Source organism: Moschus berezovskii, chromosome 11, assembly GCF_049115385.1.
Source record: "Moschus berezovskii isolate FMDL1 chromosome 11, NW_MosBer_1.0, whole genome shotgun sequence".
In the NCBI taxonomy this organism is placed as follows: Eukaryota; Metazoa; Chordata; class Mammalia; order Artiodactyla; family Moschidae; genus Moschus; species Moschus berezovskii.
The window spans coordinates 60,002,718-60,136,195 of NC_142470.1; the positions used below are offsets into that span (position 1 = coordinate 60,002,718).

The 133,478-nt window shown below is 42.5% G+C and overlaps 1 protein-coding gene and 1 pseudogene across 2 annotated transcripts; one reads left to right on the plus strand and one right to left on the minus strand.

The window, feature by feature from the left end:
* Positions 1 to 8,285: 8,285 nt before the first annotated feature.
* EIF2AK3 (eukaryotic translation initiation factor 2 alpha kinase 3) lies at positions 8,286 to 92,849 on the minus strand. 2 transcript variants are annotated; one of them, XM_055399616.2, is made up of 17 exons: positions 92,125 to 92,845; positions 75,947 to 76,076; positions 49,782 to 49,976; positions 47,734 to 47,867; positions 45,175 to 45,409; positions 43,728 to 43,890; positions 42,217 to 42,357; positions 41,250 to 41,372; positions 39,085 to 39,302; positions 38,573 to 38,685; positions 32,501 to 32,623; positions 28,188 to 28,337; positions 25,704 to 26,484; positions 22,207 to 22,374; positions 17,719 to 17,820; positions 11,698 to 11,760; positions 8,286 to 9,485 (listed from the first exon to the last, which is right to left on the minus strand). In XM_055399616.2, exons 1-17 carry the CDS (start codon positions 92,421 to 92,423, stop codon positions 9,285 to 9,287), a joined length of 3,339 nt encoding a protein of 1,112 aa, XP_055255591.2. In that variant the 5' UTR covers positions 92,424 to 92,845; the 3' UTR covers positions 8,286 to 9,284. The 2 variants fall into 2 exon arrangements, with proteins under 2 accessions (XP_055255591.2, XP_055255592.2); XM_055399617.2 differs by lacking the exon at positions 42,217 to 42,357 and having other exon boundaries at positions 92,125 to 92,849.
* A 5,101-nt stretch (positions 92,850 to 97,950) lies between these two features.
* LOC129540038 (eukaryotic translation initiation factor 4B pseudogene) lies at positions 97,951 to 101,286 on the plus strand (annotated as a pseudogene).
* Positions 101,287 to 133,478: the final 32,192 nt, after the last annotated feature.

The following is a 133,478-nucleotide window of genomic DNA, read 5'->3' on the forward strand; positions in this document are numbered from 1 at the left end:
GTGGCTTCTCTTGTTGCAGAGCACCGACTGTAGGTCTCACAGGCTTCAGTAGCTTCAGCTCCCAGGCTCTAGAGCACAGGCTCAGTAGTTGTGGTACATTGACTTCGTTGCTCCGTGGCATGTGGAATCCTCCCAAACCAGAGATCGAGCCCATGTCCCCTGCATTGGCAGTCAAATTGTTTATCACTGAGCCACCAAGGAAGCCCTTGAATATTGTTAATCCTGAAAACAGTGCATCTGTTGGAAGAGGTCAAACGATGGGTGAGGTGAAGATTGGAGTTAATAATCTTTCCCTTGACCCTCCTCCCCTACTCCTCTCTCCTGAGATAACCTGTGTGGTGTTTGGTGTAGGTACTTCTAAACTTTATCCCAATGAAAATATTCCATTTAAACAGATATAGAAGCCATTCCATTTGGCTGCAGTCATACTGCTCACACTCCTCTGCAACCTGGAGATTTGTCCCTTATCTGCCTCACAGATATTTAATCATTCCATCTAGGCTGCTGACTCATTTGCAACATATCAGAGTACAAATATATCTTCATCTATTCAGCCATTAGTCTGAGTATTTCTTCAAAAGATCCTTTTGAAGAAAGAACACCCTTTCCCTTTCATTACATCTCAGTATCAAAGCCTCTCCCTGCCACTGGGCAAATTTGTGACCTTTCTGGGGAGTGCAAATTTCCTGTCTCCTAAAAGCAACTGGAGAAGGAAATGGCAACCCACTCCAGTGTTCTTGCCTGGAGAATCCCAGGGACGGGGGAGCCTGGTGGGCTTCCGTCTATGGGGTCACACAGAGTCAGACACGACTGAAGTGACTTAGCAGCAGCAGCAGCAAAAGCACCTGAGTTCTGACTAGTGAACTCTGTGTTGTCTGGGCTCCTCTTCCTACCCATGTTCTTGCTGCTAGCAACAAAGCAGATGCCAAGATTGAGCTGATCCCAACCTTGCTGTTATCCTTCCTGACATATTCTCTGAGTGAGCTTTTGTTGTTCAATAGCTCAATCATGTCTGATTCTTTGCGACCCCATGGAGTGCATCACTCCAGGCTTCCCTGTCCATCACCATCTCCCAGAGTTTGCTCATTTCATGTTCAGTGAGTTGATGATGTCATCCAACCATCTCATCCTCTGTCACCCCCTTCTCCTCCTGCCCTCAAACTTTCCCAGCATCAGGGTCTTTTCCAGTAAGTTGGCTCTTTGCATCAGGTGGCCAAAGGATTGGAGCTTCAGCTTCAGCATCAGTTCTTCCAATGAATATTCAGGGTCGATTTCCTTTAGGATTGACTAGTTTGATCTCCTTGCAGTCCATGAACAGTATGAAAAGAGTGAGTTCTAAAAGTTCTTATCTCCCAATTCATCCCACCCCCCTTCCCTTCCCCATTTGGTATCCATACATTTGTTTGTTTGTTCTCTGTGTCTCTATTTCTGCTTTGCAAATAGGTTCATCTGTACCATTTTTCTAAATGAATTGTGAATTGGGAATGGCATATATATCCTATTGATACTGTATATAGCAAATAGATAACTAATAAGACCCTACTGTATAGCTCAGAGAACTCAGTACTCTGTGGTGACCTAAATAGGAAGGAAATTTTTAAAAAAGGAGTGGATATAGGTATACATATAGCTGACTCACGGAGAAGGCACTGGCACCCCACTCCAGTGTTCTTGCCTGGAGAATCCCACGGACGGAGGAGCCTGGTAGGCTGCTGTCTATGGGGTCGCACAGAGTTGGACATGACTGAAGTGACTTAGCAGCAGCAGCATAGCTGACTCACTTTGCTGTACAGTAGAAGCTAACACAACATTGTAAAGCAACTATACTCCAATAAAAATTGATTTAAAAAAAGTTAAAGTAGAACTACAAAAAAATCATAAAATAAAAGCTCCCTTCTTTTCAGGAGGCAGAAGACAAGAGAGCCTCCCACTGCAACAGTCCCTGGAGAAATCCTTCCATGCCCAGCACTAAAGAGTGATGACAGAGGAACGGCCCCTGGGTTCCTGGGAGCCAGCCCAGGTTTAATCACTGGACAAGGGGTGTCTTCTGGCTCCACAGCCAGGCTCGGGCCCTTTGCCCCCTCTGCTGGGTGAAGGCCTCTCCCTCGCTCCCGTGACTCCTCCCTCCCGTCCGTTCTCTTCCTCAGCTGCCACAGGGATGTTAAGGATCACATCTTGCCCTAGGTCTATTATTTTAAGTCATTGTCCACTTGAGGAATTTAAAAGTAGCTCATGGCAGAAGCATTATGGGACTTGTGATGGCTGAATTTTTTTATGTCTGGCATGTTTAAGTCAGTCACTGTGGATCTGCTTGTTATGTTGTTCTCATGATGTCTGGAGGAGGGGGAACACCTTTATAGGTGGAAGAGTGTTTTCTATTGCAGCTCTCAACTGCAGATTTTCCTCAACTTACCATGAAGTTGTGTTAGTCGCTCAGTCGTGCCCGACTCTTTGCGACCTCATGGACTGCAGCCCACCAGGTTCCTCTGTCCATGAGATGTTCCAGGCAAGGATACTGGAGTGAGTTGCCATGAGTTACATGTAACCATGGAGTTCCGTTCCGTTCCATCGCTCAGTCCTGTCCGACTCTATGCGACCCCGTGGACTGTAGTCTATCAGGCTTCTCCGTCCATGGGATTCTCCGGGCAAGAATACTGGAGTGGGTTACCGTTTCCTTCTCCAGGGGATCTTCCCGACCCAGGGATCGAACCCGGGTCTCCCGCATTGGAGGCAGACGCTTTAACCTCTGAGCCACCAGGGAAGCAACCATGGAGTTACATACCCATAAACCCCTAAGTCGAAAATGCATTTAAATCAGCCAGTCTTCTGAATATCATAGCCTCACCTATTTTAAATATGCTCGGAATATTAGCCTCAGTTCAGTCACTCAGTCGTGTCCAACTCTGTGATTCCCGTGGACTGCAGCACACCAGGCCTCCCTGTCCATCACCAACTCCCGGAGTTTACTCAAACTCATGTCCATGGAGTCAGTGATGCCGTCCAACCATCTCATCCTCTGTCATCCCCTTCTTCTCCTGCCTTCAATCTTTCCCAGCATCAGGGTCTTTTCCAAGGAGTCAGTTCTTCACACCAGGTGGCCAAAGTATAGAAGCTGCAATTTCAGCATCAGTCCTTCCAGTGAATATTCAGGACTGATTTCCTTGGGATTGACAGGTCCCTGCAGTCCAAGGGACTCTCAAGAGTCTTCTCCAACACCACAGATCAAAAGCATCAATTCTTTGATGCTCAGCTTTCTTTATGGTCCAACTCTCACATCCATACATGACTACTGGAAAAACCACAGCTTTGACTATACGCACCTTTGTTGGCAAAGTAATGTCTCTGCTTTTTAATATGCTGTCTAGGATGGTCATAGCTTTTCTTCCAAGGAGCAAGTATCTTTTAATTTCGTGGCTTCAGTCACCACCTGCAGTGATTTTGGAGCCCAAGAAAATGAAGTCTGTTACTGTTTCCATTGTTTCCCCATCTATTTCCCATGAAGTGATGGGACCAGATGCCATGATCTTAGTTTTTTGAATGTTGATTCAAGCCAGGTTTTTTACTCTCCTCTTTCACTTTCATCAAGAGGCTCTTTAGTTCCCCTTCACTTTCTGCCATAAGGGTGGTGTCATCTGCATATCAGTCAGGCAAAATCTTCTAATACAAAGCCTATTCATTATTTTTAATTGCACCGGGTCTTTCATTGCCATGGCAGGCTTTCCTAGTTGTGGTGAGCGGGGACTACTCTCCAGCTGCAGTGTGCACGCAGGCTTCTCACTGCAGTGGCTTCCCTTGTTGCTGAGCACACGCGGTGCACGAACTTCAGCAGTTGCAGCACACGGGCTCGGTAGTTGTGCCACTGGAGCTGTAGAGTGTGGGCTCAGTAGTTGCAGCTCAGAGGCTTAGAAGCTCTCTGGCATGTGGAATCTTCCCGGACTGGGAAATGAACCTGTTTCACTGCTTTGGCAGGTGGGTTCCTATCCACTGAACCACCAGGGAAGTCCTCATTTTTTTTAATATAGTACTGAAAGTGAAAAACAGGATAGCTGTCTGGGTGCAGAATGATTTTAAGTGTACTGGTTGTTTCTCTGCCTAACTGTGTGGCTGAATTCCCAACATCACTAGAAAATATGTCACGCAATGTATCACTAGCCCAGGAAGAGATCAAAATTTTAAATTCAAAGTACAGTTTCTACTGAATGCATATAACTTTCGCATCACTATAATGTCCAGAGATCCTGTTTGAAAGGTCTGTGAAAGTGAAGTGAAAGTTGCTCAGTCGTGTCTGACTCTTTGTGACCCCATGGACTGTCCATGGAATTCTCCAGGCCAGAATACTGGAGTTGGTAGCCTTTCCCTTCAGAGGATCTTCCCAACCCAGGGATCAAACCCAGGTCTCTCACACTGCAGGAGGTTTCTTTACCAGCTGAGCTACAAGAGACACCCCTGAAAGGTCTGTATTCACTTCCAAACTTCTTGGGAGAAAATGAGCCCCCTGGTGGCAGTTATGGTAGTTGCAGGACTAGAATCTGGAGAGGGAAGTCTCCTCAAGCAAGTTCAGTGCAGTTCAGTTCAGTCGCTCAGTGGTGTCCGACTCTTTGCGACCCCATGAATCACAGCATCCCAGGCCTCCCTGTCCATCACCAACTCCCGGAGTTCACCCAAGCTCATGTCCATCGAGTCGGTGATGCCATCCAGCCATCTCGTTCTCTGCTGTCCCCTTCTCCTCCTGCCCCCAATCCTTCCCAGCATCAGAGTCTTTTCCAGTGAGTCAACTCGTCGCATGAGGTGGTCAAAGTATTGGAGTTTCAGCTTTAGCATCAGTCCTTCCAATGAACACCCAGGACTGATCTCCTTTAGGATGGACTGGTTGGATGTCCTTGCAGTCTAAGGGACTCTCAAGAGTTTTCTCCAACACCACAGTTCAAAAGCATCAATTCTTCAGGGATCAGCTTTCTTCACAGTCCAACTTAAGCAAAGTGCCTTACAAATCTAGTCCTGGAAAGAGCAAACGTCCCTGGAAGTGATCCAGAAAACATCCAAAGTTCCTGCTTTGCCTTTGACTTACTCCAGGAGTAAGACCGACCCGTGGTTGCATTGGAAGCTTGTTCTGCCTCCACTTACTTGGAGAAATACAATCACTTTTGTTGTAAATGCATCCATAGGAAAGTATCAGTGAGAAACAATCTGGAAAAAGAAGTGTCTGGAACATCCTAAATGTCCGCTTTTCTATTCTTCTAGGAGGCAGAGGGCAGGCAAGGTAGCTTGTTTTCAGAATTTCTCACAGTCTTCCTGACCTCTGGACCAGTACTCACTGCCAAGGTATTGCTTTCCTGACTGGGGGAACCTGAAAGCTGGAAGCTGTGAGCATGTGCTTTCTCCCAGCACAGAGTCTATAATCTGTGTGGCTTCCCCATGGGACCCCTACCCTGCAGGGGTGGGGGATGTAACCCACTTCAGTGAAAAATGGAGAAGGTAGTAGGCTAAAGCAACAGCATCAGGCAGAGTCAAATGGATGCTCAGTGTCCCAGCCCACTTTTCCTCTCATTTAAATTAAACCCTAAGATCTCATTCCTTTAGAAAACTTCCAGGATTTGAGGTTTTTTAATGTTTTTAACATTAGGATTGTTGAACCATCTTTTTCTTCTTCACTTTGCAAATATTTATTGCCATGACTGGTGGATTTCTTTTTCTCCTCATTTGGCTATTTCCTGAAGGCTGCAGCTGTCAGTGACATGTTATGTTCTCCAAATCCAATTTGACAAACAATCGATCAAGTACCACACCTTATGCTGGATGCTGATGGGATTACAAAAAGTTGTACCTACCTTCTAGGATCTCAGCTATTAAGGAGATTGATTTGTACCAGTTACTGGCTCAACTGCATCCTGTGGGGCAAGTCTGGAGGGAGAGGGCTTGGAAAGATGTCAGAAAAACAACAACTTGAGGGAGGAAGAGGTAGGGTTTGGAGTCCAGAAATAGCTCTGGGAGACAATGCAGGAGACTCCATTCTGGCGACCCCTGAGGAGTTGTCAGGTTCTTGTGGCTCAGCCCCTGAGCTTCCAACACTGCTTTCCTGCTGGTAGCCAGCAGAGGCACAGGCAGAATTAAAATGAAAGAAGGGGGGCTTGCTTCTCTGCTGGTCCAGTGGCTAAGACTCTGAGATCCTAATGCAGGGGGCCAGAGTTCCATCCCTGGTCAGGGAACTAGATTCGCATGTGTCGCAACAAAGATCACAGACCCCGCGTGAAAGTGAGTGTTAGTCTCTCAATCATGTCCAACTCTTTATGACCCCATGGATGGTAACCCACCAGCCTCCTCTGTCCACGGGATTTCCCAGGCAGGAATACTGGAGTGGGTAGCCATTCTCTTCCCAAGGGATCTTCCAGACTTAGGGATCAAACCCAGGTCTCCTGCATTGCAGGTGGATTCTTTACCATCTGACCCACCAGGGAAGCCAAGGTTAGATACTTGCAAATCCTTAAAACAGCTTAGTATGAGGGAGTAGACAAAAACCTTAACTAGGGATTGGAATTCCTGGGATTTGGTCCCAGTTCTGCTCTGATTGGCTGTTATCAAGGGGCAAATCACAGCATCTTTCTGGACCTGAGTTTTACAATAAGAATGGTAATAATAACATCTGCCATGGTGTTTTTACAACCTTTATTATTATTTATATATTTTTATTTGACTGCACTAGGTCCCAGCCTCAGCAAGCGAGATCTTTTTATTTTTTCAGTTGCTGCATGTGGAATCTTTAGTTATACCATGTGGAATCTGCAGCTCCCTGACCAGGGATCGAACCTGGGCCTTCTGCATTGGGAGCTTGGAGTCCTAGCTATTGGACTACCAGGGAAATCCCTAAATAGCTAGCTCTCAGGGTGGTCGTGATGGTCAAAGGGTCTGCAGCTGGAATTGAGTAGGCAGACTGGGAAGAAATCAACGGGATCCCTTGCTGGGGTGAAGAAGAAAATAGTAACTGAAGCAGGCTAAGAGAGGAAGAAAAAAAAAAAGTTGAACTGGCTAGGAGCCAAGCAGAACAGGGAAGAAAGACAGAGTTGGAGCCTCATTAAGCAGTGAGAATCTGGGAAGAGTACACAAAGATCTGTGACGTGTGCCCAGCTTATGAATTGCTCAAACTCTATGGGGCAGACATAACGTGTCTGTAAGATGGAAATAATCATGCATTTGACCCCTGAAGGTTGGGTCTGGTGAGTTTGTGCCTGGCAGCTCTGCACGCCACATGCCTCCATCAGACACATCATGATCCCAACACAACTGGCTTTGCCGTAGCCTTTGCTCTGCACAGCCTTCCTTTAAGGTAGGATGATCTTTATGTCTCTGGCACAGAGTAGAAACTGAGCTAATGTGTTTGGATTATGAGTCCAGTGAATTTTGAAAAGGACGTGGTCCTGTCAAGTCTTTGGAAGAGGATGAGAAGATGCCTGTTTAGAACAGATTCAGTTCAGTTGCTCAGCTGTGTCCAACTCTTTGCAACCCCATGAACCCACAGTACGCCAGGCCTCCCTGTCCATCACCAACTCCTGGAGGGTACCCAAATTCAGGTCCATTAGAACAGGTTAGGAATAAGTTTTCTTTTTATTTTTTAAAATTAATTTTTATTGGATTATAGTTGCTTGAAATGTTGTGTTAGTTTCTGCTGTATAGCAAAGTGAATCAGTTATACATACACGTATATCCCCTTTTTTGAGTTTCCTTCCCATCTAGGTCACCACAGAGCACTGAATAACAGAGTTCCTTGTGCTACACAGTGTGTGTGTGTGAGTGTGTATGTGTGTGTGCTCAGTCGTGTCTAACTCTGCGACCCCATGGACTGTAGCCCACCAGGCTCCTCTGTCCATGGAATTTTCCAGGCAAGAATATTGGAGCAAGTTGCCATTTCCTACTCCAGGGGATCCTCCCAAGCCAGGATCTGAACCCTTGTCTCTTGCGACTGCTGCATTGTCAGGCAGATTCTTTACCACAGAGCTACCTGGGAAGCCCTATGCTATACAGTAGGTTCTCATTAATTATCTATTTTATACACAGTGTCAATAGTGTATATGTGTCAAGTCCAATCTCCCGTTTCATCCCCTGGCCCTTGATGTCCTTATGTTTGTTCTCTATGTTTGTGTTTCTATTTCTGCTTTGTAAATAAGATCATCTATAAGGAATAAGTTTTCTTGAGAGTAGGGTTATGACTCTTTAGAGACCTATGATCCCATTTTAAAATCTGAAAAATTCCATTTCGGAGCTAGTTCCCTCAGATAAGAATCAACCATAAATCATTTCTAAAAGTTTTATTAAACCATTTAGACTTGAAAGAAGTCACAATAGTTAACACACTTTTAAGTGCGTTCTGTACACCACCAACCCAAATGGATTGAGTTCAGAATTTTTATAAATAAAAAATAAACCTATTTACAGTGAGAAATAAAAACATGTTAGCACATTAGATGATTAAACTGTTATCCACAATCAATTCTGAGACAGTATAAACCTACAGTATTACATTTAAGACATTTAAGATTTCATTAGGTTTAAGAAGTCCGTAATTGAAGCAGTTAGTTGTAATATATGATTCGTTTCCTCCTACGGCTTTTTTTCCTTCTCCAAGCCAGAAATTTTGACCAATTTACACAAAAAGCTTCATTTTCCCTTTATTGGAGGTAAAAGTACAAAAAGCTCTTAAAAATCTTTCTCCCTAGAACTATCTGAGGAATAAAGCTATTTAATGCTACAAATGACCCTAGAAAACTAGCTTTATAATTTGTGCTACTTGTCCTCCAAAATAACGCAGCCTCCTAATTCACCCACCAGGGACAAAAATGGAGTCAGCTTTGTTTTGAAATCAGTTTCAAAACCCCCATTATCTCTCTAGAAAGCGTCTTTCTAGAACAATATGGTTACCACCATGTAGGGACTTTCATTTTTCTGTACTATAAAAATATTTCCATTTTATAATTTGTCTCTATACATTTTAGGGATTGCTTCTACCTCCCTAGGCAAAACGTGGACAGAATACTTGGCCAGCCAGTTTCAATAGACCAGCAAGGGAAAGGACCGCACATGACAGCCCTCCCCTCGACTGGAGCGAAAGTCAAAAGTTGGCTCAAATGAGGTGTGTGCTCCAAAATCCAGTTTAAAATCTGATTTAGAAAAGGCAGCCTAAAATGAAATCAAGTGGGAACCATATTTTCAAGTTTGCGATTTTGGAAAAGCAACATTCCTTTGAAGCAGGTTATTCCGTTGCCACCTGTTAGGGGCGCGAGCAGAACTTAAGGCTAATTGCTGGGCAAAGGGCTGTGGGGGCTGCCGGAGTGTCTTGAATGTTTCGCTCCAGACGAGCTCATGGAGCGAGATCTCTGTCTGAGGACCGTCTTTCCTGGAAACTCCAAGTCCTCGAAGATCGCGTTTTCAATGATGCTTGCAGCTTCTGGCCGTTCAGTAGGGGATGGGGACAGCATGTCTTGCACCATGGCATACTGAAAGATAAAAATTGTTTTGTGATCAAGGGGCCACTAAACCATTGCCTAAACCAGGAGTCCGCCAAATATTATGTTTCTGTAACTATGTTAAGTTGGTGAGCCAGTTTCTCTTTTTTTCTAAATTAATTTTTATTGGAGTATAGTTGCTCTGCAGTGTTGTATTAGTTGTGTTGAATGTTGTCGAACCTGGGTTTCTGCCACTGCAGACAGATTCTGTACCATCTGAGCCACTTGATTCCATAAGGAATCAGTTATAGATATACATATATCCCCCTTTTTTTGGATTTCCTTCCCATTTAGCTCACCACAGAGCACTGAGTAGAGTTCCCTTTGCTATACAGACAGTTCTCACTGGTTATCTATTTTATACATAGTATCAGCAGGGTATGTATGTCAATCTCAATCTCCCAATTCATCCCACCCTATCCCACCCACCTCACCTCACCCTCTCTTGGCCATATGTTTGTTCTCTACGTCTGTATGAGCAATTTCTCAGTTCTGCCACTGAAATACAAAAGCAGCCACAGACCGTACGTAAACAGGTGGGCCTGCCTGTATTCCCATGAAACTTTATTACCAAAACAGGCAGCAGGCTGGATTTGGTCTATGGGTCATAGTTTGGCCAACTCTTGTTCCAAATACACATGGACTATTTCAGGTTAATTGGTTGTTTCCTAATATAAAGGGCCCTAAATCACATCTCTGAAACAGTCTGACCTTTAAAATAAATTCATCTTACAACCGCATGTGAATGTACAATTACTTCAATAAAGATTTCAATTAAAAAATAACCATAGCAAATAGAGACACAGAGAATGGACATGTGGACACAGAGGGACGGGGAGGGTGGGATGAACTGGGAGAGTAGCGCTGATGTACATACACTACCACGTGTGAAAGAGAGAGCTAGTGGGAAGCTGCTCCATAGCACAGGGAGCTCAGCTCAGTGCTCTGTGATGACTCAGATGGGTGGGATAAGGGGGCAAATAGAGGGAGATACAAGAGGGAGAGGATATATGTAAATGTAGAGCTGATTGACTTCATTGTACAGCGGAGACTAACACAACACTGTGAAGCAATTATACCCCAATAAATAAAAAGAAAAAGAAATCATGCCAGTGGTCACTACCTAGCCCCTTTTCCTGATTTTTTTCGAACCACTTTAATATAACACAGATTCTTGTGAGTCCCCCCAGGAACTGATTCACCACTTTGCAAAATACACAACAAACTAATTTTTAGTAAAATAAACTTCACTTTAAGTTAGCATATCTCTATATTGTTATAAAGTTCATTTTTAATGCAACTCTTCAATATACTTAAAATATTGAAAGCTCAATTAGACTTTTCCCAATCTGATAATTAGGATTTTAATTTACTTGAACTGAATTTACTAAGAAAATTCAAGATCCATCAATGCATAAATTTTAAAGTGATGTGTTTGTGGACATAATATAAATAAACAAAAACTGCAAAAAGAAACGTCAAAAGTTCATTACACACAGTTTTCACCATCAAGACCATTTTAATTTTCCCTTCCCACTATTCTGAATCATTTACTGTTTCTCTGAGGGGTATAATTCCAACACACAAAATCAGGGGAAATGAGTGACTTTTTTTTAAGAAGCTGGTATTTAAGATCTGTCTCAAATTCACTAAGATAAAGAAATTAATGGCCTGATTATAACGGCAACTTGATTCCTACGAGGGTGAGCTCTTTAGGTTCAGCCTTACTGAAAGGCATGCATGTGCTCAATTGCTCAGTCATGTCGGACTCTTTGTGACCCCATGGACCACAGCCTGCCAGGCTCCTCTGTCCATGGAGTTTTCCAGATAAGAATATTGGAGTGGGTTGCCATGATCGAACCTGCGTCTCTAGCATCTTCTGCATTGGCAGGCAGGTTCTTTACCACTGAGCCACCTGGGAAGCCCTACTGAAAAGCAAGGTTGCTGTCATGCAGCATGGAGCAGACTCCTTGTTACCAGAATAGGGACTAAACTCACACCCCTGCAGTGGAAGGTCACAGTCTTAACCAGGGAATTCCCCAGCCTTTGGTTTTAACAAGTTGTATGTTGTTGGGATCAGGCCACTTTCCTCTTTAGACCTTAGGCCTCCTCATCTATAAAATGTGGAAACTGATGAGCTGACTGCTGACTTCACGTCCCAAGTAAGATTTTAAAGAAAATAAAAGATGAGAATTATACCAACCTCACGAGGATATTTCTGAGTAAATAGTGGTGGAAATTTGAGATCTCTTACATCAGTTAGGATCTGAAAAGAAATAAAAGTTTATCTTTAAATCTATTTTAATATGTGGACCTATTTAAACAGAGATATTTTTTGATACTGTAAGAAAGGCTGAATATTAAGCAGATGGAAAATTTATCAACAGCTTTTCCTGACTTGATAATCTACACATCAATGCTCCCTGGGCACAGATTTACCTGCCACCAAATCACCAAATAATTTACATATATTAGAACTGTATATGATCCTGACATCTGGATTTTAACTGAAAATGGACTGATCTGCATAAAAAATAATTCAATCATTCATGAACACACATTTGTGTTCTTAAGTGGGTAACTTTTTCTACTAGTCACTAATCACTTGTATTTGATATAAAAGGACATAGTGTTCTTTTTGAGTGAAGAAAACTAAGTCAATTGTGCTAAATGCTGAATATAAAAAATAGCTTTTTAGGAAATTTTCATACAAACAGGATAACAGTGTCTACTTTGTATGCTTGCTTTAAATGAGGTAATTCAGGCAAACTATTTGGCACAGTGCCTTAAACTCCTTTAAAACATTTTTATTACTTATTTATTTTTGGTTGCTCCGGGTCTTCGTTGCCACACTTGGGCTTTCTCTAGCTGCAGCGAGTGGGGGCTGTTCTCTAGCTGTGGTGTGTGGGTTTCTCATTGTGGTGGCTTCTCCTGCTGCAGAACACAGGCTCTAGGCACATGGGTTTCAGTAGCTATGGCATGTGGGCTTAATAGTTGTGGCTCCCGGGCTCTAGAGCACAGGCTCAGTAGTTGTGGCTCAGGGGCTTAGTTGTCCCCACAGCATATGGAATCTTCCTGGACCAGGGATTGAACCCGTGTTCCCTGCATTGGCAGGTGGATTCTTCACCACTGTGCCACCAGGGAAGTCCCTGATACTCCTTTTGTAATGAATCAGTTTTGAGAAACGAAATAAAGCAAGTATGTCTTCATATTTCTTGAGAAATAAGCTAAAATGTACTTTAACAAAAACATGAACTGGGTTGGCATTTGCACTTCCCACTAAAGGAAAACAGAAACTTCACTAGAATAATCTATGACACAGGCCATAGAAGGGAGTGTTTCACCTGCTAATAGGTAGGTCGTACCAAACAATGTGCAGATAAATGCTTGAGTCTTGAATCACAGAATTTTTAATCCTATAACATGTTTTTGGTTTTTTTTTTTAAGCTGCTGCCCTTTGAAAGACATCATTAAGAAAATGAAATGGGAAGCCACTGGCTGGAATAAATTAGTCATAATACATATAGTTGGCAAAAGACTTGAAAAGATGATCAAGGTCATTAGTCATCAGAGAAATGCAAACTGAAACCACAATCTGATTGTATTGTACTCCTATCAGAATACCCAAAAATGCAGAGACTAAAACCTAAGTGTTGATAAGGATGCCGAGGACCTAGAACTCACCTACATTGTGGGTGAGAATATAAAATGGCACTTTCTTATACAGTTAAACCACTTACATATAATTTACCAACCCTACCTCCTAAGTACCCAAGACTAATGAAAACAGATGTATGTCTACAAAGAGCCCAGTTTACTAATGTTCACAGCAACTTCCACTTTATTCACAGGTGTTTCCAACAGGTAAATGGACACAGGAACTATGGTATATATACCATGGAATGTTACTTAATAAAAAGGAGAAACTGCTGACACACTGAGTAATGAATGAACCTTAAAACCTTTAATGTGTGTCAAAGAAGGCAGACACAAAAATGTATATACAGGTATGCTTCCATTCATAAGAAACTTTCTAAGACAAAACAGATTGGTGGTTGCTTGGAATCAGGATGGGGGATGAAACAACAGGAGACTGGGAAGGAACAAAAGGCAACTTTTGGGGATGATAGAAATATTCTGTATTTTGAATGTAGTGGTTGTTACATGAAGGTTTAAAAGTATCAAAATCACATAAAAATGTACAAAGTGGGTACAATGTACTGTATGTAAAGTATACCTCAATAAAATTAGTTTTTTGAAAAACATCTTGGTCAAATCACTGAATAGTCTCTTTTACATTCACTAACAGAATTCAGAGGGGTTCTGACTAAACAAGGCAGATTTTCTGGAATTCCCTGATGGTCCAGTGGCTAGGACTCTGCACTCCCACTGCAGGGGACGTGGGTTCAATCCCCTGTCAGGGAACTAGATCCCACATGCCACAACAAAAGGTCAGAGATCTTCTGTGCTACAACTAAGATCCAGTGCAATCAAATAAATTAAAAAAAAAAAAAAGACTAAACATGGCAGATTTTTTTTTTTTTAACTACACTTCAAAGTAAACATTTTCACTAAAACAACTGCAAAGAAAGGAAAAACACTGAAATCTTTAAAATGAGTGCACTGGAAGAAAAGATCACATCTTTGGAATGAGAGCGAAAGTAGATGGAAACATATTGTAACTACTTTAACTCAACAGAGAAAGGTAAACCAGGTTGTCCACAAGGGATAAGGCCAGCAGACGGGGAATTGCTTAGCTGTGTGGAATCTGCAGGAGGTGGGGGTGAGGGAGGAAGATGGCTGTAGGAGAGCTGTCGGAAGTTCCGTATATGAAGTGATATTACATACCCCAATAAGACACAAAGGGCTTCCCCAATGGCTCAAACAGTAAAGAATCTGCCTGCAATGCGGGAGACCCAGATTCAGTCCCTGAGTCAGGAAGATCCTCTGGAGAAGAGAATGACAACCCACTCCAGTAGTCTTCCCTGGAGAATCCAACAGAGAAGCCTGGCAGGCTACAGTCCATGGGGTCGCAAAGAGTCAGACAGGACTGAGCAACTAATGCTTTCACTTTTCACAGGATACAGAGGTTTGTTCTTCGAAGAAACTGAACCAAGGCATTCCAAACATAGGGCCAAAACAGAGGCATGAAGATGAGTCAGGGGTGGGCATGGAAAACAGAACAAGTGAAGATCTGCAATAGTAAGACACTCTCCACCCCCCATCCATCCCAATTCTTTCTCAGGCAGGAGAATGAAGCTTCTTCTCTGAAGAGAATGAGGAAAGTCCAAGAGATGCTAACATGTGAGTGTTCTCCCCCACCGCCACCCCAAAGAAAGAACTGGATCATAACACTTAACAGTCATGTCCACTTCAGGTATTTTTTTTTTGGTTGCGTGGCTTGCAGGTTCTTAGTTCCCTGTCCAGGAATAGAATAGGGGTCCACAGCAGTTGAAAGCTCTGAGTCCTAACCACTGGACTGCCAGGGAATTCCCTTTTCTGTTTACTTTTTATTTTTATTTTCTAGTTACCATTTTAGAGCACCATTCTTAAATATGTACAGACAGGATGGTCAACATGTGACACACAAATCATTACAAAACTCAGAGATATTAGTAGGGAGAAAGTAAGTGTGACTATAAAGTGTTACTATAAAGTAGCAAGAGGGATGGAACACTTCTGTACCTAGACTGCAGTGTTGGTTACAGAAACCTATATATGAGATAAAATACCATGGAGCTATATATAATATAAAGTACCAATGTCAGATATATGTTGTACTATAATTATGTAAGATGCAACACTTAGGAGAAATTGGATGGAGGGTATCTCTTTGTATTATCTTTGAAACTTTCTGTGCATCTACAATAATTTCAAATAGAAAGCCAAAAATAAAAAAATAAAAAAAAACAAAGGAAAGAGACAGTATGGGGGAAGAAATACATACATACATATAATTGAGATTCTCAGCAATATGAAGAGACTGAATTCATATAAAAAGAGTGCTGCTGCTGCTAAGTCACTTCAGTCGTGTCCGACTCTGTGTGACCCCGACCCCATAGACGGCAGCCCACCAGGCTCCCCCGTCCCTGGGATTCTCCAGGCAAGAACACTGGAGTGGGTTGCCATTTCCTTCTCCAATGTGTGAAAGTGAAAAGTGACAGTGAAGTCGCTCAGTCATGTCTGACTCGTAGCGACCCCATGGACTGCCAGGCTCCTCCATCCATGGGATTTTCTAGGCAAGAGTACTGGAGTGGCTTCACTACTACAAAAAAGGAACAATCTTAGACGATAAAAACAGAATTGTCAAAGGAATTAGGAAAATTAGAAGAATAAGTTAAGAAACTTCTGCAAAAAATAGTACAAAAAGACAAAGATAGAAAATAGGAGGGAAAAATAAACATTTTTAGGACTAAGTCTGGAGTCCCAGGAAAAAACAGAAAAATTAGAGAAGAATTTATCAAAACAAATATGAGAAACTTACTAGACTGAAGGATAAATCCCTTCTAACTGAAAGAATCTACCAAGTGCTAAGTATAGTCAGTGAGTAGGGGAGTGGGCAATGGCAAGCCACTCCAGTACTCTTGCCTAGAAAATCCCATGGATGGAGGAGCCTGGTAGGCTGCAGTCCGTGGGGTCGCTAAAGGTCGGACACGACTGAGCGACTTCACTTTCACACGTTGGAGAAGGAAATGGCAACCCACTCCAGTGTTCTTGCCTGGAGAATCCCAGGGACGGGGGAGCCTGGTGGGCTTCCGTCTATGGGGTCACACAGAGTCGGACACGACTGAAGTGACTTAGCAGCAGCAGCAGCAGCAGGGGAGTGGGGGAGTGGGGGGTGGGGCATGGGGGGGTGGGGTTGGGCGGGGTTGGTGGGGAGATCTGGAAGGATCTGAGAGGACTAAATTTCATAACAGCACTGATAAAAACTAAATCCCTAAAGCCCTCAGAAAGGAAGATATAACAGGTCCAAAATACCCCACACACAAAAAATTGACACATCAGAATGATATCAGCTTTTTAACAGCAATATTGGAAGCTGTAAGAGAATGAGGCAATGCCCTCAAGGTTCTGAAGGAAAGTTATTTTCAATCTAGAACTAGAACCTAATCAATTTATCAATTATGTATAAGGATGGGGGGGAATACATTTTCAGATACCTGAGGACTCTAAAATTTTCCCTCTCATACATTCTTTCTGAGAAATTTACGGCAGAATGTGCTCCAACAAAATAAGAGAGTAATGTAAACAAAACAAAACATGAAATCTAGGAAACAAGGGATCCAAGCCAGAATCCAAGCTGATTAACATCTGGGTTGCTCCTACCTTCTAGTCATTATGAAAATGCTACTATGAACATTTGTGCACAGGTTTTTGTGTAGACCTATGTTTTTATTTCTCCTGGAGAAACAGGAGTAGAACCTAGAAGAACATGGTCATTCCATGTTTACCTTTTTGAGGAAGGGTCACACTGTCTTACACAGTGGAATGTACCACTTTACATTCCTACCAGCAATGCATGAGAACACTAACATCTCCATATCCTTGCCAACACTTATTTTCTGCTTTTATTTTATTCTATTATAGCTATTTTGGATGGTGTGAAGTGGCATCTCACCGTGATTTTAATTCACATTTCCCTGATGAATAGTGATGCTGTACTTATTGGCCATCTGCAATCTTCAGAGAAATATCTATCCAAGTCCTTTGCCCATTTTTTAACAGGATTGTTTGTTTTTTGTTGTTGAACTGTAGTCATCCTTTATATATTCTAGACACTACTTTTAAGACTTTCAGTACTATACTCCTTAAAGGCAACGGTCATGGTTTATTTTGAGAGGGGAAAGAAAACTTAACTATGCTTAGTTTTTCAGTTTTTAAGCATATGATTGTGTGGCCATTTGTTATCTGGAAAATTCTCTGACCACCACCATTGCCCCACCCTGTAGTTCCCCTAACTTTTCCCTTATGACAAATTTGAGTGCAAAATATGGTTAAGTTATGATGAACATAAGCAACAGCAAGCCAATAGACAATTCACCTCAACAATTTTTGAAGACTGAGCTTTAAATGGAAGCAAAGAGTCTACAAATTCTTTCTCTTCTACTTGCAGTCAACCAAGTTGCTGGTATTAAGAATAACTTATTTTTCTTTTACAACTCATTCTTTTGTAAATTGAAGAGTATTTCCTTCTGCCTTTTTGGAGAGGAGGGGAAGAACTTACCCTGACCCTTTCCATCTGAGTGCCAAACGGGTACAGTAATTCAAACAGAATGAGGCCCAAAGAAAAGATGTCCACTTTATGGGAGTAGCTGTTGCCATTAATCTGAAATCCCAAATAAAGAAGATTAGGACAACAGTCACAGAGATAGCATCACAGAAGATCATATAGCATGAGTGAATCCCAACACTGACTTAGTCCCTACTTGGTTTAAATGTAATCCTGCAGGTAAAAATGTTAGCAAAGAGTTAATCATCTCTGAAGCCTCTTTTCTTCAAGTCACCCACAGCAAGAGTAATTAAACTACTCAGCATCACAGAAGGAAGCCCAGGTATAGCTCTGAGATATGCATCAGTAAAATTGGCCCAGCGGAAGCCAGGAGTCAGGAAAAGCTGTCCCCATACCCCCGAGGTGAAGTTTTTCAAAGCCAGCACTATCTAAAGCAAATCTCTCATTTCTGACTATCTTAGTCCTCACCTATTTTTATGAGAAAATCTTCCAAACCACTCATCAACTGTGGTTAGCCCTCATTACGGCACTTAATTATGGACTTCTCTGCATTCTCTGCTGTATTTTTCATGTGTGTTATTTCTTACTCTTCACAACTAGATTATAAAGACCTGGAGGGAAGGGAGCTGCTTCTTTTGTAGTCCTACCTTCCAGAACTGGGCTAAGTAGAGAGAAGGCCTTCAACAAAAACTTATTTGTAAAAGGAACAAAGGAATTACAACCCAACAGACTCTTAAAAAGTCTCATTCAAATTAAAAGTGACCTCCTAGGACTCATAAGAAGCCTTTCATTTGGGAAAATGAAGCTAGGCACATAACTTGACACTTGGCAAAGGCCAAGGAAGGCCGGAACTTTGAGAATACTCACATCAATATTTCTTTTTATTTATTTAGTTAGTTTTTAAATTTTTTTGCTACAGCATGAGACATGCAGAATCTTAGTTCCCCAACCAGGGATCAAACATGGGCACCCGAAAGTGAAAGGAAGGAGTCCTAACAGCTGGACCACCAGCCAATGCCCCAAGATTTTTTTTAACTCTTATTTACCTAAAAATGCCTATTTTCTTTTACACGAATGACTTTTTTCCAGAAACATGATTTGCAGGTCATAGCTATTTTTCATCAAAACTGTACTTATTGGTTTATTGTCTTCTAGGGTTGAGTGTTACAGAAAACAAGCTCTTTAAGCTGTAACCTGGTTTTTTCCCTATCTAAATACTTTAATACTATTTATCTTGAAGGTATTTATTTACCTTTATCTTGAAATTCAAGATGTCTAAGTATAGGACTATATTAAAAAAAACAAATTAAAAAATGAAAATGTTAAGTATGAAAAAGAATACACTTGAATAATGCAAACTCAGGCAGTCTAAAAAGATACTGTACAACAGTAAAATAAAGGTTGATTCCTATGATTGGTCTCTGATGAAACCTTCCAAAGAAGGTTCTTAAAGTGTGGTCTATAAGTCCCTGGGGATCCCAACATGCTCTCAGGAAGTCTACAAAGTCAATACTATTTTCACAATAATTCTAAGGCATGATTTGTCTTTTCACTATGTTGACATTTGCTCTGCTGAATCTTAGCACGAATTAAGGCAGTGGCACCAAACCATACTAGTAGTAATTATGTTCTTCAGTTTACATACTGGGGGAGTAGGGTGGGAGAAAAAAGCAAGAAAGAAAAAGAAAGAGAGAAAGAGAAAAGGAGGAAGCAAGAGACAGGGTGAGAGAGAAAGAGAGAGAAAGAAAAAAAAGGCAAGAGAGAGAGAAGCAGAAAAAAGGGAGAACGAGAAAGGAAGAGCCACAAAGAGAGAACGAGAAAGAGAAAAGGCGAAAGAGCAAGAGAGAGAGAAAGGCAGAGAGAGAAGCAGAAAAAAGAGAGAACGAGAAAGGAAGAGAGAAAAGGAGAAAGAGCAAGAGAGAGAAAGGCAGGGAGAGAAACTGAAAAAAGGGAGAATGAGAAAGCAAGAGCCACAAAGAGAGAACGAGAAAGAGAAGGAGAAAGAGCAAGAGAGAGAACGAGAAAGAGAAAAGGAGAAAGAGCAAGAGAGAGAAAGAGAAAGCAAGAAAGAAAAGAGAAAACAAGAAAGAAAGTGGAAGCAAGAGCGAGAAGGACAGCTTCACTTAAATATCCCGGCTGAAGCAGTACAACTGATTAATTTTATTATGTCTTGCCCCTTAGGCACACATCTTTTAATATTCTGTGTGCCACAATGAGCAGTGTTCATAAAGACAGTTCTGCTGTTTCAAGAGAAAGCATTTATGTGATTGTTCGAGTTCCTATATGAACTTCTCATTGAGCTCTTCTCATCGAGCACCACTTTGACTTGAACGAAAAATTGGTAGACCAACTGTGGTCATTCAGACTTGGATACTTGACAGTATTTTCTTAAAGATGAATGAAGTGAGAATGGCACTTCAAGGAAAACTGACAGTTGTTGCCAAAGATAAAAGCTGAACTTTGAAGTGAACTTCAGAATTTTGGAAAATGTGTGTCCATCACTGGGAACCTGATAGCTTTCCCAATACTTAAAAGCCTTTTCTTGTGAGCTTGGTTGGTGATATTAAAATATGGATGATTTTTAAAAATATTAAATGAGATTGAGAGGAATAGAAGGGGGCGACAGAGGATGAGATGGTTGGATGGCATCACCGACTCAATGGACATGAGTTTGAGCAAACTCTGGGGGATGGTAAAGGACAGGGAAGCCTGGTGGCTACAGTCCATGGCATTGCAAAGAGTGGACACGACTTAGCTACTGAACAACAACAGTAATGAATTGTGACAATTTTTGGAAAGACGCATAATGTAGAGACCCAACAGTTTCCAAATGACCAATGCATAACTTTAAAAACTCATGTGTGGAAAAGAGGTCCATTCAAAGTGTGAAATGGATGTTACAGTAACAGAGTAAGTCCACTGCTGTGGTTTTAGATTCCACAGGGCAAATGATTCTTCAGAAACTTCAGAAACTTTTGCTTATTGAGTTTTGGTGATGCCCACAACTACCTGAAAATGGTATTAAAATGTTCCTCCCTTCCCCACTGCACATCTGTTTGAAATCAGATTTGCTTATGAACCAAAATAACATAGCTGAAGGGATTAAATGCAAAAGCAGATATGAAATCTAACCCTTTTAAGTCAGATAGTAAAGAGCTTTAAAAACATGCAAATAAATACCACTATTCTCACTAGTTTTCTTTGGGAAAATATTTATTTTTCAGAAAGTATCTTGAAGATGTGACAGATTTAAGACTTATTTTTACTTGAATTGCTAAAATTTTACAAATTTCTGCTTTCATCTCTAATGTGCCAAATATTGATAGATACAATCTCACAAGAAAAATTATTAAGCTCTCAATCATATTTTAATTATAAACAGGCACTGGCCAAAAAGTCTGAGAACCACTCATCTAAGCATCTATAAGCTTGTGAATATCATCAGCGCTGGGGAGGCTACACTGAATCTCCCAGGATGCCCTGCTCGCACCACTTCCGGTCTCCGTTCCGTTTACAGAGTTTTTCCCACAAGGCAACACAGCTCAGCCTGTCCGCTTCTGTTTCCTGCCGTGTCTGTAGATTAACACAGAGGGCAGTTCACTAAACTACCTCCAACTTTCTCTGAAAACAGTTCCTGCCTAGTTCACATAAGCGGAAATGAGAGTTACGTTTGGGAGAAGGACATTCAAAGTCTCTAAATTTCTGGGACTTCCCTGGTGGTCCAGTGGTAAAGAGTCTGCCTGTCAATATAACAGACACAGGTTCGATCCCTGATCTGGGAGGATCCCACCTGCCACAGAGCAACTAAGTCCATGGGCCACAACTATTGAGCCAGTGATCTAGAGCCTGGGAACTGCAACTACGGAGCCCATGGGCTGCAACTACTGAAGCCCGCTGCCTAGAGCCTGTGCTCTGCAATAAGACAGGCTACCACAATAAGAAGCCTGCGCACCACCAAAAGAGCAGCCCCTGCTTGCCACAACTAGAGAAAAGCCTGCACAGCAGTGAAGACCCAGCAGAGCCAAAAATAAATAAACATTAAATTTCTGGCTGTTGTCAGGTTCTGGTTCAGAGGGCAGGCACATTTCATGCATTGTGAGTATTTTTCTTTATCCACCCCCAATCCAGGTTGCAGGAATTGCACCCTAGCTGTGCTGCCTGTGGAACACTCCTGTCAGTTTCATCATTTTCAGATTTTTATTTTATTGGGTATTTTAAATGCAGCACAGATGGAGATTCACGGGGGCACATCTAGCTTGCTGCCATCCTAATTAATAAATTACTTAGGGACTTCCCTGGTGGTCCAGTGGTTAAGACTCTGTGCTTCCAAAACAGGCAGCATAGGTTCAATCTATCGTCAGGGAACTAAGATCCTGCATGCCAAACTTCATGGCCAAAAAAAAAAAAAAAAAAGGACAGAGCATACCTAAAAAAACTATTTTAACAAAAATCTATTCCTCAGAAGGAAAAGGAACAGCTCACCTGTTCTGGGCTCATATACAGCTTGGTCCCCACTTGTCCCGTGTGCCTGGCGTAACCTGGCATTGGGGTCAGAACCATCTGATCTTCCTCATCTTGGTCCATTGCTGTTACCAGTCCAAAATCTCCAACTTTGACCACATCATCCATTGTAAAGAATATGTTGGAAGGCTAGAAAAAAAAAAATAAAGCAGATAAAAGCACAGTGGGTGTGTATGGAGGAGAGACAGGGAAGAGAATTATTTAAATGACTACAAAAAATAAATACAGGACACTTGATATTCTCAAGCATCTTTCCCTTTACAGTGGACTAATATGAAAATGAAAACAATCCTTCAATGCTAGACAAGTACTGTGAATAAAGAAAAGGCAAGGGGAGCAAGTATTCATTGAACATCTGTTTAAATAAATCCTTAAGAGATTCACATTCCCTACTGTCCAGGGTGCTTAATCCTCAATCTCCTTATTCTTTTTTTACCTTTTTATTTTGTATTGGGGGTACAGCCAATTAACAATGTTATGCCAGTTTCAGGTGAATAGCAAAGGGACTCAGCCACACATACACACACACACGTATCCATTCACCCCCAAACTCCTTTTCCCATCCAGGCAGGCACATAACACTAAATCTCATTATTTATACACTCTCTCGGCAAGCTTCTCTACGTTTCTGACCTAAAGGATGATTATAATAATAACAAACACATACAAAGCACTTGCAATAGGCCAGAAGATGGTCTAAGTGGTTTATTACTGTTTATTAACTCATGCAATATTCATAACCCTTTTAGTCCTGTTGGTCCCTCCTTTCACAGATATGAAAACTGAGGCCCAGAGAAGCTAAGTAAATCACCCAAGGTCACCCAGTTAGTAAGGAGTGGAGCAGGTTCAAACCCAGGCAGTCTGGCTCCCTGAGAAAAGGGTATCTGCTCCACTGTCACGTGTCCAATTCTTACCCTATGGCAGCAAATCACTACTACATGGTGAATGAATGAAACAGACTGATGTTTGGGCTTGTTACGAAAGGGAAATGTAGGCTGTCAAGGAGAATAATAAGAGCTCTTAACAACAATCTTTATATATATATATATATATATATATATTTTTTTTTTTTTTTTTCCTTTTTCTGGCTGTGCGGCTTGAGGAATCTTGACCAGGGATTGAACCTGGGCCCCATATTAGTGAAAGTGCAGAGTCCTAACCACTGGACTGCCAGGGAATTCCCTTAACTACAATCTTACATTGTCTCTTCTAATACAGCCTCCCATATACCTTGTCCCTAATTCTAAACTTTGTCCCGAATTCTAAACTCTTATATGCAACTGCTCATTGGATACACCTAACCATGGGCTCCTCAAATTCAAAATCCTGCACAAGAAATATATCATCTTGGGAATTCCCCGGCAGCTCAGAAGTTAAGACTTCGCCTTCCAATGTGGAGAATCAGGTTGGATTCCTGGTCTTGGGGAGCTAAGATCCCACATGCCTCTTAGCCAAAATACCAGAACATAAGTAGTAGTGCAACAAATTCAATAAAGACTTTAAAAATGGTCCACAGCAAAAAAAAAAAAATATATATATATATATATATATATATATGTATATATAATATCATCATCTTTCCCTATAGCTTACTTGAACCTCAGCTAACATGACCACTATTCATAGGCCTTTGAAATAAGGGTGAAAAAAAGCCATTTAGCTCATAAAATTTACTTTCATTGTGCTTCAAATGGGGCTTCCCAGGTGATACTAGTGGTAAAGAATCTGCGTGTCAATGAAGGAGATGCTGGAGACGCAGGTTCAATCCCTGGGTCAGAAAGATTCCCTGGAGAAGGAAATAGCAACCCACTCCAGTATCTTGCCTGGTGAATCCCACTGACAGAGGAGCCAGGTGGGCTACAGTCCACAGGGTCAAGAAGAGTTGGCCATGACTGAGTGACTTAGCACACAACACCCTACTCTTCCTCAAATAACCTTGTACAAGAGACAGGATTAGACTGTGCTGCCTTCAATTTCCTCATTCCTCCCCTCTCTGCGCTCTGGTGTCAGCTTCTATGTACCCAACACTAACAGACTTTGGTTCCTTTTTGGTTCTCCAGCATCTATCCATCCCTCTATGCTTCCACTGGAAGCATCTGGAAGTGACTTTCGGAATTCCCTTCTTCTAGGCAGCAAGTTCATGGTTCATGTAGGATGTTATCTGGAGGTGGCATCTAGAGCTTGCATCCACCAATAAGCATAATCCCAGCTCCCGGCCAGAAGACTGGTTTGGGGATGGGTATGTGTCCAATATTTCGGTCACCTGATGGGAACAGCCGACTCATTGGAAAAGTCCCTGATGCTGGGAAAGATTAAGGGCAGAAAGAGAAAAGAACGTCGGAGGATGAGATGATTGGTTGGCATGCAATGGACATGAACTTGTGCAAACTCTGGGAGATGGTAAGGGACACTGAGGCCTGGTGTGCTGCAGTTCACGGGGTCACAAAGAGTTGAACACAACCAGCAACTGAACAACAACAGTGTGTCCTTGGCTTATCAATTAGAAGAAACCCCAGGACTTCTTGATCAACAGCAGCAGAAAAAAAATACTTTTCTCCCCAGAACCTCCAAAAGACTTAAAACATGGAGCCCTGAGAACTGCTGGCAGTTGAGCAGAGACTGACATGTGACAAACACGTGACCAAAATATAGAAAGGTTAGAGGGCCTAGAAGGCTTAACATTGGGCTCAGTGACAGGTCAGAATGAACACAGTAAAGAACTTTTCAACTGGGAATATATGTATATGTATCTGAATCACTTTGCTGTTCACCTGAAACTAACACAACATTGTGTTACTGCAATAAAAATAAATAAGTACTGGAGAAAGAAATGGCAACCCATTCCAGGATTCTTGCCTGGGAAATTCCACAGACAGAGGAGCCTGTCTGGCTACAGTCCACGGGGTGGCAAAGAGTCAGACGCGACCAAGCAACTGAAGAATAACAAACTGAGGCTGAGCCGTGCACTCACTCAGCTCCTAGGGGGCTGGCCCAGACGGGTCTGACTCTGAAAAGTGGTTCAGAAAAGTCAAGTCAATCTTCTAAAAAGAAAAATAAATAAGTAAAGGACTTCCCTGGTGGGCCAGTGGTTAAGAATCCACCCGCCAATGCAGGGGACACCGGTTCGATCCCACGTGTTGGGGAGCAACTAAGCCCATCAGTTCAGTTCAATTCAGAGGCTCAGTCACATCCAACTCTTTGCGAGCCCATGGACTAGAGCATGCCCACGCACCACAGCATGCCCACGCACCACAACTAATGAAGTCAATGCACTGCACTCTAGAGTCTGTACTCTGCAACAGGAGAAGCCACTGCACTGAAAGATCCTGTGTGCGGCAACACAGACCCAATGCACTCAAATAAATAAGATCAAGTTTTTAAAAATAAGTAAGTGAAATAAACAAATAGAAAAATAAAACAGGCTGAAACCCTCAAGTGACAAACCACAGATAACAGACCTTGAGGTCCCTGTGCATGAGCCCTTTGCTGTGCAGAAACTCCACTGCCTCTGCAATCTGCAGAAAGATGTGCAAACATACGCTCCTCTCTCTCGCCTCAATGGTGCAGCGGCTGTTCAGCCAGTCTTTGAGGTTTTCCTTTCTGCACAGCTGCATCTGGATGTACAGATACACCTTGGGCGAACTGGGCTGGAGTTTCCCCACCGAGCTTTTAGTGAGGTCTAAACTTAAAGTGGTTGGTCTTGACGGAGAAACAGACACAGTAGGTTCCGAAGAAGATTTGCTACTGGAATGCCGGAGCGCAGTTAGTTTATTCGCATAATGGTTGCCCACAGGCGGTTGGTTCATTCTGGGCTCCTCTTTGCTGGATGCGTTATCACAGCCAGAATCTTCAAATACTATAGACGAGGAGGTTCGCTCCCTGGACATTACGTAAGGAGAAGCTTCTGAAGGGCAAAGTTCAAAGGAGTGCCCTTCATCATTACCATCCATGGTACCATCCTCCCCCTCGCAGTCTGTAAGGCAGCTGTCCTGGAGTTGGCACACCGCATCTGCTGACTTTCTCACACTTCCGTGGTCCATTCCGGAAAACTCCAGCGGAGAGAACTGGCTCTCGGATGAACTGGTCTGGCCGCAGGAAATCCCAGCTGAAAAAGACCTGCTGTTGTCTGGCGAAGGAGCTATGATTTCAATACGTTCCTTTGTAGAGAAAGGATCCATTCTGCGTATTTTAACAGAAGGCGCATCCACGGGACTAGGAGAGCTGAGTGGCCAGTCTGTGCTAAGAGTGAGAGAAGTAAAAGGCACAAGAGTGAACATGTGCAGATTAAATTGCATGAACTACATCCTCTGTCTGCTTGTTTATTAATTTTTTTGAGTATCTTTTTTTTTTTTTATTTTTTTACTGAAGCACAATTGTTTTACAGTGTTATGTTCTTCCCAAGTGGTGCTAGTGGTAATGCAGGAGACGTAAGAGACGTGGGGTTGATCCCTGGGTTGGGAAGATCCCCTGGAGGAGGGCACAGCAGCCCACTTCAGTATTCTTGCCTGGAGAATCCCATGGAGGGAGGAGCCTGGCAGGCCATGGTTCATAGGGTTGCAGAGTCTGACACAACTGAAGCGACTTAGCATACATGCTGTACAACATGAATCAGCTATAAGTATACATATATGCCCTCCTTCTTGAGCCTCCCTCCTACCCTCTATTGATTTATTTTTATTGAGGTATAGCTGACTTACAATGTTGTAACTACACACTTTACTTCCAAAGCTTCAACTATAATAAAGCCAGTCACCAAAGGAGGACATAGAAATTCAATGAAAACATGCCACAGGAGACAAAGATCACAGTCGGGCCATTCCTTAATTGGAAAGCTTGATTTCATACCAGAAACTGTTATCTGGGACTGTCATGCCCAGAGGAGCCAGTTCTAAGTAAAACACAAAGCAGAAAGGAAGATCAAGGCCAGGAACCCTCAGTACCTATGATGAGGAAGCCCCTGTCCAAATCAGAGCTTAACATACACAGCCAATTCTCCTGGTCCTTCTGTGGCTGGGCTATAGACAATGGTCACTGTAGCTAACTAGGTACCTCATGTGGATCTAGGGCTGTGTTAGGTACTTTAAGGCAGAAATTGTATTCCAGATCTTTAGTAAGTAGTCTATTTAGTAAGCAGGCTTCCTGGGTGGCTCAGTGGTAAAGAATCCGCCTGCCAATGCAGGAGACACAGGAGATGTGGGTTTGAACCCTGGGTGGGGAAGACCCCTTGCAGGAGGAAATTCCACTCCAGTATTCTTCCCTGGAAAATTCCATGGACGTAGTAACCTGGTGGGCTACAGTCCACTGGGTCACAGAGTCGGACACAACTGAGTATGCACATGCGTGCATACACGCATGTACTCATGCAACTGAGTAAGTAGTCTATTTTTACTCCAGCCCTTTAGTAAGTAACCTGTTTCCTTTTTCTTTTTGTTTAGTAGTTTTTAAAAGGACCTTCTCTCTAGGGAATAGCATATTTAACATAGGAATTATCTACAGGTTGCCTAAGTTCATGTATTTTTAAATGCAAGTAGTTTAAAACTACTTCAGAAAGGAGTTATAAAATTGCTAACCATCACTCCTAAGAAACTAAATGAAAATTGAAAATAAAAAATGGAAACAAAAGTCAGACAATGTCTCTCATTGAGAAAGGCTACTGTAAATCCCTCAGTGAGTTATAAATCATAGAGCCCTATCTACCAATGAGTTTAGAAATTCACATTCTGGACAAAAAAAAGAAAAAAAAAGTTCATGTTCTAAAAACTAAACCAACTTAAGTAACTAGAGAAGATTCTAAAACATGATAACAGAATCAGTAATGTGCTATTCTTTTGTTTTAAAAAAAAAAACCTCCAAAGTTATAGTAATAGAGAGGATATTTTATTCATGTAAGTCAAAGACTAACCTGAAACACTCATTTTTAAGTCTATGTCAAACCAAGTTACCTGTCATCTTTCAGCCAAATTTCATCCATTTTTTCTTGCCATTTTTCTGGTGGCGCTTCCAACCAAGCATTGAAATATCTCACAATTCCTGGGTGTTCAAGTTTGGCTAAGGCTTTCACTTCTCGCATTACCTTCTCCCGAGCCAATTCCCTGAAACAGAGAAACAAAGACGCTGAAGGTTGCTCTGAAGAAGCAATTATATCCAACAGTGCAAAATAATAAGAAAAGAATTCTTGCTTGATTCTAAAAAATTAGAAAAATCAGCCTAGTAGCATAATTCTAAAAACCAACAAAGTGTTGTATTAAAAACAAATGTATAATATTTCTTTTCTCTTCTAGAAATAAGTGCTACAAGTATATCCATCCATTCAAATAAAGCGTTCTTAACTGATGAAAAATGAATAACTACAGACCCTTAAAGGTAATCGCTTAATGCTCATTCCTTAATAGGGAGATGAAGAGGTGGAAGTGAAGTATTCAGAAAAGAGAGCTCAGCCTGGCAGCTCTGGCGGACAGAGAAGAAGCACCCCGACAAGGTATATACAAGAATCCAAAAGGCTTGTATGTGTACCCTTCTCTGTTTAAAGCTTCAGGCTTCCCTGATGGCTCATCCGGTAAGGAATCCGCCTGCAATGCAGGAGGCCCAGGTTTGATCCCTGGGTCAGGAAGATCCCCTGGAGAAGGGAATGGCAACCCACTCCAGTATTCTTGCCTGGAGAATTCCATGGACAGAGGAGCCTGGCAGACTACAGTCCATGGGGTCGCAAAGAGTCGGAAATGATTGTGTGACTAACACTTTCACTGAATATCACAGGCAGTAATATTTAGCCAGAAAAGTATCTGGATTTGATCTGCTCTGACACCTTTTCTTATGGATCTAAGCTCACATTCAAGGGATTCCACCATCACCTGAAACAACATAATATTAATGAATATGTTATATCCTCTTCCCTCCCCAAGAGAGAGTCAGCTACTCCTACTTTTCTCTCTGAGCTTTATTACTGTTAATGGTCCTGCCCTAAAAATTCCAACAGGTTTCTGAATTCTTCACATTCAGTGACCAAATCCTATCAGCTCCTCCTTTTAATTCCTAACACTCATTTCTTCCTCACTTCATAGAGAATAAATGGGGAAACAATGGAAACAGTGACAGACTTTATTTTCTTGGGCTCCAAAATCACTGTGGTGGTGATTGCACTCATGAAGTTAAAAGATGCTTGCTCCTTAGAAGAAAAGCTACGACAAACCTAGAAAGCATTTAAAAAGCAGAGACATCATTTTGCTGACAAAGGTCCATACAGTCAAAGCTACTGCCTTACCAGTAGTCATACACGGATGTGAGAGTTGGACCATAAAAAAGACTAAGTGTGGAAGAATTGATGCTTTTGAACTGTGGTGCTGGAGAAGATTCTTGAGAGTCCCTTGGACTGCAAGGAGATCAAAATAGTCAATCTGAAAAGAAATCAACCCTGAATATTCACTGGAAGGACTGATGCTGAAGCCCCAATCCTTTGGCCCCCTGATATGAAAAGCCTACTCATTGGAAAAGACCCTGATGCTGGAAAAGGCTGAGGCAGGAGAAGAAGGGGGCGACAGAGGATGAGATGCTTGGATGGCCTCACTGACTCAACAGACATGAGTTTGAGCAAACTCTGGGAGATAGTGAAGGACAGGGAAGCCTGTTGTGCTGCAGTTTATGGGGTGCCACAGAGTCGGACGCCAGTGAGCGACTGAACAGTTCCTTCCTCATCTGTCTCCACTTGTGCTGCACTAATGCTCTGCATCTTAGGACTGAACTTCTAAAAAAAAAATCTACTGAACATGCTTACATGCTTATCTCTTACTACATACCACCCCCATTTGATCATGTCATTCTTCTGCTCAAAGGCACAAAGTTGACTGTCTGTGGAATAAAATCTAAACTCCTCCATTTTTTTCTTTTTTTCTTTGGCCATGCTGCAAAGCTTACAGGACCTTAGTTCTCTGAGCAGGGATCAAACCCATGCCCTGAGCAGTGGAAGCATGGAGTCTTAACCACTGATTAAGACTACCCCTTCACTTTCACCCCTGCTTCACTCCTGCCAGAATCCTGACTAATCTTTACACCTCTGCGAGTGTTTGCATAGAGACTATGCTCAGCCCATTTAGTTTATCTGGCTGTCCTTCCCCTACATGTGTGTCCACCAAGGGACAGGCTCCCTGTGAACATGGTGCAGATATCGCCACCATCATTAAGGCTTGCTTTCCTTGACTGCTTTTTTGCTACATCTGTGCTTTTTTCATGAGAACCTGTTTACTAAACTAAGCCATGGGTGATAATCTTCCTCACTTTGCAGTTATTATACAAGGGAATCAGACCTGGGTTCGATCTCTGGGTTGGGAAGATCCCCTGGAGAAGGGGAAGGCTACCCACTTCAGTATTCTGGCCTGGAGAATTCCACAGACTGTATAGTCCATGGGGTCGTAAACAGTTGGACACGACCGGGCAACTTTCACCTTCACAAGAGCCTCAGACAGTTACTGGGTCTGGAGGGCAGAAGCCTTGCTTAATTTTACATCCTATGCAGAGCCTAATATAAAGGAATATTTCAACTACTCAAAAATTATATACCAAAGAAAAGAAAATTATATATCAAAGCACTCATGTTACCAACCAGGGTTCTTGGCTTCCTTAATCAATAGAAATTGATCAGAAGTCAGATAAGAAATTCAGGCAAGGCTTTATGGGGGCCCCTGATATACCAGGGGCAGCGAGAATAAACAACAGGTTCCCTTGTTCACTCGTTACCCGAGGAGGAGCAAGTTGGTTCCTTACATGGGGTGAGTGCAGGCATGTGTCCAGGGGTTGCGCCAGAGGGGTGGCTTAGGAGGTCTGCCCACCCCTTAGGTGTTGTTGTGTGCAGAGGGCATGCGCAGTACCCTGCTTTTGCTCCAGGATCTTCAAAAGTGGCAGTTGGGTTTTTTTGGTCTCTTTGTATCTTTTGTCCACAATTTGCCCCAACTGCACATGCATGCACTTATTTATTAGTCCTATGTATTAATAGTTTCTTTGTATTTTGTTGCTTGAGGAGAGGTGTGTCCAGGTGCAAGCATCACAGCAAAGGGTCCCAGGTTCCAGCCTGTCTCACTCAGGCCTTCTCATTCCTGTGTCTCTATCTGTTGGACAGCACATTCAACTATTCATTAGAATGACAGTCCAGCAATTAGTGAACGTTTCATCAAGAATCCAGAGGAGAGGATGTCCCTGGCGGTCGAGTGGTTACGAATCCACCTGCCGATGCAGGGGACACAGGTTTGGCCCCTGGTCCGGGAAGGTCCCACGTGCCCGGCTGGAGCAACTGAGCCTGTGCACCACAACCACTGAGCCCATGTGCTGAGAGCCCGTGCTCTGCAGTAACAGAAGTCCCCTGCTCGCCACATCTAGAGAAAGCCCTCCTGCAGCCACAAAGACCCAGCACAGCCAAAAATAAATAAATTCATTATTTAAAGAAAAGAACCCACAGGAGGCTTCAACAACAGATGGCAAGAAAGGTATTACTGACAGCCAGTCACTTTAAGTAGCACACGTTCTGAGCCCAAAATTCTATTTTCAGGAACCTATCCTAAGGAAATAGATGTGATCAAAATTTTCTGTAAAAGATGAACACTGCAAAGTTATTTTTAATTTCAACAAACTGGAAACCTAAGTATTTAATAACAGCAAACAGTTAAATAAGATGTGGCACAAGTATTCATTGGACTATTATCCAGTCATAAAACATCTTCAAAATATTTTAGCATTTCAATAACAAACCCTTAATTGCAAGGAAAATACAACAAAGTGTATTTGAGTACACAACAAAAGAAGCAACAGATAAATTGTATTATATTGATAACTGTATTACCAATGAGGTAAATTTATGACCAGTAAAAAAAAAATCAAAAGAAAATACCCTAAAATGTTAAAAGTGTTTATTACTGGGTAGAGCAGACATGGATTGGTCTTTGTTTTAATACTATTTCTTATTTTCCACAATAAATATAGATTATTTTTCAATGGTGATATGTATTAGAAGTTTGTAGTTATCAAAATTCACTGTGGGAATGCCCTGAGTTGTTAAGAATCAAAAACAGGGCATATTTTTTAGAGGATACAAAGCGGTCAAAGTAGATGACGTTTTTAAAAGAGCTGATTACCTGGTGGCACTTAGGACATAAGATTCAGAAACTATGTTTTCTATTGTCTCTATGGAGTACAGTAAGAAGGACACATTGCCTATGAGATTAGATAATATATTTCCAACTCCAAGTTTACTAAAAGTACCATCCATTACCTGTTGGGAAGACGGATTCTCTTGATGGCATAATTGCAGTCATCAACCTTGTTTCTAGCTTCAAAGACAACTCCAAACCCCCCACGGCCCATACACTGAATTGGTTCAAAGTCTGTTAGATACCTAAAAAAAAAAGTTTGTAACAGTTTTAAATTTTGCTTTGTATAAACTAAATCTCCTAGAAATTGTCTTCAGTTCAGTTCAGTTCAGTCGCTCAGTCGTGTCCGACTCTTTGCGACCCCATGAATCACAGCACACCAGGCCTCCCTGTCCATCACCAACTCCCGGAGTTCACTCAAACTCATGTCCATCGAGTTGGTGATGCCATCCAGCCATCTCATTCTCTGTCGTCCCCTTCTCCTCCCGCCTCCAATCCTTCCCAGCATCAGTCTTTTCCAGTGAGTCAACTCGTCACATGAGGTGGCCAAAGTACTGGAGTTTCAGCTTTAGCATAATTGACTGTAAATAAAATCTTATTTAGCTTTCTTTGGTTTTCTATTTGCATAAATGAAACAAACACCTTTTAATTTTTTCCCTGGGAAATTTATAAAAAGTTAAAAAGCTTCTGCTTCATGGGGAATCACTTGTTAATCACTTATTCTTACAGCAATTTTTTAAAATTAATTGGAAGCTAATTACTTTAGAATATTGTAGTGGTTTTTGCCATACATTACCAAGAATCAGTCATGGGTGTACATGTGTTCCCCATCCTGAACCCCCTCCCACCTTCCTCCCCATCCCATCCCTCTGGGTCATCCCAGTGCACCAGCCCTGAGCACCCTGTCTCATGCATCGAACCTGGACTGGCGATCTGTTTCACATATAATAATACTCATGTTTCAATGCTATTCTCTCAAATCAAACCACCCTCTCCTTCTCCCACAGAGTCCAAAAGACTGTTTTATACATCTGTGTCTCTTTTGCTGTCTCACATATAGGGTCATCATTACCATCTTTCTAAATTCCATATATATGTGTTAGTATACTGTATTGGTGTTTTTCTTTCTGACTTACTTCTCTATATAATAGGCTCCAATTTTATCCACCTCATTAGAACTGATTCAAATGTATTCTTTTTAATGGCTGAAGAATATTTCATTGTGTATATGTACCACAGCTTTCTTATCCATTCGTCTGCAGATGGACATCTAGGTTGCTTCCAGGTCCTGGCTATTATAAACAGTGCTGTGATGAACACTGGAGTTCATGTGTCTCTTTCAATTCTGGTTTCCTCGGTGTGAATGCCCAACAGTGGGATTGCTGGGTTGTATGGCAGTTCTATTTCCAGTTTTTTAAGGAATCTCCACACTGTTCTCCTTAGTGGCTGTACTAGTTTGCATTCCCACCAACAATGTAAGAGGGTTCCCTTTTCTCCGCACCCTCTCCAGCATTTATTATTTGTAGACTTTTTGATAGCAGCCATTCTGACCGGCGTGAGATGGTACCTCACTGTGGTTTTGATTTGCATTTCTCTGATAATGAGTGATGTTGAGTATCTTTTCATGTGTTTGTTAGCCATCTGTATGTCTTCTTTGGAGAAATGTCTGTTTAGTTCCTTAGCCCATTTTTTGACTGGGTCGTGATCACCGAAGAATTGATGCTTTTGAATTGTGGTGCTGGAGAAGACTCTTGAGAGTCCCTTGGACTGCAAGGAGATCCAACCAGTCCATTCTAAAGGAGATCAATCCTGGCTGTTCATTGGAAAGACTGATGCTAAAGCTGAAACTCCAATACTTTGGCCACCTCATGCAACAAGTTGACTCACTGGAAAAGACTCTGATGCTGGGTAGGGTTGGGGGCGGGAGGAGAAGGGGGCGACAGAGAATGAGATGGCTGGATGGCATCACCGACTCTATGGACATGAGTTTGAGTGAACTCCGGGAGTTGGTGATGGACAGGGAGGCCTGGTGTGCTGTGATTCATGGGGTCGCAGAGAGTCGGACACGACTGAGCGACTGAACTGAACTGAACTGAGCTGCTTGTATATTTTTGAGATTAATTCTTTGTCAGTTGCTTCGTTTGCTATTATTTTCTCCCATTCTGAAGGCTGTCTTTTCATAGCAATTTTAAAACTCTTCTGTCCTATCCAGTACTTTTCATCATCCATCAAAATAATTAATCCTTAATTCTCTAACCTTTTATCTCCTGTGGCATTCTGTACTCAAGTAGAAAATGTATTTTATTTTTATGTCAGTGCCTGTATATTTTATGAAAAAGATTTAATCAGTCCTATTATATTTAAGTAACTTTTTTTTTTGGCTGCACCACACAGCATGTGGGATCTTAGTTCCATGACCAGGGATCAAATCCGTGCCCCCTGCAGTGGAAGCATGCAGTCTTAACCATGGACTGCCAAGGAAGTGCCGTAAGTACATTTTTATCCAGAAATTTCTATAGGAACCAAAGCTATCTGAAATCTGCTGAGATGTCTCAGAAGACAGTGTGCTCATCACCAAAGGTATTTGGACAGAAGCTAACTCGCCATCTGGCACTTACAGGTAGACCTCCACTTTGTAGTCTGCTGCTGCTGCTCCTAAGTCGCTTCAGTCGTGTCCAACTCTGTGTGACCCCATAGACGATAGCTCACCAGGCTCCCCCATCCCTGGGATTCTCCAGGCAAGAACACTGGAGTGGGTTGCCATTTCCCCATTAATGTCTGGCCTTCCTGCTCTGCTCTGTATATTCTAGTCAGCTTGCACCAGGTTTTCTCAAACTTGAGGGCTTTTGCTTCCACTATTTGCTCCAATGGGAACTTATTTGGACTTAATAAAACTCTATTCTTCATTCACTCTGCTCATCTCACCACCTCTGTAAGGCCTTCCCAGACCCCTATCTTAATGCTCTTATAGCACTTTGCACACAGCACATGGAATATTTAAATTAAGTCTTATTATTTTGCAGTTATTTATATGTAGCTTTCTCTCTCCGCTGCAACTAAACTGTAGGGGACTTAACTACCTGGTGGCTCAAAAAGTAAAGAAACTGCCTGCAATGCAGGAGACCTAATTTGATCCCTGGGTCAGGAAGATTCCCTGGAGAAGGGAATGGTAACCCACTTCAGTATTCTTGCCTGGAGAATCCCATGGACAGAGGAGCCTGGCAGGCTACAGTCCATGGGGTTGCAAAGAGCTGGACATGACTGAGTGACTAACAGACTTGACTGCAGGAAAGCATTCTTTTTTCTCTTTGTATTTCCATAGTCTGGTTTTACTTGGCAAATAGAAGGTCTAACAAATATCTACTGAGTAATGCATGAATTAATAAATAAATGAATGCATGCCTGTGTGCTATTGAAGATATTTTTCCAGGCACGGAAGGGAGAGTTGAACTAGATTACCTTTGGTGTCCCTTAGAAGGCTAAGTTTGTTACTTTATGACTTGCACGCTCATATTAATTTAGCAGTTGGCTCAGCTGGTTAAAGCGTGGTGTTAGGAGGAGAGACAATATATCCGAACCTGCCATGGGCCAAATACTGTCCAGAGAATGAAGAGTAATAATCTGTATGCCTAAAAATACCTACTCAAGGTACTTCAGTACAAATCCATCTCCCCAACTGCAAAAGCCCATGAAGTTGACGTCCTCCTCCTGGAGGGCCAACTGAATTATCTTCCTACATTAAAGAAAACACTAATATATGAAAATGGACATATATTTTGAAAAAGAGATATATCCATTATATGTATATTATATATATATATAATCATATCCTATACATGATTACAGACTCTATAAACCTAAGTTTCACCTTGACTCAGGTCTCAACTTAGGACTTAAATTCATGACTAAATCCAGAGTCCATGCTCTTAATGATGCTTAGAACATAGTTATTGTTATGTTAGTCGCTCAGTCGTGCCCGATTCTTTGTGACCCCATGGACTGCAGCCCACCAGGCACCTTTGTCCATGAGATTTTCCAGGCAAGGATACTGGAGTGGGTTGCCATTTCCTTCTCCAGGGGATCTTCCCAACCCAGGGATCGAACCCAGGTCTCTTGCACTGCAGGCATAGTAGGCATTCAATAAACACCAGGTATTATACAGAGCGCCAGTATTTTAAAAACAACCAGCATTCTCTTCATATTGAAAAAGATGAAAGGAAAATTAAGTCTGATTCAATTTTAGAGTATATTATTCCAATTCTCTTCAGAACAGCCTTAAAATATATGCTTATTCATCATACCCCACTCACCCTCCATCTCCACCTGTCACTTATCATGATTTATGGTTCAATTAAAATGTGACCTCATTTATGACACCTTCTTGAATCATCACGGTCAGGATTAGTCACTTAGCTCATGGTTTTTTTTCTTATACGTTTATGTTTTATCTAGTATCACCTTCATCCACAGACTTTAAGCTCCTCCAGGTGATAAGCCCAGTCTTTTTATTGATATTTCTCCCACAGCCTGAGCTACTGTCCTGTACACAGTTCTTCAGCATAGATGTTGAATGAACAATGAATGGCTTGGGTAGTGAATTGCACGTGGAGCTGGTGCGCCCCTCTCCTCTCCCTCGCTGCCTGCTGCTGGTGTTGGCCACTGACATATACATCAGCATCTCTATTAGCAAGGGTATTAAAGCCTTTACCTCTTGCTGGTCACCCAGTACCTTTTGCTAGAACATAGTGATTACAGTCAATTCTCAATTTTTGAGAATACAGTATGAATACAGCTTAGATAAATCCACAGATAATCAAAATAACAAACATTTTAGTTGTAATTATCAGTCTTTTCTGTCATAAAGCTGTTGTTATCCTGGATATTAAGTAATAAGTTTCATACAGAACTTCCCCTTGTCCCCACATTACGGAAGTGCTAGGCACGATATCAAAACCAAGGGGAAATGTAGCAATAATTAATGGAATAAGAAAACCAAATCACAGCATCGTTTCCAGTCCCACAAAGCATTAAAATCTGTACACCTGACAGATCTGCTAACAGATTCTCTACTTACATTTTACATTCAAATTATTTGAACTGGCTGCTTTTTAAGTAACCAATCTCTTCTGTTTTTAACAATGATCTATCTATTGGTGTATTTCTGCCATTTTTCTGCTTTTTATTTTAGACAGAACAAGGATGAGATAAATAACTGAGGATTAAGTAACACAAGAGATTTCTATCATACTCTAATAATAATTAACATTACCATTTATATCATATTTTAGTAATGTAATACTTATCAATTACCGTGTACTGTCAAGCCCAGTACACGGTAAACCCTCAATAACTAAGTTATCTGAATAACAACTCGATTTGGTGGCCATAATTCTTTTTTTAATTTCAATTTTACTGAGATGTAACTGACATACATGGTGGCTGTAATTCTAAACTTTTGTAACACTATACTTCTATCTGTCTTATATGCCACTTTGAATGAGCTTAAGTAACTTGAAGGATAAAACTCTATTTCAGGGCTTCCTAGGTGGCGCTAGTGGTAAAGAACTCGCCTGCCAATGAAGGAGACATAAGAGAAAAGGGTTTGATCCCTGGGTCTGGAAAATCCCCAGGAGGAGGGCACAGCAACCCACTCCAGTATTCTTGCCTGGAGAATCCCATGGACAGAGGAGCCTGGTGGGCCACAGTCCACAGGGTCATAAAGAGTTGGACATGACTGAAGCTACTTAGTACACATACATTAAAAAAAGAAAAGTTAAACAAGATCTTAGTTTAGAGGTTGTTTCTTCTTTTTTAATTGAACTATAGTTGGCATATAATATGTACGTTTCAGGTGCACTATATATATAACGATTTGACATTTGTATACAATATAAAATGATCACCACAGTAAGTCTAGTAACCATCTGTTTCCATAGACAGTTATTGTAGTATCATTAACCATATTCCTTACACTGTCTATTATATCCCTGTGACTTATCATATAACTGGAGGTTTAGAGCACATGTTAAATGAACAACTACTCTAGTCTTCATCTATTTCGCCCACCAATCCCACTCCTCTCCATTCTGGCAATCCATTTGTTCTCTGTGTCTACGGCTATTCCTTTCTGGATTTGAACAGTTACCACCACAAGCTACAACACATAAACATACACTTTAGCATAAGACTCTTACCGTGACACATATCCAGAGTTTTTTACGTCATTCCAGCTACTGTCATTAGCTTCTCCACTGACAGCATCATATTTATTTTCAGTTTGACACTGAGTTTCAGATTCCTTCCTTTGCTGAAGAGGTGGGGGAAAAAAATCATTCTCAGTACAAAAGCTGAATTGAAGTTAGCTAACAATATTAGGCTGTAAAATAACATGGAAGAACAAACAATACTGAGAAAATGTATTAGAAGAACACAAAACAACAGCATTTTCTTTGTCAAAGGGAAGGGAAATGATCAGGGTGGAGCCAGGGTTGAAGAGTGAAGAAGGGGTGACAAGCATGTGGGAACAAAAGTATAGGCAACAGTAATTTTAGGTTGAAATTTAAGGAAATGCAGCCCTTGCCCAGCACATGGGTGTGCGCGCGCACACACACACACACGCACACACACACGTACACACGCACACACACACAAAGTTTTCTATAGTCCCAACACTCTGAGATAAATGAGATTCTAAAAAATGTCTTACTCTGTGAGGATGAGGATGGAAGAGTCTGCGTACAATGAAAGTTGTTGCTACGATACAAAACACGATGGTTCCAACTATTTCTTTCCACCAGTGTAAGAGAAGAACAGGGTCCTTTTTGCGGATGTTCTTGTAATTCGGGTTGTCAAGAAATCTGACTGTGATCTGCGTGCTCCGTTTGTTTCTTTCCCTCTTATAGTATGGCAGATAATAACCATTATCTTCAAAAAAATAAACATTAGAAGTGGGTTTTTTAAAAAAGATAAACCAATATAGTTTCACCGTTAACTGCTAAAAATTATCTCATTCCCTATGACTTATAACAATTTCAATTCCTTTCTCTAAAGTTTCATCTATTCTTTAGCACATTTCCACAGCCTCATTTACCATGCTTTTTCTTCCTTCTACACAGATATATTTTTCTTTATTCCATAACATCATACATTTTCTTTCTATTGAATAATAAGACTAAAAAAAACCTCTAATTATCTCATTAATAATTCAATCCTTTAAGTGGAAAAAAAAGTTAGTACTCAAACTTCCTTTGAGGATTTTAAACTTTCTTTTCATTTAGCCCCAACAAAATACCAAAATACCAAATTTTAGCATGACTCATTCTTCACAAGGAAAGGAAAACATTTTCACTGTGTTCTCTGGTTCATTTCACGCTGTCAAAATGAGTCTATCCTAGAAAGCAGCTTCTTTTTAACCTGTTTTAGACCATGTGGGCAGATTACTCAGTTCTCTTTTACCTTCTATGTTGATCAATAACAGTCTTTAGCACCTTGGTTTTTTTTCTTTTTTTTTTTACTATATCAATTTAAATTCTACAATAACTTCCCAGTTCTACCATCGAGGGTAACTAACTGATTAGAAGCCTATGTTTTTGCCTAATACAAATTCGAGGATTTTTTTTTTAATGTTCAACTGTTCAAAAAATGTTCAACTTTCACATCTGAATATACCCTAACTTTCCCAGTGGTTCAGATGGTAAAGCGTCTGCCTACAAGGCAGGATACCTGGGTTCAATCCCTGAGTCAGGAAGATCCCCTGGAGAAGGAAATACAACCCACTCCAGTATTCTTGCTTGAAAAATCCCATGGACAGAGGAACCTGGTAGGCTACAGCCCATGGGGTTACAAAGAGTCGGACACAACTGAGCAACTTCACTTTCACTTTCCTAAATAAATAGGAATGTGTTGCATGCCAAATTTCGCCTATTTTCGACATCCATGCTAATTTTCCTGTCTTAAAACAAAACTAAAATAATTCCATTGTATAGCATTTTCGCACAGCTCTTAAGGGAAACATCTATTTTCACTATACAGACGGATATTACATAGACTATATAAGTTGATCATTAAGTAAGAGGTAATAAAAAGAACTAATGCTTACTAAACATTTACTATTTGCCAGACTTGGTACTAATTAAGACTAAGCATTATTGGATTTCCCTGGTGGCGCAGTGGATAAGAATCCACCTGCCAGTGCAGGGGACATGGGTTCAATCCCTGGTCTGGGAAGATTCCACATGCTGAGGGGTATCTAAGCCCATGTGCCACAACTGTGTTCCAGAGCCTGTTGAGTCACAACCACTGAGCCACAATTACTGAAGCCTGTATGCTTCAGGTCCCACAAGCCACAACTAATGAGCCCGTGCACCAGGACTGTTGAAGCCCTCGTGCACTAGAGCCTGTGCCCTGCAACAAGAGAAGCCAACACAATAAGAAGCCCTTGCATACTCATTGTGGGTAGCCCCTGCTCTGCATAACTAGAGAAAGCCCACGTGCAGCAACGAAGTGCAGCCAAAAATAAATAAATAAATATAGCAGTGTGTACATGTCAAAACAAAAAAGACTGCATTATCTCATTTAGACCTTAGAACAATTTGACATATAGATATAGGAGCAGCATATCTTTGTTTTACAGATGAAGGAATAGAAACATAGGTAAGTTAGGTATGTCCAATCTAGCATGTGACAAAACCCCTGCAAACAGTCTTTGGAACCTTGGCCACCATATACAACATTTGCTTCCCAAGATATTTTATTTTTTACCCTCCAACTGATTACCCTGCATTTGAATTCTATTAATTAATTTCAAATTAATAAACTAAAATAAATAGAAAAATCAGACACCATTTTCAGTCCAAATGTAATCACACTTACCATAAGGATACTGCAAGATTGAAAGTGCACCATTACTGTACTCTTCATGAGAAAACTTATCATTACTAAGACATTTGTCAAATTCATCAGACCCCACCAAGACAGGAGTTCTAGAAGGAGAATCTAGAAGAAAATGGTGAAATCTTAACTGTTACGATTTTAATGAAAATGTGTATGCCTCATTCATTCAAAACACAGATATTCAACCACAGTTCAGTTTAAATATGTTAGTCAAACAATGGCCCAAGGTTTTTTCCCTTGAAAAGCAGTCTTGTAGAGAAGATGAGCCATTTATACAAGTCATTAAAATATGATGTGGTATACATGATAAAAAAAACACATACAAAGTACAGAAAGACAGCTAAAGAAAATAGATGGCTTAATATTTGAATTCAATTCATTTGAGTGTCTCAAAGAATATGATGTGATAGCCAGATAATGTTTCACAAATATTCTTAATATAAACTAAATGATACCAAGGCATGGTCAGAGAATGGTTAAGTTTTTCTAACCTGTCTAGAGAAACATTTTATTAACACTGATTTCTACAGAAGCAGCTGTTGCTTCGATGAAATCATGTTGTAAATGATAATTAAAATTCATTAACGTCTGAAATACCTTCTCCATTTATTAGAAAGTACGAGCATGTGTGCTCAGTCTTGTCCTACTCTTTGTGATCCCATGGACTGTAGCCTACCAAGCTCCTTATCCATGGGGTTCTCCAGGCAAGAATACTGGAGTGGATAGCCATGTTCTCCTCCAGGGGATTTTCCTGACTCAGGGAGTGAACCTGTGCCTGCATTGGCAGGCAGATTTTTTTACCTGCTGAGCCATTAGGAGGGCCATTAGAAAGTACACAGTATATAACAGTTCTGATCCTTGTGATACTCAAAACTAGAGCAAAGACAGTCATGATCAGGCCTCTGAACATCTTAATAACATTTATAAAAGTTCACAGTTCACTTACGAATTAGAGGTTTCCATTTGATGGTTGGCAAAGGAATAATAGCATTTTCACTATTGACAGATTCCAAGGCCTTGGGACTCGTAGGAAACTTTTCTGAAATTCTGACTGATGACTGCAGATACAGTTGGCCTCTGTACATTCCTAAATCAACCAGAACCCTGTCAATTACATTTAGAATCAAGTGCCAATGATTTTTTTTTTCAAAAAGGTTCACTTTGATTTAATAAAATTAGATGAATTTCAGTTATTTATTCATGTGCTACACAGCTCTTTCCAAAGACTCATGCAGGAAGCACTCAAATTTGACCTAAAGGTTATTCAACAAAAACAGGGCAGGAAAGTATGTACAAGTTACAATGTTTCTCACTGAATAATCTTTGGCAAAAACTGGAAAACCCCTCTGGCAGGAAAACTGAAAGAAATAATTGTACTCTTAGGAAACTAACAGCTTAGATGAATGGATGTGAGAGTTGGACTGTGAAGAAAGCTGATCGCCTAAGAATTGATGCTTTTGAACTGTGGTGCTAGAGAAGACTCTTGAGAGTCCCTTGTACTGCAAGGAGATCCAACCAGTCCATTCTAAAGGAGATCAATCCTGGGTATTCATTGGAAGGACTGATGCTAAAGCTGAAACTGCAATACTTTGGCCACCTCATGCGACGAGTTGACTCACTGGAAAAGACTCTGATGCTGGGAAAGGTTGGGGGTGGGAGGAGAAGAGGACGACAATGAATGAGATGGCTGGATGGCATCACTGACTCTATGAACATGAGTTTGAGTGAACTCCGGGAGTTGGTGATGGACAGGGAGGCCTGGCGTGCTGTGATTCATGGGGTCGCAAAGAGCCGGATACGACTGAGCGACTGAACTGAACTGAACTGAAGTAAACCTAAACACCTATCATTCATAAGATACTAACAATTCAGTTAAATACTATCATATCATGTGTGTGATGTTACTCTTTCAGATTCTTGCATTTCACTGAGATTGAGGGGTGGGCAGCACATTGATGATAGCGTTAAAAGAATTTTGAGTATTTGGCCACAAAATTAGTTCAAATAATTAGATTTTAGGGTTTTCAAAATGTATTAAAGACTTTCAACTGCCCAGTAGCACACAAGAATTTTGTTTTAATTTTTCAGATAAGCTGTATAGATGTATAGACTAAACACAATCTTTAAGAGGGAGCAAGTTGATAGGGATACAAATAGAAATGTAAAAAGTTTTAGACTTTGAGGATACATCATGAAACCATGCTACATAATGGCAACATTTTTAAGCATTTTAAATAAAGGTCTCTGAGAAAAAGAATACACTATGGTAATTGGAAGTTTCAGAACTGAAAGAATGAGAAAACACTGCAGAACAGAAATCAAAGTATAAATCTTAAGGCCAGAGAATGTACTAAGGACTTAAAACTACTATAGGCACACCTGAAGTAGGGAGAGACCAGGTAGAAATAAAACCTGGATTCAACACGTACTATCTCGAGATAAGAGACACCCACTCACCCAAGTAAACACTGTTTTCTGTGGCTCCCCGGGCAGCTTCTACAATATCTTCTTCCTCTTCTAAAACTCCATCGTTGGGGGCGTAACTTGTATCATCAAAAAGACTGATAGGAATGACTTTGCCATCCTTAACCAACCAGGCAGATGCAATAGGAGTACAAAACTAAACAAACAAGCAAAAAAAAATGGAAAAGAAAATTTAAATATCTTCAAGCAGTATTTATATGTATCCCAACTCCTGAAATACCATTTAAAACCACAGATTTATTTTAAAATTTTTCAGTTTTCCAGCTTTTTTGTTGTTGTTCAGCTTTACTGAGGTATAACTGACAAATAGAAATGTATGTACTTATGATATTGTTGTTTAGTTGCTAAGTCGTGTCCAACTCTTTTGTGACCCCATGGACTGTAGCCTGCCAGGATTCTCTCTCCACAGAATTTCCCAGGCAAGAACACTGGTGGGGGTTGCCATTTCCTTCTCTAGGAGATCTTCCCGACCCAGGGATTGAATCCGTGTCTTCTGCATGGCAGGTGGATTTATACCACTGGGCTACCTGGGAAGCCATTTATGCTATAGAGTATGATATTTTGGTACATGTACACACTGTGACGGAGAAGGCACTGGCAAGCCACTCCAGTACTCTTGCCTAGAAAATCCCATGGATGGAGGAGCCTGGTAGGCTACAGTCCGTGGGGTCGCTAAGGGTCAGACACGACTGAGCGACTTCACTTTCACACATTGGAGAAGGAAATGGCAACCCACTCCAGTGTTCTTGCCAGGAGAATCCCAGGGACGGGGGAGCCTGGTGGGCTGCCGTCTATGGGGTCACACAGAGTCGGACATGACTGAAGTGACTTAGGAGCAGTAGCAGCAACACACTGTGAAATAATTAGCACAATCAAGCTGATATATCCATCATTTCACAGTTACTTTGTATGTTTGTTTTAAGAACATTTAAGATCAACTCTCTTCACTTCTGTTTAATATTATAAGGATCCTCCATTCTGTTTTCCATAATATCTAGGTCAAAGAAACACTGCTGTACGCTGTTCACCTCACCCACACTTGCCATGTTCTGTCTTTTTCATAATAGGTATTCTAACAGAGGGCTTCCCTTATGGCTCAGCTGGTAAAGAATCCACCTGCAATGCAGGAGACTTGGATTCGATCCCTGGGTTGGGAAGATCCCCTGGAGAAGGGAAAGGCTACCCACTCCAGTATTTTGGCCTGGAGAATTCCAAGGACTGTATAGTCCATGGGGTCACAAAGAGTCAAACACATCTGAGCAACTTTCACAGTCTAACCGACGTAAAATCACAAATTCCTTAAAGCACAGAGAACAAGTTGAAAAATTGCAAAATGGCAGTCACCTCCCTTTACCCAACATGTCTGGTCAGACTGAGAAGGAAAGAAACACATTCATAAATTCTCAGTGGTTCTAGGTACCTGGTATTCCCACTCCAGATGTCCTCCCTTCTTATTAAACGCCATAACTTTCCAATCCGCAACGGAGACTTTTATCACTGTATCCATCATGACAGCTTCCTGCTCTTCCACGTCTGAAATAATTTTAGACTGTTCTTTGTTTCCACTGGGCTTTAAGGTGCTTTCAATAAATCCGGCTCTAGTTTCCATGTCTGGAATATACCGAAGTTCAAAGTGGCCAACACTGAAATTCCACCTTAAATTTACAAAGGCGTGTTTTAGAAATTTACATTTTAAAAAAGGGACCAAATAATAAAGAACTCTTGTAGAGTGAAGAAACAAACACTAAAATTTGGGTGATGAGATAAAGGAACAATTAAACACCATCTTTTGGAAAAGAGCACACTACTGATTTCAGCCACAAGAGGGTGTAACTTGTGTTGTGACCATTTAGAAACTGGTTCTGAGAGCTGTGATCTGACAACAGCTATGGGATAGATTTCTCTCAAAGATTAATGAATGTTCACATTTTAAATCAAGGCAATTTTCTCAAAACACATCAAAGTCACATCAAAATGACGCAGCTTGCAGTCAGCCCTACTTCTTAATTAAAGTGTGGAAACATTTCATTCAAGTATAGAGAAATTAACCCTTATTGGGATATCCCAATAAGCCAATGTAAAAGGCAAGATGAATACATCAATTTTAGATTTTTATGAAAATAGAGCCTTGAAAGGCAATGTGACCCAGTATACCAAGTCATAACACCTCAGCTCCAATCTTAGTTCTCTACTGAATGAGATCTGGTTAGCTTTAACTTTGTCTGAGTTTTAGTGTCCATATCTGTAAAGTGGTAGCAGTAATCCTTTCTCTATAATTAACATATAGAAAAATCACATATCTATTGACACTATAATGGTCTTGACACTTGGATATAAAATGGCCCTAGAATTCTGACGTCTGTTAAAAAGTAGATACTCAAGGAATATGGATCTCAGACGTCAGACTCTTCCCATTCTGATAATTCAAATTCTGTTAAGTTGCACATCTGCTCCTATGGTGGCTGAACACCCAACAAGCACTCAACATTTAGGGAAACAAAATCTCATCAGGATAAAGGAGCTCCGGGTACCAGCAAAGCCCTCAACTTACAGTCCAGGGAATGAAGAGAGAATACATTCTTCACTGAACTTGAGAAAAGTTTTCAGGAAACAATTATTGTGCATCAAATCAGACAAAATCTCAAAGTCTGGTTCAAAGACTCATTCACTTTCAAAAAGATAAAGATGGGCTCTCAAATTCTTTTTATTGCATGGCAATTTAGAATTTAAACATTAGGTTTAAAAAAAGTCAAGCACGTAATTTATGACCACGAGCGTATCTAATCCAATCACGTAATTTTATCTTAGTTTTTTAAATATTTATTTATTTGGCTGTGTTGGGTCTTAGTTGCGGCAAGCAGGACCCTTTGCTGTGGTGTGCAGGCTTCTCTCTAGTTGTGGCTTGTGGGCTCAGCAGTTGTGGCACGTGGGCTTATTGGCCTCATAGCATGTGGGATCTTAGTTCCCTGATCAGGGATTGATCCCAGATCCCCCCACATTGGAAGGCAGATTCTCAACCACTGGACTACCAGGGAAGTCCCTAATCACGTTATTTTAAATGTAAAAATTTGCATTATTTGAAAAAGGAAACAAGAAAGTATTTGACCAAATAAATTATACTTTAACACTTTAAGAAAATAGATTAAAATATTATTTTAAAATTGAGGTGGTAGTCAGACAAACCACAAAACTATCTATCAGAGAGAACTTCAGAGTCCAACAGGCCTAAGTAAAACAAAGCACATCAGCTTTGTCTGTCTGTATTCAAAGAACTTTGACCAGTGAGGTTGCTGTGAAAAGTATCATTAACCTAAAACTAAGCTAATATATGGACTTCCCTGGTGACTCTGGTAAAGAATCTTCCTGCAATGCAGAAGGCGGAGAGATCTGGCTTCAATCCCTAAGTGGGGAAGATCCCCTGGAGGAGGAAATGGCAACGCACTCCAGTATTCTTGCCTAGGAAACCCCATGGACAGAAACACCTGAGGGGATACAATCAATGGGGTCAAGAGTCAAACACAACTGAGCGACTAAGCAATAACAACAAAGCTAATACACAGTCATTGTAAGGGACTCCTCCTGGTTACCGTATCCGAAAGCACATGGTGAGAAGTTCAGCTCAAGATTTGTTAATATTAATAGTCATGAAGCTGTTTTAAATTTAGGGGCTACAGGGACTTCCCTGATGGCCCAGTGGTAAAGAATCTGCCTTCCAATGCAGGGGACGTGGGTTCAACCCTTGGTGGGGGAACTAAGATCCCACATGCCACGCATCACAACTGGAGAAGCCTGTGTGCTGCAACCAAGACCCAGCACAGCCTAAATAAACAGATCAATCGAGGGGCTACATTTCTCTTTAAAAAGCAGTATGCTTTTGGGAAAACAAAACAGTTCAGAAAATCCCAACAAAGAAAAAGCCAATGAACTCTGGTCTTACTGTACTTCTAAACATCAACAGCAACATCATCTAAATACACACTTCTCATTGCCACTGCGAGGTCCAACGGCTCTCACAGTTTTCTGGGTGCGCTGCAGAAGCAAGATGTCTTCTTCTTGTTCCATTTCATCATTATCCCACTGGCGACAACCCAGAGCTGAACAGATGTACCTCACCTGAAAAGACAGGTGTAAAATTAGTAAAGAGAACACGTTCCAGGAGATCAGAGACAGTAAAAGACTCCCGATAATTTATAAAAAGTGAAAGGAAATTGAGGAAATGTGTAAAAAGTACTGAAGGATTAAGAAGCAACAGCTATACTGTTTAGCACAGGGACCTCTACTCAATACTCTGTAATGGCCTATATGGGCTTCCCTGGTGGCTCAGCAGTAAAGAATCCACTTGCCAAAGCAGGAGACATGGGTTCAATGGAGAAGGAAATGGCAACCCCCTCTAGTATTCTTGCCTGGAAAATCCCATGAACAGAGGTGCCAGGAAAGCTACAGTCCAAGGGGTTGCAAAGAGTTAGACACCATTTAGCGACTGAACAACGATGACAGTGGCCTATGTGGGAAAAAGAATCTTGAAAAAAGAGTGGATATATGTATAACTGATTCACTTTGCTGTATACCTGAAACTAACATAATACCGTAAATCAACTATACACCAATAAGATTTTTTTAAATAAATAAATTTTTAAAAACTGGAAAAAAAAAAGAAGCAGCAATAGCTAGATTACCACCAGTTCCTAAAATGAAACATTCAGAACCACAGAAGTGCCAGTGAATATCTACTTCAGGGAACGAGTTTCAGGATTTAGACAATTTCAGTCTTACTGTGAGCATTTCCATGAAGAAATGGAGAGCTAGTTGTGGTCTCTTAGTTAATAATACCATGAATAAAATCCAAGGTGAGCTAAAGAAAAAAAAGAAAAACCACCTCGGAGTTTTCATACAACAGAAGCATTTAGTTCTAAAAAATTTGAACCTTCTCTAACAGCTGTTAGCATTTTCAAGGACCTCCTTCAAATCCTCATTCAAAGGAAAGGGGAAATTCTTTGGATGGTGTGACCAAAATCCTCACGGAAAAAAGAGTACCTGCTAGGATACCAGAATTTTGGAGCAGCATATCAAATCACAAAACTAGCTGCCCGGGTTCAGTCCCACTGTTTTATAGATGAGAGCACTGAAGGAGAGAGAGGACCATAAGGCCTCCTCAGTACAGTACAGATGCAGGTGGCTGGAGAAGGCAAAAAAGCTTGCGAAACAAGAAGGGCCAATGGGCCGAACACTCAGACGAGGGATCATCAAGTTTGAAAAACTCAAGGATCAAAGACCTCTTTTCTATTCTTCCTTGTTTTCAAGTCTATATACAAATATTCAAGTACTGATGTGTTAAGGGGTTAAAGAGATTTTTACCTTTCTAAAAAAGCGTATTTTTAGTTATTCCCAACAATGGATTTATAAGACACAACCTTAAGAGTCAGATTATTTCCTAAGAACTAATAATGGAGAAAGCATGGGTCATTAACAGCAGGACTTTTTCATCAGACAGATTTAAATCAAATCTGACCTTGGAAGTTTCTGAACCTTTGAAAGCCTCAATTTTCTCTTCCTAAAATGAGCAGGAACTTGCCTCTTAGATTCTCTCATGACAGGCTCAAACTAGAGAAATAAATAAGTAGTAGCAATTATTCTTATCATCAGGATTATTATTACTCCTTGGAGCATTCCTCATCTATCCAAATAAAAATTTTTAAATGCAACCATTAGAAATATTGTGATGATTTCAAAATGATGCATGAAAAATGCACCTGACACACAGTAGACCACAGTTACTCATTCTCTTCCTTCTGCTATTCCTGGCTCTGCTGTTTGACTCTCTTGTTTATTTTGTTATTTTGGGTAAATTCAGTTTCTCTTAATAGTATTTCCCCCTTTCTACTTCACAGTTCTTTTATCAAAAGAAATTATATCCTCGGGGGAAAATTATAACAGACCTCAACCAGTAATAGTACAGTTTAAGAAATTATTTCTTCTCTTCTTATTTAGTCTGACTTCTCCCCAGACAAACTGAACATTTTTACTCACCTTTCCACTATACGCACTGAGTCCATATGTAGTGAGAGACTTTCCTCCAACCAAGACAACATCATCTCCAAATTTATAAGATGATTCAAGAAGTGATTCAACTGTAAACGGAACTGTTTCCATGCTCTCACGATCCCGGTCCCACTGGAAGAGGTCTCCATCCAGGGAAGGAATGATCATCTTGTTTCCAAATACCTAAAATAAAAGCTAAGTTTTAAAAGGATTTCATGAATGAATAAAGAAGATGTGCTACATATATACAATGGAATATTACCCAGTCATAAAAAAGAGCAGAACAATGCCATTCGCAGAAACATGGATGGACCTAGAGATTATCACGCTAAATGAAGTAAACCAAAGACAAATATCATATGATATCACTTATTCGTGGAATCTAAAACACAACACAAATGAACCTAGCTACACAAAAGGAACAGACTCACAACAGACACTGAGAATACACCTGTGGTTGCCGAGGGATGGAGGGGTGGGGGAGGGATGGACTGGAAGGTTAAAATGAGCAGATGTGAACTGTTATACATAGAATGACTCAACCAACCACAAGGTCCCACTGTATAGCATAGGGAATTATATTAAACATCCCGTGATAAATCATAATAGGAAAAGAATCACTTTGCTGTACAGAGAAATTAACACAACATTGTAAATCAACTATATGTCAATAAAACAAATCTTAAAAAAAATAAATAAAAGGATCAGTAGGAACTAAGAGCCGTGGTCTCATGCCTGATGTACTTTGGCCTCCGGAGCAGCATACGAAGTTGCACAGCTTATCAACCAAAAGCAATTTAAAAGAACCACCTGTCTCTCCTGGGGCCCACAGATAGACCCAGTATGGTTTTCCTCAAACTCTGTTCACCAGGAGCCAAGAGTGTTCCATAATAAAAGCTACCAAATGAGAGTTCTGTGACTAAGTGAGTTCAAGCAGAGGTTACTGTAGGATTTCTCACGGTGATTACTATGCTAATGGATAATGTGATTTTCTAGTAAAGGGCCAGTTTATGCAGCACTTTCCAGGCCTATTTTATCCAAACAGGTTGCCATCAATGATTCAGGTCTAAGGAACACAGGTTGATTTAAGCAGCATCCCACTCTTTCATTCAATTTCTCAGATCTGCTTTGAGCAAGAAGCCTGGTAACCAAGCTTAATGATTTCATGCTCTTACTTGTCCTTCCTTCTTTTAAAAACGTTTATGGAGGACCTATTACATGTCATAGGAAATAGTGCCGTGGTCTCATGCCTGATGCACTTTGGCCTCCGGAGCAGCATACGAAGTTGCACAGCTTATCAACCAAAAGCAATTTAAAAGAACCACCTGTCTCTCCTGGGGCCCACAGGTATACTCCAGTATGGTTTTCAAAGGAAACAGAATAGGAAAGACTAGAGATCTCTTCAAGAAAATTAGAGATACCAAGGGAACATTTCATGCAAGGATGGGCTCGATAAAGGACAGAAATGGTATGGACCTAACAGAAGCAGAAGATATTAAGAAGAGGTGGCAAGAATACACAGAAGAACTGTACAAAAAAGATCTTCATGACCAAGATAATCACGATGGTGTGATCACTCACCTAGAGCCAGACATTCTGGAATGTGAAGTCAAGTGGGAGGTAATGGAATTCCAGTTAAGCTATTTCAAATCCTAAAAGATGATGCTGTGAAAGTGCTGCACTCAATATGCCAGCAAATTTGGAAAACTAAGCAGTGGCCACAGGACTGGAAAACGACAGTTTTCATTCCAATCCCAAAGAAAGGCAATGCCAAAGAACGCTCAAACTACCACACAATTGCACTCATCTCACACTCTAGTAAAGAAATGCTCAAAATTCTCCAAGCCCGGCTTCAGCAATACATGAACCATAAACTTCCAGATGTTCAAGCTGGTTTTAGAAAAGGCAGAGGCACCAGAGATCAAATTGCCAACATCCGCTGGATATTCAAAAAAGCAAGAGAGTTCCAGAAAAACATCTATTTCTACGTTACTGACTACACAAAAGCCTTTGACCGTGTGGATCACAATAAACTGTGGAAAATTCTGAAAGAGATGGGAATACCAGACCACCTGACCTGCCTCTTGAGAAATCTGTATGCAGGTCAGGAAGCAACAGTTAGAACTGGACATGGAACAATGGACTGGTTCCAAATACAAAAAGGAGTATGTCAAGGCTGTATACTGTCACTCTGCTTATTTAACTTATATGCAGAGTACATCATGAGGAATGCCAGGCTGGAAAAAGCACAAGCTGGAATCAAGATTGCCGGGAGAAATATCAATAACCTCAGATATGCAGATGACACCACCCTTATGGCAGAAAGTGAGAAAGAACTAAAAAGCCTCTTGATGAAAGTGAAAGAGTGAAAAAGTTGGCTTAAAGCTCAACATTCAGAAAATTAAGATCATGGCATCCGGTCCCATCACTTCATGGCAAATAGATGGGGAAACAGTGGCTGACTTTATTTTGGGGGGCTCCAAAAAATCACCGCAGATGGTGATTGCAGCCATGAAATTAAAAGACGCTTACTCCTTGGAAGGAAAGTTATGACCAACCTAGACAGCATATTAAAAAGCAGAGACATTACTTTGTTAACAAAGGTCCATCTAGTCAAGGCTATGGTTTTTCCAGTGGTCATGTATGGTGTGAGAGTTGGACTATAAAGAAAGCTGAGTGCAGAAGAATTGATGCTTTTGAACTGTGGTGTTGGAAAAGACTCTTGAGAGTCCCTTGGACTACAAGGAGATCCAACCAGTCCATCCTAAAGGAAATCAGTCCTGGGTGTTCATTGGAAGGACTCATGTTGAAGCTGAAACTCCAATATTTTGGCCACCTGATGCAAAGAGCTGACTCATTTGAAAAGACCCTAATGTTGGGAAAGATTGAAGGCAGGAGGAGAAGGAGACGACAGAGGATGAGATGGTTGGATGGCATCACCGACTCAATGGACATGAGTTTGGGTAAACTCCGGGAGTTGGTGATGGACAGGGAGGCCTGGCGTGCTGCAGTTCATGGGGTCGCAAAGAGTCAGACACGACTGAGTAACTGAACTGAACTGAACTGATTACATGTCAGGGACTATTCAGTTGCTGTTTTCAAGTAAACAAAACAAATTAAAAAACAAAAACAAAAACACCTGCCAATGTGGATCTCAAACTCTGGATTGGGGAGTTAAATAACATAATAAATAATTACAGACTATGTTAGTGGATAAATGCCATAAGGAAAAAAAAATAGAACAAGATAAAGGAGGAAGGGAAAGTGTGTGCATAGGAGGTGAAGGGACTGTCATTAAGGGTTAAGTTCAGGGCACGGTCCCATAGAGAAAGTAACATTTGAGCAAACTCTAAACACAAGTGCTAATTCTGCTGATATCGGGGAACAGCCCTTGTAAAGGTCTTAAGCAGGAAGTACACGGTGACAGCGGAGGGGAACAGGCTGGACAGGCAAGGACGGAGAGCAAGTGGAAAGCCTGAGACTGTGGTGGTGGTGGACAGTGGAGGTGATGCCGGTGGTTAGATTAGGGATGCGATTAGAAGGTAAAGCCGGTAGGATTTCATGGTGGATTCCCTGTACACACGAGCAAAAGAGCCCAGGGTGACTCTAAAGGTTTTGGCCAAGAACACCTTGTTTCTGGAGAAAGAGTTAAATTAGTACATGTCTTTGTGACACTGGCCTTTCAGCATTAACAAATAGATCAGTTCAGTTCAGTTCAGTCACTCAGTCGTGTCTGACTCTCTGTGACCCCATGAATCACAGCACGCCAGGCCTCCCTGTCCATCACCAACTCCCGGAGTTCACTCAAACTCATGTCCATAGAGTCAGTGATGCCAACCAGCCATCTCATTCTCTGTCGTCCCCTTCTCCTCCCGCCCCCAACCTTTCCCAGCATCAGAGTCTTTTCCAGTGAGTCAACTCGTCGCATGAGGTGCTCAAAGTATTGCAGTTTAGATACAACTCAGGAATTCCCTGGCAGTTCAGTGGTTAGGACTTGGCGCTGTCACTGCTGGGGCCCAAGTTCAATTCCTGGTCGAGGAACAAAGATCCTGCAAGCCATGTGGTGCAAAAAGAAAAGGACACAGCTTAACTTATTTCAGCTAATGCCACAACTATTTTCCTGACTGTGAAGGCTCAAAACTTTGGAAAAGGGGCTATGAAAGAAGTATGAGTTTAAAAACCAAAAGCCTCCAAACAAATGTCGATATAAACTTAAAAAGTTTTTTTTCTCCATGGACTTCTTTGTTCCTTAAGCAGCAGAATCTTTTCTTTAAAGAGATACTTACAGGGATATTTTAAAGAGATCCTTTTCTGTCACAAAGAGTTTTAAGTTGTTGTTCAGTTAACATATTCCTTCCCCCACCCCCTACCCCCGGGTTTGTCCCACACTCCTGGAGTTCTAGAAAACAGGTTGAAAAACACGACTCTAATCCACTTCTTTCCTTCATTTCAAATCCTTATATCTCTGGCTTTAACTATTATAATAATCTCTTCACAGGTCTTAGCTGGAAATTTCCTCAACCTAACCTCTGCATATCTTCCAGATTAATCTCTAAGTCAGAGTTAAGCTTGTTATGACACTCTTCAAAAATCCTCAATAGCTCTCCATTATCTTCTTACTAAAGACCCCAAATTCTAAGTCCAACATTCAAAGTCCTCTAAACACAGCCTCATGCAACCTTCTCCTTCTTGTCTTTCACCTTTCCCCACGTGGGTGGAAATCAGGCATCATTACTTAAGCAGGATATTTAATGTTATTACTGCTATTGTTCACTTATGTCATTGTCAATGTCATTCATTCTCCCTGGAACACCCTCCAGTACCAACTCTGCCCACTGAAATCCCATTTGGCCTTCAGGCTAGCATCACTTATGCTTTTCCTTTGAAATCCAAGAAAATTTTAGCAGTGGAAGTTCACTGACAGAAGTCTTACTACTATACTTTTTGCTGTAACTATACTGAGACAATATTACAGCCTCAAAAAGTGTTCATTGTACTGTTAAATATTAAATGTTAATGTGTACACATTTATGCTTATACAGTGGCTGTAAAATTAATCCACTCAAACCTAGTGGCCAGATTTTATCAAATTCCATTCCCTCAGCAAAAGAACAAAGGCCTCTGAGAGACATGGCTGACTCCTGGGCTGGGAAAAGGCAGGTAGAAGGTGAACCTTTAAAATCGTATTGGTCTGAAAAGTAACAATATACACACAAAAGAGATGGGAACATGTCACTGACCACATCTGGAATTGAAGCACCAGAATGATTAACTAATGAATTATAAAGCGTTGAAAAAAAATAAGGAATTTATGAGTCCATATTGTTAACAAATAAATAAACAACATATGGGAGAGGAGGGAATGCTTTTACTGCAATAAAATGCCAAGAGTCTACTGATATATTTGAAGGGAGGACTGCAGTTGGAAAAATTAGCATCTTGCAGTCATCACAGTTAAGACTGTGTCAGGCAAAAATCAGCCATGGTGTTAAATCCAGATGGAAATTTTGATGAAGAGCAGGATATCTGCATGGTCCTAAAGTATCTTCCTGTGCTTCCCTAGTGGCTCAGTGGTAAGGAATCCAACTGCCAATGCAGAAGATGCAAGTTCAATCCCTGGGTCAGGAAGATCCTCTGGAAGAAAAAAACGGCAACCCAATCCAATATTCTCGCCTAGAGAATTTCATGGACAGATGAGCCTGGCAGGCTCTAGTCCATAGGGTCGCAAAAGAGCTGGATATGATTTTGCAACTAAACAACAACAAAGTATCTTCCCAACTGCTTATTAGTTACAATAGATTAAAAACAAAAAAACAGAAAAGTCATGATATAGTGGAGAATTTAGACAATATCTTGACTAGATGATCAAATGAGTTTGATAGATGGGAAACCCTAAGAGATTACCCATACAGCATTCTGAACCAAGAATGCACAGCCTGGATCTAATTATCAGGAAATAACAGACAAGCACAAAAGAAGGAAAATTCTATTTTATTTTTAAGTAAAAAGCCAGAGAGACAATATTTTTCAAAAATGTCAATGTCATAAAAGGTAGAGTATGTGGGGAAAAACATTCAGATTAAAAGAAGCTAATGTGACAAGTAACTGTACTACCTGCCCCTAGACTAGATGCTGCACTGGGAATGAAAGACACCATAAAAGACATTATTAAGTCAACTGATAAAACTGGAATACAGACGATAGATTAAAAGTTGATGACTGTACTGTGATTATGTAAGAGAGTATCTCTATTAAGAAATGCACACTGAAGCATTTAGGAGTAAAGAGCTATAATGGATATTTTATTTATCTTTAGATACTTCAAGAAAAAAAGAGTATGTATGGGGGTTTAGGAGAGGAGAGATTACACATACAACTCAAATGATAGAGCAAATAAGTTTTGAGCAGATTAATCTGGGAATACAAGGGTTGGTTCTTTTTTTTTTTTGGTACTACTTTTCATACTAAAAAGTGTGCAACTTCTTGTACTGTGAAATTACTTCCAAATAAGAGATTAAAGAGAAAAGATACTCAGCTTTGCAGCTGTAATTAAACTCAGAAGGCTATACCATGAAATTGAAGGTTCATCATAATTCTCGCTATCTAAAGATCTCCAACTATTTCTCTTTATTTTTAAAAAACTTAAATTTGGGGGACTTTCCTGGTGGCCCAGTGGTTAGGACTCTGACTGGGTTTGATCCCTGGTAGGGAACTAAGATCCCACAAGACATGTAGCATGGTCAAAAGTAAATAACTACATAAATAAAAATAAACATGTGATTTTTAATGAGCTCTCAAATGACACTGGCATGTATACATATGTATACCACCGCATATCATCTTAGAGTTTTAACATTACTATTTTATTCTTTGCTTTCTTCTATTTCTTGATAACAACAGATAAAAAATTCTATTTTCAAAAATCTAAGTTTTTCATCTTTTGAAGAATGTTTAACTTGAAGTTGTCATTAAGAACAGATTTAGGCCATAGTTTTACATACCCTATGGTGAAGCTACCACAGTATTTAGCCAAAGTAATCTCCCCTTTTAAGTTACACATTAGTCAGAAAATCAAGAGTTTATTGTTCTCTACCTTCCACATTATATTCTCTCTTCTATTTACTAGAACAATAAATTCAAACTATGACATAAAAATGATAATAAGGGACATCCCTGGTGGGCCAATGGCTAAGACTCCTCGCTCCCAATGCACGGGGTTTGAGTTCAATTCCTGGTCTGGGAACTAGATCCCACGTGTTGCAACTAAAGATCAAAGATCCTACATGCCACAACAAAGACTTGATGCAGTGAAATAAATATATTTTTTAAATGATAATAAAAATAATGATAATAAAAACTTCAATAAAATGATAAAGTTAAAAAACAGGTACTGCCTGGTAATGTCAACAGTAAGCACTGGCTGAGGACAAATAGGCAGAGCAGGTGTGTATCGCTGCAAGAAAGCGGAAGAGCGGTTAGTGGGTCTGCAGTAAACAAATAACATTTATTTTCACTTGTTTCCGCTTCCATTAAACAACTTCTCTTTCTCTAAACAAGCGGCAGGTCCTTAGGGAATACAAACGCTTCAAAGTGCAACCACCCTCAATCACTCCCCCCAACACACACATACACACAAAAAGAACAAACAAAAACCTCCATCAGATGAACAGAAGCTAAAGTTCACCTTTGCTTCCAAATGTAAAAGAAAGTAAACTTATCTGCAATTAAAAATATGGTTTAAACAACCAAGAAGATATCATGTGACTGACCATATGGAGACAAATTGCCTTATTTTATCTGCTTTTTTTTTGGGGGGGGGGCTTATTTTAAAAGAGGACAAAATCCAAAACAAAAAAGCACTATGATTCAAGCCTTGATCATGTCATATTTCTGGATGATGATTTTTAAAGTTTACTTTCAAATAGCTGCTCTTCACTAATTGGCTGCTTATGAGTCATACTCATGGCTGCTAACCTCTGCACCAATCTTTGTGAAGTCTTTGAGGCTGCAGCTGTGAAAGCAGATGGTGCTTTTTCCTTGAGAGCCACAAGAAGCGGTCGAGGCCTGCAGTTCAGGTAGAGAGATGACCTCACCTCTCGGAAAAGCATTACCTCACCCTCCCAGCATAGGAATGAGTCACCCGGAGACTCAGCTGCAAATCTCTTGGTATAAAAAAATGTAGGTTATGGTGATGCATTTTCACATTCCACCAGTTTGTCTCTGGAAGGAGCCATTTGTTCTGATTCGCTGCTCTGCATCTCAAACTAATTACGTGCCTCGCTTCCCACTTCAGTCATTTTCAAAAACACACATGCTTATTATTTGGGGGTGGTGGCGGGGTTTCCCTCTATTTGCTTCTTCCCGTGAATAATTTTAAAATAAAAGGTTCGTCAAATCGGCAGGCAAAACCGGTATCAAAGTTCCAACCCCTGTCTTTAACCACCAAGTCACAAACCAGCTTAGTAAAAGTAATTCAGTTACCATTTCTGATCAAAACCTGAATGGCATAATGAATACCAGTGGCACCCGGAATCAAGGACTGCTATTTGAAATCAGAATGTGAGGATAAGAACTCTGTTTTCAAGTGGCAGGAGGAACTTCAACTGAGAAAATAAAGGAACTGACTAAAAACAAAAAATCTTATTTGAAAAAAACATATTTTCATTTGGTTCTTCCTTCTTTTGCTATGCGATCACCTCCCCACCCACCCAGCCCCAACCTCCCACCATGAACACATACACTTTGGGTGGGTATATTCAACTTTGACTTAAAATGAAAGTTTTGAAACGTCAAATGTAAAGAGACGACTGTAATAAAACCCCACGTGTCTATGACCCGGTTTCAACCATCATCAACATTTTGCTACTCTCCACTCATCTGCTGCATGTATTTGTCAGGACAGTACTTTAAAGTCAGTCAGAGGCATCACGTCATTTCACCTACACATACTTCAGTATTTGCTGCTGAGAAGTAGCTGCCATGCCAAATGTTACATCTAACAGAATTAAGAGGAATTCCTTAAAAATCATCTAACTTTCAAATTTCCCTGACTGTTGCAAAAACATACTATATAATTGGGGCTTCCTTGGTGGTGCTAGTGGTAAAGAACCCACCTGCCAAGGCAGGAGATGCGAGACATTTGTTCGATTCCTGGGTCAGAAAGATCCCCTGGAGGAGGGCACAGCAACACACTCCAGTATTTCTGTCTGGGAAATCCCATGGACAGAGGAGCCTGGTAGGCTATAGTCCATTGAGTCTCAGAGTCGGACATGACTGAAGTGACTTAGCACTCAGAACTATATAATTCATTTGCTCCAACAGGAATATAAAGTCCACATATCACATTTGATTCTTTTTGCCCCCTATCAGGGCCCCTTTTACTCCCTTTTTCTTACTTTGATTTACTTGAGAAACCAGATTAGTCATCCTACAGAATGTCCCTCAGTGTGGATTTTGCAAGTGACTTGTTACTTTATTCCCAGTATTTCCTTTCTTTTTTCCCCCCTTTTTCTTTTTTTTTTAAAATTTATTTGGCTATGCCAGGTCTCAGTTGCAGCGTGTGGGATCTAGTTCCCCGACCAGGGATTGAACCCAGGCCCCCTTCACTGGGAGCATGGAGTCTTAGCCACTGGTCCACCAGGGAAGTCCCTATTCCCTGTATTTCTTTAAAAGGTGTAATAACAACTGGAGCTTTGATCTGATGCAGCTTTGATGTTTTGGGACAAGACTACCTCACAGGCTGTGCTGTATACTTCCTATTATATTAACAACAGAGGTCAGACATTCTCATTCATTTCTGAATTGCCGATGACTGCTTTCTCACTACAACTAGAAAGACTGCATAGCCCACAAAGCCCAAGATATTTACTATTTAGCCCTTTACAGAAAAAGTTTGCCAACCCCTGAGTTATGTGTTACTATTAATCAGTGGATTCAGTGGAGTCAGTCTGGTCCCTCCATTTTAAAGGGTCCCATCAACTTTTCTCCATCTTAGTATCAACTGAGGATCTACTACTTCAATAAAATGATGAAAGAATGACTTTCAATTCTATCATTCTTTCTTCATTTCTTAACTAGAATTTTTATTAAAAAAAAAAAAAAAGGACTTCCCTTGTTTGGCTTTAGATGCTGGATTTGCCTCTAGTTCCCTGATCAGGGATGGAATCTGGGCCTCCTGAATTGGGAGCTTGGGGTCTTAACCACTGGACCACAGGAAAGTCCCCTCCGCAGCTATTTAAAAAGGTATGTCTACAATAAATGCTGGAGAGGTTGTGGAGAAAAGGGAACCCTCTTACACTGTTGGTGGGAATGCAAACTGGTATAGCCACTGTGAAGAACGGTATGGAGATTCCTTTAAAAAAATGGGAATAGAACTGCCATAATACCCAGCAATCCCACTGCTGGGCATACACCACGAGAAAACCAGAAATGAAAGAGATACATGTACCCCAATGTTCACCACAGCGCTATTTACCCAGGACACGGCAGCAACCTAGATGTCCATCAGCAGACGAATGGATAAGAAGTTGTGGTACATATACACAATGGAATATTACTCAGCTGTAAAAAGGAACACATGTGAGTCAGTTCTAATGAGGTGGATGAACCTGGAGCCTATTATATACAGTGGAGTAAGTCAGAAAGAGAAACACAAATATTGCATATTAACACATATATATGAAATTTAGAAAGATAGTAACAATAATCCTATATGCAGGGCAGCAAAAGAGACACAGATGTAAAGAAGAGACTTTTGGACTCTGTGGGAGAAGGCAAGGGTGGAATGATTTGAGAGAATAGAACTGAAACATGCATATTACCATAGGTAAAACAGATGACCAGTGCAAGTTTGATGCATGAAGCAGGGCACCCAAAATCATTGCTCTGGGACAACCCAGAGGGATGGGGGGAGGGTGGTGGGTGGGAGTTCAGGATGGGGGGACACATGTGGACCCATGGCTGATTCATGTCGACATATGACAAAAACCATTATAATACTGTAATTATCCTCCAATTAAAATTAATGAATTAATTTTTTCAAAGGTATGTCTCTTGGTCCCCAAACTACTGCTGAATGTTTCTACCATTTTGGGGATCCTGCTTTTCCAATTCCTTCTTCTGTTCCCCCAATTCTTCCACAGTCAAAACAGAAAGGGTTTTGATTTTTTTTTTTTTTAACATTTTCTTCTGCTTGAAGACTTTCAATGATACTTTGACAAATCAAAGGGTTCTCTTAGTGAGGCATCTGCATTCTAAGCATATTTGTAAACACTTTCAAAGAATTCACACCAACCAGGAGGTGGGGAAATCTAGAAGAGAGCAGGAAAATCCTAAAATCCTACTAAAGCTAATCTATCCTTGAAACCCTTTTCTCTCTGATTCATCACTCTCTACTTGAATTTTAATATGTTAGGGGCTCTCAGTTCAGTTCAGTTCAGTTCAGTCGCTCAGTCGTGTCCGACTCTTAGTGACCCCATGAACCACAGCACGCCAGGCCTCCCTGTCCATCACCAACTCACGGAGTTCACTCAAACTCATGTCCATCGAGTCGGTGATGCCATCCAGCCACCTCATTCTCTGTCGTCCCCGTCTCCTCCTACCCCCAATCCTTCCCAGCATCAGAGTCTTTTCCAGTGAGTCAACTCGTCGCATGAGGTGGCCAACGTATTGGAGTTTCAGCTTCAGCATCAGTCCTTCCAATGAACATCCAGGATTGATCTCCTTTAGAATGGACTAGTTGGATCTCCTCGCAGTCCAAGGGACTCTCAAGAGTCTTCTCCAGTACCACAGTTCAAAAGCATCAATTCTTTGGCGATCAGCTTTCTTCACAGTCCAACTCTCACATCCATATATGACCACGGGAAAAACCATAGCCTTGACTAGACGGACCTTGGTTGGCAAAGTAATGTCTCTGCTTTTTAATATGCTATCTAGGCTGGTCATAACTTTCCTTCCAAGGAATAAGCGTCTTTTAATTTCATGGCTGCAATCAGCATCCGCAGTGATTTTGGAGCCCAAAAAAATAAAGTCTGACACTGTTTCCACTGTTTCCCCATCTATTTCCTATGAAGTGATGGGACCAGATGCCATGATCTTCATTTTCTGAATGTTAAGCTTCAAGCCAACCTTTTCACTCTCCTCTTTCACTTTCATCAATAGGCCTTTGAGTTCCTCTTCACTTTCTGCCATAAGGGTGGTGTCATCTGCATATCTGAGGTTATTGATATTTCTCCCGGCAATCTTGATTCCAGCTTGTGCTTCTTCCAGCCCAGCGTTCCTCATGATGTACTCTGCATATAAGTTAAATAAGCAGGGTGACAATATACAACCTTGACGTACTCCTTTTCCTATTTGGAACCAGTTTGTTGTTCCATGTCCAGTTCTGACTGTCGCCTCCTGACCTGCATACAGGTTCCTCAAGAGGCAGGTCAGGTGGTCTGGGATTCCCATCTCTTTCAGAATTTTCCACAGTTTATTGTGATCCACACAGTCAAAGGCCTTAGCATAGTCAATGAAGCAGAAATAGATGTTCTTTTGGAACTCTCTTGCTTTCTCCATAATCCAGCAGATGTTGGCATCTGGTTCCTCTGCCTTTTCTAAAACCTGCTTGAACATCTGGAAGTTCACGATTCACATATTGCTGAAGCTTAGCTTGGAGAATTTTGAGCATGACTTTACTAGCGTGTGAGATGAGTGCAATTGTGCGGTAGTTTGAGCATTCTTTGGCATTGCCTTTCTTTAGGATTGGAATGAAGACTGATCTTTTCCAGTCTACTCAGCCATAAAAGGGAACAAAACTGGGTCATCTGTAGAGACATGGATAGACCCAGAAACTGTCAGAAAGTGAAGTAAGTCAGAAAGAGAGAAACAAATATTGTATATTAACACATATTTGTGGAATCTAGAAAAAGTGATATAGATGACCTTATTTACAAAGCAGAAGTAGAGACACAGATGTAGAGAACAAATATGGATACCGAGGAGGAAAAGTGGGGGTGGGATGAATTGGGAGACTAGGATTGACATATATACACTATTGATACTATGCATGAAACAGATAACTAATGAGAACCTGCCATATAGCATAGGGAACTCTACTCAGTGTTCTCTAATGCCCTAAATGGGAATGGAATAAAAAAAAGAGGGGGTACATGTACAGTGGATTAACTTTGCAGTAGAGCAGAAACCAACCCAACATTGTAAAGCAACAAAACTCCAATAAAATTTCTAAAAATTAAAAAAAAAAGTGTTAGGGATTCGGAAAGGTTGGCTGGAGGTCATTTTCTCATCATACTCTTCTACCAGATGGATGGTTTCTCTCAGTTCCCAGGACACTAATACTTCTAACTCTTCTCTTCAGTGCAGACTTTTCCTCTGTGAGCACCAGACCATATATACAAATGCCTTCTTAACATCTCTGCTTGGAGAGCTCTCAAAGTCACTTTGAACTCATCACATCTAAACAAATTCATGTTCTCCCTCTCTACACCTGTTCTTAAGTTACTATTAAGTCCTCCTTTGGTCTTTCAATTTCACAAAGACTTCCCTCCCTAAACATCTCTTCGATCCATCACTTTACTTCCCTCCACTTCTCTGTCTCACTCCAACCCAAGCTATCCCCATCTGTACCAGACTAGGCTCTTAACTAGTCTCACCCCTTCTGCTCTTCTTCCTCTTCCGGTCCGTTTTCTATGGTTGCTATTGTTCAACTGCTCAGTCGTGTCTGAGTCTTTGCGACCCCACGGACTGAAGCAAGTGAGTCTTCCCTGTCCTTCACCACCTCCTGGAGCTTGTTCAAACTCATGTCCATTGAGTCGGCGATGCCTTCCAACCATCTCGTCCTCTGTAGTCCCCTTCTCCTCCTGCCTTTAACCTTTCCCAGCATCAGGACCTTTTCCAATGAGTCAGCTTTTCCCATCAGGTGGCCAAAGTATTGGAGCTTCACCTTCAGCATCAGTCCTTCCAGTGAATATTTATGACTGACTTCCTTTAGGATTGGCTGGTTTGATCTCCTTGTAGTCCAAAGGACTCTCAACAGTCTTCTCCAACACCACAGTTCAAAAGCATCAATTCTTTGGCATTCAGCCTTCTTTATGGTCCAACTCTCACATCCATACAAGACTACTGGAAAAACCATAGCTTTGACTATATGGACCTTTGTCAGCAAAGTAATGGTTAGTACAACTATGTAACATAGTATACTATGGTTAGTACAGACAATATACATTGTCAGCACAGTACAGGAGAGATTGGTTTAGTAGGATTTTAAGAATTTATCTACTTTCTTCCAGATTTCCACAAGTTCTAGCTGCTGTGAATACATCATAAATATTTTATTTTTATTTATTTAAGACCTTCCAATGCAGGTCTTAGTTGTAGCACTCAGGATCATTAATTTTCATGGCAGCATGCAGGATCTTTTAGTTGCTGCATGTGACCTTTAAGTTGTGGCATGTAGAAAATCCCATGGACAGAGGAGCCTGGCAGGCTACAGTCCACGGGGGTCGCAAAGAGTTGGACATGACTTAGTGACTGAGCACATTCATGGGATCTAGTTCCGTGACCAGGGATTGAACCTGGGTCCCCTGTACTGGGAGCACGGAGACCCAGCCACTAGACCAACAGGGAAGTCCCTTTACAAATACTTTCTAAATATAACTTCCACAGTTAGAGATAACTGGCTTATAATACAAATGCCTCACTGTGCCAACCTTCTGATTCATCAGTCTCATTAAAAGTCTCAGCAAAACAGTACGTCAAAAAACCCTTTCCATTTTGACTATGGAGGAGTCTCGCCCAGTTAAAACCTTTCAGTGGCTTCCCATGGCTGAGGATGAAATCCAAGACTCTTCCCATACATTACGAGACCCCTTGTAGCCTGACCCCGGCCTCCCTCTATGGACTCATCTCTACCTCACCCTAGTTGCCATCCTCACCTTCTTTAGTGCTCTGAGCACACCATGAACATTCCCACCGCAAGGCCTTGATGCTGGCCATTTCCTCTCCCAGAGCAGTCCTTCTCAGCATCTCTGTCCATCTCTTACAGCTCTTTGTCCTCAAAGGACCTCAGTTGTAAACACTCTTTCTTCTGAGCAGCCCTCTCTGACCTCCCACTTTGGGAGGTCAGATACATCTGCTAAGCCTCTCTTAGTTCTACCCTTCCTTGTGGCAGTTACCGTAATTTGACTATATTTACACTATAATAATTTTATATCTGGTTCCCCTGCTAGCTCCACATAGTGCCATGTAAGTTCCAAAACAGCCAGGATCTTACCGGACCTGCGCATTGCTGTAACCCCAGCCACACAGTCCCGCAGGACCCTCTGCTGCCTTAAAGACCAGTTGAGTTTTGGGTGTGTTAAAGTTCAAGTACCACTGACTCTCTCACTAGGGTTAAGAAGCAGGGACTCCTTTGGTGGTCCAGTGGTTAAGAATCCACCTTCCAATGCAGGGGACGTGGGTTTCATTCCTGGTTGGGGAACTAAGATCCCACATGCTGCAGGGCAACTAAGCCCACGAGCTGCAACTAGAGAGAAGCCTGCACATGGCAATGAAAGATCCCGTGTGCCACAACTGGGACCCAATGCCACAAAATAAATAAATAAATACTGAAAAAAAAAAAAAAAAGCAGCAGCAGCAGCAGTCAGGTGCTCACAGTGCACTGAGCACCATGGTAAGTTTGCTCTCTATTATGATGAGCTTCCCTGGTGGCTCAGATGGTAAAGAATCTGCCTGTAACGCAGGAGACCCAGGTTCTATCTCTGGGTTGGGAAGGACTCATTAGAGAAGAGAATGGCAACCCACTCCAGTATTCTTGCCTGGAGAATTCCATAGACAGAGGAGGCTGGCAGGCTACAGTCCATGGCGGGTCACAAAGAGTTGGACACGACTGAGCGACTAACACATGATGTCTTTGTCCCTAAATTTCAATGAGAACGTTGAAATTAACGTGACAGGGAGAGTAGAGGAAGCTTATTTGCTGAAAGTTCGGTGCTCCAGGGAATCATACCTCAAGGATTAAGGAGAGGGCCTTATGGTTAACAACTAGTTAGTTGATCTAACATGAAGAATTATTAAATCTTTCAGTAGATTTGGATATTAGTCAAAGGCATCCTGTGTGACATACTTAAAAGGAAATGTAGATTTAAAAGAAGAAGAAAGGAAGAAAATGCAGAAGAAAAAACAAATCCAAGAGTCGGACACGACTAAGCGACCGAACGGAACGGAACGGAAGTGATTTGGTATTTATAATTATCAAAGATTCTGAATTATTGCCCAAGAGCAGTGAGATACCAAGTAGATAATCATTTTTTCATCCTTTCTTTCCTTAACCTATACTCAACCTATAAAACAAAATACCTCAAGGAAAACTACTAGCTTAACTGCTTAAGTATACTTTTGGCATTCAAGGTGAAAAATAGAGTTTAGTAACTACCTCTGCCTTCACTCAGATTGATAAACATCCATAAAGTAGATAAACAATATGCACAAGGAGTCAGTTTCCTACAAAACAGAGTCAATTTCTCATTTGACAACATGCATGCTGGAATAAATTGATTTAGTTCACAGCACTGCTTTCAGCCACGCTAAGGGGTGAAAAAGACAAAATTATATCAAAGCACTGTTTCACTTCTATAATTAAAAGAAAAGCAATTAACCTAAGCAATTATTTAAATATTGGCTTGCTCCGTGACTGACAGTGACTTTTCCAAATAAACCACCATCTGAGACGGTGCTAATCTAAGACTCACATTGTGCTAATTTATGTACAAATGAAGAACTGCCAAATGATCAGACATCTTTCAGTATAAATTAGAGAATCTTTAAAAGAGATTACAGAGCCTCTTTTAATAAAGCAATGCTCAAAACGGTCTACTGATGGACCCTTTATGAACAAATCAAGTAACCATTAAAAATGTACTCTTTTTCAAAGGCTCCCTCCACCAACCCTCAGCCTCTTGAAGGCCCGTCTTAACAAATGCAGTCTGATGCAGGGCAGGAAGGAGGCTGGAAGGCTCTCGGATTATAGTTGTTTCTGCACCTGTCTGAAACCAAAAGGCAGTGTGTCCCTTGGGGAGAAACATGCCTAAAATAAAATAAAACAAAACCCCAAACTCTAAGTATAGACTTATAATAGAATTGTTTGTTCCTTTTAAGAGGAAAAAAGGAGAGGACATTTTAACAGAAAAATGAAACAAAAAAACAAATATGGTATCTCTAAATAAAGAAAAGGTAAAGATATTATCTAAGGACAGACTAGCTATATATACACAGTTATAATATGCATTCTAAATACAGATAAGGAAGGTCTTTGTATTTATGTGTGTGTTTCAAAACATAGAGAAGTAAGCAGATAGTTCAAGAATCTGATGTCTACTTAGATTTGGTGAACTGTGATCCTAACGCCATCCAGAGACCCCAAAGAAAAACCAAGCTACTGTTTACAACAGCCAGGACATGGAAGCAACCTAGATGCCCATTAGCAGACGAATGGATAAGAAAGCTGTGGTACATATACACAATAGAATATTACTTGGCCATTAAAAAGAATGCATTTGAATCAGTTCTAATGAGGTGGATGAAACTGGAGTCTATTATACACAGTGAAGTAAGTCAGAATGAAAAACACCAATACAGTATACTAATGCATATACATGGAATTTAGAAAGATGGTACGATGACCCTACATGCGAGACAGCAAAAGAGACACAGATGTAAAGAACAGTCTTTTGGACTCTGTGGGAGAAGGCAAGGGTGGGATGATTTGAGAGAATAGCATTGAAACATGTATATTATCATATGTGAAACAGATTGCCAGTCCAGGTTCATTGCATGAGACAGGGTGCTCAGGGCTGGTGTACTGGCATGACCCTGAGGGATGGGATGGGATGGGGAGGGAGGTGGGAGGAGGGTTCAGGATGGGGAACTATGTATACCCATGGCTGATTCATGTCGATGTATGAAAAAAACCACTGCAATATTCTAAAGTAATCAGCCTCCAATTTAAATAAATAAATTAAAAAAAAACCATGCTAAGGAGATCCAACCAGTCCATCCTAAAGGAGATCAGTCCTAAGTGTTCATTGGAAGGGCAGATGTTGAAGCTGAAACTCTAATACTTTGGCCACCTCATGCAAAAACTGACTCATTTGAAAAGACCCTAATGCTGGGAAGGATTGAGGGCAGGAGGAGAAGGGGATGACAGAGAATGAGATGGTTGGATGGCATCACCAACTCAATGGACATAAGTTTGGGTAAACTTCAGGAGCTGGTGATGGACAGGGAGGCCTGATGTGCTGCGGTTCATGGGGTCGCAAACAGTCAGATACAACTGAGTGTCTGAACTGAAATGAACTGATGTCACAGAACAAAATTTTAAAACCATCAGTGAAGAACCATGGCCAAATCTCCTGAGTGCTTTGACTCTGAATATAAATCACTAGAGAAAAGCAAATTGGATTTCAGGTGGTCCTTCTGAAAACTGAAAACAAAATTCTTAACTACTGTCAAAAGTATTAGATTTAAATAGATAACCAGTGGGAACTTGCTATATGACTCAGGGAACTCAAACTGTGGCTCTGTGACAGCCTAGAAGGGTGGGTTGGGATAGGAGGTGGAAGGGAGGTTCAGGAGGGAGGGAACATACGTATACTTATGGCTGATGCATGTCGATATATGGCAGAAATCAGTACAATATTATAAAGCAATTATCCACCAATTAAAAATAAATAATTTTTAAAGAAAGTATTAGATATAGAACCTAGGAGCACATCTGCTAAAGCTAACAGAGTAAACTTTAGGTTCATCATTCATTCTGACACACAGACACAGACACACACACAGTTTTGGCTTGGTTTATATCACTATTCTTTTGAGGAAGTTTATAAATACCTAGTCAAGAGGAAAGAGTGGCAAATCAGATCTCTGTCCCAAGGCAACTCAACCTTCCTGCAGCTTACAATTCATCCTAAAAATAATGTGAAACCCCTGTTTTTAATGGAAATGTCAATCTCTGTTATCCTCTGGGAACTTATTTTTTTTTCCTTAATATAATTGAAACATGACTAAAGCAACATAATAAGCTATTTTATATGCCTTTTGAGTCAGAAAAGGTTAAGGGCATCATCAGAGCAGGTTGAGAGGCCACGAGATATGTACCTAATGATCATGAATTGGTGCTATTTTTAAAAGAATGCTTAAAGGTACTAAAAAGGGAAGTCAAAATCCTCTAGATAATTTATAATGGTGTTTCATGTATTTGATGGTACCTGAGCCCTGAGGCTAGGACAATCTTTAGAAATTTAGTCCTATCCATCATTTTACAGAGAAGGAAATTAAAGCTCTCCTGAAATAAAGAACATGAGTTTGTGCAAGCTCTGGGAGATGGTGAAGGACAGGGAAGCCTGGCGCGCTGCAGTCCACGGGGCCACAGTCAGACAAGACTGAGTGACTGAACAACAGCAACAACCGAAATAATTTAGCCAAGTCACACAGCCAGTTAACAGCAGCATATCGACTAGAACTAGCCCCTGAATCCGGGTGCGTACACCACACCACACAGACTACAAAGGTCCTGTGATGCTCTTACTTTATTATTCAAGCAAAAGTACATGTGACTCACAACCAATTCCTCTAGCACTAATAACTTTAAAGTTTCTTTACCACTGCGTCACCTGGGAAGCATAAGATCAACCAGTCACTTTAACAATCACTGCAGAGAGGACTTTCCTCGTGGTCCAGTTGTCAAGAATCTGCCTGCCAATGCAGGGGACACGGGTTTGGTCCTTGGTCCAGGAGGTTTCTATGTGTCATCAGGCAGTTGAGCCCATGCACCACAACTACTAAGCCTGCACTATAGGGCCCACATGCTGCAACTACTGAATCCCGCGTGCCGAGAGCCTGGGCTCTGCAGTAAGAGAAGTCCCTGCAGTGAGAAGCCCGTGCACCACAACCAGAGAAAGTCCACAAAGCAATGAAGACCCAGGGCAGTCAAAAATAAATAAATCAATAGCAAAAAGATAAAAATAATCACTGCATAGAGAATACAGCTTCTCTGGTCTTCCGGGTTTAATCTGTTTCATCTTCATACCACTCCTGATGAAAGTATGGAGAAACTGACATTCTAATAGAGGAGTCAACAAATGGACACTTACTGTCACCTGGGTGGCTCCTGTTACATCTCCCCACCAGTTCCTTCTGCCTGCTGGGTTCTACCCAGTCCTTCTCTCTACACTACCTGCCCTAGCAAATGCTGAGCTTAAGACAGAGAAAATTAATTTTTCTCCCTAAAAGCTAAGGACTGTCATAAAATAGTCTATCAGATGCATTCAGAAGGGTATTGTCACGCTATGTATCCAATCTGGGGCATTTCAAATAGCAGTTTTTGTTCCTCTTTTGGTGGTGTGTTGTCCAGTTTCTGAACATAACTTCCAGATGATAAGCGACACACACCTTGCTGAATAACAGGTGACCCAAGCTCGCAATACAGTTCTCTCTCCTTGTTAATGTTTATAACCTTACCAATACTCTCCTAATATTTCTATTATATACTAGATCAGTTGGTCTCAAAGCATGGTCTGTGGATTCTGTCTCAAGTGCAGATGGTCAAGCAGCTTTCATAAGAAGGTGGTGCTACTTGCCTTTCCCTGGGGTGATATTTGCATTCACGGTGTAGAAGCAACAGTAACTAAAACTGGTGCTTTAGCCTGAATCTACCACCAAGTTTGTAGTCCTGGAATCTTCACTTGTCACACACTTGTGACAAAACAGAAGGAAAAAAGTTTCACTCAAGAATGTTCTGATGATACCCCAACATTCACTGCAGGACTCTTTACAATAGCTAGGACACGGAAGCAGCCTAGATGCTCACCGAAAGATGAATGGATAAAGAAGTTGTGCTATATATATATACAATGCAATATTACTCGGCCATAAAAAGGAACACATCTGAGTCAGTTCTCATGAGGTGGATGAAACTGGAGCCTATATACAGAGTGAAGTAAGTCAGAAAGAGAAAACAAATACTATATATTAATGCAGAATCTAGAAAGACGATACTGATGAACCTATTTGCAGGGCATCAATGGAGATGCAGGCATAGAGAACAGACTTATGAACAAAGTGGAGGAAGGAGAGGGTGGGACGAGTTGAGAGAGCAATACTGAGACATACACATTCAGTTCAGTTCAGTTCAGTCGCTCAGTCGTGTCCGACTCTCTGCGACCCCATGAATCACAGCACGCCAGGCCTCCCTGTCCATCACCAACTCCCGGAGTTCACTCAAACTCATGTCCACAGAGTCGGTGATGCCATCCAGCCATCTCATTCTCGGTCGTCCCCTTCTCCTCCCACCCCCAACCTTTCCCAGCATCAGAGTCTTTTCCAGTGAGTCAACTCGTCGCATGAGGTGGCCAAAGTATTGCAGTTTCAAGAGATAGTCAGTGGGAATTTGCTGTATGATGCAGGGAGCTCAAATCCGATGCTCTGTGACAACTTCGACGAGTGGGATGGGGAGGGAGGTGGGAAGGATGTTCAAGAGGGAGGGGACATATGTATGCCTGTGGCTGATTCATGTTGATGTACGGCAGAAACCATTGCAACATTGTAAAGCAATTATCTTCCAGTTAAAAATAAATTTCTTTAAAAAAGAGTGTTCTGATGCAACATCCGCTGGATCATGGAGAAAGCAAGAGAATTCCAGAAAAACATCTATTTCTGCTTCATTGACTATGCCAAAGCCTTTGATTGTGTGGATCACAATAAACTTTGGAAAATTCTGAAAGAGATGGGAATACCAGACCACCTGACCTGCCTCCTGAGAAACCTGTATGCAGGTCAGGAAGCAACAGTTAGAACTGGACATGGAACAACAGACTGGTTCCAAATAGGAAAAGGAGTACGTTAAGGTTGTATATTGTCACCCTGTTTATTTCACTTATATGCAGAGTACATCATGAGGAACGCTGGGCTGGAAGAAGCACAAGCTGGAATCAAGATTGCCGGGAGAAATATCAATAACCTCAGATATGCAGATGACACCACCCTTTTGGCAGAAAGTGAAGAGGAACTCAAAAGCCTCTTGATGAAAGTAAAAGAGGAGAGTGAAAAGGTTGGCTTGAAGCTCAACATTCAGAAAACAAAGATCATGGCATCTGGTCCCATCACTTCATGGGAAACAGATGGGGAAACAGTGGAACAGTGTCAGACTTTATTTTTTTGGGCTCCAAGATCACTGCAGATGCTGATTGCAGCCATGAAATTAAAAGACGCTTACTCCTTGGAAGGAAAGTTATGACCAACTTAGATAGCATATTGAAAAGCAGAGACATTACTTTGCCAACCAAGGTCCGTCTAGTCAAGGCTATGGTTTTTCCCGTGGTCATGTATGGATGTGAGAGTTGGACTGTGAAGAAAGCTGATCGCCGAAGAATTGATGCTTTTGAACTGTGGTGTTGGAGAAGACTCTTGAGAGTCCCTTGGACTGCAAGGAGATCCAACCAGTCCATTCTAAAGGAGATCAATCCTGGGTGTTCATTGGAAGGACTGATGCTAAAGCTGAAACTGCAATAGTTTGGCCACCTCATGCGACGAGTTGACTCACTGGAAAAGACTCTGATGCTGGGAAAGGTTGGGGGTGGGAGGAGAAGGGGACAACAGAGAATGAGATGGCTGGATAGCATCACCGACTCTGTGGACATGAGTTTGAGTGAACTCTGGGAGTTGGTGACAGACAGGGAGGCCTGGCGTGCTGTGATTCATGGGGTCGCTAAGAGTCGGACACAACTGAGCAACTGAACTGAACTGAACTGATGAAACAATAAAAATTAATTTCATCAAGTTGTGACCCAAATACATGCCTTTCTACTATTCTGCCTAACCAACCAGGAGGTATACATTAAGGACCCCAGCCACAAATGGAAGCATGTTTTAAGAAAAAGCACTTGTGAGACTGAGTTTTGAGCTGAACTAGCAGCACTGATCACAAAGCTCCATTTTTACTTGAAAAACTGAAACACTATGATTATGAGACCTGGGTATCTGGCAGACATTTTCTCAAAAATAAACAAAATGAACTTCTTACTTTGAGGAAAACAATTGACTATGTTAATGATCAAATCTACTTTGGCCACCTCATGCGAAGAGTTGACTCACTGGAAAAGACTCTGATGCTGGGTAGGGTTGGGGGCGGGAGGAGAAGGGGACGACAGAGAATGAGATGGCTGGATGGCATCACCGACTCGATGGACATGAGTTTGAATGAACTCTGGGAATTGGTGATAGACAGGGAGGCCTGGCGTGCTGTGATTCATGGGGTCGCAGAGAGTCGGTCACGACTGAGCGAATGAACTGAACTGAATGATCAAATCTAAGTTGGCAAGTGAAAATTAGAATCTTGTAAAAGCTGTATCTTCCCATGTGAGCTTCCCAGTACTTAAAGGATTTTCTCATGAGATTGGTGGGGAAAATAAAAAGTTTGACTTTACAAAACATTCTACAAGGAAATATGTCAACATTTGGAAGACCTCTGTAACTCAATGAATCAGTATTTTCCCAACGATGTTAAAAGGTCATGCATGAATAAAAAGCAAGACAGGCCAATGGATGTTACTGGAACAGAGTACAACTGCTCCTTGATATGATTTCAGATTCCACAGGGCAACTAACCTTCCAGAAACTTTCACCTGTTCTTGTGTAGAACCAAAAAAGAATGATCACAATTATCTGAAAAGGCTACTAAAATACTCCCTTTTTGCAACTACCTGTGGATTTTCTTCTTCATATAGCTCAACCAAAACAACAATGCAACATGTTGAAGGCAGAAAGCATACAGGAAAATCAAGTTGTCTTCAATTAAACTAGAAACAGGACATTTAAAACAAGAGAGTCCCATAACCAGTGCAAGTCTGATATTTGAAGCAGGGCGCCCAGAACCAGTGCTCTGTGACAACCTGGAGGGTGTGGTGGGGAGGGAGGTGGGAGTGGGGTTCAGGATGGAGGGGACACATGTACACCTATGGTTAATTCCTACTGATGTATGCAAAACCCATGAGACTAATGTAAACTAATTATCCCCCAATTAAAATAAACTTCAAAACAAAAAATAAGGGAGCCCTAATAAACCACAGAAAATGATAGGGACAGTGAAAAAATTGAATTGTAGTTTAAAAAACAGCTAATATAACTGCTACAGTAAGAAAAGCTTCAAGGTTGACCAGCTGCTTATAATTTAAACACACTCAATGGCACTCAGGTTATCACAGGTATTTGTCATAACGTGCAATTTCTCTTTTTGTCAGTATGCGTATTTTAGTTTGTAAAAGCACACATGCTTTACACCACTACAACACACCAGAATGTTACCTCAGGTGTAAACCGCATACAGTCTTCTGATTTTGCTCATCATCTTTTACGTCTAGTTTGAAAATAAAGCAAAATGTGCATGCCCAAGCATTATCCCATTAGGACACAAATAAATGACTCTTCAGTCTGGGTAGTAATTCATTTGACTATCGCTCCTGATTCAAAATTTGTAACTTAACTTATAATCAAAGTGCTTTTATATTAATAATTCACAACACACAAGTTCACGATTCTCAACAGATGTTTTCAGCATACTGCTGGATAAGCAGCAGGCGCTCTGAAAGTCTATTCAAGGCTTAGCACACAGCAAGTGCGGAGGTTGGGCAGTGCCATCTCCCAAGTATCTGCCTGGGTGCTCCAGAACACAATTCAACCTGGATTTTCTAGAAAGCAGCGGGGTCACTGATAGCAGTCTTTCCATCCTAATATTCCATCACCACTAATCAGGTCATTCTCAAGCCCCTCATGCTAGGTTTTCCCCAAACTTGTTACCAGCTTAAAAGCTTTTTGAAAGTGAAAGATTGATAACGAAGGGGAAAAAAGGGGGGACTTCCCTGGTGCTCCAGAGGGGCCCTGGTGGCTCAGTTGGTAAAGAATCTGCCTGCAATGCATGAAACTCAGGTTCAATCCCTGGGTGGGGAAGATCCCTTGGAGAAGGGAATGGGTACCCACTCCAGTATTCTTGCCTGGAGAATTCCACGGACAGAGGAGCCTGGCGGGGCTACAGTCCACAAAGACACAGAGTCAGACATGACTGAGAGACTAACACTTTCCCTGGTGGTCCAGTGGTTAAGACTGCATGCTTCCACTTCAAGGGGCTTGGGTTTGATTCATGGTCAGGGAACTAAGATCCCAATCCCACAAGGTGAGGCCAAAAGAAAAGAGTGGGGGTGGGGGCAGAAGGAGGAAGAGTACCCTAGTGATTATCCTCTAAAAACAAGGTAAAAGGCTGAGAATGTTCTGGAAAACAGATGACCGCTTCTATGTCAGCAGTCATAACTCAAAAGAGGGACCTGTTTTAAATGATTTAAACAAGAGGGTAGAGTGCCAGAAAAGGAGAGAGACTTCATCTGAGTCTAGACTAAAGGTGAGAAAAATAAATTTCTGTGATTTAAATCCCCTTAATCTGCTCCTCTCATCGAGGTAGGCAATGTCGTGACTTTACCGATGCAGATAAAGCTCTGAGGGGCTAAGTCACCTGCGCAAGTTCAGGAGTCACGTGCCAGAAAAGTTTTGAAAGCAACTAACTGCAAATAATCCAATTTGTCTAAAATTACACTCCAAGAAAATTTCAGATGAATTATATTTAAAATTAGGATGGACAACTGAGGGAACACATAGGGAATAATTTATGGGGTTTTGCAACATGTATTTCCAACTGTTAAAACACAGTTGTTTACGTTTGTTTTATTATTCCTAGGGACCTCATGATAGTGATGATGATGATGTTAGGAAGAAGAAATTATGATCATGTTACAGCTCAGATAATGACCTTTATTGTTACAGCAGATAGTATCCTCAAATACTCATTTATACGATTAACTCATTTCAGGCCCCAAACAATCCTAAGAAGCAGGTGACATCATCCACCTCATTTTACAGAAGGGGGAACTGAGGGAAAGAAGAGCTGAGCAAATGCCTCCAGGGGACACAGCTTGCTAGAGACAGACACCCCCCACACCTAGGTGATCAGCTCCTGAGCCCCAGTCCTATAAGCAAATATCTACTAGTAATAGCAACAAGTGCTCATTTTAACTAAGTTTCCCTGTCAACACATAACAGAAAATTCTCACCTCTGGTTTGCTAAGGCTGGATGACACCAAGGAACCAGACCCCACGTCCAAATCCCACTGCTTTTTCCCATGATTCTCAGGATCCAAGGCAGCGATTCGGCCATCTAAAGTGCTGATGATCACTAATGATCTGTAAAATTCAAAATGAAAAGGACAGAGTTAAAAAGATACCAAAGACATACACTCAAAAGAAACCAGCCTCTCCCAGACTTCCCTGGTGGTCCAGTGGATAAGAAACCAACTGCCCGTGCAGGGGACACGGGTTTGATCTCTGGTCCAGGAAGATCCCACACGCCACGGTGCAAGTAAGTCCGTGTGCCACAAGCTCCAGAGTCTGTGCTCCACAACAAGAGAAGCCACCACAAGAAGTCAACACACCACAACGAGAGAAAAGTCAAAGAGCAGCAACAAAGACCCAGTGCAGCCAATAAAGAATGAAAGAAATAAACCAGCCTCTCCCCAGGCTTCTATCTGTAAGGGCAGGGAGCAGGGGTACAACCCCATGACACTTGGAGTCTTTCCACCTTGTCTTGAGCCCTCCAAGACAACTGCACTATGCCCTTTATCTGCTTGTGCCACTTACGAAAAGCCCCAGAGTCCAAGGTCACTCCTCATCCCCACACTCTAATCCCCACCTGGAACTCAACATACCCTGTTCTGTCCTTTACTCTTGTATCTCCCCAACTCTTGAAGCCTTCACCCTAAAACAGCCTCCCCTGAACGTCCACTCACCTTCTTGCTCTAAAAGAAACCTGAGGACACTCCTTCAGGAGCTATGAGAATTTTTTTTCTCCATCACCCTCACCAGGTCCAGAGATGGGGTAAGAGTAGTCCTCGTACTATGCTACCATTTCTAGACTATTTTCTTTCCTTCCTCTCTAAAAACCCTCAGGATCAAATCATTCCATCCATTACCCATAATTGTCTTTGGATCTTTGGGTCGCTGGCTCCACTCCTTGGGAATTTTGGGCTCCTGGTTCATTGTCACTATTAACACATTCTGTAGGTTTTCATGATCTGTCTACCTTGCCTCAGTCACTCCCATGATCAGACCCTAAGACCCTGTCATTACCTATCACAGCTTCTCTGTCTCACTGAAATTTTAAGCATCCAACCCCAAGTCACCAACTCCTCTTTTCAGCTCACCTCCTCTACCTCTCTGACCCCACCAGAATCTATTAGCTATTGATCCTACCACTGTTACCCTGAACTTCACTACCATTATGCCTTTACTTTTTCCTTATCCAGTTTTTCGTTTTGGTTTTGGTTTTTTTCTTAAAGCCAAGACAGCTTTTATTTACTTGACTGCACCAGTCTTAGTTCTCGCATGAGGGATCTTTTCTGCCAAGTGTGGGATCTAGCTCTCTGGCCAGGGATTGAATCCAGGACCCCTGCATTGGGAATGCTGAGTCTTAAACACCAGACTGCCAGTGAAGTTCCTCTTATCCAGCTTAAATTTCACATCTTTCATCTTAAGCACTTCCCTGCTCATGCCTTCAACTCCCTTTTTCCTCTCCTAGACATCACACTGGACTAGCAGAACTCCAACCTGAGTTAAACTCAGTTAAGTTCAGTTCAGTTCAGTCACTCAGTCGTGTCCAACTCTCCGTGACCCCATGAATCACAGCACACCAGGCCTCCCTGTCCATCAGCAACTCCCGGAGTTCACCCAAACTCATGTCCATAGAGTCGGTGATGCCATCCAGCCATCTCATTCTCTGTCGTCCCCTTCTCCTCCCGCCCCCAACCTTTCCCAGCATCAGAGTCTTTTCCAGTGAGTCAACTCGTCGCATGAGGTGGCCAAAGTATTGCAGTTTCAGCTTTAGCATCAGTCCCTCCAATGAACACCCAGGATTGATCTCCCCTAGAATGGACTGGTTGGATCTCCTTGCAGTCCAAGGGACTCTCAAGAGTCTTCTCCAACACCACAGTTCAAAAGCATCAATTCTTCGGCGATCAGCCTTCTTCACAGTCCAACTCTCACATCCATACATGACCACGGGAAAAACCACAACTTTCTGCCTTTGCTCCATCTTGCATCTGTGCAACATAACCATGCTGACAGGTCTCACTTTTATTCACTTACCATCAACATCAAAAGGGCTACAAATGATGTCCCACAATCATAATATGGTTCCCTAGTCTATCCTCTCCCACTGTCTTAGGTTAACTATTTCATTCTGCCTTTGTCCTCAAACTTCCTACACTACTTCTTCCAAGCTCGTGCATCTCAGGGACTAGGCCTCCTAGACAGGTGTTTACTAATGAAAACAGAAATAATCAAGAGATCCCACCATCCCATCTCTCTACGTATCAGCACTTGGACCCATGAAATCCCCATTGCCTCCTAGTACTGCAAATGGAAGTACTCCTAGCACTTCCACTCAGGCAACAGGTCTTTCCCCATGCATATATGAGGACTTGTTCCTCAAAATCTCTCCTCTTGCTTTCCCATCAATTATTTCCCCTCTAACACGGCACTCCCCACTCCCAGCCATTAAACCTGCTACTATTTCTCCCAACTTAAAAACCAAACCAGATTAAACATAATGATCAACTCTCCCTGCACCAGCTTCCAATCCATTGTTTGCCCCACTTTGTAACAAAGCTCCTTGAAAGAGCTGTTGTGTAGTCTTAGTCTCCAAATCCTCTCCCCTCTTCCTGTACTGAACTATTTTATTTCTAATCAAGTTTTTGCCTCTACCCCTCCATTGAAAAGGCTCTCTTGGGACTCACCCATGCCTTTCACATTGACAAATCCCATTCACTTGACCATCCAGTAGCACATGACCAGCCACTTCTCCTGCTCTCTATCAGCTACATTTTTTTCCCCTAGTCTATTAGCACTTAAAAAAAAAAATATTGTAGCTGATTTACAGTGTTGTGTTAGCTTCTGGTATACAGCAAAATAATTCAGTTACATATATTTATGTTCTTTTTCATATTCTTCTTCGTTTTGCTTTATTATAGGATACTGAATGTAATTCCCTGTGTTACATCAAGAAAAACTAAAGAGTCTCTTGATGAAGGTGATAGAGGGGAGTGAAAAAGCTGGCTTAAAACTCAACATTCAGAAAACTAAGATCATGGCATCTGGTTCCATCTGCTGCTGCTGCTGCTGCTAAGTCACTTCAGTCGTGTCCGACTCTGTGTGACCCCAGAGACGGCAGCCCACCAGGCTCCCCCGCCCCTGAGATTCTCCAAGCAAGAACACTGGCGTGGGTTGCCATTTCCTTCTCCAATGCATGAGAGTAAAAAGTGAAAGTGAAGTCGCTCAGTCGTCCGACCCATCACTTCATGGCAAATAGATGGGGAAACAATGGAAACAGTGACAATTTTTTGGGGCTCCAAAATCACTGCAGATGGTGACTGCAGTCATGAAATTGAAAGAAACTTGCTCCTTGGAAGAAAAGCTATGACTAACCTAGACAGCATATTAAAAAGCAGACATTACTTTGCCAACAAAGATCCATATGGTCAGAGCTATGGTTTTTCCAGTAGTCATGTATGGATGTGAGAGCTGGACTATAAAGAAAGTTGCGCACTATATAGAATTGATGCTTTTGAACTATGGTGTTGGAGAAGACTCTCAAGAGTCCCTGGGACTGCAAGGAGACCAAACCAGTCAACCTGAAAGGAAATCAGTTCTGAATATTCATTAAAGGACTGATGCTGAAGCTCCAATGCTTTGGCCACTTGAATGTGAAGAGCCACTCATTGGAAAAGACCCTGATGCTGGGAAAGACTGAAGGCAGGAGAAGAAGGGGAAAACAGAGAATGAGATGGTTGGATGGCATCACCGACTCAATGGACATGAGTTTGAGCAGGCTCCAGGAGATGGTGAAGTACAGAGAAGCCTGGCCTGCTGCAGTTCATGGGGTTGCAAGGAGTCGGACGTGACTGAGCGACTGAACAACTCTGTGGTATACAGTAGGATTCCATCCATGAACAGAGGAGCCTGCAGGGCCCCTGTCCATGGGGTCGCAAAGAGTGGGACACCACTTAGTGAATAACACACACATTAGGACCTGGTGGTTTATCCTCCATCAACCACCCTTCACACAGCTTCCAGGATACCATTCTCTCCTGATTATTTTTTCTCCATTCTAAGCTTCCTTTCTCAGTCTCATTTCCTGGTTGCGCCTCATCTCTCCTATCTCCAAAAATATTCTCTACCTACATGTACTTTTCTTTAGTGCTCTCCTAGATTAAAATATCATCTATTCCTGGTGGCTTAGAAAGTAAGGAATCCACCTGCAATGCAGGAGACGTGGGTTTGACCCCTGGGTTGAGAAGATCCCCTGGAGAAGGAAATGGCAACCCATTCCAGTATTCTTGCCTGGAGAATCCCAGGGACAAAGGAGACTGGTGGGCTGCCATCTATGGGGTAGCACAGAGTCGGACACGACTGAAGCGACCTAGCAGCAACAGCAACAACAATAACGACATACATTTGCAACTTCCAAATGTATATTTCTGGTTCCAGGCCCCTTCCTTGAACTCTGGGCATACATATCTAACTGCCTGCCAGATTCAGACTGTGTAACAGGCTTCTCAGTGCTCACATACCTAACATCAATATCACCAGACTGATTCCTCCAATTCCTCAAACACATCGTGTGTAATTTTCCCTCAGGGTCTTTGTACCTGCTGTTCTTCGCATCCTGGAATATACACCCCAGATACAGGACAAGTTCTCAATATTTGCAGAATGAAAAGATGTGTTGAACAGTCTAGGAATTGGTTAGGTATATTTGTCTACTTCTCAAAGATGATACAAATTCCAAGCATAGACAGTTATGTTCCTGGTTTGGATTATATAAAATGCTACTTTTATCTATTCTGCTTCATATATGATATACAGAAATTCAAAGTAAAGCTACAAGTTGACCAAGACAAACCAGTTCAAGTAATCTCCTTTGAAACCTTTCAAAGGAAATAAGACAAGCCAGTTCAAGTAAACTCCTCTGAAACCTTTCAGAGAACTTACCCATTTAGCAAATGAAAAAATTTATCAAGTGAATAAAAGTGTTAATTTAATTTAGTTCCCTATCTATACACTAATTCTCACTTTGAATTTTTCAAGTAATAACTCTTAGCCTAATTTATGAAAATAAAGATTTTTGCCATACTACAAACTAGTAATTTTAAATAACAAACCAAAAGAAAAGGAACAACTGGACTTCCTTCCCCACACATTATCTTGCATTCTAAAGAGATCTACTGGGAGTTGGAGAAAAAGAATAAAGTAAGCCGAAAAATTATATCACAATGAAAGGTATAAAAAATTCATACCTGACCAACCACCATAGAAAAGAATATGAAAAATAATATACACATATATATATAATTGAGGTATATTATATACTTACAATTGAGTCACTTTGCTGTATGGGTTCAATCTCTGGTCTGGGAAGAACCCAGATGCCGCAGAGCAACTAAGCCCACATGTCATAACTACTGAGTCCACGCTCTAGAGCCTGCAAGCCATAGCTACTGAGCCTGTGTGCCACAAGTACTGAAGGCCGCATGCCTAGAGCCTGTACTCCACAAGAAGAGAAGCCACCACAATGAGAGTCCAAAGCACTGCAAATGGAGAGCAACCCCCTGCTCACCACAACTAGGGAAAAGCCCAAGCAGCAACGAAGACAAAACAGCCAAGAAAAAAATCACTGTGTTTAAAAAGACACATGTCTTATGCAAAGATTCTGCTTTTTAAAATAAACAAGATATTTTCAGATGATGAATTGTATCTAGAGGGTATGTATGAATTCAAGCAATAAGTGAAAGAAAGAAAAACATGCAGGCAGGAACAATTAAGTACATCACGCTCTTAAATGGCCATTGATATTTAGTATAATCTGGTTCTTAAGATTTTAATGGCATATCCTTAATTCTTTTTAACTCCTCTTAATGGAAATAACAAAAATTCCCACAACAAACCCTGTCAATTCTTCTTGCATGCTCAGGCATGTCCAACTCTTTGCGACCCCATGAACGTAGCCCACCAGGCTCCTCTATCCATGGGATTTCCCAGGCAAAAATACTGGAATGGGTTGCCATTTCCTTCTCCAGAGGATCTTCCTGACCCAGGGATCGAACCTGTGCCTCCTGCATCTCCTGTACTGGCAAGTGGATTCTTTACCACTTGAGCCACCTGGGAAGCCCATGTCAGGTGTCAAAAAAAAAAAAAATTCATTATCCCCACTGCTATAATTTATGGGCTCTGACTTAAGCACATCACTGGAAGAGGGCTTTCCCTTCTGCTGCTGCTGGAAATAAGTAAGCTAGAGGGCAAAGAGATACTTAACAGTTGAGACAGTTACATCTTATCACATTCTTGGAGAGAGATGCTCTGAAATGAAATGGTTGAGAGACACATGAAGGAGACAGACAGTGCTGAAAAACAGTCCTCCAGCTGAATGCAGAACCACCAGAGGTCAAAGTAAGATGCAGCACTTAGAACAAACATCAAGGCCTCTCCTTTCCTCAAAAAAAAAAAAACAGGGAGAATCTAAGGCCATTTATCTCCCCATGATCCACTCTATTTGGCAGTTTCTATGAACGAGATGAAAAACTCTTTAACTTATTTAAAAATCAAAAGAACTACACAGACAGCATTTCCAGTGGAAAGAATCAGAGCTTTGAAGTCAACCCTGTGCGCCCATCCCCACGGCCCTGCTGTTGTTCTGCTCATGGCTCCATTCAAATTGCTTTTTCATGGATAAAACAGGATGATTTCACCCAGCTCAGCATAACTCAAATTGACCTGATTACCAAAATAATCTGGAGTGCTTGTTAAAAACCAGTGAAGGTTCAGAGGTTCCCTCTGCAGAGGGGTTTCAGAGATGGTGAAACCCCTTAACAAGGTACTTAACAGGTACTTTGCTTAACAAGTACCTGAGGTGAGTCTCAAGATAAGACCAGTCTGGCAAAGAGTGACTTACCTCAAAGGGCGATTGCCTGGGAGTAAAAAAAAAAAAAAAAATCTATTACCTGGATGAAGATGGCCTACTGATCAACGCTATCAGCAAACTCTAGAAATTTCTCTCACTTATAGGCTGCTTTGGTTTACAAAGTCATTTGTTTGGATGATTCAACAGCAAGCACTGTTCTCTCATTCATAGCATGATTCTTCAAAGCTCCTTTCAAGAAAGGTTTGCAATGATCTTGTCCTGATGGCCAGGTCTCCTCCCCTCATCAGGTTTGTCCCTCCAGTGGTAGCTGGAACACAGTGTGTGTGCTCAGTCACTCAATCATGTCCAACTCTTTACAACCCTATGGACTGTAGCCCACCAGGCTCCATTGTCCATGGGACTTCTCAGGCAAGAATACTAGAGTGAGTTGCCATGCCCTCCTCCAGGGAATCTTTCCAACCCAGGATTTGAACCTGTGTCTCCTATGTCTCCTGCATCAACAGGTGGATTCTCTACCATTGAGCCACCAGGGAAGTCCTTAGTTGGAACACTGGCTATCTCCCATTCTAGACCAGTCCTTGCCCCCATCCTCACCTGCCATCCTGACAGCTTTCAATCTCCAAAAAGTAGGCCGAGGAGTTTTAGTTTTATCCAAAGTCCATCACTTGCTGTATGTGTAATCTGACAGCTCCCTAAACTAATGTAGTATTTACAGTTCATCCCTCTCCCAACCCCAGTTCAGCATTTTCAGCAGGGCATCACCACAATGTGTTCAGAAAGCTTCCCTTCTCTCCCCAGGCTTTCTGCATCCCCTCTATCACTGAACATCTATTATCAGAAATGAAACCTGCCTCCTCCCTCACCCCCTGCAATTCAACAACAGTCATGTACTCTTGATCTGTTTTTCAAGCTTCCTTTAAATCTTTTCATTCTTCTTCAGTCCCACTGCCCTTGTTCTATAACATTAGAACATCTTAAAAAGACATCCAGCCTACACAAAAACAAACAAACAAACAAAAAAAATTAACAGAAAACAAACCCCAAAACAAACAAACAAAAAATACTTCCAGCCTCTGGTTTCTTCCCTCCTCTACTCTTCTGACAGTTTTGTTTCTATAATTGAGATCTGATCAACTTCCAAAGCTCCCTGTGTCCAATGAATAAAGGCCACACTACTTGGTATAACACATAATCTGGCATAACCTAGGTTTCTAACTCTGAACGAAGTTCCTCTGTTAACTTGGCTCTTGTCTCATGTCTTTTTTTTTCCTTTATTTTTTTGTTGTCTCATGTCTTAAATGATTTCGTATGTCCCCCAAATATCACTTCTAATGAATTTTCCTATCTTTAGAGAAACTATTTAAGTACTAATCAAAATATTCAAGACTTCTGGAAAGAAAGAGCTAATATTACTAGTTAAGTCTGGTATTTAGTTCCACTGCAAAACCAAGAAAACTTGACTTTTTAATTAGCCTTCTCCTCAATGAATGGCCAATTTCCCTTAGGTTATTTGGAAAACATAGAACCAATCTCCTGGCTTCCCCACAAGCAAATACATAAGGGTCCTGGAACCTTGGTTTGGCAACCACAGCTTTGAGCCTGTGCTCACATCATCCCAGCAGCCGAGACCTTCCTTGACACTTCATGTTCAAGGGCTCGCTCACTTGACGTCTTCATTCTCATTGCTCTCAAACTCCTCTTATGTGATTATCATCCATTTCAGCACAGTTAATTCTTTAACACATGTAGCTCCCTCTCAGGTCTGGCCTCACGGACAGTCCATGTATCCATCCCCAGCACCCAATATTGTGGAGCTCCTAGTAAGATGCAGTAAATGTTCGTTGGATGAATAAATTTTGCTGGGGCAGATACTACTACTCACATAAAACAAAAAAGGAGCTGAGAAAGATGGGAAAAGATGCGACTTGGCTAGGGTCATGTACCTAAAAGAGATTTTGGACAGAACTGTGAAGCATAAATTATGGGTTTTTTTAAAAAATCTAATTCAACTATTCCATTAACTATATGTCTGCGTAAGTGGCGACTCCTATATTACTATAATGTATAGCTTTTATTCCCCCAAGAAATATCAAAATGTCACACATCCTGTTACTGCTCTGATTATGCCCTTAACTGAGCAGAAATGCTCTTAGGCCACAATGAACACCAATTTTAAAAAATTTTGTTTGCTCCGACTTCCATCACCCAGAATCCCTGCCTATTTATAATTAAGTTTATCAGAGTCTGATAAGTAAATGCTGAATTCTTTCATACAGTAACTTTGCATGAATAAATTTCCCATTTGAAACAGAAGTAGGTGACAGTAGAAAGTTCTATCGATTGAATGGTTTCTACATTAACAACTGCTTATTTTAAAATTGCACATTTCCTTTCATAGGAAAAAAAACAGTCACAAAATTAAAAATGCGATTGGGTTAAATCTTTTTTTTTTTTTTAATGTAACCAAGAATCCTCTGCCTAAAATATATGCTCTCACTCAAGGAAGCAAATATTCTTGTTGAAAAACAAATGTATTAATTGGACTCTACTTCATAGTCCTCACCTACTAAGTAAATCTTCAGATCAAACTTCCTTTATTTAAACCTGTCACAAGACTAGTCATGCCCCCAATACAAACAAATATAGTGCCAAAAATTACTAACTATATAACTCTGACATATCAGCTAAGCCTTACAGAAATACAGTCTAAGTTTTCAATGTCATAAACCAAGTGAGAGCAGCAGATATCCGTTTCCAATTAGAATTAAACATTTTCAAAGCTCTTTGTCTGCTTTATTCTATGAAATCTTTTAAATAAAATGGTTATTGACAAATAGAACATTAAAAAACATTAAAATAATGTTTTTTAAACTTTTTATTTTGTATTGGGGGGGCGGGAGGAGACGGGGACGACAGAGAATGAGTTGGCTAGATGGCATCACCGACTCGATGGACATGAGTTTGAGTGAACTCCGGGAGTTGGTGATGGACAGGGAAGCCTGGCGTGCTGTGATTCATGGGGTCGCAAAGAGTCGGACACAACTGAGCGACTGAACTGAACTGAACTGATAGCCAATTAACTGAAGGAAGAAATGTCAACCCACTCCAGTATTTCTTGCCTGGAGAATCCCATGGACAGAGGAGCCTGGCAGGCTATAGTCCAAAGGGTCGCAAAGAGTCCAACGTGGCTGAAGTAATTTAGCACACAGCCAATTAACAATAGTGTGTTAGTTTTAGGTGAACAGTGAAGGCACTCGGCCATACATATACATGTATCCATTCTCCTACAAACTCCCCATCCAGGCTGCCACATAACACTGAGCAGAGTTCCATGTGCTATACAGTAGGTCCTTGGTGTTTATCCATTCAGTGTGTACATGTCCATCCCAAATTCCCTAACTACCCCTTCCCCCCATGTCAACCATAATAAGTTTGTTCTCTTAAGTCTGTAAGTCTCTTTCTGAAAAACTTAAAAAAAAAAAAATTTCCCCCTCTCACACTTAGTTCTAAAACCTACCAGCTTTCCTTTCTGCATTTTAAAATATTTTGTAATAGAAATATACAATCAGCTTCTATCTTACCAAAAAAAAAAAAAAAAACCGATGGAGTTTCCAGACAGTATTTAAGGACCATGTGGAAGCCACAGCTTACAGCAGGTGATAAAGACAGGTCACCTTCTGCGCCCAGGAGTGTGAATACAGAACAGTTTCCTCAACCCTGTCAATCTCAAAACCAGAGTCCAGGTGTCAATTACACTAACAAGACAATTATAGACAGGATGGATAATCCATTACTCACCAAGTATATTTACTTTGGCTTATAGCCTGCCTTGAAAGTTATGCCCAAATTCTTCTTTCAGTGTGATTCTTAGTCAACTTTAAAAGTCTGGGGTCTTATGGTTGCCTAGGGGAAGGGATAGTTAGGGAGTTTGGGAAGGACATGGACATAGTCCTATATTTCAAATGGTAAGCAACCAGGACCTACTGTATAGTACACGGAACTCTGCTCAGTATTATGTGGCAGCTGGATGGGAGGGGAGTTTGGGGGAGAATGGATACATGGATATCTATGACTAGGTTCCTTTGCTGTACACCTGAAACTGTCACATTATTAATCGACTAGACCCCAATACAAAATAAAAAGTTTTAAATAAGTGGGGAAAAAAAAAGTCTGGGGTCAGAAAAGTGAACAGATAACTGAGTTTCCTTTCAACACTGTATCCTGTAATTCTATTATTCAATGGTCATTTTAGTTAAAAAAAAAAAGGCTTGATTATGAATTTGAAAATCTGAGGAAGACTAGATTTCTAAACCATTGATTCAGATCAGATCAACTTGTAAAGGATAGAGAGGAGAAAGAAATAAAGAGGAATTAAATCATCTTATATTTGGGAAGTGTTTTCCTGTTACAATTCATTAAATCCAAAAATTTCAGTTTACAGATGCACAAATTAAAGAAGCATGAGAGATGAAATGAATGTCAAATATAGTGATACTTTTGTTAGAGGGGAATCAGAGGCAAAAGGAACATAATACTTTAAAAATTGGTGTGATAGCTAAAACTAAGGCTTTACAACTTCCAAGTTTGTCAGATGTCAATCTGAGGATGCTCAACCCATCATAAGAACGGCAAATGACATCTTGCAGTTTGCTTTTTGTGCTGAAGTCAGGAAACTGGTAACTCATCATTTAACGCCAACGTGCATGCATAAAACCGAACAGTGAGGTGAGATTTTGACTTTCTTCCAAACACTCTGCAATGACCGTCTCATTTAAATTTCAACTAAATGTAACATTTACCAGAGGAACCGCTGACAACAAGATTGCTACAAGAAAAACAAGTTCATTTTAGCTACTTTTTAAAGGGGAAAAAAATAGTTTATTCACTCATTTACATGCCTGAGATGCCAAGTAAGCATTTACATTGAAAATTCCATCACAAGAAAATGAAAATTCCATCAAGAGAAAAAAAAAGAATGAGCAAGTTGCATTCTGCTTCTTGGGAGACAAAAGACAACCTGTAAAAACAAAGACCTCAATTTCCCACCTCCTACTTTTAAAAAGTTTTCAAAGACCATGGCTCTTCACAGTTATCTGCAATAAATGCTTGGTTAATCCAAATGTGTTCCCCTAATCTTCCTTCTTTAAATAAACAGGATATTGGTTTATTATTATAGAACTGATATTCTCTCTTTTTTTTTTTTCACTTTTTTCTGTAGCGCACTTAAAAAAAGTCTTTTACAAACTACATATTTATCTCTTGCTGATTCGACCAATTTACTTACTCAAGGTTTCTTACTTTTTCTTACTCAAACTTTCCATACAACCTTAAGCTACTAGGCAGACCCCTAAACCCCAACCCATCTTATCCTAACCAAGTCTGTTTGCCAAAGATCTCTTATTCTCTGGCAGGCAAAACTCCTCTTTTCACTCTTTTTCTTTCTGAGAAAGAAGTAGGTCTGCTTGCCAACTACCTTCGCCTCCTCTCCTATTCCTTTATTTTCCAACCTGTCCATATAAGCTCCCACTCTCTGAATGTATAAAAAAGATCAGCGATCCCAACAGGTTTAACAGTGAGGGACTGAAGAAGTGAGGCCAAAAAGAATGAATCTTTTCTTTGGGGGTTGGGGGGAGCAGGGAGATGTGTAGCATGGCTGAAAGGATCTCAGTTCCCCAGCCAGGGACTGAACCGATGCCCCCAGCAATGGAAGCTGAGTCTTAACCACTGAACAACTAGGGAATTCCCAAAAAGGATGAATCTTTAACCCCTTCTTTAAGTATGCTTGCTTTGCTAAGTCACTTTAGTCATCCAATTCTTTGCAACCCTATGGACTGTAGCCTGCGAGGCTCCTCTGTCCATGGGATTTTCCAGGCAAGAACACTAGAGTGGGTTGTCACTCCTGGCCCAGGGATTGAACCCTCTCTTACATCCACCTGCATTGGCAGGCAGGATCTTTACCACTACCTTCATCTTCTCAGTCCTCACCCTATGCCTTCTGTACAACCTGGCCAGCTGTACCTGTCTCCTTTGCCGACTTATCTCTCCAAAATATAAGGGGCATTTCCTGAAGTTTTTATCACAACCTCCTCTTTGCAGTTTCAACCATTTACCCTGACATCTCTCCGCCTGCAGGCACTCAGTTTCCTACTTAATCTCTCCCTCTAGACTTCCTGCCAGCACTGCCAAGTCACCATGTCCAACACCAACCCAGTTACCTTTTCCTCTCTGCTCCCCTTAATCTTCCCACTTTCCACCTGTGCTCTACTCCCTAGCCATCCCATCTGCATCTTCAGCTGGCGATGCCAAGAGAGGAGGAATCAATTTATTCACCAAGAACCAAGGTTCCACCTGCGATCTCTCAACTCTACGCCCTCTGTTCTCTATCCTCTGGACAGTGCTCTTCTCATGGGCACTGCTATAACACGCTCCTTTTGGTTTCCACACCTCAAGGTTTTTTTACTGTACAAAGTAATGCCGAAGAAATAGTCCCTAAGCACAAACTTAGATCAGGCCTGGCATTTGAGATACTCTACACAAAACTTCTCAAACTGTAGCGTGTGGGGGACTTGCCTGATAGTTTAGTGGTTAAGACTCCTCACTTTCATTGTAGGGGGCACAGGTTTGATCCCTGGTTGGAGAACTAAGCGAGCTTCCCAGGTAGCACTAGTGGTAAAGAACCCAGCTACCAATGCAGGTAGACGTAAAACACAGGTTCGATCCCTGGGTTGGGAAGATCCCCTGGAGAAGGAAATGGCAACTCCCTCCAGTATTCTGGCCTGGAGAATCCCATGGACAGAGGAGCCTGGCAGGCTACAGTACATAGGAGCACAGAGTCAGTCACGACTGAAGTGATGTATCATGCACCGCCCCCATTCAGGGAACTAAGATCCTACAAGACAAGGGGTGCAGCCAAAAACACTGTAGTGTGCATGTGAATGGCATGCTGGTCTTGTTAAAATGCAGATACTCATTCAGTGGGTCTGAGCGGCGCCTGATTCTGGATTTCTAACATTTCTAACATTTCCAGGTGATGATGATGTTTCCAGCATATGGCTGTATATACACAATATGGCTGCAACCTATTTTTCTAGCATTATCTTCTACCCCTCACTGCCCAGCACATATGTATGTATGTCTGTAACTCTTTCGTACCTACAGGTCACTCACACACACACATACACACAGATGCATACAAACAAAATAATGGTTGTGTATGCACTCAGTCATGTCTGGCTCTTTGGGGCCCTGTGGACTGCAGCCTATCAGGCTTCTCTGTCCATGGAATTTTCCAGGCAAAAATACTGGAGTGGGTTGCCATGCCATCCTCCAGAGGATCTTCCGGACCCAGGGATCAAACCCGAGTCTCTTGCATCTCCTGCACTGGTAGGCATTTTCTTTACCACTAGCACCACCTGGGAAGCCCTCCCTAAACACACAGCTTCTGTGCCCCTCGCTGTTTCCTCAAGTCCAGGCTCTGCTCACCACATTTCTACCCACTTTTGAGGAAGCAACTCATTCTGCCAGAGTATTTTGTCTTTTTTCTTACCTCACCCCAGTACCACTCACTGAACACCACAAGAAACATGGGACACTGATAGCACTTAATTTCCATGGCTTCTGCCCTGTAATATCATTACGGGTCATCTTATTTAATCCTCACTGCTGGACTGCACTTCTCGCTGGAGGACAGGGGCTATCTGCCTAACCTCTGTAACCCCAGGGCTCGTGAGGCGGGGGCGGGGTGGGGGAGCCTTTTAAGCACCAATAGACACCTGCTCCAGTGGATCTGTATTTTAAGAAAAATGAAACATACTATTCTACTTCATGTAACTCACTTTGGGCAAGTGCTTCAGAAGTTTAAGATAAATAAAAACATTCTTTCTGGAGAGCTAATTCATTAGCAAAACCTCTGAAAATTCTGTCAATTGTTTGGCATTTTAAAATCAACTACATATAAACATTTAAAGGGTGTTTCTAAAATTTTAGTACTTCCCAGGTGACGCTAGTGGGAAAGAATCTACCTGCCAAGGTGGGTTCAATCACTGGGTCGGGAAGATCCCCTGGAGGAGGGCATGGTAACCCACTCCAGTATTCTTGCCTGGAAAATGCCATGGACAGAGGAGCCTGTCCAGTTACCTTCCACAGGATCACAGAGTCGGACACGACTGAAGTGACTTAGCGCCCTCACCCAGGCATATAGATCACACTTCTGATATTTAACTGAAAAATTAAAACTAATTTGTCATAATCTAGTCATTACTACATTGAAACTTAAAATACTTTCTAATTCAGTAACCCTCTCTGGTTTAATGTACCTAATGCTCCTGTTATCATTCCACCCATTAAATGGGATCTCACTTTCTCCTCGGGTGTGCTAAGGTTAGTCATCTGCGAAATAATTTACCATTAAAATGCCTCACATGTGTGCCCAGCCATGAAAAGTGCTTTAAAACATGTATCTTGAAGAAGTGTTTTTAAGGAGATGAAACAACCAAACGGCCCTATATTAAATGTTTATATATGAAACCCTCTAAATATCAAAGAACTGCCGAAATTCAAACAAACAAAACCATAGTTTCTAAACTTTAGTGTGTTCCAAAATTGTCTGCAGTGCGTATTAAATATGCAGATTCCAGTTTCTTACCCTGAGGAAGTCTAATCCAGTCAATCTGGAATGGGACTTAATAAAACTGTACAGTCAACCAGCATCCCCGGGCGGTTCTGATGCAGGTGTTCCACAGATCTCAATTAGAGAAATACTGACCTCAACCCTGGTGCGTGGGCACTACAGAGATGTATTTAAAGAAAAATGTTGAATTCTCTTTATGAAGTTCTTTCCCCAAACAGCTGTCACACTAGCACTGACATAAGGTAATTCATTAAAAAAAAAAAAAAAAAAACCCGATTGGAGGGGGTTGCTGTAAGTTGCTTGGGGTATGAGTAAAGCTCGAAAGCAATGAAAGAAAGTAACGTTTCTTTCCCACTTCTCACTCCGTTCTCCGAGCATCCTCCAGGTACCTTCGAGGATGCTGCTCGCACCAGGGAACTACAACTGGATGCCAGGCAGCAAAGTGAGGCCCTTCTCTGGTCCAGGGGATGGGCAGGCGGCCCCGCTCTCTCCCCCAGGTCACCAGCGGTCCTCTGCCAGCTAGAAGTCGCGGCGGAGGGGGGACCGGGGCCCCCGGATCCTCCGCGGCGCACGCGCATAAACAAGTCACCTCCAGGGGTCAGCGATCCTGGTGCTCTACCCGCGCCCCGTACCTGCCGCACGGCCGAATATCGGGCTCCTCTTCCGGCTCCGGCGGCTCCTGCTCGCCTGCAGCCGCCGGCAGCGCCTCGGAGTCCTCCACCGTCACTTCGGCCGCAATAACGGCGCCCGCCGCCGGCACCCGCGTGGCCGAGGTGGGAGCCGCCGCGGCCCCGAGGCCGAACGCCGCCTCCGCTGTCTGTGCGAGGAGGTCAGAGGTGCGCCGCGCGGCCACTGTCCCCGCCACGAGCCCCAGCAGCAGCGGCAGTAGCAGCGCCCGTGCCAGCGACCCCGGGCCGGTGGCGCGCTCCATCAGCGGCCCGCCCCGCGAGCCGGCATGGAGGTGTAGCCGCCGGCGCCCGCCTCTCCCGCAGTTCAGAATCCTCGACCAAAGCGAGGACGCGCTAGGGACTCCGCCGCCGCCTAGACGGTCAGGAAGTCCAGCAGCTTTCCCTCGGCCACGTCTTAGCCCGGCCTCCGCCAGCGCCACCTGAGTGACAGCCTCCGCCGGACATCGCCCATTGAGCGAGCGTTCCGCGCATCTGCTCGCTGATTGGCTGCAGACTCTGCCGCTCTGAGCACCGACGCTAGTCTTGTTGGAGCAGGTGGGCTCTCCAGGGTTGTCAACAGCAAAGCTGCCAATCAAATTGTATTGCCTTTAGCCCGAGGCCCGCCCTCTTCCGGACGCACTTACCAATGAGAAACGCCCCTCCAAGCAGTTTTTTTACTTGATTGGTTGATTTGGCGGTACCCAGAACACCATTCCCCAGAGAAGATTGGCCATTGTGCAGATTGGCCTCGCCCCTCAAAGCGAGGCGCTAGAGAATACTTGAAGACATTGGTGCAAGCGGATGTCCCTCAAAAGTCTGAGATAATTTCTTCTTGATTGGTTGGAAGCAGCAATTACTACGTGGCGGATTCTGACTGCGGAGAGGACAGTCCCAAGTGAAAGGAAGAGTGAAAGGCGAGTCCCTGGTGGTGGGGAGGCGGCCGATCATCAAGGAGTTCCCGCTGTAAAGCCTGGTCCGTTTGGAAAGCCAAAAGAAGAGCAGGAAAAATAAGTGACCGCACAAAACATGTAGTTCCTGGAAGTAGAAGGGGTAACGTGAGTTGGGTAGATCCAGCTACTGGGCTGGGAATTACGGCTTGTTTAGAGATGCTGATTTCTTCGGTGACCTACTGCAATCCAGTCTATCCGACACGCCCCTTCCTTGTTAGAAAGGAGAAGGAGCCCAGGCCTGGTGCACTTACGTCATTTGTCTACAGTCAAATAAGTAGTTATTTACAGAACCATGACTTTTCATCCAAGCCTTCTGATCCTGGTCTGCCATGCTTTGTTGTTCACTAACAGGGCGAGAAAGAGATAAAACCACAAAAGGCCAAACTGGAGATTTGAATGTTTGGCCAAGGCCAAAACAGTTCTAATGAACTCTGCATGCAGCGATTCCGGACACCCTGAAGATTCCTGAGCAGATGAGTGAAGTGATAAGAGTTGTGGTTTAGAAACAACCCAACTGCTGTGAATTCCTCAGTAGTGTTTTCAAAAGAGCATTAAAGATGAGACCAGTTGTGTGGCTATATGTGAGAGGCTATGTCCCCATCAAAATTTTGAAAATCTTATTTTTTTTTAAGCTACTGGCATACAGACTTGCTCTTAATTTCTTCAGTCCAAAAGCAAAACCCTCCACTTCCCCTTCCACAGTCAACCATGTCTCCTCGTTGCTCAGTACAGGAAAAACTCTAAAGTGTCTTCGATTCCTCTTGTCCACTTGTCAAACACACTACTTTTGTTCCCACAACTCCACCAAACTGCTCATGCTGTGGCCACCACTGCTAAATTCAAAAGATGATTCTCCATCTTCATTTTATCATCCATATAATAAAACCAGACAGAGGATGAAGTGGTTGGATGGCATCACGGATTCAATGGAAATGAACTTGGGCAAACCCTGGGTGATGGTGAGGGACGGGGAGGCCTGGCGTGCTGCAGTCCATGGAGTTGCAAAGAGTCGGAGAGGACTTGGCAACTGAACAACAATAGCTAACCCAGTACATCAGTCTTTCCTTTATATAACACTTTTCACTGGTTTTCCAGCTTCCACATGGGCCAAATCATAGCCCTCATTGCCATCTCATTTTAGCTTAATCTCCTCCTTAAAAGGTTTCTCTCCAAGTAAGGTTACATTCAGGGGGTACTAGGGTCAGGACTTAAACACATGAATTTCAAAGGAGACACAATTCAGCCCATAACACCCAGATACTCATGAGCCTAGTTCGCTCACTTCTTTCAGGGCTCTGTTACCTTCCCAGTAAAGCCTCTCCTGACCCTTTTTAAAATTGAACCCCCCCACTTCCACTTCAACTCCTAAACTACTCCCCTGCTTTATTTCTCTCTTTAATAACATCTTTTCAGTTCAGTCACTTAGTTCTGTCCAATTCTTTGAGACCCCATGGACTGTAGTACATCAGGCTTCCCTGTCCATTATCTCCCAAGTTTGTTCAAATTCATGTCCATTGAGTCAATGATGCTGTAATCTGCATATTTTATTTATTGTCAGTCTCCCTCCACACCTACATAAATTCCATTAGCATTTACACATTGATATGTTCAAAGAGCCTAAAACAATGCAAAATATTTAGTAAGCATTTAATAAATATTTGTTGAATAAGTGAAAATCTGAGGACAGAGCAAAATGAATAAATGGAAGAGACTGTAGTTGCTATAGATAGAAAGGAGTGATTAAGGAAGCAAGAACCCAGAGTATCTGGAGAAAACAGAGACTGCTGTGCCTTCCATGTTGAAAGTAGAGATTAGAAAGTACCCTGAAAACATAAATCATTTGAAGTGAAGAGAAAAATAGATGAGAGAGCTCAAACTAGTTGATCACTTTCTACTCAACTAAACAGGAGATCAGATCTCCTAAGTGAGAGAATATAAGAGATAATATGAGGAAAGTGTCAGAAAATTAACGTGAGATGAGAAATGATTGTTGACTACTTGTAATGCCCATTTGAAATTGCCCTGTGCTATGTGTACAGTGAAGAAAGCTGGTTGCCGAAGAATTGATGCTTTTGAACTGTGGTGCTGGAGAAGACTCTTGAGAGTCCCTTGGACTGCAAGGAGATCCAACAAGTCCATCCTAAAGGAGATCAATCCTGGGTGTTCATTGGAAGGACTGATGCTAAAGCTGAAACTGCAATACTTTGGCCACCTCATGCGATGAGTTGACTCACTGGAAAAGACTCTGATGCTGGGAGGGATTGGGGGTGGGAGGAGACGGGGACGACAGAGGATGAGATGGCTGGATGGCATCACCGACTCGATGGACATGAGTTTGAGTGTACTCCAGGAGTTGGTGATGGACAGGGAGGCCTGGCGTGCTGTGATTCATGGGGTCGCAAAGAGTCAGACACAACTGAGCGACTGAACTGAACTGAACTGATGTGCCCAATCATGTCCAACTCTTGGTGACCCCATGGAGCGTAGCCCTCCAGGCTTCTCTGTCCGTGGCATTTCCCAGGCAAGAATACTGGAGAAGGGTTGCCATTTTCTTCTTCATGGGATCATCCAAACCTGGGGATCCACCTGCATCTCTTGCATCTCCTGCATTGGCAGGCAGATCCTTTACCACCGAGCCACCTGGGAAGCCTACATTTGAAATTGGCTTGTGTATATATTTTAGTGGATTTAGTCTTCATAGGTCTGTGACTTTTTCAAAAGATGATCATGGCATGAACAATAACAATCGGAGCTAATGAATCAGAAATCTGCTTGCCATTTGTAAATTATGTGGAAGATTTTTATTATTGTTATTATTCATTTACCATGCAGGGAGGACCATGTGTCCACCTGCATGTAATGGGAATAAAGATGGGAACAAAACAAGCATGGTCCCTGCCCTTCTGAAGCTTAACAGTTATCTAGTTAGGGAGACAGACACTACTTTAGTAATATATTTATATTATTAAAACGAAGATAAGTGCTATGATGGAAAGGGAACAGGCAGGAGAGCACAGTAGTTGAAAATGATAGGAGAGTCAAGCTTTAAATTCAAGGAAAAAAACATGCAAGAAGTTCCATTTTGGAAAAAGAAGATAAGTCCTGAGTCATGGTCAGCTGAATGGGATAAAAAATTACTGGAAGGGAAAAGAGTATGTGCCAGTTTTAACAGCGTGCAGAGTCACAGTGACTACACAGTAGCTCTGGAATCTGAATCAGACCTGCTGGGGCCCTGGACTCTTTAATGCAGTGCTGCAATGCTTGACCTGGACACATCTGTCCTCGAGCGGCAAAATACAAAGAAACTGTCTGAGACTAAAAATAACTACATGCATGTGCATGCATGGGCAGATGGAGCAAATTCTGGTCCCCAAAATACAAAGAGACCGAAAATCCCAATTGTCACTTTTGAAAATTGGAGCAAAAGCACGGTTGACCCCTGGGTTGGGAAGAGCTCCTGGAAGAGGAAATGGCAACCCACTCTAGTATTCTTGCCTGGGAAATCCCATGGACAGAGGAGCCTGGAGGGCTACAGTCCATGGGGTCACATAAGAGTTGGACATGACTTAGCAACTAGACAGTAGCAAAACTAAAATAAGTTACAATAGTACAAGAGGTGTATGTGTGTGTGTGTGTGCTCAGTCCTGTCTGACTCTTTGCGACCAGTCAAGAGTAGTGGAATGGGTTGCCATTTCCTCCTCCAGGGGATCTTCCTGACCCAAGAATCAAACCATCATCTCCTGTGACTCCTATATTAGCAGATTCTTTTACCACTGAGCCACTGGGGAAGCCCACATCTTGAAATGTGGGAGTAGGTAAATGCAGTGAAAGCAGCCTAACACTGGACTTCCCAGGTGGTTCAGTGGTTGAAAATCTAAGTGCCAATGCAGGGGACATGGATTCGCAATCCCTGGTCTGGGAAGATTCCACATGTTCCGCAGCAACTAAGCCTGTGCACCACAACTACTGAAGACTGAGCACCCCAGAGCCCGTGCATAAGACAGGCCACTGCAACGAGAAGTTCACACACAGCAAATAGAGTGGCCCCTGCTCGCTGCACCACGAGAAAGCCCTAGCACAGCCAAAAATAAATAAATAAAATTTATTAATAAGCATTCAAACATCTTTGCATTATCTGGGAAAATAAAGTACTAACTTAGTTATACTGTATTAGGTCAAGGATGCATGTTACCGTCTTAGGGTAATCACTTAAAGAATGATATTAATACAAAGGTGATATAACTAATAGAGGGAGGAAATGTAATAATGAAAATCTGTGATTTATTCAAAGTGGGCAAGAAAAGAGGAAAAAGAGGACAAGAAACAGGTGGGCCAGGTAGAGATTAAAAACAGTAAGTGGTAGCTATAAATGCCAGTATATCAGTATTGACATTAAGCATGTATGATATAAGAACTGTTATAATACAAAGCTTATCTGCCTGGATAAAAGATAAGAGACATACCTTAACTGTAAGGTGTACATGCAGAAGTTATATATGCAAACAATAGCAAAAAGACATCTGATGTAATCATAATTAGATCTGGAACAGTTGATTTTTAAAATGACTTTAACATTTAAAAAATAGATTTTACTTTATCATTGTATGATTATTTTTTAATTGGAATATCATCACTTTACAATGTTGTGCTAGTTTCTGTTGTACAACATCATGAATCAACCATAAGTATACCTATATCCCCTCCCTCCTGAGCCTCCCTCCCACTCTCCCAATTCCACCCTCTAGGTCATCACAGAGCACTGAGCTGAGCTCCCTGTGCTATGCAAGGGAGTTGCTTCCCACTGGTCATCTATTTTACGCATGGTAGTGTATATGTGACAATGCTACTCCCTCAGTTCATCCCCGCCACCTTCCCCAACTGTGTTGAAAAATCTGTTCGCTATATCTGTGCCTCTATTTCTGTCCTTCGAGTAGGTTCCTCAGTACCATTTTTCTAGATTCCATATATATATGTTGATATGAAATATTTATTTTTCTCTTTCTGGCTTATTTCACTCTGAATAACAGGTTCTAGATTCATCTACCTCACTAGAACTGACTCAAATTGATTCTTTTAATGGCTGTGTAATATTCCATTATATATATATGTACCACATCTTTATCCATTTATCTGTCACTGGACATCTAGGTTGCTTCCATTTCTTGGCTATTGTAAATAGTAGTACCCTGAGCATCAGTGAACATGGGGGTATTTGTGTCTTTTTGAATTATGGTTTTCTCAGGGTATATGCCCAGGCGTGGGATTGATGGGTCATGTGGTGTTCTAGGTTTAGTTTTTTAAGGACCTTCTTTACTGTTCTCCACCGTGGCTGTACCAATTTACACCCCTACCACAGAGTAGGAGGGTTCCCTTTTCTCCACACTGTCTGCATCATTTATTGTTTGTAGATTTTTTGACAATGGCTATTCTGGCTGAAGGAATATCAGTAACCTCAGATATGCAGATGACACCACCCTTATGGCAGAAAGTGAAGAGGAACTAAGGAACCTCTTGATGAAAGTGAAAGAGGAGACTGAAAAAGTTGGCTTAAACCTCAACATTCAGAAAACTAAGATCATGGCATCCAGTCTCATCATGGCAAATAGATGGAGAAACAGTGGAAACAGTGTCAGACTTTATTTTTTTGAGCTCCAAAATCACTGCAAATGGTGATTGCAGCCATGAAATTAAAAGACACTTACTCCTTGGAAGGAAAGTTATGACCAACCTAGATAGCATATTAAAAAGCAGAGAAATTACTTTGCCAACCAAGGTCTGTCTAGTCAAGGCTATGGTTTTTCCCATGGTCATGTATGGATGTGAGAGTTGGACTGTGAAGAAAGCTGAGCGCCAAAGAATTGATGCTTTTGAACTGTGGTGTTGGAGAAGACTCTTGAGAGTCCCTTGGACTGCAAGGAGATACAACCAGTCCATTCTAAAGGAGGTCAGTCCTGGGTGTTCATTGGAAGGACTGATGCTGAGGCTGAAACTCCAATACTTTGGCCACCTCATGTGACGAGTTGACTCACTGGAAAAGACCCTGATACTGGGAGGGATTGGGGGCAGGAGGAGAAGGGGACAACAGAGGATGAGATATCTGGGTGGCATCACTGACTCGATGCACATGAGTTTGAGTGAACTCCAGGAGTTGGTGATGGACAGGGAGGCCTGGCGTGCTGCAATTCATGGGGTCGCAAAGAGTTGGACATAACTGAGCCACCAAACTGAACTGAACTGATTCTGGCTGGTATGAAGTGATACCTCACTGTGGTTCTGATTTACACTTCTCTAATGATTAGTGATGTTGAGCATCTTCTCATGTGCCTCTTGGCCATCTGTATGTTTTTGGAGAAATGTCTGTTTAGGTCAGACAAAAAGATTCATCTCCAAAATGTGATAACAACTTATGGAGCTCAATAACAACAAAAAAAATCCAATCAAAAAATGGGTGGCAGACCTAGATAGACTGTACTTTTTAAGAGTGGTTTAGGACTTCCCTGGTGGTCCAGTGGTTAAGACTTCGCTTTCCAATGCAGGGGGTGCAGTTTCCATCCCTGGTCAGGGAGCTAAGATCCCACATGCCTCCTGGTGGAAAAAAAAAACAAGCAGGAACAATATTGTAACAAATTTAGTAAAGACTTTAAAAATGGTCCACATCAAAAAAGCAATCTTAAAAAACAGAAGAGTAGTTCTTAGGTTTGTAGCAAAATTGAGCAGGAAGTACAGAGTTGCCCTATACCTCCTTTCCCCACATACCGACAGCCACCCCCAGTAGCAAAGTCCACCCCCACCAGGGTGGTACATTCGCTACAATCAATGAACCTGAGTTGATACATCATTATCATCCCAAATCCAGTGCATTTATCCCAGGAACCCAGCAAGCAGATTGAAAGGTTTTGCTTACCCTGACTTTAAGGTCCTGAGTTTAGATTCCTTGCTCAGTATTACCCTGAGTATCAGTGAAGGATTTCTAGAGGGCAGGAGATTTCAAATGGACATTGCTGATCCAATACTGGATCCTTTGGCCGATACTTTGTTCTTTCGGCCAAGATAGAAATTGGTATTCTGACAAGAGATTCACACTGTAGGGCCCATCCTGCTGCAGACAGCTTTGATGACTACCTGTCCAGAAGAGGTGATGATAGCTTTGGAGACAAGTGTCGAGATCATTATGATTCATGTCAATATCATGATGCGTGTCAGGACAAATAGGATAGTAGGATGGTCCGGTCCACATGGGGATGTGGATTGACATGGGGGCCAGGATTGCTATGATGACTGAGGCAGTAGAGACTATAACAGAGGCTGTGATTACGGGACAGGCAGTAGCAGGAAGAGAATTTGGTCGTGGGCACCAGAGGGATTAGAAATACAAGGGAAGAGGAGACGACTATGAAGATAGATATGGCAGACGGGGTGATTAGAGAGGCATGATTGTACAGGCCCTCCCACCCACAGACTCCTCGTGAATGTAAAGCCTCAGGGTACTCCCAAGGAAGACGTTTCCTCTACTAGCACCTCCGGGTGAGCAGCCTCTGTGAGTGAGGGGCAAAGCTGGTTGACACAGCTGCTAGGGACGTTCTAGAGCCAAAACCAGAACTTCAAACTCGGGAGAGACACACAAGCTGACAAAGTGAAGAAATTCAGGAAAAGGAAGGGCTGAGGACAGGAACTGAGTCATCACAGACCTCACCTAGCAGAAATGTATGAAGAAAAGATAGGAAGAAGTCTCTAGAAAAGAAAACACTTACAAAGGAGAAAGATTGTCACTCTCCAACTTCTAAGCCTCCCAGACCTGAGCAATCTCTAAAGGTAATGCCAGCCACTCCACCAAAGGAGAAGGCTCCTGGGGAAGCAATCTAACCCTCCTGCTGATCTCAGAGCTCAGACACAGAGCAGCAATAGTAGTTCCGGCTCTGCCATCTGAGCAAAGACCAGCAGGAACGGTGAAAAGAAGATAGATGAGCAAATGTGCTAAAAGGTCAAAGTGGCAAGTCCAGTCCTGATCCAAACCATGGAGGGAACAAAGCCTGCCAGAGTCAGGTGTGAAGGATGGTAAAAAGGATCAAGACTCCTGATCTGATTTACATTGGAGCCAAAGAAACCTGAAGAAAATCCAGCCTCCAGGTTCAGTTCTGCAATCAGTCGTGATGCTCTTTCCTTTGACAGAAGGTGAAAACAAAGCTGACGATCTAACCCTGTGCTTTCTCCTTGTCTCTCTCCATCCTGGAACATGTGAGAACAAATCAAACCTCCATCCAGACAAGATGGAATAAAACCCAGCATCTCCATCGCCTGGGCAGTGTGCGGGGGAAGAGGATCAACCCACCAAGATGACTGAATGGCTCTGAGACTGCTGGATTTTCCAGGACTTGGAAGCTTGTGCCTTGAAACTGGGAAGGTTTTAGACAAAACTGGGATACATTGGTCCCCTTTTATGGTGGCAAAAACCAGGGATCCTGTGTGTCAAAAATAAGCCCTAGGCGTCCTTGTAGTCTCTGACCGGTTATATTTCCCTCCCATCTTTCAACACAGTCTGAACTCCGTTCTGTCTGATAACCTACTTCCTGACTCTGCTGCCTGTCTGTGCTTCTACTCTTTCACATCAGCTGTTACCCACTGTCCTTCTCTCCTAGACTTTGGTCTCTAATCCTTCTAGGAGGGAAGAGACTTGGGTTCGATCCCTGGGTGGGGAAGATCCCCTGGAGGAGGAAATGGCAATCTACTCAACCCATGCTTGCCTGGAAAACTCCACGGACAGAGACAGCTGGGCTACAGTTCATGGGGTCCCAAAGAGTTGGACATGATGGAGCATGCACACGCACAGCCTCTAGGACTCTGCCCCAGGCTTTTCTGTTAAAAAGAAGATGGTGGACTTCCCTGGTGGTCCCCTGGCTAAGACCCTGCACTCCCAATGCAGAGGACCTGAATTTGATCCCTGGTTGGATTTTTGGGGTTTTTTTTTTTGGTGGCTCAAATGGTAAAAAAAATCTGCCTGCAATGCAGGAGCCCCGGGTTCAATCCCTGTGTCAGGAAGATCCCCTGGAGAAGAGAATGACAGCCCACTCCAGTATTTGGCTTGGAGAATCGCATGGGCAGAGGAGCCTGGTAAGTTCCAATCCATGGGGTTGCAAAGAGTCTGACACAACTGACTGACTAACACTTTCACTTTCAGGGAACTAGATCCTGCAAGATGCAGTTAAAAGTCCGCATGCCTCAGCTGAGACCCAGTTCATCCAAATGAATAAATTGATCAATTAAATAAAAAGAGAAAGATATATATTTCTGTATACATATGTGCATGTGTGCTACTATATGCATATCAGTTCAGTTCAGTTCAGTCGCTCAGTCGTGTCCGACTCTTAGCGACCCCATGAACCACAGCACGCCAGGCCTCCCTGTCCATCACCAACTCCCGGAGTTCACTCAAACTCATGTCCATCAAGTCGATGATGCCATCCAGCCACCTCATTCTCTGTCTTCCCCGTCTCCTCCTACCCCTAATCGCTCCCAGCATCAGAGTCTTTTCCAGTGAGTCAACTCGTCGCATGAGGTGGCCAAAGTATTGCAGTTTCAGCCTTAGCATCAGTCCTTCCAATGAACACCCAGGATTGATCTCCTTTAGAATGGACTGGTTGGATCTCCTTGCAGTACAAGGGACTCTCAAGAGTCTTCTCCAACACCACAGTTCAAAAGCATCAATTCTTCGGCGATCAGCTTTCTTCACAGTCCAACTCTCACATCCATACATGACCACGGGAAAAACCATAGCCTTGACTAGATGGACCTTTGTTGGTAAAGTGATGTCCCTGCTCTTTAATATGCTATCTAGGCTGGTCATAACTTTCCTTCCAAGGAGCAAGCGTCTTTTAATTTCATGGCTGCAATCAGCATCTGCAGTGATTTTGGAACCCAAAAAAATAAAGTCTGACACTGTTTCCACTGTTTCCCCATCTATTTCCCAAGAAGTGATGGGACCAGATGCCATGATCTTCATTTTCTGAATGTTGAGCTTCAAGCCAACCTTTTCACTCTCCTCTTTCACTTTCATCAAGAGGCCTTTGAGTTCCTCTTCACTTTCTGCCATAAGGGTGGTGTCATCTGCATATCTGAGGTTATTGATATTTCTCCCGGCAATCTTGATTCCAGCTTGTGCTTCTTCCAGCCCAGCGTTCCTCATGATGTACTCTGCATAGAAGTTAAATAAGCAGGGTGACAATATACAACCTTGACGTACTCCTTTTCCTATTTGGAACCAGTCTGTGGTTCCATGTCCAGTTCTAACTGTTGCTTCCTGACCTGCATACAGGTTTCTCAAGAGGCAGGTCAGGTGGTCTGGTATTCCCATCTCTTTCAGAATGTTCCACAGTTTATTGTGATCCACACAGTCAAAGGCTTTGGCATAGTCAATGAAGCAGAAATAGATATTTTTCTGGAACTCTCTTGCTTTCTCCATGATCCAGTGGATGTTGGCAATTTGATCTCTGGTGCCTCTGCCTTTTCTAAAACCTGCTTGAACCTCTGGAAGTTCACGATTCATATATTGCTGAAGCCTAACTTGGAGAATTTTAAGCATGACTTTACTAGCGTGTGAGATGAGTGCAATTGTGCGGTAGTTTCAGCATTCTTTGGCATTGCCTTTCTTTGGGATTGGAATGAAGACTGACCTTTTCCAGTCCTGTGGCCACTGCTGAGTTTTCCAAATTTGCTGGCATATTGAGTGCAGCACTTTCACAGCATCATCTTTCATATATTCCTATGTAAATGAATGTGTATTTCTATGCTTATCTATAGCTATATCCCTCTGGAAGAAGAAAATAGACCACAAGATTGTTTCTGGAAAAGCAGGGTGGCCAAGGCACAAGAATGGGAGGATAGAAGGAAGATTGTTTCATTTTTCTAGCAGCCTTATTGAGATGCAATTCACATAACATACAATTCACCTATTTAAAGTGTAACATTCAGTGACTGAACATACTACCCAGTGGTGCAACCAGGAAGTACTTTATTTATGCTTATTTTTTTCTCGTACCACGTGATTTGTGGGATCTTAGTACCCTGCCCCCACCAGAGATCGGAAGTGCTGAGTCCTAACCACTGGACCTTCAGGGTATTCCCAAGAAGGAGAATGTGCACCGTTTTGTATCTTTCCAAGTAGGCATCAGATGTTATATCATCTACTACAACTTAAATAAAGAAATAGATTAAGGGACTTCCCTGGTGGGGCAGTGGATAAGAATCCACCTGCCAGTGCAGGGGACACAGGTTCAATCCCTGGTCTGGAAAGATTCCACATGCTGCTGAGAAACTAAACCCATGCAACGCAACTGCTGACTCTGCATACTAGGCCTGTGAGCTACAACTACTGAGCCTGCGTGCTGCAGCTGCTGAAGCCTGGGGGCCCTGGAACCCTTGCTCCACAACAAGAAATCGCAATAAGAAGCCCATTCACTGCAACTGGAGAAAGCCAGCACAGCAACTAAGGCCCAGCATAGCCAAAAATAATTATTAATAAAATTTTTTAAAAGAAATAGATTACTTAATAAAAATTGACAACAACAAGAGTTTCTATCCCCCTATGGTCTATCATACAATAGGGCTGGAGCTTATAAACAGACTCAGTGTTTTCTACTTGTTTCATGCATTCTTTATCAAATATTTTAAATGCTTAGGCCATGGCCTGCCTGCTAGGCACTGAGATTCAAACAGAAAGTATTCTCATTATCAGGAGAAAAACAGTATTCATTTTAGATGTTCCTAGCAAAACTGGTAGCTCTTTGGAGGAACACATGATCTATATTCCCATTTGCATTCTGTACCCCCTGCCAGCTATTTGGGGACACACATTTAGTGCTTGCAGCATAGATGCATTAAAAAATAAAATAAGGTCTGGGAGAAGTCCTCAGTTTCCTGAAAGTCTGTCTCCCAGATTAATCCTCAGGTTGGCTCGAATAAAATTTCCCATTTCTTTCTCAAGAAAATAAAAATAAAATAAGGTCCATGGCACACTTCAGGTGAAAAGACCCCTCAAGGTCTTCACTGGGTGGATAACTTTTGTTGCCAGCAATCAGAGGGTGGAGGAGGACTCCTCAAAAGACCTTAGCCTGGATACAGATCTTCCCCCTCTTGTCTCCTTAGGGAACTCACATCTTTGCAGAGACTGATTTCAGCATTTTCAGGCACCTGTCACCAAGCATGGCATCCAGGACAGGATCCTGTACAATAAAGTGTGGTCACACATTTAATCTCGTAACCCCATTCGACATTCCACAAATTAGAACTTTGGTTTTTTGGCTGAGTTGGGTCTTAGTTACAGCATGTGGGATCTTCACTGGATCATATGGAATCTTTTGTAGTGAACCACGGACCCTCTGCAGAGAAGGCAATGGCACCCCACTCCAGTACTCTTGCCTGGAAAATCCCATGGACGGAGGAGCCTGGTAGGCTGCAGTCCATGGGGTCGCAAAGAGTTGGACACAACTGAGCAACTTCACTTTCACTTTCATGCATTGGAGAAGGAAATGGCAACCCACTCCAGTGTTCTTGCCTGGAGAATCCCAGTGATGGGGGAGCCTGGTGGGCTGCTGTCTATGGGACTGCACAGAGTCGGACACAACTGAAGTGACTTAGCAGCAATAGCAGCATGGACCCTCTAGACTTCCCTGGTGGCTCAGATGGTAAAGAATCTGCCTGTAATGCAGAAGACTCAGGTTCGATCCCTGGGTCAGGAAGATCCCCTAGAGAAGGGAATGACTACCCACTTCAGTATTCTTGCTTGGAGAATCCCATGGACAGAGGAGCCTGGTGGGCTACCGTCCATGGACTTGCAGAGTCGGACAACTCTGAGTGAGCAACTAACACTTTCGAATGGACTCTCTAGTTGTGGCTCGAGGGTTCTGGAGCACAGAGGCTCAGTAGTTGTAGAGTGCAGGCTCAGTTGCTCTGGGGCAAGTGGGCTCTTAGTTCCCCACCAGGGATTGAATCCAAGTCCCCTGCATTGCAAGGCAGATTCTTAACCACTGGACCACAAGGGAAGTCCCAGAACGTTTTCAAAAAGATGTTTATGCTTATCTTTTGTGTCATTTCTTGACTCACTCTAATTTTCTACACTGGACCTAAGTTACCAGCATATTTTTTAAGTTAAAAATTAAACACACACACACAAAAAAATTAAACACAATCCTCATGATGCCTCCTACAAGAAGCCTTTCTTGACTACTCCTTCATCTCCTCATGGTAGGTTTGGTTCCCTTCTCTTAATTTCCATGGTACCCATGCTCACCCCTAGCACAGCACTTACCATAAGGTGTTTTAATCACCTGCTAATCACTTACCTTCCCCTTAGACTGTGTTTTCCTTATGGCAGGTGCTGTGCGTTTTATAACTCCGTCCCTTGGACCTTGACTGGGACCTGGTACAGAGAAGGAGCTTTTCTCTTTCCACCTCCCCTAACTGTCCTGCCTTTAACACCCACCCAAACCAAAGAAGACCTTCCTTTCAATCAACTGAGTAAACTTTATTGCCAACAGTAAGAAGATGAAGGGGGAACTTCTCAAAAGTCCATTGCCCTGGGATCCAGGGTTTCCATCTCCTGTCTTCCTAGGGAACTTGCCCTTACACATAAACAAGTTTTACTAAGCCCTGAGTACCCAACACTATGAAATGAATATGAGAAAATGAGGATTCCAGAAGGACTTTGTTGGCACGGTCATCTTGGGAATGCTGGAAGTCAAGGACCTTGGGCATACTATTTGGGCAAGAGCTATATAGCTATATTGCTCAAGAATGAAAGGTAAAGGAGAGGGAGGCAGAGAGCTGGGAACTAGAACTAGAACTTCAGACAAGATGTAAATTGGAAGGTGGAAAGGCAGTTAAGTCAGGAATTTCTGTTTTGGAAGACAACTGATAGAGGAGGAAAAGAACACCATACTAACACCAAACTCACACACATTCAATTAAATAGGGGCTTCCCTTATGGCTCAGCTAGAAAAGAATCTGCCTGCAATGTGGGAGACCTGGGTTTGATCCCTGGGTTGGGAAGATCCCCTGGGGGAGGGAAATGCCACCTGCTCCAGTATTCTGGCCTGGAGAATCCCATGGACTGTATAGTTTTTACACATTATACATTTTATAGTTTTTATACATTAAATATGCTTGGCAGAAAGGAAGACAGGAAGAGGGAAAGAAGCAAAAGTAGGAGGGGTTGGAGAAAGAAGATACAAGAGAAATAACCACTTAAATTAAATAGGTTTTGGGACTTCCCTGGAGGTCCAGTGGCTAAGACTCTGCACTCCCAATTCAGGGAGCCTGGGTTCAATCCCTGTTCAGGAAAATGGATCCTGCATGCTGTAACTAAGACCTGGCATAGTCAAATAAATAAATAAAAATGTTTTAAAGAAAGAAAAAAAAACAAAAAAGAAATAATCAGTAGGCTTAAAAAATAAATGATATAGGTTTATGTGTGTGTGTGTGTGTGTGTGTGTGTTTGTTGCTTAGTCATGTCTGACTCTTTGTGACCTCATGGACTGTAGCTCACCAGCCTCCTGTGTCCACGGAATTCTCCAGGAAAGAATACTGGAGTGGATTGCCATCCCCTTCTTCAGGGGATCCTCCTGATCCAAAGACAGAACCCAGCTCTCCTGCATTGCAGGTAGATTCTTTACCATCTGAGCCACCAGAGAAGGCCATATAGGTTTTTATATTTCATTAATATACAGGGGATCCTACCCAACATTCCACTCAGTGCTATTCCAGAAGAGTTTGAGAAGGGAGACTTGACATATACTTTACTTTTAGTGTACTGGGACTCAGCTTTGACTGCACTTGAATTACCAGGGGAGCTTTTACTGTTGTTCAGTCACTCGGGCACATCCGAATCTTTGTGACCCCATAGACTGCACCACTGGGCTTCCCTGGTAGCTTAGCTGGTAAAGAATCTGCCTGCAGTGCAGGGGACCCTTGTTCGATTCCTGGGTCAGAAAGATCCCCTGGAGAAAGGAAAGTTACTCATTCCAGTATTCTTGGGCTTCCCTGGTAGCTCAGACCATAAAGACCTGGGAAATCTGGGTTCAACCCCTCTGTTGGGAAGATAATCTGGAGGAGGGAATAGCATCCCACTCCAGTATTCCTGCCCGGAGAATTCCCATGGACAGAAGAGCCTGGTGGGCTACAGCCCATGGGGTCGCAAAGAGTCAGACATGACTGAGCGACTAAGAACAGCATAGCGTACAGACTGCAGCACACCAGGCTTCCCTGTCCTTCACCATCTCCCTGAGCTTGCTCAAACTATGTCCATTGAGTTGGTGATGCCATCCAACCATCTCATCCTCTCTCAGCCCATTCTCCGCCTCCTCCTGTTCTTAGTCTTTCCCAGCATCAAGGTCTTTTCTAATGAGTCAGCTCTTCCCATCAGGTGGTCAAAGTATTGGAGTTTCAACCTCAACAACAGTCCTTCCAATGAACACCCAGGACTGATCTCCTTTAGGATGGACTGGTTGGATCTCCTTGCAGTCCAAGGGACTCTCAAGAGTCTTTTCCAACACCACAGTTCAAAGGCAACAATTCTTTGGCGCTCAGCCTTCTTTATGGTCCAACTCTCACATCCGTACATGACTACTGGAAACACCATAGTTTTGACTATAGAGACCTTTGTTGGCAAAGTAATATCTCTGCTTTTTAATACACTGTCTAGGTTTGTCATAGTTTTCTTAAAAAGAGCAAGGGTCTTTTAATTTCATGGCTGCAGTCACCATCTGCAGTGATTTTGGAGCCCAAGAAAATAAAGTCTGTCACTGTTTCCATTATTTCCAAAGGGGAAAACATATATATGTAGATAGATAGATATAGATATAGATATTATGTGCCTGGATCCCACCCTCAGAGAATCTGATGTAATTAATTAGTTAGAGATACAGCCTGGGCATCAGGCTGGTTAAAAGCTCTCAAGAGATTTTTTGGTAAAGTACACAGAACATGAAATTTACTGTCCTAATCTTTTTAAAGGATATAATTCAATGCTATTAAATACATTCATAATGTTGTACAACCATCACCACCATTTGTCTTCAGAACTCTTTCCTTGTAAAACTAAAACTCTAGACTCATTACACAATAGCCTTGGCAATCACCATTCTACATTCTATCTCCAAGATTTTGACTCTTCTAAATACCTCATATGAGTGGACTTATACAGTATTTATCTTTTTGTGTCTGGCTTATTTCACCTAGCATAAAATCCTCAGAGTTCAACCATGTAGTAGAATATGTCAGAATTTCCCTCCTTTCGAAGCCAAATAGTATTCCACTGTATGTGTGTAACATATTTTGTTTATCATTTATGAACACTTTGGTTGTTTCCAAGTTTCAACTATTGTAAATGATGCTGCTATGAAGATGGGTGTACAAATATCTCTTCAAGACACTGCTTTCAGTTCTTCTGTGTGTATGGATCCAGAAGTGGGATTGCTGGATTACATGGTATTAATAATTTTGGGGGAGGGAATGATCCTACAGGAAATCAGAGTTCTATCAGTTGAGGAGGGGATGAAGGCTGGGCAGACAAAAACAGCAAGTGCCTAATACTGAGGAGAGGAAGAACTCTGGAGTGGGGCCTTAGCAGAGCCAACTGTGGAGCTGGAGTTCCAGGAAGTCTGAGTGGGTCTTAGAGAATCAATCTCTGGAGTTATGATTTGGGCCCTTGATTTTCTCTTCACTGGTGAAGCCTGAGAAACAAGAGCTGCATTGGGGAAATAGAGGCCCCATAATATGTGTAACGGAATGTTACTCGCCATAAACAAGAATTAAATATTGCCATTTGCAGCAATGTAGATGGACTTAGAGATTGTTATACTAGTGAAGTAAATCAGAAAGAGAAAGACAAATAGCCTATGATATCACGTATATGTGGAATCTAAAATACGACACCAAGGAATTTATTTACAAAACAGAAACAGACTCACAGACATGAAAAACAAACTTATGGTTACCAAAGGGGAAGCAGGAAGGAATAAATTGGGAGTTTGGGGTTCAGTTCAGTTCAGTTCAGTTGCTCAGTCGTGTCCGACTCTCCGTGACCCCATGAATCACAGCACGCCAGGCCTCCCTGTCCATCACCAACTCCCGGAGTTCACTCAAACTCATGTCCACAGTTTGGGGTTAGCAGATACAAACACCTACATATAAAATAGATAAACAGGGAGCCACTGTGTAACAAAGGCAACTATATTCAATATCCTGTAATATACCATAATGGAAAAGAATCTGAAAAGAATATATATATATGAAAGTGAAAGTATTAGTCACTCAGTTGTATCAGACTCTGCGACCCTATGGACTGTAGCCTGCCAGGCTTCTCTATCCATGGGAATTCTCCAGGCAAGAATACTGGAGTATATCACCCCCCACTGATAATCAGGGGGCAAAAGTTTTTATAGACAGAGAGAGGGGCTACATTGCAGAAAGAGCACACTCAGCTCTGACAGTCATCTTGAAATTGGTCATCAGAGTTCTGAGCAGCATCCTCCTGATTATTTTAGGTACAGTTAATCTTCAGTTCCTGGAGAAGGCAACGGCAACCCACTCCAGTACTCTTGCCTGGAAAATCCCACGAATGGAGGAACTTGGTAAGCTGCCGTTCATGGGGTCGCTAAGAGTTGGACGCCACTGAGCGACTTCACTTTCACTTTTCACTTTCATGCATTGGTGAAGGCAATGGCAACCCACTCCAGTGTTCTTGCCTGGAGAATCCCAGGGACGGGGGAGCCTGGTGGGCTGCCGTCTATGGGGTCACCCAGAGTCAGACACGACTGATGCGACTTAGCAGCAGCAGCAGCAGTCTTCAGTTCCAGGGTGGATTTATTTCCATTTCCGTGAGACCAGTTCTCGAAATTGTGGTGGCTTCTGTCATGGCTACAGTCTGGTAGTTATATGGTTAACTTCTCCCACCTGTTGGAGGTTTCAGTATCTGTAAGACAGCTCACCGGGATATGGCTGCAAATATTATCTATAGCCCTTGAGAAGGAACTCAAGGTCCTTGACTTTGCTTACTGTCTAATCTATTATTGTTTTGTTCTGTTTGACTGCTTTTCTTTGCTTCTGCATTTTCTCACTTCTCTGATTAAACTTATTCTTTGGCTAAATTTTCCACAAACAAAAAGAAGGTTGAGGACATGGGGCCAAGGAACATAGGGTCTTGTTCTGTTTCAAAACTAACACAACATTCTGAATCAATTGCACTTAAAATAAATAAACAAACTACCTGGGTATTTAAAAGCAGATTTCAAAGTAATAAAGGAGAAGAAACAACATGAAAGATTCCTGGGCAGGAGGATATGCAGGGACTCACCAAAGCTCAAGGCAAGAGTTCTGCCACCTGCCCATGACAAAGGTCCCATCCATTAGCCCAGGTGGATAAGGGTTGTGTTTTCAGTGCTCCCAGGTCACTAGCCACCAACTCACATAAATCCCATTGTTTGAGAGGTTCACAGGTCTTGTCGAGGGTGGTTGCACTGTGATGTTGAATTGTGAAAAATGTAGAGCAGTAACAGTCCCGATCACAAAAGCAGAGCATCTTAGAGAAACTCAGGAGACTAGATGTAGGTGAAAGCTAAAGAAGTTATTCAACACTGGACTGATTCATCTAGGAAGCTGTGACGTTTTCTTCCTTGCTGCTGCTGCTGCTAAGTCAGTTCAGTCTTAGATATCTTTAAATAGACAATGAAATAAATTTCCAGCTAAATATCAATTTCTAGATGTCTTTTCTAGGTGCTGCCAGTCCTAAGGTTTTTTTTTTATTCTCTTAAGAGCTGAAAAGTATAAATAGAAACCAGGATGTGTCTTTCAATTATAGTTTTGATGCCCCTTTGACATGTTGTATTAATTCCTGAAGCTTGGATGCTGAGATTTGAAGGATGAGTGGCTGTTATCGTCATTCATCAGTTTTTAGAAAGATCTGAACCCTTTGGGCACAGCAGTTAGGAGAAGCCCAGGAAATAGCAATATTAAATTCCAATCTTGTTTTACCCACTTCACTGTCGCAAAACTCCTGACTTTTAAAAAAAATATTTATTTGTTTATTTTCATTTGGCTGATCATAATATTTAGCTGCAGTGTGTGAGGTCCTTAGTTGTGGGATGTGGGATACAGTGCCCCAACCAGGGATCGAAACTGGGCCCCCTGTGTCGGGAACATGGAGTCTTAACCACTGGACCACCAGGGAAGTCTTTTCCTTTTCCTATCCATTCCGTTCCGTCGCTCAGTCGTGTCCGACTCTTTGCGACCCCGTGGACTGTAGCCTACCAGGCTTCTCCGTCCATGGGATTCTCCAGGCAAGAATACTGGAGTGGGTTACCGTTTCCTTCTCCAGGGGATCTTCCCGACCCAGGGATCGAACCCGGGTCTCCCGCATTGGAGGCAGACGCTTTAACCTCTGAGCCACCAGGGAAGCCCAATAATTTTATTTATTTATTTTTGGCTGTGCTGAGTCTTCTTTGCTCCTCTCAGGCTTTCTCTAGTTGCGGCGATCGGGGGCTACTCTCCAGTTGTAGTGCTCAGGCTTCTCATTGTGGTAGCTTCCCCCTTTGTGAAGAGCACAGGCTCTAGGGAATGTGGGCTCAGTAGTTGCAGCTCCCAGGCTCTAGAGCACAGGCTCAGTGCTTGTGGTGCTTGGGCTTAGATGCTACTCAATATGTGGGATATTTCTGGACCACGGGCCGAACTCATATTTCCTGCACTGGCAGCTGGATTCTTTACCACTGAGCCACCAGGGAAGGCTCCTGACTTCTTTAAGCTCCATTTCTTTCTCCGTTTTCTTCCCTACCCCTTCTTTTCCTATCACTTGCACGTTTATCTTGATAAAATCGAAGCACTAATGATATCAGAGACATTAGTTTAATTTTTAATTATCTTTGAATCTGCCCAGTAGGAAAAAAATACGTATCCTTCCCTCCTCTATTCTATGGTTCTAACAGAATAATTCCCATTAATTTTATAGAATAATAATACTTATAGGGACTTCCCTGGCAGTCCAGTGGTTAAGACTCTGTGAAGACAAGGGGTGGGTGCAGGTTCGATCCTTGGTCAGGGAACTAAGATCTCATATGCTGCACGGCATGACTAGAAAAAAAAATTCCCATTAATTTTCTTACGAATAAATGCAACTGGTTGGAGAGAGAACTGGTATAAAGATTTGGAATCAATGCTGACCCAGAACTAAGAAAATAATTCAGAGTTCACACTATTAATTGTGAGTCAGTAAGTGTCATTTTACTGGAAAAACACTGGGAGTCAGAAAAGGAAGTCAAAGGGATCATCCTGACAGAAACTTCCCTTTTCATTTTTGGCAGCAAGGGATGCAGGGATCCTAGGTCCCCAACCAGGGATCAGACCCAAGCCCAGTGGAAGCATGGAGCCCTAAGCACTGGTCTGCCAGGGCATTCCCAACTGTCCCCTCCAACCCAAAGATCTTTTGGCTCTCATGTTCATCTTTTTGCACGTCTAACTCCTGCAGGTTGGCCCTTCTTGGGTAGCATGAAGACAGGGTCATCTGCCCTTTATCCTGAAGCACCGTGGGTCTGAGCTGCCACCAGTTCAGGCGCAGCCCCTCTTGTTAACTGCTGTCTCTTCAGCGTCCGTGCAACACTGGGCACCTAGTAGGCGCTCTGTAAGTATTGGTGAAATGACGTGAAATAACCAACGAATAAATGAATGACTAGAACCAATGGTGTTTGCCTGCACTTGTTGCAGAATTGAGATGGTGGAGGTACCTACCCTTCTCTTAATGCTGAGTTTAGAGACCCCCCACAAGCAGGAAATTTAGGCCAGTATCACCCTTACAGACTTCCCCCAACAACCATACTCTGAGGGAAGTGATCAACCCTGGCTGAGCTGACGTGGAGGTTGTCAGCCTGTGATGGTTGCTCTTCTGATCCATCTGTAGAAACTCAGGCTTCCTCTCTGGCAGCTGTGCTTTGAGGTAACGAGAGATGTTTCCACATTCTTCCTTTCCAGACAGCCTGTGGTGAACTGAAATCCTCCTTTCACTTTGAAAGCAGCTTCCTTGCAGCTCCTGAATTTCAGAAGCAGGGCAAGCATGCCTATAATACATTCACTCTTCCTATTGGCTTAGTAATTGTGTTTCCAGCCATGCGACCATCACCTGATCCCAGAGGCCAGCCTCCGTTTCACCCAGAGAGGACACCAGTGACTCAGATGTGGATCTGTTTTTCTGAAACCCCAAGGCAGATGGAGCTGTGGCCAGGCTGCTAGTGGGTGGGGCCCAGACGATCTGTGCTTCCTTTAACAGTTTATTCTAGAGAATTGGCAGAAGCCAAAATGTGGAGATCAGAGACAGGCTGTGGGATAGAAGAGTGTCCTCCCTTTATCCTTTTAAACATCTCTCTGATGACCATCTCCCTCTTTGCTAAATCAGTGAAAAAACTATCCTTTATGAGAAAACCTTTTTTTTTTTTTTTTTGGCTGCCCGGCATGAGAGATCTTGGGATTCCAAGGTGGCACTAGTGATAAAGAATCCACCTGCCAAGGCAGGAGACACAAGAGACATGGGTTCCATCCCTGGGTTGGGAAGATCCCCTGGAGGAGGAATACTGGCAACTCCAGTATTCTTGTTTGGGAAATTCCATGGACAAAGGAGCCTGGCAGGCTACAGTCCTTGGGGTCACAAAGAGTCCAACACAACTGAGCATGCAGCAACAACATGTGGAGTCTTCGTTCCTGGAAACCCACACCCTTGCCCCTTGCAGTGGAAGCATGGAGTCTTAACCACCGAACTGCCAGGGAAGTCCCGCTTTCATAAGAAAACCTTGATTTTAGTTCTGAAAAGAAGGCAGGAAGGGTAGCTTCTACACACAGCTCTGGCCTTGGAATTGTTTTTCTAAGTTAAAAGGCCAAGCACATCATGAACTTGAATGTGTACCAGGTAGCCACCCATAAGCAGTTCATCAAGGAGGAGCAGAGATAACCCCCAAGTAAAGGTTCTTTGAGAATGGGAGAGAGAACCTTTTCTTGAAAGGGAACATTTCAAGCCTAGCAACCTTCTTCCATGGAAGGGCATCTTCCAAGCACCTACTCAACGCTGGTCCAGACTTGACTGCATGGTATCGTTCTGTAGACATTGAGTGTATTTCTCAGCTTGTGGCAATACCAGAGACTTTGTTTTTTCTTTTTGCTTTTCTATGATGGTTAAAGGAGGAAACGCTAATTGGTCCTCTGCAAAACCAAAGCATATAAATAACCCAAACCATGAGTAGAGAAGTCCTTTAGATGTAAACCCCAGCTCTTATGACTGGTTCTTAGTTCACACTAAATTTCTCAGTGCTGTATGAGCCTCACAGGACTAAGCATTACTTACTTCTTTTCTAAATGCAAGAGGCGGGACTTCCCTGGCAGTTCAGCAGTTAAGATACAGCGTTTCCACTACAGGGGGCATGGGTTCAGTCCCTGGTTGGGAAACTAAGATCTGGCATGCGGCACCGTATGGCCAAAAATTAATAATAATAACAATAAAAATTAAATGCAAAAGGCCCTTTGTACACACGTACTAGGATAGAACCTTTGAACACAGATCTTTCTTGTCCTGAGAAGCCAAATAAATCCTTCTTTCATGAATGAAAGATGGGCGTGGACTTGATTGGTTCCAGGGATGGTAAATTTGATTGCATCACTGAACAGAAATTGTGAGAACCATATCTACCATCAGGACAGACACGGAAGGCAAAAATGGAAATGAATTAAGATAAAGTCATCTGAAATGTACAAAATCATTATCTAAAAATACCAGCAAGAGATTTAGTCTTTAGAGTTTTCAGGAGAACTTAGCTAGGTTACCAAAAATTAGATTGCTTTCATATTAAACAACTAACTTCCTCCACAGCAAATTTGCTTGATTTGAATATTCCTTTGAAAGTCTAAGAAGCTGACTTAATAGCCAGGATAGCTATGAACCTTATGGTCAAAGAGGGAGTGGGGGCAGGAGGGAGCAGGCAAACCATTTCTTGCTCAAGAAAAAATTCTGTTAGTCTAGCCCCAGACCAGAGACTTCAGATTTGACTAGTCCTAACTCAAGTAGTTTAATAAAACCAAAAAAGAAGGAAAGAAAGAAATTGTGAGAGCTACACCTACAGAGCAGGGGGCAGGTTGTGAAGGGCTTCTCTTGTCAGACTGAGAGCTTTGTTCTGCAAACAAAACGAATAGCGAACTGGGGAGTAATAAGAAAGAAGATTATGTTTATTTTATGTGTCCCATGAAACACAAACCCCAAGAAATACTTCCTAAAAAAATGGTCACATGGACAAATAAGTTTTGGAAAGCCAGTCCACTCTAGTCCTGGAATCTCCTGGAGATTCATTTGTTTTAAAAGTCCCTGAAGTGTCACAAGAAACTGAATTTCTTCTGCTTAGTCCAGGGAAAGAGGAGAATACAAAGGAGAGTATATTGTTGACAAATCTATTCAATTTTTCTAGTTCACTTCACAGCAATGAATTGATAGGTCGCTGTTTTTTTGTTTTTTTTTTTTAATTTGTGGGGCTTCCCTGGTGGCTCAGACAGTAATGGAATATTGTCCAATTAATGTAGTATCACACAAATATAACTCACATGTTCAAACTCTAGCAGCGAGTGACCTCAAAATAAAGTCCTATGATTGTAATATGAAAAAACCCAGTGCTCAGGGACTTTCCTGGTGGTCCAGTGCTTAAGAATCTGTGTTGTAATGCAGGGGACACAAGTTCGATCCCTGGTTGGAGGACTAAGATCCCACATGCCTCAGAGCAACTAAACTGGTGTGGCAAAACAATAGAGTCCTCGAGTCACAATGAAAGATCCCGAGTGCTGCAACTAAGACCCTTGGCAGCTAAATAAATGAACTCAATGCTCAGCACCTCTAACAGAAAGTCTTGGGTTTCTAGAGATTCTCCTCTGAAGATATTCCAGGTATGCTCACAGATCTAGTCCCAATGCCCTTTGTGTGATAACTGCTCAGTCGTGTCTGACTCTTTGTAACCCCATGGACTATAGCCCGCCAGGCTCTTCTGTCCATGGGATTCTCCAGGTGAAGAATACTGGAGTGGGTTGCCATTTCCTTCTCCAGGGGATCTTCCCAACCCAGGGATAGAACTCAGATCTCCTGAATTACAGGCAGATTCTTTACCATCAGAGCCACCAGGGAAGCTTTAATGCTCTTTCGGCTTGGCCAGTTTGATTCCAGTTAATCCCCTTTTCCTATTAGGAGAACAAATGGGCTAGAGAGACCCTGCTCAGATCCATGCCCAGCTCACCTGGTCCTGCTTGCAGACTGTTGTCACTCCTCCTGCCCACTCACTGCCTGCACACAGAGAGCTTCTAGATGACTCTTCGTTGTTTGTTTCCTGTCTGGCCAGCGGGGAAACTCATTTCAGAGTGACTGCTCCTAAGGGAGCTGCAGGATGCCCGGGTCATAGTTTTCCCCTTTAGCTGTACCTTTCCCCTTCTCAGAGTGTTAAACACACCTGCATGCTGGATATGTATAATGGGAAAAATTGGACCTTGGGAGAAGGCTCACCTCCTGTACTAGGCAGGGTTCTCCAGAGAAACAGAGTCAATAGGATGTGTGTGGGGGCAGGAACAGAGATGCAGATGTAGAGAATGGGGGAAAGAGAGGGTGGGACAAAATGAGAGAGAGTGGTATTGACATATACACACTACCATGTGTGAAGCAGATAGCTAGTGGGAAGCTGCTGTATAACAGGGAGCTCAGCCTGGCGCTCTGTGATGAACCAGAGGAATGGGACGGGGATGGTGTGGGAGGGAGGCTCAAAAGGGAGGGGTTTTCTTATTGTTCAGTCGATCAGTCGTATCCAACTCTGTGACCCCCATGGACTGCAGCAGGCCAGGCTTCCCTGTCCTTCACAATCTCCTGGAGTTTGCTCAAGTTTATGTCCATTGAGTTGGTGATGCTATCTAATCATCTCATTCTCGGCCGCCCTCTTAGCCTTTTGCCTTCAGTCTTTCCCAGCATACATATATTCCAGCGGATAAGAATTGATGCTTTTGAACTGTGGTGCTGGAGAAGACTCTTGAGAGTCCCTTGGACTGCAAGGAGATCCAACCAGTCCATTCTAAAGGAGATCGATCCTGGGTGTTCATTGGAAGGACTGATGCTAAAGCTGAAACTGCAATACTTTGGCCACCTCATGCGACGAGTTGACTCACTGGAAAAGACTCTGATGCTGGGTGCTCGCTTCAGCAGCACATATACTGACTCTGATGCTGGGAAGGATTAGGGGTGGGAGGAGAAGGGGGACGACAGAGAATGAGATGGCTGGATGGCATCAGCAACTCGATGGACATGAGTTTGAGTGAACTCCGGGAGTTAGTGATGGACAGGGAGGCCTGGCGTGCTGTGATTCATGGGGTCGCAAAGAGTCGGTCACGACTAAGTGACTGAACTGAACTGAAGCTGATTCACGTTGTACAGCAGAAACCAATACAACATTGTAAAGCAATTATCCTCCAATTAAAACAAACTTAAAAACTTTTAAAAGTGTAAGAAAAAAAAAAAAGATGTGTGTGTTACGTATGCATGGAGAGAGAGGAGGGTTTTTAAGGAATTGGTTCATGTGATTTGAGGGAATAAGTTTGACATTTTCAGAGCAGACCAGCAGGCTGGAGATGGAGACTAAGGGATGATTTGATGTTGTGATCTCAAGTCCAAAGGCCGTTTGGAGGCAGAATTCCCTCTTCCTCTGGAGACCGTGAACTTCCCTGGTGGCTAGTGGTAAAGAATCCACCTGCTAATACTGGAGACTAGGGTTTGACCCCTGGGTCTAGAAGATCCCCTGGGGAAGGAAATGAAAATCCACTCCATTATTCTTGCCTGGAGAATCCCATGGACAGAGGAGCCTGGTGGGTTACTGTCCATGGGTTTGCAAAGGGTCAGACACGAGTTAGAGACTAAACAACAGCTGGAGACTTCAGTCTTTTTTTCTTAAGGCTTTCAAATGATTGAATGTGGCCCACCCATATTATGGAGGGTAATCCACTTTATTCAGAGTCTACCAATTTAAATACTGCTGCTGCTGCTGCTGTGTCACTTCAGTCGTGTCCGACTCTGTGTGACCCCATAGACAGAAGCCCACCAGGGTCCCCCGTCCCTGGGATTCTCCAGGCAAGAACACTGGAGTGGGTTGCCATTTCCTTCTCCAATGTGTGAAAGTGAAAAGTAAAAGTGAAGTCGCTCAGCCATGTCCGACCCTCAGCGACCCCACGGACTGCAGCCTACCAGGCTCCTCCATCCATGGGATTTTCTAGGCAAGAGTACTGGAGTGGCTTGCCATTGCCTTCTCTGATACTCACCTAAGGAGATGTAGAAACAGTTCACCCTGGAGAATAATGTAAAGTTGGCTTAGGGATCAAGAGTTCCAATGTGGTCGTGATAGCTTTCCAAAGTCTCAAGATCCAGGTGAGCTCCAAACACTCCCTCTCAGTACAAGATTGCAAGGCTGCAATCTTAGGGTCCAGCTGCCTGTACTTCATATGGAGCTTCTTGGTCTTGTTTGGAAGCTCTGGGTTTTGCTTTTATGGAAGGCTCCATTCTGAGGCTTCCCTGGTGGTTCAGTGATTAAGGCTCTAAGCATCCACTGCAGGGGGCACAGTTTTGATCCTTGATGGGGAACTAAGATCCTAAATGCCGAGTGGCTGGAAAAAAAGGCCTCCATCCTGACTCTGATTCAAGGTCAGAGATATCTGAGAGAAATCTCCTTGGAAGCAGTCTCTGGTAGCAGCATAAAGGTAAAAACACAGACAAAATCCTGGACCAGAACAGTCATTCACTCATTCAACAATCTTGATTATCATTTATAAGTAATAGTTGCTCAGTAGTGCCCAACTCTTTGTAACCCCATGGACTGTAGCCCACCAGGCTCCTCTGTCCATGGGATTCTCCAGGCAAGAATACTGGAGTGGGTTACCAATTCCTTCTCCAGGGGATCGTCCCTATTCAGGGATTGAACTCGTGTCTCCTGCATTGATAGGTGGATTCTTTACCACTGAGCCACCAGAGTAGCCCTACATGTAAATGTATTAGTGACTAAACACAAGGGTAAAAGTATCAGGATGGAACATTATCAGGACCAGATTGAAAGTGACAGTGACTTATTAAACAAGAGAAAGATCCAGTCATTTATCTTCCATTTCACATCAAACTTGACTTCAGGTTAGCCAAAGAATTGACAAAGGAAGACGTATCTTTATCAACATCTCTATCTGTTCCCTCAGAGCCTAAGGATGACACAGGAAATGATTGCAAGCCACTGAGGCTGGAGGAGGGGATGACCGCTGGTGTCCGTGCCTCATGACTCACCCGAACTAGACGCAGATCCTCCCGAGGATGGCTGGATGGTCCCTCATACACCCTCCTCAGATGCAGCCATTCCCAGGCACTGTGAGTCATTATCATGAGATGCCTGCCTCTGCTCCCGCCCTGGCCCTGTGCCAAATCAAACATACTGGCCACAGAGCCCTGAGCCTTGTTTACCTTGAAAACTTGGCACAGCCCCTGAAGCCTGTGCATCATCGGTGTACATGGGCAGCATGGACAGCAGGCTGGGTCCCACTTTCCTACTCGTCTGCCCCACTGTCCCTCTTTGTTCCCAGCACTGAACAGCATCTGACAGTGCCAGGTGATCCACCCTTGTGCAAGCCTCCTAACATTCTTTTTTAAAAGGAAGGATATTCTTTTTCTTCTTCTTTTTTAAAGTGAAAGTATTAGTCGTTCAGTCATCTCGGACTCTTTGCAATCCCATGGACTGTAGCCAACCAGGCTCCTCTGTCCATGGAATTCTCCAGGCAAGGATACTGGAGTAGGTTGCCATTCTTCAGGGGATCTTCCCAACCCAGGGATTGAACCCTGGTCTCCTGCAATGCAGGCAGATTCTTTACCTCTAAGCCATTTTATATTTATTTATTTGGCTGTGCTGGGTCTTAGTTGAGGCATGCTGGATCCTTCATCTTCAGTGTGGCCTGTGGAATTTAGTTCCCTGACCAGGGATCGAACCCAAGCCCCCTACACTGGGAGCATGGAGTCCTAGCTAGTGGACCATAAGGAAAGTCCCTCTCCTAACTTATTTTAAGCATGTAACTGGTGTCTGCTTTTACCATGGTTAACCAGATGCTCTTGGTAGCAGAGTGCAGAGCTGTGTAATCCACACACTCAGCCTCCGAGGGGTGTTTGTGTGTGTGTTGCAGAGGGTGGTGTTGCTGAAGACTGTGTGTGGTTGAGTGTTTTTACTAACACCAGCTGACCAATTCATTGCTTCAGCTTCACCCAAATTTCATGCCTAAATCAGCGTCCATTTGCCTATGCCCAGTCCAAAGGCTGGGCTTCCCAGGTGGCTCAGCAGTAAAGAATTCATCTGCTAATGCAGCCAATGCAGGATATGAAGGATCGATCCCTGGGTCAGGAAGATCCCCTGAAGAAGGGCACGGCAACCCACTCGAGTATTCTTGCCTGGCGAATCCAATGGACAGAGGAGCCTGTCAGGCTACAGTCCATGGGGTCACAAAGAATTGGACACTACTAAAGCAACTTAGCACTCAACGCATGAGGGCTTTCATGGAATGTGGGATTTTTAGATCTAATAGTGGGAAAGTCCCAGAAAAACTGGGACCGATAGGTTACCCTGTGACCTCAGAAGTCTTGAGAAGGTAACATAGTTGATTTGAAATCCATCTGAATCATTTTTGTCCACTTGGTCATATTCTTTCAAGCTTTGCCCAGGTCAAAACATTTTGAGTGTGAAGTAGAACAGATACATTTTGCAGTTCCTTATATGATTTATATAGTAGGATTTGATAGGGAAACGCTTTGCAATAAACACACACACACTCACACACACACACGCGCACACACACACAGTCTAAAAGCTACCATGCCATGCATGGCTCTGGTCCCCAGCCCTTTGCAGAGTATTTGTCATAGGAGCTTGATAAATATTTGATACACTGTTGAACCAAGTTTAACTGAGTACAGGATTGGATCACATTAAAAAATCTCAGGGTTAGAAAAATCTGGAGAAACCGGAGATATGTCTTCCGGATATCCTGCAGAGCAGGAAACAGCAAGACTTCATAATCTAAATATAGCTGGTTACCATAACCTCTGGTGACCAAATCGATTCTTCAATAGACAGGGTGGTCTGCCACCTAGTGGTAACTGTTAGCATTGCTCCCTGGTAAACCACAATTTCTGTGTTGGTTGGGTGAATTTACCGAACATAGAATTACAGTAGGTACCAACCTAGATGGGCTTCCCTGGTGTCTCAGAGGTTAAAGCGTCCGCCTCCAATGCGGGAGACCAGGGTTCGATCCCTGGGTCGGGAAGATCCCCTGGAGAAGGAAACGGTAACCCACTCCAGTATTCTTGCCTGGAGAATCCCACGGTAGCCTGGTAGGCTACAGTCCACGGGGTCGCATAGAGTCAGACACGACTGAGCGACGGAACGGAACCAACCTAGATAATATATTAAAAAGCAGAGACATTACTTTGCCAACCAAGGTCCGTCTAGTCAAGGCTATGGTTTTTCCAGTGGTCATGTATGGATGTGAGAGTTGGACTGTGAAGAAAGCTGATCGCTGAAGAATCGATGCTTTTGAACTGTGGTGCTGGAGAAGACTCTTGAGAGTCCCTTGGACTGCAAGGAGATCCAACCAGTCCATTCTAAAGGAGATCAGTCCTGGGTGTTCATTGGAAGGACTGATGCTAAAGCTGAAACTGCAATACTTTGGCCACCTCATGCGACGAGTTGACTCACTGGAAAAGACTCTGATGCTGGGAGGGATTGGGGGTGGGAGGAGAAGGGGACGACAGAGAATGAGATGGCTGGTTGGCATCACCGACTCGATGGACATGAGCTTGGGTGAACTCTGGGAGTTGGTGATGGACAGGGAGGCCTGGCGTGCTGTGACTCATGGGGTCGCAAAGAGTCAGACACGACTGAGCGACTGAACTGAACTGAACTGAAGGACTGGGTGAGTCCCAATGCTATAACTAACCACTAAAGTAAAGAATCATGATAAATAATACATTTTAATGATTTTTGAATTCTTTTATGTAAGAAAACCCATAAGATAAGGGAAAAGACAAAACTAAAATCTGTGGCATGCTTATGTGAACTAAACATTCTATGTAGATTTCTTTACCTCACAACAACCTTGTAGTGTGGGTAGTGTTGTGTCTATTTTACAGATGACAAAATGGATCCTCAGAGAGGTTAAGCCATTTCTCTGAGATTAAAGAAGAAGATTATGGGTATGGCACAATTATTCCTGGCTCCAAAGCATGAACTCAGGCTGTTGTTACAGTACATTTTCCCAAACATTTAAAAGACCACTTAAAAATTAACTTTATTGTATTATAGCTTACATATACATAATTGTATGTGTTTAACATTTTATTTTTTTATTGGCGTATAATTGCTTTACAATGTTGTGTTAGTTTCTGCCGTACAACAACATGAATCAGCCATAAGTATACACATATCCCCTGCCTCTTGTTCCTCCCCCGCTTCCACCCCCCAGCTCCCCACCCCCCCGCCCCAGGTCATCACAGAACATGGAGCTGAGCTTCCTGTGCTTTAAAGCAGCTTCCCACTAGCCATCTATTTTACACTTGGTCGTGTATACTGTAGCCCACCAGGCTCCTCGTCCATGGGATTCTCCAGGCAAGAATACTGGAGTGGGTTGCCATCTCCTTCTCCAGGGGATCTTCCTGACCCAGGGATCGAACCCAGGTCTCCCACATTGCAGGCAGACGCTTTAACCTCTGAGCCACCAGGGAAGCCCCAGTGTATAGATGTCAAACCCAAGCTCCCAATTCATCCCACCTCTCCTTCCAGCCCTGTGTCCACTGGTCGGTTCTCTGTGTCTGTGTTTTATGTTAAAGAAATTATATACTCACAGGAAGTTGCAAACAGTTTACTACTACAATAACACTATCAAAGCCAGGACATTAATATTGCTGCAATATATGTGTGAGTACTTTTTATTTGGTCTTGTATAAATTCATGCAACCCAGCTGCAATCAAGAGACAGTATTATTCCTTCACCACAAATGCCCCGTCAAGTCACCCCATTCTGTGTATGTCTTAGCCTTCTGTAGGGATACTGCGGGCTAGAAATACCTGAACTATACTGCTCTTGACAAACCCCATCTTATCATTTCCCCTTTTGGAGCCAGAGTTGAAACTGGACTGGCCCTTATGGTTCTTATTATGTTTGCATGACACATATCATCAAAAGTCATCTGGGAACTTTGAAAAAAAAAAAACAAAGTCTATTACACTGGAGGGTACACAGTGTGTCTTGGGCCACAAAGCAAGGTCACAGGAGAGAACGAAAGAGAATATGGACCTAGGGTTCAGTCTTTATTGGGGTTGAGGATGGGGTGCCTAGGGTTTCTCAGGTTTACTCTTCCTGGAATTAAAACGTGGGAAGAAAATAGCAGGGTTGCTCACTCAAATGGTCAGTTATTAAGATCAGTCAGGGTCTTCCAAAAAGGGAACTTCTTGTGTGGGGCAGCCTGGCTCTTTATCTGGTTGTGTTACAAGTACCATGTGTGTTTAAGATGAGCACCTTTGAAGTAGAGGCCTCAGTCCTCAAAAGCTTAATGTCAGACACTTATATTTTACAATAAAAAGAGCTAATAGTCAGTTACCTGCAATATACACATCCCAACTCTCCCTTCCACCATTCCTAAACTTTGGTGGCCCTTGATCAGTTCTCCATGTCTAGAATGTCATTTGACAATGTTAGTTAATTGGAATCATCTAGTAGTGATGTTTTCAGACTGGCTTTTTTTTTCACTCGGTGTAATGCTCTGAGGTCCATGCATACTGTTGCGTGTATCAGTAGTTCATTCTTTCAATTGATGAGTCAAGTTCCATAGAAAATATGTGCCACATTTTTTTAACCTTTCACCCATTGAAAGACCTTTTGTTAACAGCTGTTTCCAGTTTTTAGTGTTACAAATAAAGTTTTGATGAACAGTCACATATAGCTTTTTGTGTGGATGTGGGTTTCCATTTCTCTGGACTAAATATCTAGGAGTGTAACTGCTGGGTCATATTCTAGGTGCATGTTTTTTGTTTTTGTTTCTTAATTAAATTAAGTTTGCCAAGGGGTATACTTAAGTTTTCCAGAGGGTATACCATTTTACATTTCCACCAGCAATATAAGAGAAATTTCTTTTCTTCACATCCTTTCCATCATTTGGTATTGTTACCTATTTTTATTTTGTTTATTTTATTTTTGGCTGTGCTGAGTCTCTGGTGCTGCATGGACTTTTCCCTAGTTATGGCAAGTGGGGGCTTCTCGTTGCAGTCGTTTCTCTTGTTGTGGGTCACAAGCTCTAGGGCGTGCACGCTTCAGGAGCTGCAGCATGTGGGCTCAGTAGTTGTGGTGCATGGGCTTAGTTGCTCCACAGCATATGGGACCTTCCCGGACCAGGGATGGAACCTGCATCTCCTGCATAGGCAGGCAGATTCTTTACCACTGAGTCCTGGTTTTCCAGGTGATGCTAGTGGTGAAGAACCTGCCTGCCAATGCAGGAGTTGTAAGAGACCTAGATTTGATCCCTGGGTTGGGAAGATCCCCTGGAGGAGGGCATGGCAACCCACTCCAGTATTCTTGCCTGGAGAATCCCATGGACAGAGGAGCCTGGTGGGCTACAGTCCATGGGGTTGCAAAGAATTGGAGATGACTGAATCAACTTACATGCATGCACACACTGGGGAAACCCACCCATTTTTATTTTAGCTGTTTTAATAGGCATGAAGTGGTATCTCGGTATGGTCTTGTTACCTGTGTTCAGCCATAAGACACGCTCAAGATAAAAAGTGAGAGAAGTGGGGGCTTTCCTGGTAGCCTGCTGATGCAGGAGATGCGGGTTCAATCCCTGGTTTGGGAGGATCCCACATACCGTGGAGCAACTAAGCCTGTGCTCTAGAGCCTGGGAGCTGCAACTACTGAAGCCTGCGCACCTTAGAACACGTGCTCTCCAACAAGAGAAACCACTTCAAGGAGAAGCCTGTGCACCGCAACTAGAGAGAAGCCCCTGCTCTTGGCAACCAAAGAGAAGCCACGCACAGCAACAAAGACCTAGCACAGCCAAAAAAAGAAAAAAACCTGGGGAAGGGAGAATTTATTACTTGTGTCAAGTGAGGAGAACAACAGGGATCTTGCCCAAAGTACCATTGATGCTGAAAGCTCAGACTTTGTGCGCAGGTGCCAAACCAAATCTGAGACAAGAGTTTTGAGTGCAATAGAAGAGAATAGCTTTACTGTTTTGCCAGGCAAAGTGGAAACTTTGTGCCCCAACCCAGGAGAGTTTAGTGAGGAGTTTTTATAACAATGTTTCAATGCAGGGAATGCAGATAGAATTAGTGTGTGTGTGCAGGGCCTACACTCTTGTAATCTGGCCTCAGTTGGTTTCCTGATCTCTGAAGAATGCTTCAAGTAATTCTGTCTTCCATTTGTTGAGGGGTTTGGTTCCACAAAGAGCTCACAGATATTGTTATGTATATCTCTTAAGGGGGAACCAGGACCCTGCCTCAAGGCTGCACTATTGTTTCTCCTCCCTGGTCTCTGCATCCTCTCCCTTCCCTGATTAGCAATGGTTTGAATCTGGCCTTTGGAACTCAGGGAAGGTCAAGGAGCCTGAACAGAAATTCTCCTGCACCCAGGAATCCCACAGACACAGTGATCAGTGTCTACTCAAAACAGCAAAATTATGGAAGTTTTAAGCTAAGGATACATGCATATTCACGAAAGGGTTTGAGAAGCTGAGCATTCAGCACAGAATTAGGGCAAAGGTTGACAGAGTGCAAGCGTTAGTCGACTGAAATCATACGAGTTAGAAAAGGTCGGCATAATCTTTCCTTAGGTTCTGACCACTCTGGGGGCTCAGCATGGAGTTACTGTCTTCCACCTGGATGAGGGGCTGAGTTCCTGCAGAACTCAGAGATAAACATCAGATTGTAATGTATTATCCCTTGAGGAGGAACTAGAACTTTGCTTTATGGCTGAACTATTTATTGTTTCTTGACTGCTTTTCCTTTGTTCCTGCTTTCTTTAGTTCCCTTGAGATCATTAACCACTGAGGCCTGTTCAAGGGCAAGTCTTGTGGCTAGGCTTAGATCACAAAATTGCTTCTCTTCTGACAAGAAAACCATGCCTGGTTCTCGTCCTCCGGGGACCCCTACCCTATTTGCTGATAGGCTTAATTTTCATTTTCCTAGGGACTAATGGTATTACATATTTTTCTATGTGCTTATTCCACTCCCCCCTCCCCATTTCCTAATTGCATCCTTTTGATTTTTGTTTTTTACTGTTAAGTTTTCAGCATTTTAAAATATATTCTTGTCCAACAATAATCAAATTGAGGCTGAAAAGAACAAAAGAGTTTCACTGGGGGACTTAGGAGCCACAGTGAAGGAGACAGAGGTTCAGGGAAAATAGAAGAATGGTCCAAGTTAGAAGAGTCAGGGGCTTACAAAGGCAAAAGCAACAAGACTGTCAAAGCTGTCTCTCAAGACTGTGATCGGCTCTGAAGCAAGAAAAGAAATACTTGTCCTTATAGTCAGTCATGAGTTATTTAGAGTAATAGTCTGATAAGTTATCTTGAGTTTCTGGAACATTGTGCAGATGTTCTGGAAGCCTGCTTTAAGACAATGTGTTCAAAGTTCATATTCCATCTGGCTGAGCCCTGCATAAGTCACACTTCCTCAATGGTCTCCTGGTTCCAGTTTAGAGCTCTCTTAGCAAAACCGACTTCATCCTGATTTTCCTTTCACATTCTAGATATAGGTCCTTCTTCAGCTTTGTGGCTTGCAAATATTTCCTTCTAGTCTTTAGCTTGTCTTTTCTTTCTTTTCATCGTTGCCAGGGTCCATCAGAGAGCAATATAGAAGAATAATAAATATTTTGCTTTCATCCATGATTCCTTTTAAAGCCCTTGTGATTTCCTAAGTGATAAGAGGTGTAGGAACATCTTTTGTTATGATATTTAGTTTTTGTTCCCAGCTCCTGAAATAGTTGCAGAGCATAAAAGTGACAGGAGTATCTTGAGTTATTTTTACAAGTCCCTTTCTAATGAGATAGGAAGTTGGGAAGGTATAACCTTTAAAAGAATGACATGGCTGTTGAGGACACGACATAAACTGGTTAGAACCAGCTGGGTTCAAGATAGTGAAAGATTCAACTTCCAATAGACTTTGCGCCTTATTATAATCTCACTTTAATACATTAGCATCTAAATGACACACCAATAGGCACCCTGACAATTCCTAGGTTAATCATAAAAGGCCAAAAATTGGATAGTGACCCAGTTCCTGGAAATCTCTACCCCTTCCCCCAAATAGTCGGAATAATCCTCCCACTCATTAGCCTATGAAATTACCCAGCCCATAAAAGCTAGCCACCCCTTAGTTGAGGGCCTCGCACCTTCTGAGATGGACCGCACTCTGTCTACGGAGTATTTCTCCCAGAGTTGCTCTCCCTCTCTGGAATGGACCACATTCCATCTATGGGGTGTACATCACTCTAAATAAATCTGTTTTCACTTTAGTAAGGCTTGCTCTTGAATTCTTTCCCGTGCGAAGCCAAGGAGCCACACTTGGTGGCCTGTCCCAGGACTCACTTGAGACCTGGGATATCACTATCCTTGTTATTGCCAAAATCTTGGCTTTCTCTGCCCACCAAGGGGCTTCCCAGGTGGCCCTAGTGGTAAAGAACCCACCTGCCAATACAGGTAGATGTAAGAGATCAGGTTCGATCCTGGGGCAGGAAGATCCCTCGGAGGGGGACATGGCAACCCACTCCAGTATTCTTGCTTGGAAAATCCCATAGACAGAGGAACCTGACGGGCTGTTGTCCATAGGGTCACAAAGAGTCAGATATTACTGAATCACTTACCTTGTACACACGCCCACCAAAGACAAGAAATTACAGAGACAGAGTTTGAAGGAAATAGACAGATGGTTTTAATCCTCGCTGGCTAAGTCGGAGACACAGCAGGCTGGCGCCTCAAGAACTGTGCTCCCTGGGCTGGAAGAAGCACAGGCTGGAATCAAGATTGCTGGAAGAAATATCAATAACCTCAGATATGCAGATGACACCACCCTTATGGCAGAAAGTGAAGAGGAACTAAAAAAAGCCTCTTGATGAAAGCGAAAGAGGAGAGTGAAAAAGTTGGCTTGAAGCTCAACATTCAGAAAACGAAGATCATGGCATCTGGTCCCATCACTTCATGGGAAATAGATGGGGAAACAGTGGAAACAGTGTCAGACTTTATTTTTTGGGGCTCCAAAATCACTGCGGATGCTGATTGCAGCCAGGAAATTAAAAGACGCTTACTCCTTGGAAGGAAAATTATGACCAACCTAGACAGCATATTAAAAAGCAGAGACATTACTTTGCCAACCAAAGTCCATCTAGTCAAGGCTATAGTTTTTCCAGTGGTCATGTATGGATGTGAGAGTTGGACTGTGAAGAAAGCTGAGCGCCGAAGAATTGATGCTTTTAAACTGTGGTGCTGGAGAAGACTCTTGAGAGTCCCTTGGACTGCAAGGAGATCCAACCAGTCCATTCTAAAGGAGATTAATCCTGGGTGTTCATTGGAAGGACTGATGCTAAAGCTGAAACTCCCATCTTTTGGCCACCTCATGCGAAGAGTTGACTCACTGGAAAAGACTCTGATGCTGGGAGGGATTGGGGGAGGGAGGAGAAGGGTACGACAGAGAATGAGGTGGCTGGATGGCATCACCGACTCGATGGACATGAGTTTGAGTGAACTCCGGGAGTTGGTGATGGAGAGGGAGGCCTGGCGTGCTGTGATTCATGGGGTCGCAAAGAGTTGGACACAACTGAGCAACTGAACTGAACTGAACTTAATCAGGAATCTGGAGGATCTTATAGATAGGGGCTCCCAGTCAGGGGTAGGTGATAAGAAACAAAGGTGCAAGGATCTAACATTCTTCTTCCTCTTGCATTGTTTCAAAAGCAGTCATAGGCTGGAAACAGGTAGCCCTATGATTAGGTCTGATAGACACTTAGGTCTATTGTCTTGGTTTCGTTTATTGTACTGCAGCCTTCTTTTTTTTTTTTTAATTGATTTGTTCATTTGACTGCTCCACGTCTTAGTTGGGGCATATGGGATCTAGTTTCCTGATCAGGGATTGAACTCAGGCCCCCTGCATTGGGAGCTCAAAATCTTAACCACTGGACCACCGGAGAAGTCCCTGTAGCCTTCTTTCTATACTGCAAAAAGAGAACTACAAGGGGTGATCTGAAAAGAAAGTGCTGCAAAGGTAAGCACCAGATATAGGATGTGATGAGCATAGAGTTAGTGGTTTTTCCAGTGGTTGTGTATGGATGTGAGAGCTGGACTGTGAAGAAAGCTGCGCGCTGAAGAATTGATGCTTTTGAACTGTGGTGCTGGAGAAGACTCTTGAGAGTCCCTTGGACTGCAAGGAGATCCAACCAGTCCATTCTAAAGATCAATCCTGGGTGTTCATTGGAGGGACTGATGCTAAAGCTGAAACTGCAATACTTTGGCCACCTCATGCGACAAGTTGACTCACTGGAAAAGACTCTGATGCTGGGAAAGGTTGGGGGCGGGAGGAGAAGGGGACGACAGAGAATGAGATGGCTGGATGGCATCACCGACTCGATGGACATGAGTTTGAGTGAACTCCGGGAGTTGGTGATGGACAGGGAGGCCTGGCGTGCTGTGATTCATGGGGTTGCAAAGAGTCGGACACGACTGAGCGACTGAACTGAACTGAACTGAAAGGGTAACAGGGCTTCCTTGGTGCCTGCAATGTGGAAGACCCAGGTTCTATCCCTAGGTTGGGAAGATCCCCTGGAAGGGTAATGGCAACCCACTCCAGTATTCTTGCCTGGAGAATTCCATAGACAGAGGGCTACAGTCCAGTCCATGGGGTTACAGAGTCAGCGAATGAGTGAGTGAACTACTGCGTGACTAACAACACACACACAAAGGATAACAGGTGCAAGATGTAGCTCATCCAGAGTTAGAGGGAGACAGGCACAGAATGTGACTCACATGTCATCAGGTTAGTTTTTAGAAAAGTAAACTTCATTACAGACTATAGATTAGAACAGTTAAAGAAAAAAAAACTCAGGAAAGGGCACGAGTAAAAGGAAAACTTTTTTTCTCTTTTTCACTGCAACATCCTCTTGCACCACTCTTTCCTGCAACTCAACCACAGCCTGAGTTTATGCTAACGAGATGACTTCTGGAAGAACCCCATGGATGTGGTGGGGGTTGCTAGCTTCCAGGGGAACCAACCACTGTGATTAGACAGCTGGAACTTTCAGCCCCAACCACACCTCAAGGAAGAGGAGAGGGGCCAGAGATTGAATCTAATCACCAGTGACCAATGATTTAATCATTCATGCCTGTGTTATTGTTAAGGGAAACACTGACTGAAACCGTCCACCCTGGCCAGGTACCACAGGAACCATCTGCATGAGTGATTTTATGACAGGAGGTCCTGATAAGGAACATGAAACTAATGAGCCACCACCAACCGGAAGAATTCGGGAAAGGTCCAAACCATAGGGGAGACTCCAGTCCATATGTGTACCAACCTCTCAGACTCTTTCTCCTTGGAATCTGTCTCGGCTGAGTGATGTGTGCACCATTAGGAAGGACCCTGAGTCAGAAGGACTGGCCAGAGACAACCTGGAAACTAATCCCATCACCATCAAACCCGAGACCACGAGTCACGCACGTGGCAGAGCAGTTCTCCTGGTTTCCCTTATCCCGCTGCTCTCCACCCAGGCGCCCCTTCCCAATAAAGCCTCTTGCTTTGTCAGCATGAGAGTCTCCTCGCATAATTCATTTCCAAGTACTAGGCAAGAGCCACTCTCAAGCCCTGGAAGGGCTTCCCCTTCCTACCAAAATTATGAAGCCTTCATAAAAACTCTTAAAGTAAGCAGTTTGGAAAGCTTCCAGACTGAACTCGTGGAGGTGCTGGTGGAAGCAGATAGGGTAACGGTCCTGCAGAAAGAGAAGCAGGCAAGGCTTTCTTTCATTTTGGCCTCAGGCATTTTTTGACTTACGTCTGGCCACAATGCTTGCCTTTGAACAGGCCATGAAATTAAAAGACCCTTGCTCCTTGGAAGAAAAGCTATGACAAACCTAGACAGCATATTAAAAAGCAGAGATACCACTTTGCTGACAAATGTCCATATAGTCAAAGCTCCGTGGGGTCGCTAAGGGTCGGACACGACTGAGCGACTTAACTTTCACTTTTCACTTTCACACATTGGAGAAGGAAATGGCAACCCACTCCAGTGTTCTTGCCTGGAGAATCCCAGGGAAGGGGGAGCCTGGTGGACTTCCGTCTATGGGGTCACACAGAGTCGGACACGACTGAAGTGACTTAGCAGCAGTAGCAGTAGCAGCAGCATGATTTTTGCAGTAGTCATGTACAGATGTGAAAGTTGGGCCATAGAGAAGGCTGAGTGTTAAAAAATTGATGCTTTTGAACTGTGGTGTTGGAGAAGTCTCTTGAGAATCCCTTGGACTGCAAAAATATCAAACCAGTCAATCCTAAGGGAAATCCACCCTGAATATTCATTGGAAAGACTGCTGCTGAAGCTGAAGCTTCAGTCCTTTAGCTACCTGATGCAAATAGCTGAGCCACTGGAAAAGAGCCTGATGCTGGGAAAGATTGAGGGCAGGAGAAGGGGGCAACAGTGGACAAGATGATTGGATAGCATCAGCAACTCAATGGATATGAATTTGAGCAAACTCCAGGAGATAGTGAAGGACAGGAACAGACATGCTGCAACCCATGAGGTCGGTTGACGAGTCTGACATGACTTAATGACTGAACAACAAATGGAAATGAAGTAATTCAGGAACAAAGGAAAAGCAGTTCAGTTAAGAAACAACAGTTCAGCGATGAAACAAACCTTAGTTCCTCTTCAAGGGATATATATCACAATCTGATACTTACCTTTCAGTTCTGCGGGAAATCAGGTAGAGGATACAATAATGATGCTGACCTTTTTTGACCCTGGTGACTAAATTAACTAAAGCTTAGACTCTGAATCTTTGCCCCAAGTCTGTGCTGAGTTCTTTGTTGCTCAAGCCCCTTCATGAATATACATGCACTCTTAGCTTAAAATTTCCCTAATTTAGGGTCTTTCCTAATGGTGTGTGCATCGCTCAGCCAAGATGGATTCCAGTGAGAAGGATTCTGGGAGGTTTGTAGGACATATGGAATGGTGAATCCTCCCTCCTTTTGAACTTTCCTGAATTCTTCTGGTTACTGGTAGCTTTTTGGTTCT

Coding starts and splice junctions, on each gene's coding strand:
- EIF2AK3 (XM_055399616.2), bottom strand. CDS start 92,423: ATGGAGCGCGCCACCGGCCCGGGGTCGCTGGCACGGGCGCTGCTACTG. Junction 42,358..43,727: donor AGAAAACAGTGTTTACTTGG/GTGAGTGGGTGT, acceptor TGGTTGATTTAG/GAATGTACAGAGGCCAACTG. Junction 41,373..42,216: donor CAAATGGAAACCTCTAATTC/GTAAGTGAACTG, acceptor ATTTTCTTCTAG/ATTCTCCTTCTAGAACTCCT.